General features: G+C 38.9%; 2 protein-coding genes across 4 annotated transcripts in view; one reads left to right on the plus strand and one right to left on the minus strand.

Moving 5' to 3' along the window:
• LOC131994995 (rab3 GTPase-activating protein non-catalytic subunit-like) overlaps positions 1–329 on the plus strand; it is a 1902-nt gene extending 1573 nt beyond the window's left edge. For both annotated transcript variants that reach the window (XM_059362417.1, XM_059362416.1), the window contains exon 3: positions 1–329. This exon is cut by the window's left edge and continues 345 nt beyond it. The gene's annotated coding sequence lies outside the window, so the exon portion shown is untranslated.
• Positions 330–12141: 11812 nt separating this feature from the next.
• Positions 12142–92614, minus strand: LOC106094996 (probable aminopeptidase NPEPL1). 2 transcript variants are annotated; one of them, XM_059362414.1, is made up of 6 exons: positions 92315–92614; positions 62972–63999; positions 48592–48748; positions 22443–22619; positions 12601–12711; positions 12142–12527 (listed from the first exon to the last, which is right to left on the minus strand). In XM_059362414.1, exons 1-6 carry the CDS (start codon positions 92432–92434, stop codon positions 12396–12398), a joined length of 1725 nt encoding a protein of 574 aa, XP_059218397.1. In that variant the 5' UTR covers positions 92435–92614; the 3' UTR covers positions 12142–12395. The 2 variants fall into 2 exon arrangements, with proteins under 2 accessions (XP_059218397.1, XP_059218398.1); XM_059362415.1 differs by lacking the exon at positions 92315–92614 and adding an exon at positions 73219–73265.
• Between the last annotated feature and the right edge of the window lie 20117 nt (positions 92615–112731).

Here is a 112731-nt window from a genome sequence, read left to right on the forward strand (position 1 = left end):
CAGACAAATGATCGCAACAATCGTTATTGATTTTTATACCCTCCACCATAGGATGGGGGTATACTAATTTCGTCATAGAACTTGACAAATGCGATCTATGTGGAGGGCATATAAGATTCGGCACGGGCGAACTTAGCACGCTCTTGTTTTTTGTTGGGTTTTATCTTAACATGTAAACTGTTAAACTTTCAATCATTTGTTTAGAATTGACTAGCTGACCCGGGCCCGCTCCGCTGCGCCTTATTTTACTTTATATGGAACAAAAGTTTTCTTGGAATATTTATTTTCGACAATTAAAAAGCTTTTAGTGAAATACCATGCTACGAAAATAGTATATCGCTTGATTAACAATTTAACAATATAAGTGCCTTCGGTTTAGGGGAGTTTACACGATGAGGCGTCCCCCAAACACATGGCCGCAAAATAGGTTATCAAATTCGCTTTCTAATCTTAAATACCACACCCCTTTGCGGGGTGTTTTGGGGAAGGGGCGATTCCCTAAATACATGGTCCTAAATTTGGATATCAAATTCGTATTCTACTCCCAAATACCTTTATTTGAGCCCCATTTTGCGATGTTCACTAAAAAATTGCTGCTTGTGGGGTATTTTGGGAAAGGGATTGATCCCCAGAAAATTGGTCCCGAAAGTGGGTATCAATTCTTGCTCTACCCTACAATACCTTTTATTTAAGCTGCACATTGACATGAGGTATATATGGCACATTTAGGGGTGTTTGCGGATTAGGGTGGTCGCCCAAATACTAAGCCCGAAAAATATATCAGCAACGTGCTCTATTCTCATATATCTATATATAATTTATTTGAACCCCATATTGCCATTGCCCTCAAAATTGGATATCAAATCTCGTTTTCAAATTTCATTTAAACTCCTTATTGCAAAAGTCAGCAAATATGTCCGGTTTGGATTATTGGCCCTTAAAACTATAAATATTTAGTTGGGGGATGGGGTGGCCCCATAGACACTTTTCCCGAATATTGATATCAGATTTGTGCTTTACTCAAAAAGACCTTTCAGTTGAGCCCCATATGGCTATGGTCGTAAATGTATTCCCTTTGGGGGAGGTTTTTGGGGAGAGGCGGCCCCCAAAGACTTGGTCTCATATTTGGATATCAGATTCTAATTCTATACTCCAATACCTTTTATTTAAGCCCCATATTCCCATGATCTGTAATTAAGTCCTGTTTGGGGGTGTTTTGGGGAAGGGGTGGACCCCCAGAAACGTGGTCCCACATTTGGATATCAGATTCGTATTCTACTCGCAAATACCTTTCATTTGAGTCCCATATTGCCATGGTCGGTAGATATGTCCGATTTAGGGGTGTTTTGGGGCTTGGGGTGGTCCCCCTAGCACTTGGTCCGACAATTAGTTATCAGATATGTTTTCTTATCCTAAATACCTTTCATTTGAGTCCCATATTGTCCCATCTCCGAGATCTGGCGTTTCTGAAAATTTGGGTAAGGGGGAGGGTCCGCCCCCCTTCAGATATCAAAAGGGTATCACCCTATTTTCACCACGGGATCATTATGCACCATCTGTGAAAATTTCAAGAAAATCAGTTCAGCCGTTTCTGAGTCTATAAAGAACACACAAACATACAAACAAACAAACAAACACAAATTGATTTTTATATATAAGATTAACAAATTGTGTTGTGTGGATTTTATGGCATACATGTATCTATTTTTATTTATAGTTTAAAGGTTAAGAACCAGAACACGTACATGTTTCCATATTGATATGTATATCCTGATGTAAAATGGGCGCTAAAAGTCTATACACGACTTTTAGTTGTGCTAAATTTTTATACCCACCACCGAAGGATGGGGGTATATTCATTTTGTCATTCCGTTTGCAACACATCGAAATATCCATTTTCGACCCTATAAAGTATATATATTCTTGATCAGCGTAAAAATCTAAGACGATCTAAACATGTCCTTCCGTCTGTCCGTCTGTCTGTTGAAATCACGCTACAGTCTTTAAAAATAGAGATATTGAGCTGAAATTTTGCACAGATTCTTTTTTTTGTCCATAAGCAGGTTAAGTTCGAAGATGGGCTATATCGGACTATATCTTGATATAGCCCCCATACAGACCGATCCGCCGATTTAGGGTCTTTGGCCCACAAAAGCCACATTTATTATCCGATTTCGCTGAAATTTGGGACAGTGAGTTGTGTTAGACCCTTCGACATCCATCGTCAATTTGGCTCAGATCGGTCCAGATTTGGATATAGCTGCCAAATAGACTGATCCTCCGATTTAGGGTCTAAGGCCCATAAAAGCCACATTTACTATCCGATTTCGCTGAAATTTGGGACAGTGAGTTGTGTTAGGTCCTTCGACATCCTTCGTTTATTTGGACCAGATCGGTTCAGATTTGTATATAGCTGCCATATAGACCGATCCTCCAATTTAGGGTCTTAGGCCCACAAAAGCCACATTTATTATCCGGTTTTGATGAAATTCGACATTTTTGTGCAACTTGGCCCTAATCGGTCCAGATTTGGATATAGCTACAATGTAGACCTATATCTCGATTTAAAGTCTTGGCCCCATAAAAGGCGCATTTATAATAGGATTTCACTGAAATTTGATACAGTGACTTATGTTAGGCTTTTCAACATCCGTGTCGTATATGGTTCAGATCGGTTTATTTTTAAAAATAGCTACTGTACTTATTAGTATTTGGTCCAAATCGGAACATATTTTGATATAACTGATATGGGACATAAAGTATGAAATTTTCACCGAATTTTGATGAAAGGTGGTTTACATATACACCCGAGGTGGTGGGTATTCAGTTCGGCCCGGCCGAACTTAACGTCTTTTTACTTGTTACTTCTGAAACATAAACAAAAGGAGAGACTCCGTTTTGTTTGGTTCCTGTTTACATATTTAAAAAATGTTTAAACAAAACTATATTGGAGGCCACCTTAGCGCAGAGGTTGGCATGACCTGAAAGCCTGGCGAATCGAATCGTGGCGAGACATCAGAAACAATTTTCAGCGATAATTATCCCCTCCTATTGCTGGCGACATTTGTGAGGTTCTATGCCATGCAAAAAATTTTCCCCAAAGAGGTGTCGTACTGCGGCATTCCGTCGGACTGGGTTTTAAAAAGCAGGTACCTTATTATTCAGCTTTAATTTCAAGCGGACAGCTCTTATTGATATATGAGAAGTTTGCCCCTGTTCCTTAATGGAATTTTTATAGGACAATTTGCAATGCAACAATGGAGAAACCTAACACTGCCTTACAAACAGGAACTCGACGACGGACCCATCACCGACTTAAAGATTCGGATTCAGCCGATTCTTTCACGAGTTCTGTTATGACTTGCACCATCAAATAGAGGGTGATCTAAATCGATGTAAAACATTAATTTGCTGCTACACAAATCCTCCTCCAATATTATAACCAACAAGAAAAGACAAAAGTCGGGTGAAGCCGACTATATAATACCCTACACCACCGAGAATACGAAATAATTTAATATATAGCACTTATAACCATTATATATAGCATTGTAGCCGTTGAGTGAAGCGGACGTGTTTTTATTTCACTCCTCAAAGAAAACAAGTAAAAAGGCGTTAAGTTCGGCTGGGCCGAACTTTGGATACCCACCACCTCGGATATATATGTAAACCACCTTTCGTCAAAATCCGGTGCAAAACTCATACCTTATGCCCCATAGCAGCTATATCAATATATGTTCCGATTTGGACCAAATACTAATAAGTAAAAGTCATTGTTCAATTGTATATAACAAAATATTGGTCTTTTTAGTAGCTATATCTAAAAATAAACCGATCTAAACTATATACGACATGGATGCCGAAAAGCATAACATAAATCAGTGTGTCAAATTTCAGCAAAATCGCATAATAAATGTGGCTTTTATGGGCCTATGATCCTCAATCGGAGGATCGGTCTATATGGCAGCTATATCCAAATCTGAACTGATCTGAGCTACATTGAGGGAGAACGTCGAGGGGCCTAAGGCAATTTACTGTCCCAAATTCCAGCAAAATCGGATAGTAAATGTAGCTTTTATGGGCTATGACCCTCAATCGGAGGATCGGTCTATATGGCAGCTATATCCAAATCTGAACCGATCTGAGCCATATTGACGGAGGATGTCAAAGGGCCTAAGGCAACGTACCGTCCCAAATTTCAGCAATATCGGATAATAAATGTAGCTTTTATGGGCCTATGACCCTAAATCGGAGGATCGGTTTATATGGCAGCTATTTCCAAATCTGGACCGATCTGGGCCAAATTGACGAAGGACGTTGAAGGGCCTAACATAACTCACTGTCCCAAATTTCATCAAAATCGGATAATAAATGTGGCTTTTATGGGCCTAAGACCCTAAATCGGAGGATCGGTCTATATGGCAGCTATATCCAAATCTGAACCGATCTGAGCTACATTGACGGAGAATGTCGAGGGGCCTATGGCAACGTACCGTCCCAAATTTCAGCAATATCGGATAATAAATGTGGCTTTTATGGGCCTATGACCCTAAATCGGAGGATCGGTCTATATGGCAGCTATATCCAAATCTGGACCGATCTGAGCCAAATTGACAAAGGATGTCGAAGGGCCTAACACAACTCACTGTACCAAATTTCAGCAAAATCGGATAATAAATGTGGCTTTTATGGGCCTAAGACCCTAAATTTGAGGATCGGTCTATATGGCAGCTATATCCAAATCTGAACCGATCTGGGCCAAATTGACGAAGAACGTTGAAGGGCCTAACATAACTCACTGTCCCAAATTTCAGCAAAATCGGATAATAAATGTGGCTTTTATTGGCCTAAGACCCTAAATCGGCGGATCGGTCTATATGGGGGCTATATCAAAATATAGTCCGATATAGCCCATCTTCGAACTTAACCTGCTTATGGACAAAAAAAAGAATCTGTGCAAAGTTTCAGCTCAATATCTCTATTTTTGAAGACTGTGGCGTGATTTCAACAGACAGACGGACAGACGGACGGACATGTCTAGATCGTCTTAGATTTTTACGCTGATCAAGAATATATATACTTTATAGGGTTGGAAATGGATATTTCGATGTGTTGCAAACGGAATGACAAAATGAATATACCCCCATCCGTCGGTGGTGGGTATAAAAATAAATATATATTCGTATCTCAGAACAGGTTCTACCTATTACAGAAAAATTTTAAAGCCTTTTGGAGTAGGCTAGAAATGGACTCCAAAGACTCAACATCTGCGGTGGTGGCGTCAGACCGCAGTATGTTGTCCTCCCCTCCTATAGGTGTGGGTGCCTTGGCACCTGTAGTCGAGAGTAATACTTCAAGCGCACAACTAGTCATCAGACTAATAAATGAAGAAGAGACGGATAAACCAGAGGGATGCACAGTTCGTCCCCAGCCTTTAAATAAAGGTGGAGTTTCTGACTCGGATTCAGACAGCAACTGTGCCAATGAAACAGTCATCGCAGCCGAATCGAGAGATGAGGGCATCGGGATGACAGCAGAAGTGAGCGATGGTTTTGTTAAGCTCACAAGCAGACCGAGAAAGCAATCCGGTGCACGACGAAGGAGACAGAGGAGTATGTACCGGCAACGTAATCGGGCAAAAGTGCAGAATGCTGGAAGGGATAGAACTGACATTCTAGGCACTTCTACAGAAGCTGGAAAAAGAATCTGATCTCCCGAAGAGCATAACACTGCTAAAATACTGAAGAAGAACAAGTAAGAGCGTGCTAAGTTCGGCCGGGCCGAATCTTATATACCCTCCACCATGGATCGCATTTCTCGAGTTCACTGCGCGGTATCTCTTTTTAGGCAAACAAAGAATATTGAGTAAGAACTGTTATGCTATTGGAGCTATATTGATTTATAGTCCGATTCGGACCAAAAATGAATGCTGAACATTGAGAAAACATTGTGTAGCATCTCAGTTCATTCGGATAAGAATTGCGCCTTGTAGGGGCTCAAAAAACAAAATCGGGAAATCGCTTTAAATAGGAGCTGTATCAAGCTATTGATCGATTTAGACCATATAAGACACGTAAGTTGAAGGTCGTGAGAAAAGCCGTTGTACAAAATTTCAAGCAAATCGGATGAGAATTGCGACCTCTACAGGCTCAAGAAGTCAAGATCCCAGATGGGTTTATATGGCAGCTATATTAAGTTATATACCGATTTGCGCCATACTTAGCACAGTTGTTGGAAAACATAACAAAACACCTCATGTCAAATCGGACGAGAATTGCTCCCTCTAAAGGCTCTAGAAGTCAGGACCCAAGATCGGTTTATATGGCAGCTATATCAGGTTATGCACCGATTTGGTCCATTTACAATCCCAACCGACCTACACTAATAAGAAGTATTTGTGCAAAATTTCAAACGATTAGCTTTACTCCTTCGAAAGTTAGCGTGCTTTCGACAGACAGAGGACGAAATTAGTATACCCTTATCCTATGGTAGAGGGTATAAAAAGAGCTGCCCGCTTTCAAGTACTCTGAAAAAACCAAGCCAGCCATCCCGCAATGGAGACTCCAGACTGTGTCCTGCAGAGGTGGACAAAGTTGGAACAGGAACGAAGGAAGCACACACGGCCCCTGAGTCGTCATGGAGGACTGTGACTTCCAAAAGGCCGAAGCCATCACGGAAGGGGAAGATGGTCGTTGAGAATGGTAAGGAGCCGCCTTCTTACGCTAGAGTGGCAAGGAAGCACAACAGAGATGAGCTGAATTATGCAGTCATCAATATCGGCTGTGCATCCGGTAGGATTTCACCAGATCATCGGTCCCAAGTGGAGGATCTGGTTAACGATCGATTTTTGAACATGTGTGGAACTCTGTAGAGGGCCCATCCATAGAAATAATGAGCTGCGAGTTTAGAGGGGACATCTTTAAGCTGCGTTTTGCTTCGGCGGAATGTATTGATACCGTTAAACAGCTCGTCAGAGGTATTCACGCTTCCTGGGAGGGCGCAAAGCTCGACCATGTGAGAAAGGTGGATATCCCCTAGCTCACAAAGGCTACGGTCTTCATCAAGTGATGGGGCAGTAAATCTGTGACGGAACGCATGTTGGGATTCTTGGGCAAGCAAAACCAAGGTTGGTCGCAGAGAAGCGGGAGGTCTTCCACAGGGAGAAGGAGGAAGGAACTCTCTTTGTGGTTGGCATTGATCAAGTCTCTGTGACGAGTTTGGCTAAGACCAAAGGCATGGCGCACTACGTAAACAAAGCTGTCTTTTTCAAGATTGGGAAGATTAGGATAGACAGAAATTTTCATTCTGCGACACCAGGCCGTGCAGTGGCAGGTGACTCACCACCGCCCAACAAATAGGGGGCCGACAACAAGACAATCACGACATTTCTCAATATTGGAAAGACTAGGAGAAGCAATGATCCTAATACTAAAATATCAGGCAGTGCAGTGGCGAGAGACCTAACACAGCCTTACAAACAGGAACCCGACGACGGACCCATCACCGACTTAAAGATTCGGAATACTGGGATAGGTAAAGATCCTAATATTGAAACATTACGCAGCGCAGCTACAGGAGACTCAATGCAACCTAACGAACAGGGAGCCGATGATGGTACGATCACCTACTCCCAAGAAGCCCATTTACTTAAGATTTGGAAGGCTAAGATAGGCAAAGATCCAAGTATTGAAACACCAGGCAGAATAGGGAATGGAAACAGAATAAAGCTTAACGAACAAGGACCCGACGATGGAACCATTACCGACTTTATAAAAAGTCGGAAGACAGGAAAGTCAATGCAGTCTAAAGAATAGGGAGCAGACGATGAGATCATCACCTATTCCCAAGATGCCCATTTACTGGAGGACCAATGATTGAGGTAATCCAAATAAACCTCCACCGGAGCGAGACTGCTACACACGTTCTTATGGAGAAAATCAGCAAGGGCAAGATTCATATTGCCTTATTTTAGGAGCCATGGACGACCGGAACAAAGTCTCTGGACTAAACCAAGCGGGGCCAAGCCCTGGCAGAGTTCTTGAATACTAACGACCTAATAACACTCAATATTGGTAACGCCACTAGCTTTGTTAATAGGATTAGGGAGGAGGTATTAGATGTGACAAAATTTTCAGAAAATCTGATCGATGAGGATCAGGATTGGAGGGTCTCCATGGAACACTTTTTCTTTGACCATCGTTACATTAGGTTTAGAATAGCACGGCCACCGCCGAATCCGATAAGCTTCCGGAATAAGTTGAAGACCAACAGGACAAAATTCGGATGGCTACTCAAAAGAAAACTTGGGCAAGATAATTTAGATTGTCCAAGAATAGAAGAGATTGACGACAATGTCAACAGGATTACGACTGTACTGGTGGGATCCTTCGAAGATAATTGTTCTCTTCGGGAAAGGAAATCAGCCCAAGAAAAACCCTGGATGACCGGAGAGTTTCGCAAAATTGGGAAAGAGGTCCGCAGACTTTTTAACAGAGCACGTCGTAAAAAAGCGGAAGTTTATTGGGATGTGTATTACACACGGCTCAAGGAATACAACACGATTACCAGAGCGCAAAACGTGCCTCCTGGAAACTTTTCTGCGGACAGGTCGATAGCGTTAATGACGCCGCCAAGATAAAAAAGTTTTTCTCACAAACCCATGTCCAAACTGAAACTTTAGTAGACGATATGGAAGTGAGAGCAGAGACAACGGAGGACATGTTGAGGCTTTTGATGAAAACCTATTTTCCACAGGATACGACGGGACTCACAAAGACACCGGAATCTTGTAATAATGTTATTCTACACCAATGACCTACAGACCTATAAGCCTTACGTCCTTTCTACTCAAAACCATGGAACGTACTGTGGACAACATGATTAAGAGTAGGACAGGAAGAAAGTGGCACAAGGCTCGCCTCTCCTATGGGTTACCACCATGAATAACCTATTACGATGCTGACTGAGGAGGGATTTGAACCCGTCTACTACGCAGACAATGTTATAATATTTCTAAGAGGTAAGGATCCGAACGAGCTATGCAGAAGGGCCGAAAGGGTTGTGCATGTGGCATATGACTGGGCTAGACCCAGAGGTCTCAACGTTAATCCAGAGAAGACTGAAATATGCCTCTTCACGAGGAAGATGAAGGTGGGCGAATTTAACGCACCACGTTTTCTCAATAAGACGATTTCGATATATGACAAGGTCAAATACTTAGGTGTGATCTTGGACCGGAAACTGAATTAGAAGTGTCACATTCAGGAACGTACTGAGAAGGCTCACAGATGTTGGGCACTATGTAGACGGGCCGTAGGCTCGAAATGGGGCCTGAATCCTAGGAAAGTCCGCTGGCTCTACAGGGGCGTTATTAAACCAATACTTACTTACGCCTCAGTAGTTTGGTGGACTGCTATGGAGAAAAAGTGCAACATAAGGACCATACAACAAGTTCAGAGAACATGTTGTCTTAGCATAGGCGGAGCGATGAGGACCATGACTGCGCCTCAAATGGTCCATCCACTTTGTCCAATTTTGGCATACTCTTTCCAACATTTCGTCCGGTATGTTACGAATAAATGCTTCAATGTAGCCTTCCAATGCGTCAATTCAAACGGACTTATCTGTATAGACATGAGCTTTGTCATAGCCCCACAAAAAACAATCTAAAGGCGTTAAATCGCACGATGTAGGCGGCCAATTGACCGGTCCCGAACGTATAATAAAATATTCACTGAACTCGCCTATCAATAAGTCAATTGCTACGCGTGCTGCGGGGCATGTGGCACCGTCTTGTTGAAACCACATGTCATGCAAGTCAAGATCTTGCATTTTGGGCAAAGAAAAGTTTTGTGCTCACCATTCACAGTTACGTAACGATTCGTATCATCTTTGAAAAAGTTCGGTCCAAATATACCACCAGCGCATAAACGGCACCAAACTGTGACTTTTTCTGGATGCATGGTAGCTCTTGCAGTGCTTCTGGCTGATCTTCACTCCAAAATCGACAATTCTACTTATTTACGTACCCATTGAGCCAAAATTGAGCTTCGTCAATCAATGGAATAGCACGCGATCAACTTTCTCAATAGAGTACGCATTTTGACAATAAAATTCAATACTTTGCAAACTTTTTTCGTTTGTAAGACGATTCGTGGTTAAATTATAAACCAAACTGAAGATGTTTAACAGTGAAACAAACACGAAACGTGCGTGAGCTGTTTAAACCAGTGTTGCCAAAAAGATAATAGCTAAAAAATGACCCTTTAGTTAGATTTAGAAGTTATATTGACCTATCTCTTGATGGAAGTTCTTGTAGTTATTAAATACCGTTTTTACATTATTTCGCATTTACTTATTTATTTTAATATACTTTTGCCATTTTATTGTGCATTGTTGACCTTTTTTGATTGCAATTTCGTGGATAGTTCGGCTTGAGGCCCTGTACAATTATTAAAAACAGGTGTCGGTGTTTTCTTCAAGGCGGCAACCCTTGCCGATGAAGAACTCCATCGGGTCAATCCGGTACGTACAACCGGCTGACAAGGGATTGAAAAAGATTATAGTAACATAAAACAGAATTGAACGAAAGCACAGAAACAAAAATATAAATTTGATTTAAATTTAACTTTAAACAGTAAAACAGAAATTTAAAACAAGTGAACTTATTTCTTACACCATACAAGAATGACTGAAGCTTTTTGTCTGTTGCTTATATTTTTGTATTAAGTTTATATAAATTGGTGCACAGTGGTCTGTATCCGTTTTGTAGTTCATCCGTTCGTCAGTTGGGGTGTCAATTATGTGCAACATTTCTAATGTGTATCTTCTTTTGTAATTAGGTTCTTGGGCTAATATCTTGACGTCCTTGAAATTTGGTACATGTCCTCGAGTTGCACAGTGGGCTGTGAGTGCAGTCTTCTGTTCTAAAAGCTTATCCTTTGCCTTTTGATCCGATTTATGAGCGGAAACCTTTGTCTTTTAGTTTCTTTTTGTAGTGTCATTATATGCCATTGGGCATAAATTGGACTTGCCCCCATCGCAGCTTATCTTGCATACCACGTCATCCATTTTGCTCCAATATGTTTCGAATTCTCTTCTCATTTTCGATGTGGAAGGATTTGTCGCTTATTTTGAACACCATATCGATAAAATTTGTTGCAGTGTTGTTTTTTATCCTGCTTGGATGCTTTGAATGGAAGTTGATGTGTCTTCCCCGGTGCTGTGTCTTTTTGGTACCAATCAAGCTTCAATCTGTTGCCTTTCCTATGGGTATAACATATCATTTGTTTCGCATTCCATTGTAAATTGGATATGTTTATTAAATGAATTCAATGTTCGGAGCGTGTTTTCAACTTCATTCTTGTCGATTATGCAAAATATGTCATCTTGCTCGTCAGTTTATCAATACAATTGTCTAGTAGTTCCTCCATGATTATGTCTGCTACAATCGGCGATAATGGAGACCAATTAATAAAAAACACCGACACCTGTTTTTTAATAATTGTACATGGCCTCAAGCCGAACTATCCACGAAATTATACTTTCGCCATTTAAATATTACAATTAGCCAAGAATGCCTTTTTCCAGATTCTTATTTTATATTCTGAATTAATATCTGCAATTTATTTTTGCACTAAATTTTCATATTTTGCTTAATGTAATGGACGTTACATACTAAAAAAAGGTTTTTTCTTAGTTAGAATAAAGTCATTTAAAACGATACACCATAACTTTATGATATTGTTTAATTTTTCTGAAATTTGTCAAACAAAATTTAAGTTGTTCGTTTGAAAAAAAAAAAAACTTTGTTTTTTCGTAACGGGCGTTAATACTTGAACTTGAGATAAAACGACTTATACTGACTAGAATCTAAAAATTCATTTTATTTCAGACATATTTTTGCAAAGCGTAACATCATTATTTTGGAATTATCGATACTAGCATTGAAAGGATTCTACCATTTTTAAAAGACAATGATGCCAATTCGACCAATTATTACGGTATTACTTACATGAAAAATCGAGTATTTTTGGGGCTTTAAGTTCGAGTTTAATAATTTTTCAATTTATTTGTATTAATATATTTGTTTTCGTGGAATTGCCCATATATGTACTTTGCCCAGTAAATGCATTTTGTTAATTTTGAAGTATAGATAGTTATTTATTAATTCATATATCGTTTGAAAATTCAACCACCATGTTTGTCGCATCAATAAAGACAACCAAAAATTTGAAATTAATTTATAGTAGAGAAAACAAAATAAAAAATGTATGGGATTAAAATAAAAGAATATATGTATATGCGGTTTTAAGAGGCCGTAGTAAACTTGCACTACTTTGAGACGATTATCTTGAGAGATGGCAGTGTCGCTTTTAATACCATTTTTAATCAATTCAATCGCGGCAGATACGCTTCGATGGGGGCTCAAAATCATTCCATGCAATAGAGTTCAACAACTTGCAGTTGGTATAGTTACCAAACAAGGTGAGCAGCAATGCAACCCCGTAACCAGTTGCACGTTCGCCCTGCGAAGTAAAAAATAAGAAACAATTTGTAAATCAAATGAATAAATTCAAAATTGAGGTATTTAGAACTTACACAATGGACAGGAGTCGCCATATCAACGTGCATCCAAATGCCGGGATAATCAAACCCTAAATTAGCACCAACGAATAAACCAGCGCAAGAAGATTGAGCGTTGCTGCGATCCTGAAAAAGTAAGTTAGATAAGATTTTAAAAACTTTATATATAAAAATCAAATTGTGTTTGTTTGTTTGTGTGTTCCTTATAGACTCAAAAACGGCTGAACTGATCCAATAAAAGGTATTTAAGTGTAGAATTCGAATCTGATATCCAAAGGTGGGACCAAGTGTATGCGGTCCACCCCTTCCAAAAACAACCGCCAAAGAGGACAAACTTACTACAATAGCAATATGGGGCTCAAGAGAAAGGTCTTTGGGAGTAAATCACGAATCTGATATCAATGTTCGGAAAAAAGTGTGTATGGGGCCACCCCAGCCCCACAATACCACCCATATAGGACGTATTTAGACCACGAATCTGATATCAACATTCGAGACCAACGTCCTTGGGGACGTCCCACTCCAATAACAACGCCCAAAAAGACGAGACAATTTTGGGTTTTAAAGAGAGTACATCTCGATATTGATAGTTTTTATGGCCCATACCCTAAACCGGACATATTTGCTGACTTTTGCAATAAGGAGTTTAAATGAAAGGTATTTCAGATTAGAAAACGAATTTGATATGCAATTTTGAGGCCAATGGCAATATGGGGTTCAAATAAATGATATTTAAGAGTAGAGCTCGATGCTGATATATTTTCAGGGCAAAGTGTTTGGGGGACAACCCCACTCCCCAAAACACCCCTAAATCGGGCATATACTCCAACCACGTCAATGTGGGACTCTAATGAAAGATATTGGTGGTCTTCCCCCCACAAACAACAATTATTTACTGACCATCGCAATATGGGGCTCAAATAAAGGTATTTGGGAGTAGACTACGAATCTGATATCCAAATGTGGGACCATGTAAAGGGTGATTTTTTTGAGGTTAGGATTTTCATGCATTAGTATTTGACAGATCACGTGGGATTTCAGACATGGTGTCAAAGAGAAAGATGCTCAGTATGCTTTGACATTTCATCATGAATAGACTTACTAACGAGCAACGCTTGCAAATCATTGAATGTTATTACCAAAATCAGTGTTCGATTCGAAATGTGTTCAAATTTTGACAAATTTTGTTCAGCGATGAGGCTCATTTCTGGTTGAATGGCTACGTAAATAAGCAAAATTGCCGCATTTGGAGTGAAGAGCAACCAGAAGCCGTTCAAGAACTGCCCATGCATCCCGAAAAATGCACTGTTTGGTGTGGTTTGTACGCTGGTGGAATCATTGGACCGTATTTTTTCAAAGATGCTGTTGGACGCAACGTTACGGTGAATGAACACATTTCGAACCGAACACTGATTTTGGTAATAAAATTCAATGATTTGCAAGCGTTGCTCGTTAGTAAGTCTATTCATGATGAAATGTCAAAGCATACTGAGCATCTTTCTCTTTGACACCATGTCTGAAATCCCACGTGATCTGTCAAATACTAATGCATGAAAATCCTAACCTCAAAAAAATCACCCTTTACTTGGGGCACCGTCCCTTTCTCAAAACACAACTCAAAGAGTACAAATTTTGGGGCCAAATGTTTGAGGACGCCTCATCCCATAAACTCTTCTTAAAATCGGACATCATGACAATATCGAACTGAAATAAAGACTTTTAATATTGGAGTATATCTAGCACTCAAACGTTAATGACCCTTAACCCTGCGAGCGAATTCATAGATCAGTAAAAATCGTATGAGCTTTAGATAAAGGCATTTATTTTCTTATGCTTTTGCGATATACATATATTATTTTCGTAGCATGGTATTTCACTAAAAGCTCTTTAATTGTCGATTATAAATATTCAAAGGCCAAGTTTGTTCCATATAAAGTAAAAGAAGGCACAGCGGAGCGGGCCCGGTTCAGCTAGTAAATTATAAAAACAACATTTGGACAAAAAGACAAGTGGAGACTTTATAACTCATCACTGCCAGATAAAATTTTATAGGATAGACAAAAATGGCAACTTAAGTCTAAGGTATCGCTATATAAAGCCACGTTTTTATAAGAGCTCGATGTCCTGAATTGAGTATTCAATTCAGAGAAGACTGCATACATATTTATTGTCCTTTCATTGTTGTGTAATATCTATGTTGCTTTAGACATTATGAGTATGTTGATCTATCTTTAGTGTTTAACCGGTGAAATTTCTGCAGCCAGTATTACCCTAACCCTCCACTGCTCGGACTATGCGGTGTATGCATCCCTACATAATGGGAGGTGGCCCCCACTGTCGGCAGAGGCGTGTGTGAGTGGGGTGGGAACGAACGAAAAAATGCATTATTTATACACACATAGCAACTATATCGAAATATGGTCCGATTTGGACCAAATTCGGCACGAACATAGAGTGGTCTAATAAATAGAAGTCACTGTTCATTTTGGTTCAATATAGGTCTCTTTGGCAGCTATATGCAAATATAGACCGATCTGATCCATATAGAAGACGGATGGCGAAAAGCCTAACATAAGTCACTGTGTCAAATTTGTGAAATCGGATAATAAATGAGCCTTTTATGGGGCAAAGATATTAAATCAAGAAATCGGTCTATATGGAAATCTGGACCGGTCTGGGCGGTTTTCAAGAAGAATATCGAGGAGCCTAACACAACTCGGTGTTCCAAATTGCAGCGAAATCGGACAAAAAATCGCCTTATATAGGTCCAGGACCCTAAATCCAGAGATCCGACCATATGACGGCTATATCCAAATCTGGACCGATCTATGCAAAATTGAGAAAATATGTCAAAGGGCCTAACACAACTCACTGTCCTAAATTTCAGCCAAAACGGACAATAAATGCGCATTTTACGGGCTCAAGACCTTAAATCGACAGATCAGTCTATAAGGCAGCTATATCCATATATGGAGGCCATATCAACAAAAAAAAAAGAATAAATTCAAAATTTCAGCCAAATCGGATAATAATTGCGCCTTCTAGAAGCTCAAGACCCAAGATCGGTTTATATGGCAGCTATATCAAAACATGAACCGATTTGGCCCATTTACAATATCAACCGACCTAGACTAATAAGAAGTATTTGTGCAAAACTTAGTGCGCTTTTGACCGACAGACGGACGGCATGTCATGACGATCAAGAATATATATACTTTATGGAGTCTTAGACGAATATCTCGAGGTGTTACAAACGGAATGACGGAATAAGTCTCCCATTTTATGGTGGAGGGGATAAAAATTACAAAACTATTGGGTTGCCCAAAAAGTAATTGCGTATTTTCCATATAGTCGGCGTTGACAAATTTTTTCACAGCTTGTGACTCTGTAATTGCATTCTTTCTTCTGTCAGTTATCAGCTGTTACTTTTAGCTTGCTTTAGAAAAAAAGTGTAAAAAAAGTATATTTGATTAAAGTTCATTCTAAGTTTTATTAAAAATGCATTTACTTTCTTTTAAAAAATCCGCAATTACTTTTTGGGCAACCCAACATTTCGTATAGAGAAAGAAGTACAAAAAGTTATGATATTTACTTGTAATGTATTGCAAATATCCATCCTTTGAGCGAACAATCCAGTGCTTTTCGTCGGTCCAGTAGAAGTGAAGTAAAAAGATAAATTAATGCATTGGTCTATGAGACGCAATACGCCTCCAGATGTGCCTGTGTTTGCGAGCCTCACCTTCACTACAGACGGCAATTAAATTTTCAAGGAAAAGATTTTTAGATTTAAACCACTAAGGAAGGGCAAAAATCGGCCGGAGCGACTGTATAATACCCTACCTATAAGTACAATGTGGGAGATATATCCAATGCTGAACCAATTTTGATGGACCTCGGCGAGCAAATATGTTCAAACTGTAGTAAGTACGGTTGACAAATTGCAACATTATTGCAAATTGCCCAAAATCTGACGAACATATATATAGGAGCTATATCTAATTCTAAACCGATTTCGAGCAAACTTCTCAGAACTTCGTACGAAGTTCTTTTGAATCAGAAAGTGATTCTGAGTCGATCGGAATACTTATGGGTCAACTCTCTTCCTTTTGGGTGTTACAAACAAATTCACCGCTCGCGGCTCACTTTTCCTTTATCCATCATTATGGTTTCACTTCGCTCACCCTTACACTGTATGGCAGCGAATAAGGCTGAAGCCAAAACATATGTTAATCGATTGGATACCAAAAGCGATTGCACATCATTGCAAACCGTGTTGTACTATATCGTGGAGTATACATTCTTCGCGCGGTAGGTATATGGATTTGCGAACCAGGAGGTCCATAGTTTTCCAATTCATGCACATCTGATGCGGTTGGTTGAAATATTGGATCAAATGATGCACGAATGTAAAGATGGCTACCCAGTCGATATTTCTGTCTGGCTAATATTCAGGTAATGTAATAATCTTAAAAAATTTTTTTTATTAGCACCGCACAGTTTATTCACGAAACAATTACTTCTAAAACTTACATTAGATTTTTTTTTTTAATTTTATTGTATGTGAAGTCTTCCATTTACTTAAGATTTGGAAGACTAAGATGGATCCTAGTATTGAAACATCAGGCAGTACAGGGAATGGAAACTCGATACAGCCCAACAAACAGGGAACGATACAGCCTAACGAACAGGGAACGATACAGCCTAACGAACAGGGAACCCGTTATTTGTAAAAAAAAATGTGAATTATACATTTTCTCCACAGTTGTCAACGCCAGATGCAATAGTGGTGAGACAGGGCGACGGTGAAGCATACCTGGCATCACTTTATCTGCCTTTCAACTCTCCAACACCGCCACCCACGTTGGAGCTGAAACGGCTGATGAAGCAAGCCAAACAGACAGGAAACGAGGTACTAAAAGGGTGCGATGCGACTCTCACCATATTTCGTGGGGTAGTACCAACACTAATAAGCGGGGCCAAGCCCTCGAAGGGTTCTTGAATACGTGACGTGACGATATGTTTGAAAAATCTAATCGATGAGGTTCAGGTTTGGAGGGTCTCCATGGAACACTCTTTCTCTGACCATCGTTACATTAGGTTTAGAATAGCACGGCCACCGCCGAATTCGATAGGCTTCCGGAATAAGTTGAAAACCAACTGGACAAAATTCGGAAGGCTACTCAGAAGAAGACTTGGGCAAGATGATTTAGATTGTCCAAGCATAGAAGACATTGACGAAAATGTCAACAGAATTACGACATCACTGGTGGGGTCTTTCGAATAGTTGTCCTTTTCGGGAAAGGAAATCAGCCTAAGAAAAATCGTAGATGAGCGGAGAGATTCCCAATATTAGGAAAGAGGTCCGCAGACTTTTTAACAGAGCACGTCGTAAAAAAGCGGAAGTTTATTGGGATGTGTATTACATACGGCTAAAGGAATGTACCCATATCCAAACTGAAACGTTAGTAGACGACATGGGAGTGAGAGTAAAGACAACGGAGGACAGGTTGGGGCTTTTGATGAAAACCCATTTTCCACAGGATACGACGGGACTCACGGAGACACCGAAATCTTGAAATAATGATGTTGACCGAGGGTTTATAATTACGGAATTTATGGTAAAGGAATCCCTAAGGAGCTTCAAACCATTTACGTCACCCGGACCTAATAGAATATTTCTGGCGTTACTACAGAAAGAGGCTACTATCTGGTGCCTCACCTGGCCAATATTTTCACAGCGTGCCCGGGACTTGCATATACTCTGAAAGCCTGGCAGAAGGCAAGGGTGGTATTTATACCGAAGGCAAGTTATGCGACACCACAGGTCAACAGACCTATAAGCCTTACGTTCTTTCCACTCAAAACCATGGAACGTATGGTGGACACCATGATAAATAGTAGGACATCCAGCGAAATGCTGAAATACAAACAGCATGCCTATGTCAAGGGAAGGTCGGTGGAAACCGTCCTGCACGAGATTGTGCATAAAATAGAAGAATACTTCGATGCTAAAACGTACACCCTGGCGGTACCCATTGACATTGAGGAGGCTTTTAACAACCGACACACTGATACAATCCTTAGACCAGTACCGGGTGGACTCAGTAATAAGAGACTAGATAAACCATTTGCTAAAGAACAGGTGGATACATGTGTCCCATGATATAAATCTATGGGAGAAAGTGGCAGAAAGAGGAGGAGGAATTTTAGCCCGTCTGCTACGCAGACGATGTTATAAATTACAATACTTCTAAGGGTTAAGGATCCGAACCAGCTATGCAGAAGAGCCGAAAGGTGCTTGCATATGGCATATGACTGGGCCTGTTCACGAGGAAAACGAAGGTGGGCCAATTTAACGCACCACGTTTCGTCAATAAGACGATTTCGATATCTGCCAAGGTCAAATACTTAGATATTATCTTTGGCAGGAAAGTGAATTGGAAAGCTCACAGACCTTGGGCACTATGTAGACGGCCCGGAGACTCACGCTCTACAGGAGCGTGATTAGACCAATACTTACTTGCGCCTCAGTAGCTTGGTGGACTGCTATAGAGAAAAAGTGCAACATAAGGGCCATACAACAGCTTCAGAGAACATGTTGCCTTACCATAGGCGGATCGTTGAGGACCACGTCCACTAGGGCACTGGAGACTATTCTAGATATCCGACCTATTGACATACAGATTAAATGTGAGGCAGCCCCTGTGGCTATGGGACTTAAGGCGATGGGAGAATGGAATTAGGATGGGAACAGCACATACCATCGTAGTATAATCGAGGCGACGATAAAAAAACCTGGAAGGAAGGGAAGAGGTTTCCGATCGGATACCTGAGATGAACCTTGAGGTCGAGTGGGAGCCATTACTGCCATCGGCATACTCTTGGATTGGAACACTAATATTGTCATCTGGAAAATCATGTTACATGGATGGACCTACCGACCGTTTTGCTGTTCCACAGTGTTACATGCGCTTTCGTCGCTCATGCCCCAGTCCTCTGGCCTTCACTGCCAAATCGCCTGCCCTTTCATTCCCCTTACTCCGTTATGGTCCGGCACCCAAACGATGCGGATTTTGCCATCCTTTGCGAAGGCGTTAATCTCTTTCTTACACTGTTCGTGACCTTACCGTCCTGCTTGTTATTGCCCTTATGGCAATTTTACTGTTCGCACACATGTTCACACTCGTCGTCCTCGCGTTAGCACCACACCACCTCACCCATTCCGTTCTCCGCCCGTAGGACCATATTATGGTCAGGCAGTCTAAAACCTATCTCAGTCCCTGGGTTCTCAATGTAGACCCCCAAGAACACTCTGTCCTCTAGCTTTGATCCATCCGTGTAACATGATCGACCAGATGGCACAATTAGCGTTCCGGCAATCAAAGAGTATGCCGCAGGTATCAGTGGCTCGCACTCGACCTCAAGGTTCATCTCTGGTAGCCGATCGGAAACCTCTTCCCTTCCTTTTAGGTTTCCTATCGTCGCCTCGATTATACCGCGATGGTATGAGCTGCTCGTATCCTCAATCCATTCTCCCATGGACTTAAATCTCATAGCCGCAGTGGCTGCCTCACACTTAATCTGTATTATAATGGGTCGGATATCTAGAATACTCTCCACGTGGTCCTCAACGCCCCGCCTATGCCAAGACAACATGTTTTCTGAACCACTTTTTCTCTAAAGCAGTCCACCAAACTACTGAGGCGTAAGTAAAGAAATGGTCTTATCACGCTCCTGCAGAGACAGTGGACTATCCTCGGATTCAGGCCCCATTTCGAGCCTACGGCCCGTCTACATAGTGCCCAACATCTGTGAGCCTTCTCAGAACGCTCCTGAATGAGACACTTCCAATTCAGTTTCCTGTCCAAGATCACACCTAAATATTTGACCTTGTCAGTTATCGAAATCGCCTTATTGAGGGAACAAGGTGTGTTAATTTGGACCACCTTCGTCTTCCTCGTGAACAGGCATATTTCAGTTTTCTCTGGGTTAACATTGAGCTCGTTCGGATCCTTGCCCCTTAGAAGTATTATTACATCATCTGCGTAGCAGACGACTTCAAATCCTTCCTCAGTCAGCATCCGTAATAGGTTATTCATGGTGGTCACTCATAGGAGAGGCGAGCCTTGTGCCACTTTCTTCCTGTCCTACTCTTAATCATGGTGTCCACAGTACGTTCCATGGTTTTGAGTAGAAAGGACGTAAGGCTTATAGGTCTGTAGGTCATTGGTGTAGCATAACTTGCATTGCCGGATTTGGGTATAAATACCACCCTTGACACTCCTGCCAGGCTTTTGGAGTATATGCAAGTCCCAGGCACGCTGTGAAAATATTGGCCAGGTGGGGCGCCAGATAATCTGCCTCCTTCTGTAGTAACGCCGGAAATATTCCATCAGGTCCGGGTGACTTAAATGTTTTGAAGTTCCTCAAGGATTCCTTCACCATAAATTCCGGAATTATAAACCTTCGATGAACATCATTATTCCCGTCATATTCTGTGGAAATGGTTGTTGTCTTTGCTCTCAATCCCATGTCGTCTACTAACGTTTCAGTTTGGACATGGGTTTTTGAGGGAAACTTTTTATCTTGGCGGCGCTATCGACCTGTTCGCAGATAAGCTTCCAGGAGCCACATATTGCCGCTCTGGTAATCGTATTGTATTCCTTGAGCCGTATGTAATGCACATCCCAGTAAACTTCAGCTTTTTTACGACGTGCTCGTTTAAAAAGTCTGCGGACCTCTTTCCCAATATTGCGAATCTCCCCGGTCATCCAAGGTTTTCTTGGGCTGATTTCCTTCCACGACGAGGACAACTATGTTCGAAGAACCCCACCAGTGCAGTCGTAATCCTGTTGGCATTTTCGTCAATGTCTTTTATACATGGACAATTTAAGTAGTCTTCCGAATTTTGTCCAGTTGGTTTTCAACTTATTCCGGAAGCTTATCGGATTCGACACTAGCCGTGCTATTCTAAAACTAATGTAGCGGTGGTCAGAGCGATGGTCATGAAGCCCCTCCAATACTGAACCTCATCGATTAGATTTTCCAAATATATTGTCACATCTAAATCCTCCTCCCAAATCCTATTAACAAAGATAGCGGTGTTACCAATATTAAGTGTTATTAAGTTCTTAGTACTCAAGGACCCTCCACGAAATGTGGTCAGAGTTCGCATCCCACCCTATTAGCACCTCGTTTCCTGCAGCTCCGACGTTGGTGGCGGTGTCGGAGAGTCGAAAGGCAGATAAAATGATGCCAGGCATGCTCCACCGTCTCCCTGTCTCACCACTGTTGCATCCGACGTTGACAACTCTGGGGAAAATATATAATTCAAATTTTTATGACAAAAAACGCAGGTCCTCGACCGAGTACCAGAGTTAGCATAGAATAATTGGTAGTTAATAATATAATATAATAATATGAAACCGAATAAGTTAAGTTATCCAATTTGTTTCATAATAATAACTCATTGAAATGAAAATATTTATTTTTTTTTTAAATTTAATTAACAATAATCTTCAATGGAGGCGTAGAAAATAATGTTAGTTCAATGCTATATTGATACACATTTTGTTCTGTTCCACATAATACAAAATTCCAAAAATGGTAAAACAAATTGAATGTGGAACAAAACAGCAACTAACTATTTTCGGAAAATGGGCGAAAGGCGTTTATTTCTGGATGGAAAAGTCTCAAAGTTTAAGGGAACATTCTTTTGCAATGTATGTATGTTTTAAGTAATTAAGACTCCAACATAAAGTGCGTTTTTCTTGATTGCACAAAATGGCGCATGGAAACAGCTAGCATTAGGCCGATGATATGTGTGAGTGCGTCTGGGAGTCTGTTTAACTACTTACCGCCACAGAGTTCTTCATATCGGCAATGGCTGATGCAAATTCGGAGAAATGCAATTCTGGGCAATAAATTATGGGAGCCAATAAATCTCCAGATTTGCGTCCAGCTTCAAGGGACTTAACTTCCCATTCCTCGGAATTTGTCAGTATGGCTCCGTGGTATTTTCCCGTAGCAATACCCTGTGAATATTAAATAACACACAGTTAAATGTGACTGAATACAAACAAGTGGAAAAGTCAATTAATATTTATACAATCCTATGGTAAATATTCGTGTCCTGTAAACTCGCTTACTCATAATAGAGCCAATAATAGCCCGATTTTATTGGAAATGAATATAAAAATTACTCAATTTTGCAAAAATGTATAAAAAATACCCCAACAATTTATTGTACTTGAATCAAAAACAAGTAAAAAAGCACGCAAAGATCGGCCGAGCTGAATCTTGTATACCCTCCACCGTGATTTGCATTTTTAAGTTCTATACTTTATAGAAAAACATGTTTTGTGCTAAATTTATTCGTTCTTGAAATGATTCATACAATCGGATATTGTCCGACTGCAGACCATAGGGTAATCTGTGTCTATTGTTGTATAAATAGAAAAACAAAAACCCCTTTTTTAAGTTAGACATACAATGTGATTTTTATACCCGCCACCGAAGGATGGGGTATATTCATTTTGTCATTCCATTTGCAACACATCGAAATATCCATTTCCGACCCTATAATGTATATATATTCATGATCGGCGTAAAAATCTAAGATGCTCTAGACATGTCCGTCGGTCTGTCTGTTGAAATCATGATACATTCTTTAAAATAGAGATATTGAGCTGAAATTGTGCACAGATTCTTTTTTGGTCCATAAGCAGGTTAAGGTCGAAGATGGACTATATCGGACTATATCTTGATATAGCCCCCATATAAACCAATCTGTCAATTAAGGGTCTTGGGCCTATAAAAGCCACATTTATTATCCGGTTTTGCTGAAATTTGGGACAGTGTGCTACGCCATTCGACATCCTTCCTCAATTTGGTCCAGATCGGTCCAGATTTGGATATAGCTGCCATATAGACCGTTCCGCCGATTTAGGGTCTTAGGCCAATAAAAACCACATTTATTATCCGATTTTGCTGAAATTTGACATACTTTTGCAATATGGCACAGATCGGACCAGATTTGGATATAGCTGCCATATAGACCGAACTCTCGGTTTTAGGTTTTGGTGCCATAAAAAGCGCTTCTATTGTCCGATGTCGCCGAAATTTGGGACAGTTAGTTGTGTTAGACCCTTCGACATCCTTCTTCAATTTGACACAGATCGGTCCAAATTTGGATATAGCTGTCATATAGAGCGATCTCTCGATTTAATGTTTTGGGCCCATAAAAGGAGCATTTATTGTCCGATTGTGCCGAAATTTGGGACAGAGAGTTAAGTTAAGCCCCTCCACATATTTCTGCAATTTGGTCTAGATCGATCAAGATTTGCATATAACAGCCATATAGACCGATATCTCGATTTTAAGTCTTGGCCGCAAAACATGCGCATTTATAATCCGGTTTAACTGAAATTTGACTCAGTCGATTATGTTAGGCTTTTCGACATCCATATGGTCCAGATCGGTTTATTTTTAGATATATCTACTAAAAGGACCAATATTTTGTTATACACAATTGAACCAAGTCATTGTTTTATTAGTATTTGGTCCAAATCGGAACATATTTCGATATAACTGCTATGGGACATAAGGTATGCAATTTTCACCGGATTTTGATGAAAGGTGGTTTACATTTAAACTACGGATTTAAAATCAAAATCGAACTTCCGATTTGTAACCACAAAGTTTTCTTATTGTCTAAAACAGTTCGTTTGAGTAACTATCCGATCATCAATTCCAAAACAAGACGGCGGAAGTTAAAATCCATGGATTTGCATGAGGGTCTATAGTTGTTGTTGTAGTAGTGTGTTGGGTTCTTTTTTCGTCCGCCTAGTTCTGTTGAAAATCCAGAATCATGAACTCTGCGACTAAGTTAGGGTGAATCCAAAGGGATCTGGCTTTGAGTTGAGTGGCTCTGGCTGAGCAGTTAAACAGGTGATGTGTGGCGTGTGGTCCCGGATCTTAGGTCGAAACACATATCCTGCATGTTGGCATAAACCCTTGCTCTGTAGAAGTTTGTTTGGCTGCATAACTACTCTGGTTTTTTGTTGCACTTTTTATCAAAAAGTGGCTCAGGCAATGTGTAATCCACACTGCCTGGAACATCGGACATTTTATCAAGGAAAACACAGTGCCCTAGCCGCCGTTGACCAAAGAGAAAGCTCCCTTAGCCTCACAGCAGTGGCAATTTGTCTAGCCACTATGTCCGAAGGCATTAGGTTCAGAATTAAATTCAATGCATAAGATGGTGTCGTCCTCATACTGACACTGCGTTATCCTTAATACAATGCCGAAGTTCCAGGCAGTGTGAATTACACCCTGCATGAGCCACTTTTTGATAAAAAGTATTGTACTACTATTCCTGATAGGACCAATTGGAACTACAATAACCCTGGCAATAGAAGTTATATAGACTTCAACACAGATGGTTCCAATCTAGACGACCAGTTGGACTTTGGGGTGTACTCTGAAAAACTAGAACTGGTCATACCGCGAAGATTACCCGACCACTGAAATGTATATCTAGCGGAGATCTTTGCAATAAAACAAGTGGAATAGCAAAGATATATTTTGTCCGTCATGGCAGGTCACTGTCTGATTCAAAAACTTGCTGTCAGACTGAATGTTGCCATTAACGACTTTTGCCGAAGCTGTGGGGACGTCGAAAAAGAAGAGACTATAGAGCATCTGTTGTGTGTGTCCCGCACTGGCAGTCAGAAGAATATTTACTTTAGATTCTGATTGCTTTGACATCTTGTCTGATTTAGCGGATGTGTTTATAAAGTAATCTGGATGGTTCAACGGTAGGATCTAGAAGGCATTTTCCATTTCCCGTTCCTATGGTATCATAATGCACGAAAAAGTCTTGGTGGGTTTGATGGCCAACGCCACTTAAACCTAACCTAGGTTAGGTTAGGTTGGAAAGAGGGAGCAGATATTAATCCACCCCATGCCACTATGGACACACACCTAAGCCAGTAATCGGCTAAAAACTATAAAGTAACCTCTAAAAAGAAAATTTTAAGTTTTTTTAAGCTAACCTAACCTATGACGACGTCCTCAGAGCGGCTGCGATGTACAAAAAAGCCATTTTTTTTATTCCGACTGAGTATGAGCCCACAGAAGGTGGTATTTTAAAACGTCGTCCACCAGACCACAACACCATATAGCCGAATCCATCATCGACAAGGACTGACGCCTCAGTATACAAGTCGCTGCTTCAATAACAATCATATAGCATTATAGGTCTGACAACTTTAGTATATACCCAGTGCATGAAAAGCGGTTTAAACCCTCAACTTTTGCCAATGGCTCTCTTGAAGGTGTACAGGGCATGGTCTGCTTTTCCAAAATGTTTGTTCTAAAGTTCGATTTCCTGTCCAGCAAAACAACTGGGTATTTTGCGGATTTATAAATGCAACATTTTCTTCTCCCAAGGAGACAAGTGCCATTATGGATAACTTGTATCTCCTGCTGAAAAGAACTACTTCTGTCTTGCACGGATTTACGCCAAGACCACCAGAGCTTCTCTAAAAATTCTTAAAAACTTTCCCCTATCCGCGACCACTTTTACACTTTTTTCCAAAGACAATAATCTATTGTTAATGACTATATTCCAAGGTAGAGGAGTTAGCACACCTCCTTGAGGTGTTACTCTGCTGACCAAATTTTTTATATCCCAACAGATCCACAGCCTGCCGTAATGCATCTTTTAGTAAGTAGGTTTGGTTGAAAAGAGAGTGCGGATATTAATTCGCCCCATGCCACAATGGACATTCACCTAACGGCTTGTTGTGCGCTCTAAAGGATTCCGTGTTACTTACCTAATCCTTAATTGTTTTCCATACCACGCCCCTAAGTTGGCCCATGTCTGGTATTGTGTCCCCACTTAAGTACCGGTGTCTGTTAGCTGCGAAGGCCGGGTAATGACATAGGAAATGGTCCAACGTCTCATCATCTTCCCCACGTACTATCACTTGCCGCACCGATTTTGCATAAGTGAGCTCGTAGTCCTATTTGTCCCGTTATTAAACCGATAGCTATACTGACCTCCTTCTGACTTCTTTTCAGTAACAGCCTCTTCTTTTCCAACCCGGATCTGCCCATAGCAATTTCACCGTCCTAAATAAACTTTCGTTGTTGATCCCTAGAAACTACAGCTTTTTCATGATTGACGTTGGTTTTACATTACTGAAAGCACCTTGAATGTCAAGAAATGCTATCGAGAGAACCCTCTATGTAGGCTACCAGGTCGTGAAGGGCTGTTTCAGCGGACTTACCCTTACTATATACATACTGTTGATGAGACAGGCATTTCCAGGGATCTTTGCTTTAAGATACGTTTCTATCAAACTCTCTTGAGTCTTCAACATAAAGGATGATAGACCAATAGAACGAAAATCTGTTGCCTTCGTGTAGTACGGTTTCCCTGCTTTCGAAATGAAAATTACATTTATGTCTTTTATCTCATCCTACCGATATATACGACTTGTTTACGAAAAACTACATCTCCCTAACCAAGAAACCGGTCTATCGGATATAGCTTGTAATTCATCCGGTGATACATCATCAGGGCCTGGCGAGATTACCTTCGCTAGCGAGACTACCTTACCTAGATTTTTATATACGTCGTGGTTTAGAACCCACCCGGACGGGTCAAATATATAATTTGGAGGAAACTGCTATATATGTCTCACAAAAACTGAAGAATACAGCAATATACAACCTTACCTCTAGCCACTTAAGTAGGTTTTTTTTAGAATAAAACTGCCCGAAGTCATCAAACTTCTTCACTAAGATATTTTCTGCAAGAAAGGGCAAAGGCACGTCCCTACACCTTTAGAAAAGTCTGCTGAAAATAACAAACACTGTCTGCGGATTTAAAGTAGTTAATACGATGCATAGCAAATACAAAGTAACCGTTTGTGGAGCGGACGTATTTTTATTTCACTCCTCGACGAAAAAAATTGAGGACCGAGAAAGCAATCCGGGGCAGGACGAAGGAAAAAGAGGAGTATGCACGGGCAATGCAGTCGGTTGAAAGTGCAGGATGCTTTAAGGGATAGAACTGACATTCCAAGCACTTCTACAGAAGCTGGAAAGAGAATCCCGAAGATCTCCCGGAGGGAGGGGTGGGGCGCACAGTTTACCCTTGTGAGAAAGATGGACATCCCATAGCTGACAAAGGCGACGGTCTTCATCAAGGGTGAGGGCGGCAAATTCGTGACAGAACGCATGTTGAAAGTTTTCTTATGGTGGCCATTGATTAAGTCTCCGTGACAAGTTTGGCTAAGACTGAAGGCATGGCGTACTACGGGAGCAAGGCAGTTATTTTCAAGATTGGGAAGACTATGAGAGACAAATATCCTCATATTGAGCCATCAGGCAGTTCAGTGGCAGGACACTCAATGCCGCTTAGCGAACAGGGTGTCGACGATCAGACAATAACCGACTATCTCAATATTGGGAAGACTAAGATAAGCAAAGATCCTAATACTAAAAGATCAGGCGGTGCAGGGACGAGAGACTCGACACAGCCTGACGAACAGGCACCCCACGATGGAACCATCACCGATTTTCTCTACACTCGGAAGACTAGGATAGATAAAAATCCTATTATTAAAATATCAGGCAGTGCAGTGACAGACAACTCAATGCAGCCTAACGAATAGGGAGCCGACGCTTCAACCATCACCTTCTCCCAAGAAGCCCACTTACTAATATTGGAACATCAGGCTGTGAAGGAACGGTCGACTCAATATGGCCTAAAGTACGGGGACCTAACAATTATATGGAACAATTGCCGATCATAATATTAAACATCAGGTAGTGCAATGACAGAAAACTCAATGCAGTGTAAAGAACAGGGAGCAGACGATGAGCCCATCACCTACTCCTAAGATGCCCATTTACTGGAAGTCCAATGATTGTGGTCATCCAGATAAACCTCCATCGGAGAGAGATAGCTACACACCCTATGGTGGAGAAAATCAGCGAGGACAAGATTCAAATTGACTTAATTCAGGAGCCATGGACGACCTGGAACAAAGTTTCTCGACTGAACCATATCAACTACCAATTATTCTATGATAACACTGGTACTCGGCCGAGGACCTGCGTTATTTGTCATAAAATTTAAACTATTGTAGTAACGCTTAATATTGATAACACCGCTACCTTTTTTAATAGAATTTGGAGAAGACTTGGGCAAGATAATTTAGATTATCCAAGCATAGAAGAAATTGGCGACAATGTCAACAGGATTACGAATAATGGGGTCTTTCGTATATAGTTGTCCTGTTCGAGAAAGAAATCAGCCCAAGAAAACCCCTGGATGACAGGGGAGATTAGCAACATTGGGAAGGAAGTCCGCAGACTTTTTAACAGAGCACGTTGAAAAAAGCGGAAGTTTACTGCTATGTGTATTACACACGTTTAAAAGAATACAATAAGATTACCAAAGCGCCAAAACGTGCCTGGAAGTTTTTTTGCGAACAGGGTTAATAGCGTTAATGACGCCACCAAGATGAGAGGCAACGGAGGGCATGTTGAGGTTTTTAATAAAAACGCATTTTAACATGACGCAACGCATTTCCAGCGAACTGCTCAAATAAAACCAGCATGCCTATGTCAAGTGAAGATCAGTGGAGAATGCCCTGCACGGTCATTCAGTCGTATGGCAGCTATATCCAAATATGGTCCGATCTGGACGATGTTCGACACAAAGGCGTAGAGGTCTGTCAAAACTCACTGTTTAAAATTTCATTAAAATTGGATGATAAATGCTCCTTTTATGGGCTCATTACTCTATATGGGGAGATCGGTCTATATGACAGCTATATTCAAATATGGTCTGAACTTGACTATATTCAACAAAAGGGTTAAGGGTCCACCAGAACTCGCTGTGCCAAATTTCATTGAAATCGGATTTTTGCCTGTTAAGGCGAAGGTCATATAATTTCACAATGTTTCGTTTTGTTTCTCTTTCGAGAAAGCCAGAGATCACAGTACACACCAAACACTAAGGGACGCGTTTCGTCATTTCGTTAGAATAACTCGTAGGTCATATTAGGTGTGGAGGCTTCAAGGGCCATACATTGGAAAGTCGTACTTATACCGAATGTACCGCGAAAACATGTCTACGATGTTAACACGACACTAAGCCAAGTCTGGCACCTTTCACACAACTGTTCTTTTCCACCGCATGTATTTTGTTTGTAATGATAGATTTTCTTTCTATACAACTACTTAGCTTCCATGGCATACACATGTCATTTGTGTGCATCTTTACGAAGTTGTATTAATTAATTAAAATGACAAAACGAGAATTCAGAGAAATTTCATATTAAATTATGTCTTAGAAAAATGTTTGTTAAAGCTTGTCTTTCGAAACAATTTTTATAAAAATTTTTTTTTGCAAGAAGAAACTTTTACGTTAAAATTTTGTAAATTTAATTTAATTTTTGCTTTAGACAAAACAAGGGCTACGTACCTGACGGAAGCTGTATCTAATACTGAACAAATTTCTATGAAATTCATCAGTTATCAGAAGAATTATAAGAGAAACCTTCGTGTCAAATTTTGTGAAGATCGGTTAACAAATTACTAAATTATTGAGCATTATTCAAAATCGGACGAAAATATATATGGGGGCTATATCCAAATCTTAACCGATTTCTATTAAATTCATTAGCAATACCGGGAATCATAAGAAAATCCTTGGTTCAATTTTCATGTGAATCGGTTAACAAATGACTAAATTATTGCAATACTAGTCTAAATCGGAAAAACATACATATGGGTGATATATCTAAATCTGAACCGGTTTCCATAAAATTGTCAATAATGTCGAGATTTATAAAAAAATCCCTCGTCCAATATTTTACAAATGACGATATAATTGCAATTTTAGTCTAAATCGGACGAACATATATGGGAGCTATATCGAAATCTGAACCGATTTTTTCCAATTATTGTGCTTGTGCTAAGTTTTAAGAAGATCAGATGAAAATTGCGACCTGTACTTTGTACATAATATTGGGTTGCCCAAAAAGTAATTGCGGATTTTTTAAAAGAAAGTAAATGCATTTTTAATAAAACTTAGAATGAACTTTAATCAAATATACCTTTTTACACTTTTTTTCTAAAGCAAGCTAAAAGTAACAGCTGATAACTGACAGAAGAAAGAATGCAATTACAGAGTCACAAGCTATGAAAAAATTTGTCAACGCCGACTATATGAAAAATCCGCAATTACTTTTTGGGCAACCCAATATAACATGGACAAATAGACAGGCAGAACGTGATTCTGATTCGGCCGGTAAGCTTATCAATGGGTCTATCTCCCTTCCTTCTGGCTGTTACAAAGAAATTCACTAAGTTATAATACCCTGTACGGTATAAAAATCGAAGATCCCACCCAGGTCGGCTTTGGGCTTGCCATTAACGAACAGGGGATACTTCTCTCATATCAATGAATGCAGCCCGATTATATATCATATCAATGAATGCAGCCCGGGATAACAATGTTGCCAGCATTAGGATAACAACAGCTAAAAATTTTTCTGATATTCACGCCGGAATTTGAACCCTCTGCGCCACGGTGGCCTTGCAAAGGTTAAAGAAGTCAAAACTTTTCATCGCCCAACGGATTTTCGACTCAGACACAATTTCCTCAACAACAACCGGCGAATGCATATCAGTGACAGTTGTTAAGAAAGCACTGAAACCCCCAGGGCACAATTGTAATATTTTAAAATTAAACTGTCTCGTGTTACTTGTACAATGTCATATAGTCCGTTCGTCTTCTTTTAATGCGCAAACGCATAGAGGATTCGTATACCAATAATAGTGCGCTTTACTATATGTTAAAAATACCGCGCTAATGAGAAAATTTTCGGAAAAGTGACGTAAGTAGGACGATATATAAATTATTAGTACAATATTAATTTATGATGTCATGCGATGACAATTTTTCGATTGTAGAAGACGTTCAATTTTATTTGTAAAGTTGTCATTGACCTTTTGCTTATTGTTACAACTTTCGAACAGATATAATTTCTTTTTCCTTTATTTTGAAAATTGAATCTCCCCTTATAATGCGTTCAAATTACTTTAAAGAAAACTGACCACAAAATTAAAATAATGCTTTTTTAATGGCCTATAACACTGGAAAGTCCCTTAATTAAGTTCAAGTTCGGCGAAAAACCCACCTAATGTGTACACGATATAAATACAGGTGTGTGTTTTTGCACAATATTGACAAATGCATTTTTCAATGTAAAGGCAGGGAGACATTACTGTTCACAACTTCTGATACAATGCACTACAAACAATGCCGAGCGTAAAATACGTCGAATAGTCAGCACAATATATCAGATTTGTCAATATTAATACGGTTAACTCATCATCCTCAGGCTTTACAGCGTCAGTTTTAATACAGATCTTTTAATGTGTAACATATTACAGCGGATGAAAAATTCTCAAAACAACAATTCTGAAACACCATCCTTTCCAGTTTATATATGAGAAGAAAACAAGTAAAAGCGTGCTAAGTTCGGCCGGGCCGAATCTTATATACCCTCCACCATGGATCGCTTTTGTCGAGTTCTTTTCCCGGCATCTCTTCTTAGGCAAAAAAGGATATAAGAAAAGATTTGCTCTGCTATTAGAGCGATATCAAGATATGGTCCGGTTTGAACCACAATTAAATTATGTGTTGGAGACCTGTGTAAAATGTCAGCCAATTCGAAAAGGAATTGCGCCCTTTGGGGGATCAAGAAGTAAAATAGAGAGATCGTTTTATATGGGAGCTGCATCATAATAAACAAGTATGTTGATGGTTATGAGAGGATCCGTCGTACAAAATTTCAGGCAAATCGGATAATAATTGCGCCCTCTAGAGGCTCAAGAAGTCAAGACCCAAGATCGGTTTATATGACAGCTATATCAGGTTATGGACCGATTTGAACCATACTTGGCACAGTGGTTGAATATCATAACAAAACACGTCGTGCAAAATTCCATTCAAATCGGATAAGAATTGCGCACTCTAGAGGCTCAAGAAGTCAAGACCCAAGATCTGTTTATATGGCAGCTATATCAGGTTATGGACCGATTTCAACCATACTTGGCAGAGTTGTTGGATATCATAACAAAACACGTAGTACAAAATTTCATTCCAATCGGATAAGAATTGCGCACTCTAGAGGCTCAAGAAGCCAAGACCCAAGATCGGTTTATATAGCAGCTATACCAAAACATGGACCGATATGCCCCATTTACAATACCAACCGACCTACACTAATAAGAAGTATTTGTGTAAAATTTCAAGCGGCTAGCTTTACTCTTTCGGAAGTTAGCGTGCTTTCGACAGACAGACGGACGGACATGGCTAGATCGACATAAAATGTCACGACGATCAAGAATATATATACTTTATGGGGTCTCAGACGAATATTTCGAGTAGTTACAAACAGAATGACGAAACTAGTATACCCCCCATCCTATGGTGGAGGGTATAAAAATACGAGTACGCCGAAACTAGTCGACCGAGCCATTATGATACCATAGGAGGAAGAGAAGAATGTTACCTTCTACCGCACAGAAAAAAATCACAAAAAATTTTTCAATTAAAACTTTTAATTGAAAATATTTTCTTTCATTTCCTTGTTGGATGAACCAGCTTAGACCAATATGTTTTAACGTCTTGCTTCTATTTCAAATAGCAAAGCAAAACAACAAAAACCCTTAAAGAGTATCAGCAATTGTGGTGTGTTAAATGTGTTGGGGCGGGCTGCAAGGATCGCGATTTCGGCCTTCTTGTTCCAAGAGTTTAACATATCTAAACCATGTTTCCGCAAAAAATTTTTGTATAACATTTGAATATTTTCAATAAAAGTTATTATTGAGCCAATTTAAAATTTTTTTTTTTGGTTTTTCGGAAATTTCATTTTTGATTAAAAAAATTAATAGAAACAAATCAAAAATTTTAATAATTTTTTTAATTCAATTAATTTAAAAAATGATTAATTCAATTAATTTTTTAATTGAATTGAAGGATTAGTTAAGGTAAGGTTGAAAAGAGGGTGCAGATATTAATCCGTCCCATGCCACTATGGGAATTCACCTAAGCCAGTAATCGGCTTGTTGTACGTTCTAAATACTAAAAAGTAACCTCTAACAAAGAAAATCTACATAAGGAATTCCGTGCTTCTTCCAAAATCCTTAATTATTTTCCATGCCACGCCCTTACGATCGTTCATGTCTGATATTGTGTCCCCACCTAAGTGCGGAACACAATACCAGATATGAACCAACTTAGGTACAAATTTCAAAAGAGCTGAAAACTTAAAACACGATGGCAATTGAAAAAAAAAATCGGATTTAATTAAAAAAACATTTGATTCAATAATTTTTTTATTTCCATTTGAAAAAATTTTGCGATAGTTTTTCTGTGTATATTTCTCAAAAACCCGACTTCAATTTCTATAAAGAAATTAATATTTTTATTAAATTTTTTTAATTTTAATTGTAAATTTACTTATGTCGAATTTATAACTATGTAGGTAAAAAAACTACAAGTCAGACCCTATGGGGAGTTCGATGAATTTGGAAGGGCGTCACAACACCACCGAACAATATAATTTTGTCTGTGAATTTATGGTTAGCCGGAGACTAAAACATACCCAGAAGAATAAGTTTCCTGATCTCAGTCAACATTTGTATTTGTGCAGTTCGCTGGAAGCCCTACTTTTTATCATGGTATCCACAATACGTTCCATAGTTTTGAGTAGAAAGGGCGTTAGGCTAAACGCATAACTTGCCTTGCCGGGCTTGGGTAAAAATACCACCTTTACCTCCTGCTAGACTTTCGGAGTACATGCAAGTCTAAGCACGCTGTGAAAATAGTGGCCAGATGGGATGCCAGATAGTCGGACTCCTGTAGTAACGCAGGTCCGGATGACTTAAATAGTTGGAAACTCCTCAAGGCTTCCTTTACCATAAATTCTATAAGGATAAGCCTTTGATCAACACGGTGTATCCGTGAAGATCATGGGAGAAGCAGTTGTATAAAATTTCAGCCAAATCGGATGAGAATTGCGCCGTCTAGGGGCTCACGAAATAAAGATCCAAGATCGGTTTACATGGCAGCTATTCCAGGGTATGAATCGATTTGAACCATACGTTGTTGGAAGTATTACCAAAACACCAAATGCAAAATTGGAGCCAAATGGGATAAGAATTGCGCCCTCTAGAGGCTCAAGAAGTCAAAACCCATAATCGGTTTATATGGCAGCTATTTCAAAACATGGACCGATTTGGCCCATTTACAATCCCAACCGACTTACACTAATCAAAATTCAAGCGCCTAGCTTTACTCCTTGGAAAGTTAGCATGCTTTTGACAGACAGACGGACGGACGTGGCTAGATTGACGTAAATACAACATGCCAACGCACGGCCCTTGAAGCCATCACACCTAATATGATTGAAAAAAATCAAAGACGAAACGGGTCCCATAGTTGTTGGTGTGTGTTGCTACCTTTGACTTTTCTTTTGCATTTGCATCTTCGATCATTCAGCCCGTCTCGAAAGAGAAACAAACAAAAAAAGTTAAAAGATATTTTAAACCTAAATTTTAATTTTGGTTTGGGTTTTTATACCCTCCACCATAGGATGGGGGGTATACTAATTTCGTCATTCTGTTTGTAACTACTCGAAATATTCGTCTGAGACCTTATAAAGTATATATATTCTTGAGCGTCGCGACATTTTATGTCGATCTAGCCATGTTCGTCCGTCTGTCCGTCCGTCTGTCTGTCGAAAGCACGCTAACTTCCGAAGGAGTAAAACTAGCCGCTTGAAATTTTGCACAGGTCGGTTTGTAGGTCGGTAGGTATTGTAAATGGGCCATATCGGTCCATAAACCGATCTTGGGTCTTGACTTCTTGAGCCTCTAGAGGGCGCAATTTTCACCCAATTTTTAATATAGTGTTTCATATCACTTCCAACAACTGTGCAAAGTATGGTTCAAATCGGTTCATAACCTGATATAGCTGTCATATAAACCGATCTTGGGACTTCTTGAGCTTCTAGAGTGCGCAATTCTTATCCGATTTGAATGAAATTTTGGACGATGTGTTTTGTTATGATATCCAACAACTGTGCCAAGTATGGTTCAAATCGGTCCAAAACCTGATATAGCTGTCATATAAACCGATCTTGGGTCTTGACTTCTTGAGCTTCTAGAGGGCGCAATTCTTATCCGATTGGAATGAAATTTTGCACGTAGTATTTTGTTATGATACCCAACAACTGTGCCAAGTGTGGTTTAAATCGGTTAATAACCTGATATAGCTGTCATATAAACAGATCTGGGGACTTTACTTCTTGATCTTCTAGAGGGCGCAATTCCTATCCGATTTGGCTGAAATTTTGCATGGCGTATTTTATTCTTACTTTTAACAACTGTGTCAAATAAGGTTCAAATCGGTCCATAACCTGATATAGCTGTCATACAAACCGATCTAGGAACTTGATTACTTGAGTCTCTAGAGGTCGCAATTATCTGATTTGCATGAAATTTTGTACGACGGATCCTCTCATGACCACATACGTGTTTATTATGGTCTGAATCGGTCTATAGCCTGATACAGCTCCCATGTAAATCGATCTCTCCATTTTACTTTTTGAGCCCCCAAAGGGCGCAATTCTTATTCGAATTGGCTGACATTTTACACAGGTCTCCTACATATAATTTAATTGTGGTCCAAACCGGACCATATCTTGATATCGCTCTAATAGCAGAGCAAATCTTTTCTTATATCCTTTTTTGCCTAAGAAGAGTTGCCGGAAAAAGAACTCGACAAATGCGATCCATGGTGAAGGGTATATAAGATTCGGCCCGGCCGAAATTAGCACGATTTTGCTTGTTTTTATATAAAACTTTACAAATAAATAACGTCCTTATACTAATTTAAATAAATACAAATGTGTTACTATTTTTTCTTGAATTAAACCTTTTTTTAGTGATAATTTTTTGTTTTTTTCATAAACATTTTTTTTTCATCCGATATTTCAAAATAATTAGATATACTAACCAAAATTTAAGTTAAATATTTCCATCAAAGTCCCCTATTCCATATAGCAAAAAGAATTTTTGCCCTTTTTGCGTTTTGCCTGATATAGCCACTTTTCTGATTTAACAGCTTCAAAAATATGTACATACGTCCGTCTTTTAATAGAATCACCATAGCATGAAATGGGAGAAAGTTATCCACTTGAAATTTTGCACAGATGCTTTGTGAGAGAACAGTTCATTGAGCAGTAAGTCGAGCCGGCCTTGCTCCGATGCGCCTTCTTTAACTCTCTAATATCTTTTTAGGGTGGGGACACTTTGCCCGGATGCGGAAATGCGGATATCGAATTCGTGCTATTTTAGTCTACGACGCTGAACGCTTTCGAATCCTGGCGAGAACATCGAACAAAGCGGTGTTTATCCCCTCTTAATATTGGCGACATTTTCAAGATACAATGCCATGCATGGTCATTTAAAAAATTTTCCTCAAAGAGGTGTCGCATTGCGGGACGCCGTTCAGACTCGGCTATAAAAAAAGGTCCCTTATCATTGAGTTTAAACTTAAATCGGAAACCACTCATTGATGTGTGAGAATTTGTCCCTTCTCGGTTCTTGGTGGTTGTGTTATTAGGGTAATGTTCTCATTAGGGGAGGGATGGCACCTCAGATATTTCGACTCAAATATGGATATCAAATTCATGCTGGACTTCCAAATCCCTTTAATTTGAGACCCATATTGTCATAGCCGGTAAATATGAACCGTTTGGAGGGTGTTTCGGGGCTGGGGCGGCCACCGGCACTTTGTACTAAAAATAGATATCAAATTCGTTCTCTATTCCCAACGAAAATGAAGTTAAATTTAGGGGGTGCTTTAGGGCATACCTCAAAACACTTGGCTCCCAAATTGGATACCAAATTCGTTTTCTACTCTTTCCTTTCATTTGAGTCCCATATTGCCATAACGTGTCAAATAACCCAGTTTACGTATCTTTAGGAGGAAAAGCGCCACCTAGACTTGAACGCAAAATTTAATGTCATATTCGTAATCTACTCCCTAATACCTTTCATTTGAGTCCCATATAACCATGGTCGGCTAATATGTCCATTTTTATTTGGGGATGGGCGACCTCCCATTTGGGTTGGGCGACCTCCCATTTGGAGTGGGCGACCTCCCATTTGGGGTGGGCGTCCTCCCATTTGGGGTGGGCGACCTCCCATTTGGGGTGGGCGACCTCCCATTTGGGGTGGGCGACCTCCCATTACTTGGACCCAATGTTTTATGACATATTTGTAATCTACTGCCTAATACTTTTCATATGAGTCCCATATTGACATGAACTTAGAAAATATATCTGTTTAGAGGAGTTTCGGGGTTGGGGGGTGCTGCCGCTGGGTACTTGAACCCAAATTTTAATACCATATTTGTGTTCTGGTCTCCAATACCTATCATTTGATACCTTCATTGTATCGGACCACTTTCTGATATGGGTGGCGTTTTTGCGGTAAAGGTGAGGGTCCGCCTCCACCCGATATCAAAAATTAAATCAAAAATTATATAGCCTATGTTTCCTTCCAGACAAACGTACACAATCTATGAACATTTTAAGAAAATCGGTTCAGCCAAGTATCATATAGTCATAATGGGTCTAATGGCGTTTTTGAGGGGTGGCATGACCCCCTATACTTCGATCTGATTTTGTAGATTTTTCGATTAAATTTTGCCAGATTCGAAATCTACTCCCGAATACCTTTCATTTGAGCCCCATATTGAAATTAACGTCCAATATGTCTGTTTGGGGAAGTTTTGGGGATGGGGCAGCCCGATGGGTACTTAGACTCAAATTTCAATACCATATTCGTATTGATACCTATATTGTCCCGATCGGTCCACTTTTGATTTTGGGTTGTGTTTTTGGCATAAGGGTCCGATATCGAAAAATTATATAGCCTTTGTTTCCTTCCAGACCAACCTACACAATATGCGAAAATTTCGAAAAAATCGGTTCTGCCATTTTTCAGTCTATACAGAACAAACAAACCGAGTCCCATGTTTTCGTGATTGGCTAATGTGCCCATTTTGAGCGTTTTTGTGGGGGTGAGGTGACACCCTATACTTCGACATGAATTTGTATGCTAGATTCGTTATCTACTTCCGCATACTATTCATTTGATACCCATATTGTCGTTATCGGTCCACTTTTGATTTTGGGTGGTGTTTTTGGGGTAACGGTGGAGGGTCCGCCCCCTTCCGTTATCAATAAATTATAAAGCCTATTCCTACTTACTGACCATATTCGCAATCTACTCCCGAATGCCTTTCATTTGAGTCCCATATTGTCATGATCGTCAAATAATCCTAGTTTACCTCAGGTACTTGGGCCCTATTTTTTTATGAAATTCGAACTCTACTCTTGAATACCTTTCATTTGAATCCCATATTGTCCCAATCAGTCTACTTTTATTTTTGCGTAGTACTTTGGGGTAAGGCCATAAGACCATATTAGACACGTATGTTGAAAGTCATGAAAGAAGCCGTTGTACAAAGTTTCTACCAAATCGGATGAGAATTGCGCCCTCTAGAGGCTCATGAAGTCAAGATCCCAGATTGATTTATATGGCAGGTATATCAATATCCAAGATCGGTTTATATACAGCAATACCATGTTATGAACCGTTATGAAGTTATTTGAATCGTACTTAGCACAGTTGTTGGAAGTGACACCAAAACACTACGTGCAAAATTTCTGTCAAATCGGACAAGAATTGCGCCCTCTAGAGGCTCAAGAAGTCATGACCCAAGATCGGTGCATATGGCAGCTATATCACAACATGGGCTGATGTCTCAGCCCATGTCTCTCGAAATATATGTCTCAGACACATATTTCGAGGTGTTAAAAACAGAATGACGAAATTAGTATACCCCCATCCTATGGTGGAGGGTATACTAAAATTTTTGCTTCTTTCACTTTGAAGCGCCGACCACCAGACCACAACACCATATAGCATTTTAGGTCTGACAACTGCATTATATACCCAACACACAACGCGCGGTCTAGGCCCCCAACTTTAGCCAATGGCTCTCTTGCAGGGGTGTAGGGCAAGAGTTGCCTTTCTTGCCCTTTCCAAAATGTTGGAATTGAAGTTCAATTTCCTGTCCAGCAAAACACCCAGGTATTTTGCGCTTTCTGTATATGGAAAATACATTCCTCCCAAGGTGCCAATATAGGCAACTTGTATCTCCTGCTGAAAAGAACTACTTCTGTCTTACACGAATTTACACCTATACCACTTTCGGTAGCCCAGTTCGCTGTGGCACGTAGAATTTCCGGAAGTATATCTCTCAGAGTGCAGGGAAGCTTTCCTCTAACCTATTACACCTACAGCGGTCAAAAAAAGTATTCGTCATTAGCAAAATTGATAATAAATTCACTTATTTTGGGTAATTGAAGAAAATTTAAAGTAAACAAATAATGCAGTTTTATGCAATAGTTTATTTTTCGTAATATGTTTTAAAATAAATTCAAAAAATAAATTTAATTAGCGCAAAAAATGCAATTTTATATAATAACACCAAAAACAGAACAAAAAAAGTATTCATCATTGATGTGCTATCATCAAAGTCAAATTCAAATATTATTTGGGAATCCCCCTTTTCTGTTTTATTTAGTAAAGGAGGCTTTGCCCTTGACAGCAAATATTTAATTTCATTGAAAATATAGTTTTTGTCAAAATGGGTCGTAAGCAAAACGAGGTTTCTGATGAGGTAAAAGTTTTGATAATAAAACACCACAGGAATGGTTTAACTCAAAAAACTATCAGTGAAATATTAAATAGACCACGATCTACTATACAATCCATCATCAGAAAGTGGACAGAAACGAAAACTGTTGACAATAAACCAAGATCTGGTCGACCAAAAGCACTTTCAGTTGGAGATGTGCGTTGGCTAGTGCGGCAAGTTCAGAAAACTCCGAAGACAAATGCGACCATTCTTCGTAAAAACACTATGGAATATTTAGGGAAGGAAGTTACTACACAAACAATTCGAAATACACTCAAAAGGCATAGTTACAGAGGAAGAACTGCACGTAAGAAGCCCTTTATAAATAAAATAAACCGAGTGAAAAGGCTAAACTTCGCAAAAATGTATGTAAAACAGCCTGAATCATTTTGGAAAACAGTCATTTTTGCAGACGAGAGCAAGTTTAATCTTTTTGGGTGCGATGGAAAGGTCATAGTGTACAGAAAACCAAATACAGAGCTTGAAGAACGAAACACAGTTGCTACTGTAAAACATGGTGGAGGTGGTTTAATGGTTTGGGGGTGTATGGCGGCTTCAGGAGCGGGAAATCTTGAAATTATTAATGGAGTAATGGATCATAAGTATTACATTGACATTTTAAAGAGGAATTTAAAAGATAGTGCTGTAAAACTTGGGCTTGGTAATAACTTTCAATATTATCAAGATAATGACCCCAAACATTCTGCTTTAAATACCAAGATGTGGATGCTGTATAACTGCCCCAAAGTCATTAAAACTCCTCCTCAAAGTCCCGACTTGAACCCAATTGAACATCTCGAACGCAAATTGAGAACGCGCAATTTTTCGAGCAAGAGTCAAATGCAACAGGTGATAATGGAGGAATGGACTAATATAGACCAAAATATAACCGCTAAATTAGTCCAATCGATGTCAAACCGTTTAAAAGAAGTTATAAGACGCGGTGGTCGAATAAAAAAGTATTAATTTTTTTAAATTATGTTTATTTATTTATTTATTTTTTTGTTTTTTTGCAATGATGAATACTTTTTTTGTTTAATTTTTTGTGTTCAGCTGTAAAATGGCCCTTTTTGTTCCAATAAATACTATTTTTTTCTTTAAAAACAATGAAATTGTGTACATATATATCACACAAGCACTACTGCATCATTAGTTTAATATGTTTTTATTCCAATTGTCTTTTGTAGACTTATTAAAAAAAAAACATTGAATGATGAATACTTTTTTTGACCGCTGTATTTCTTCCATAGACAATAATATATTGTTAATGGCTATATTCCAAAGTAGAGGAGACAGTAAACCTCCTTGAGGAGTTCCTCTGTTGACCCATCTTTTTAGATCTACAGATCCCAAGCCTGCCGTAATGCATCTTTTACTAAGTAAGTTATTAATTAACTTTCTAACGGTAGTGTTGATGCCTAGAAACTCTAGCTCCTTCATGATTGACGTCAATTTTACATTTTACTGAAAGCACCTTCAATGTCAAAAATGCTACTATTGTATATTCCTTAACATCGAAAGAAACCTCTATGTAGGCGTCAAGTTTGTGAAGCGCTGTTTATGTGGACTTGCCCTTACTATATGCATGCTGATATGTTTCTATCAACCTCTCTAGAATATTCAGCACAATGGAGGACAGAGTAATAGGACGAAATCGTTCGCCTTCGTATAGTACGGTTTCCCTGCTTTCGAAACGAAAATTACCTTTCTTTCTTCATCCCACAGGTATGTGCGCAGAGTATATCTCCCCAATTTGATGAAATATTTTCATTTGCGCTAATTTTTTCCTCACAAGCTAGTAGTATGAGTTCAACAGGATGCTGTTTGTGTCTGCCTATTGGGTTTACATGACTTTGATTTCCATAAAATTGTATCCAAACGAGATGAAAATATTAAGCAACTATAACAGATAAATATTTAAATATAAAGTTCCTTCGAACTTTGTTTGTATCATGTCTTTAGAAGTACTAAAGTTTTTCTATTATATTGGAGCTAAAATAAGAAAATGTGGTAGAACTAGAGAAATACTCTAGTTCTACCACTACGTTATTTCAGTGGCAATTTTTATACCCACCACCATAGGATGAGGGTATACTAATCTAGTCATTCCGTTTGTAACACCACGAAAGATTGATCTAGGATGGGAATCAGGAGACGACTCAGGAGACAGTTGTTGCTGAACACTTGCCTAAGCAACTATCGACCACATCACTAAGGGGATTGCAGGAGACTGAAAATCCCCATGCCACAATCGAGACAGGAGGGGATGGCATCGAAACGGGACCCGATAAGTCCTGTGTGGGTGGGTCACCTGGTTGGATTGGGCTAAAGGTGTACACCAGCGGGGAACGACAGAACTCAAAAGGAACTGCAATAGCAGCAAGCATAAAAAGAGAAATCCTCCACTCCACAAGTGTCCAGTATCCCGAGGAAGAGTGATTCCACTGCTTTCTCAACTGCCCCTGGATTCGTGCGCAAGCTCATCATGACAAGATCTTACGTGTCTTGTGAGGATGATCTCCTGGCGGAATCCGAAGACGAGGCTTACGCAACAGTAGTGGAAATTTTGAATCCTGACAATGGCCCGGTTTCTCCAGAAAAATCTCCATCATTGTAAGGCCGCTTCGACGGCACTAAAGGTCCTCCTGATGGCAGGGAGATTTAACGTGGCTCTTATCCAGGAACCAATAGTGTGTGGAGGAACAGTTCGTGGACTAAGAATTCCGGAATTTGAACTACTCAAGGGTACGGGGAATGGGAGACACAGAGCCTGTATTCTTGCAAAGAGTAGTCTAAATGTTTTTTTCTTGCGTCGCTAAGCACTGAAGAATCAGTAGTAGCAAGCCTTGAAATAAATAAGTTTCATTACTGACTGGGTTCCCTATATATGGCACACGATTTAGAGATGCCGCTTTCAAAACTTAAGGCGGCTAATGCACATCACAAGATATGGGCAAGTTCAGATGTCAACGAAAGGGGTGAGCTGCTTATCGGAACTGGCAGGAGGTACCAGTTATTACCTTTATATCGGAAGAAATACTTTATAAGTGGGCCCTCGACTAAACAGAAGAAAGGCGGATTGGGATAAATTTCGACACAAATTCTGCACGTCTATCCCTTCTAGACCAGAAAAGGAAGTGGAAACTACGAAGGATAGTTTAATCAAATATATAATTGCCATTTTGTTCGATAACCTTTTGCCATCTTCCTGGCAAATTTCCATTCCACGCTCATAGAACTTCTGGCCTTTATCTGCAAAAAACTGAACCAAGTGCGATTTTATAGCCTCATCATTGCCGAAAGTTTTACCATTTAAGGAGTTCTGCAACGATCGAAATGGCAAGGTCAGGGCTATATGGTGGATGCATCAAAAGTTCCCAGCCAAGCTCACTCAGTTTTTGGCGAGTGACCAAAGATGTGTGCGGTCTAGCGTTGTCCTGGTGGAATATGACACCTTTACGATTGACCAATTCTGGTCGCTTCTCCTTGATGGCTGTATTCAATTTGTCCAATTGTTCACAGTAAACATCCGAATTAATCGTTTGGAAACAGCTCAAAATATACCACACCCTTCCAATCCCACCAAACAGACAGCATAACCTTCGTTTGGTGGATATCAGCCTTTGAAGTGGTTTGAGCTGGTTCCCATGCTTGGACCATGATCGTTTTCGACTAACGTTGTTGTAAACAATCCATTTTTCATCTCCAGTTATGATTCGTTTTAAAAACGGATCGAATTCATTGCGTTTAAGGTGCATATCACAAGCGTTGATTCGGTTTGTTAAATGAATTTCTTTCAATACATGTAGTACCCAAATATCAAGCTTTTTCACCAGTCCAAGACTTTTTATGTGATAATGAAGAGTTGATTTTGGTATATTTAACTTCTCTCCTATCTCACGCTCAGTTACATGACGATCGAATTAAATTAATGCTTTGATTTGGTCATCATCAACTTCATTTGGCCGACCGAAAAATCTGCAATTACTTTTTGGGCAACCCAATAGTAAGGGTTAGTCCAATGAAACAGTCCTTTACGATCTAGTCGGCTACATAGAGGATTCTCTCGCTGTCAAGGAATTTCTTGATATTTAAAGTGCTTTCAATAATGTAAAACCGACGTCAGTCCTGAAGTAGGTGGTGTTTCTAGGCATCAGCACTACCGTAAGAAAGTTAATTAATAACTTACTTAGTAAAAGCTGCATTACGGCAGGCTTGGGATCTGTAGATCTAAAAAGATGGGTCAACAAAGGAACACCTCTAGGAGGTGAACTGTCTCCTCTACTCTGGGACATAGCCATTAACAATATATTCACCCTTATGACGGTTGTCGAAGGCGTAGTCAAATTTCGACACTGTAATTATGGTTGTCGAAGACGAACCATCTATTACGTTTTTTAGGTTAGGTTTAAGTGGCAGTCTACCATCAGACTCACTTAGACGTTTCTGTCCATTGTGATACCACAGGATCAGAAGATGCCTTCTAGTTCCTACCATTCAGCCAGACAGGTTCTCAAAGATAATGAGAACATAAAGTGGAACTCCTTCTGAATGCTAATGCGAGACACACACATAGAGGGGGTTCTATAGTCTCTTCTTCCTCGATGTCCTCACAGCTTCTGCAAAAGCCATTGCTGGCAACCTTCAATCTGGCAGTATGTTTTCCGATTAGACAGTGACCTGTCATGACGGACACAGTGACTGAGACGTATGTTCTAGCCAGTGACAGAAAAGCGGTAGACGTCTTCCAGTCTAGATTAGGCCACAGTTTTGGAATGCTCACAGCTCCCTCTTTGTGACCATCACGCTAGAGGCATACCCACAGATTCCAGTTTCCCTAGAATGTATACGGTAGTTCCTAGTCTCGTAAGCTCGTCCGCTTTACAAACTCCTGGGATATCTCTGTGGCCCGCCACCTAGAACAGGTGAATTTTGAACAGTTCAGCCATCTCGTTAAGAGATCTGCGACCGTCGAGGGCGCTTTTTGTGTTCAGAAATATGTTTTCCAGGGATTTAATGGCTGCCTGGCTGTCTGAGAAGATATTTATGCCAATCATCGTTATGACATTATATCTTAGCCATTCCACCACTTCCTTAATTGCAAGGATCTCCGATTGATACACACAGCAGTGATTGGGTAACCTTTTCGATATGACCAGTTCTAGATCTTTAGCGTACACCCCAAAGCCCACCTGGTCGTCTTGTTTAGAACCATCCGTATAGAAGTCTATGTAACTTCTATTACCAGGGATATCGTAGTTCCAATCGGATCTATCATGAGTATTAGCAAAGTACTTTTTATCAAAAAGCGGCTTAGATAGTGTGTAATCCACACTGCTTAGAACATCGGACATTGTATCAAGGAAAACACAGTGCCCGTAGCCGTCACATGACCAAAGAGAAAGCTCCCTTAGCCTCACAGCAGTGGTCGACGCAATTTGTCGAGCCACAATGTCCAGAGGCATTAGATGCCTCGATATCCCACTTCGCTGTGGCACGTAGAGCTTCCTGAACCGCAATTGCCACGTCATCAGCATACGCGACCATTTCTACGCTTTTTTCTTCCAGAGACAATAATTTAGACAGAGACAATAATAAGATATGTTTCTTCCAATCTCTTAATAGTCTTCAGCATAAACGTTTTTGGTACTACGTATGCCGAATTCGGCTTTCAAATTTGGCAACAACTGTCGATCGGTATTTTTATTACACCTGGTTTTAAAAAGAGCTAAGTACCTACTTCAAATCATGCACTGACGTTAGTAATTAACATGAGATTGTGCCACTGACCTCATTTCTTTGAAATTAACAAAAAATATGTTTTTTTCTGAATTTGACAAAAATAAATTAATTCAAAATCGGTACACAGAAGGCAGATATAAAAATCACAGAAGGCAGATATAAAATATGCATTTTATGAGCTTATAAAATTCATTCGGAAGATCGGTCTTTATGGCAACTATATCCAACTATCATCCGATGTGAACCGTATTAAACATGGATTTTGAAGTTATCAATCCAAGTCATGATTCTAAATTACAGCAATATCATATAAAAAAATGTTTATTTTACGACTGACCGATTACTGGTTAAGGTGTATGTCCATAGCGGAATAGGGCGGATTAGTATCCGCACCCTCTTTTCAGCTAAAGCGTAGACGTAAATCCATGCAAGACAGAAATAGGTTTTTTCAGCAGGAGATAAAGGTTACCTTCAGTGTCACCTGTCTCCATGGGAGAAGAAAATGTTCCATTTACAGAAAGCCCAAAATACACGGGTATTTTGCTGGAAAGGAAATAGAACTTCAAATCCAAAGTTTCGGAAAGGGCAAGAAAGACAACTCTTGCCCTTTACACCTGTAAGAGAACCATTGGTAAAAGTTGGGGTTTTAAATCGCGTGTCATGCACTGGGTATATACTACAGTTGTCAGACCTATAAGGCTATATGGTGTTGTGGTCTGGTGAACAGCGCTTCAAAAGTCCACCTACTGTACAATACTCAACTGGATCGAAAAGATGCCTTGTTTGTGCATAACAGCCGCACTGAGGACAACATCATCTGAAGCACTGAATTTAATGCTACACCTAATGCCTCTGGATATCGTGGAAAGACAAATTCCTGCAACCACTGTTGTGAGGCTAAGGGAGCTTTCTCTTTGGTCATGTGAAGGCTACGGACACTGTATTGTCCTTGATACAATATGCGATGCTCCAGGCAGTGTAGATTACACCCTGTCTGAGCCGCAGTACTGTACCACTATTCCTGATAAAACCGACTGAAACTACGATATCCCTGGTAATAGAAGTTACATAGACTTCTACACGAATGGTTCCAAACAAGACGACCAGGTGGGCATTGGGGTGTACTCGGAAAACTAAAACTGGTCATATCGAAAAGGTTACCCGATCACTGCAGTGTGTATCAAGCGGAGATCCTTACAATTAAAGAAGTGGTGGAATGGCTAAGATAAATTGTCATAACGACAACTGGCATAAATATCTTCTCAGGCAGCCAGACTGCCATTAAATCTCAGGAGAACGTGTTTCTGAATACAAAAAGCGCCCTCGACTGACGCAGATGTCTCAAAGAGATGGCTGAACAGTTCAATATTTACCTGTTCTAGGTGCCGGGCCACAGAAATAGCCCAGGTAACTACCTTACACATTCTAGGGCAACTGGAATCTGTGGCTATGCCTCTAGCGACATGTAAGCTAAGTTTTCAGGACCAGGCCCGAAAGACAGCTAATGATAGATGGTCACAAAGGGGGAGCTGTGAGTATTCCAAAATTATGTGGGCTAATCTAGACTTGAAGAGGTCTACCGCTTTACTGTCACTGGCTAAAACAGATGTCTCTGTCATTGTGTCCGTCATGATAAGTCACTGTATGATCGGAAAACATGTTGACAGACTGAAGGTTGCCAGTAAAGACTTTTGCCGAAGCTGTGAGGATATAGAAAAGACCAAATTGATGAGAATAGGAACATCAAATCTGACACCGCTCACTATAAACGATCATATCATTGAAGACGTTGACAACTTCTCCTATCTTGGCAGCAAAATAACAAAAAACGGAAGATCGGAGGCAGACATACGCGTACGTATCAACAAGGCTAGAAGCCTCTTTCTCAACTGCACAACGTTTAGAGATGCAGTGCCGTCTCATATAATACAAAAGTCAGGATCTTCAACAGTAGTGTGAATTCTATTTTATAAAACTTCGAATTTTCTGGCCAAACCGTATTTCAAATGAAGAATTGCAAATGAGAACAAACACTTCCTCTGTCGATGTAAAAAACCCGAAGGAGAAAATGGGCTGAACGCCGACCGCGCAATGGTATAGCGAGAAATATCCTAGACTGTAAATGTCCTAGACTGTCGCAAGGACAGCGATGCAGGGGGCGCCCGAAAAACACATGGATCCGCTGTACGAAAAGATATTTTAAATCAACCCATATATCGTGGAATCAAGCCAAAGCTTTGGCCAACGATAGAGCTCGTTAGAGAGAGCTTGTTGATGCCCTGTATTCACACTGAACAGTTTACTATTGGCCATATTTTATTGTAATATATTTAATATACTGCAATTGTTAATAAAGGACATACATACATATAAACAATACCATTACGCACCTGGGCTCCCGTAAGAGTTGCCATATCTAGTATGATGTTAGCTTTCAGATCCTTGTTGGCATATGCAACACCATCAGACAATACTAGGCGCCCCTCAGCATCCGTATTATTAATTTCAACCGTACGTCCGGAATACAAAGTGTGGATATCATCAGGTCTAGAATGGTTTGCAAAGCCGTACACATACATACATTGTTGCCGTGTTAATTGTTGTATGCATTGGGGAATGTGTTTGTTTGTTGGTTGATTTTCCGAGTTCATGAACAGTGTGCATGCAAAAGACCGAACCGAAATACCATTCATGTCCGCATGGCACACGCATTATTGTAACGTTGAATATATTGTTGTCCATCACATATTGGGGTCGAAATGTTGTAAATTGGTGATTGCGTTTGGTAAGAACAACGACATGAAAAGAAATTTTAGGAAAAAGCAAACAAAGGTAAGATTTAAATTTGAAGAAAAAACGTTAGAATAAACACACAAAACATATTTTGAAGGTATTAAGCTATTGGGGTTTTCAATGAGAGCGCTACAAGTTTTTTTTTACTAAAAATAAAACAAAAACGGTTGTGGATATGAATGATATTCTTTATTTTTGAAATTCTGAAACAACGTCCGATGCCATTATTTATGGAACTCGGTTTCTTTTCCATGGCCACTACAAAAATGAGCCATACTGTCTACCATGATTTAGGTTGGACGGGTTTTCTCGACAATTTCGTTCTGTATACGTATATGTAGTAACAAAAGGAATCTGATTGAATTTCGTAATAAAATTTCATATTGAAATTATTTGCGTACGTATTTGGATGTAAAACTTGAATGTGTAGGTGCCTTAGAAGTCAAATCGGAAAATTTGTCTATAGTATTATTCTCTCGAAATAAAATATCACACTTTTAATGAGATTCAATTCTCCACAATGAATGCTTTATTCTAAAAAGATAACCGGAAATGGATTTTTACACAAGGAAGATGAGTGCAAAAAGGTGACAGAATGCATAGAGCATTAGTTACTTAACCAATGCATAACAAGTATAACGGGTTTAAGAATATTAATTCACAACAAGAACATTGATGATGTCACACGCACAATTAACAGCTTCGGCCAAAAAAAAATTCGGCATATTAGGATCACACATCATTAGAGATGTGCGATGGATAAATACCCAAAATGTACTTACCGGTAAATTAGGTAAATACCCGGGTATTTACCCATTTATACCCAAAAGCTGGCAATGCAAATCTTGCCCATGAACATTCCACTAATGGACAGAGGCAAACTTCTCACATATCAATGAGAGCAGACCGATTCAAGTTTAAGCTCAATGATAAGACCCAAAAGCTGGGTACTTATAATTTTGCAGATATCTTGGGTATAAAAAAAAAAATTCCAAACATTTTTGATGATTTCGTATTCTTTCTATATAAACCTTATCTTCTGATCTCATAAAATCGGATTTTAGTTATATTGGGTTGCCCAAAAAGTAATTGCGAATTTTTTAAAGCAAGCTAAAAGTAACAGCTGATAACTGACAGAAGAAAGAATGCAATTACAGAGTCACAAGCTGTGAAAAAATTTGTCAACGCCGACTATATCTAAAATCCGCAATTACTTTTTGGGCAACCCAATATATAGCCGCTATATAGACCGATCTCCAAACTTAAAGTCTTAAGGCAATAAATTGGTAATTTTTCATCCGATTTCAAAGAAATTTGGCACAGCGAGCTCCGGTACCCCTCTTAACCTTTTTGTTCAATGTCGTCCAGATCGGACCATATTTGAATATAGCTGCCATATAGATCGATTCCCCTAAATAGAGTATTAAGCCTATAAAACGACCACTTTTCATCCGATTTTGATGAAATTTAAAACAATGCGTTTTGGCACCCCTCTAAACCTTTTTTGTTGAATATCGTCCAAATTGGGCCACATTGGGAATGTGGACCAGATAATCTACACAATATTCTATACAATCTTATATATAACAAGTAAAAGCGTGCTAAGTTCGGCCGGGCCGAATCTTACATACCCTCCACCATGGATCGCATTTGCCGAGTTCTTCTCCCGGCATCTCTTCTTAGGCAAAAAAGGATAGAGAGATCGATTTATATGGGAGCTGTATCGGGCTATAGACCGATTCAGATAATAATAAACTCGTATGTTGATGGTCATGAGAGGATCCGCAGTACATAATTTCAGGCAAATCGGATAATAATTGCGACCTCTAGAGGCTCAAGAAGTCAAGTCCCCAGATCGATTTATATGGCAGCTATATCAGGTTATGAACCGATTTGAACCATACTTGGCACAGTTGTTGGATATCATAACAAAACACGTCGTGCAAAATGTCATTCCAATCGGATAAGAATTGCGCACTCTAGAGGCTCAAGAAGTCAAGACCCAAGATCGGTTTATATGGCAGCTATATCAGGTCATGAACCGATTTGAACCATACTTGGCAAAGTTGTTGGATATCATAACAAAACACGTCGTGCAAAATTTCATTTCAATCGGATAAGAATTACGCACTCTAGAGGCTCAAGAAGTCAAGACCCAAGATCGGTTGATATGGCAGCTATATTAGGTTATGGACCGATTTGAACTATACTTGGCACAGTTGTTGGATATCATAACAAAACACGTCGTGCAAAATTTCATTCCAATCGGATAAGAATTGCGCACTCTAGAGGCTCAAGAAGTCAAGACTTAAGATCGGTTTATATGGCAGCTATATCAGGTCATGGACCGATTTGAACCATACTTTACAAAGTTGTTGGATATCATAACAAAACACGTCGTGCAAAATTTCTTTCCAATCGGATAAGAATTGCGCACTCTAGAGGCTCAAGAAGTCAAGATCCAAGATCGGTTTATATGGCAGCTATATCAATATATCAAACGATATGGCCCATTTACAATACCAACCGACCTACACTAATAAGAAGTATTTGTGTAAAATTTCAAGCGGCTAGCTTTACTCCTTCGGAAGTTAGCGTGCATTCGACAGACAGACGGACGGACAGACGGACGGACATGGCTAGATCGACATAAAATGTCGCGACGATCAAGAATATATATACTTTATTGGGTCTCAGACGAATATTTCGAGTAGTTACAAACAGAATGACGATATTAGTATACCCCCCATCTTATGGGGGGTCAAATGAAAGGTATTTAGGATAAGAAAACGTATCTGATATCCAATTGTCGAACCAAGCGCTAGGTGGACCACCCCAAGCACCAAACACCGCTAAATCGGACATATTTACCGACCATGGCAATATAGGACTCAAATGAAAGGTATTTGCGAGTAGAATACGAATCTAATATCCAAATGTGGGACCACGTTTCTAGGGTCCATCCCTTTCCCAAAACACCCCACAAACAGGACTTATTTACTGACCATGGGAATATGGGGCTTAAATACAAGGTATTTGAATGTAGAATACGAATCTGATATCCAAATATGGGGCCAAGTGTTTGGGAGGCGGCCTCTCCCCATAAACATCCCCCAAAGGGCACAAATTTACGACCATAGAAATATGGGGCTCAAATAAAAGGAATTTGGGAGTAAAGCACGAATTTGATATCAATATTCGGGAAGTGTCCACCCCACCCCCACAACACCACCCAAGTAGTAAGTATTTTCTGACTATTGCAATGTGAGCCTCAAATAAAAGGGTTTTTAAAGTGAAACACGAATCCGATATATATTTTCAAGGCCAACTCACTGAGTGACCGCCCATCCCCAAAACACCTCCAAGCCGGTCATGTTTGACGACTATGGAAATATGGGGCTCAAATTAAAGGTATGTGGGAGTAGACCACGTATCTGATATCAACATTAGGGGCCAACGGTTTAGCGGACGTCCCACCACCATAACAACCCCCAAATAGGACGTATTTGCTCACCAAGACAATTTGGGTCTTAAAGAGAGGGGAACTAAATATTAATAGTTTTAAGGGCCAATACCCCAAACTGGACATATTTGCTGACTTTTGCAATAAGGAGTTTAAATGAGATTAGAAAACGAATTTGATATCCAATTCTGAGGGCAATGGCAATATGGGGTTCAAATAAATGATATATATTGTAGATATATGAGAATAGAGCACGTTGCTGATATATTTTCCGCGCTTAGTGTTTGGGGGACCACTCCAATCCCAAAACACCCCTAAATCGGCCATATTTACCGACCATGTCAATGTTGAGCTTAAATGAAAGGTATTGGGGGGTAGAGCAAGAATTGATACCCATTTTCGGGACCAATTTTCTGGGGGTCTACCCCTTTCCCAAAATACCCCACAAACAGGAATTTTGTACTGACCATCGCAATATGGGGCTCAAATAAAAGTATGTAGGACCATGTATTTTAGGCATCACCCCTTCCCCAAAACACCCCCCAAAGGGTAAAAATTTTTCGACCATGCCAATATGTGGCTGAAATGAATGGTATCTGAGATTAGAAAACAAATTTGATAACCAATTTCGGGACGCCTCATCGTGTATACTCCCCATATAACAATGGCAATATGGGGTTTAAATAAATGGTATTTGAGAGAAGAGCACTATGCTGATATTTTTCAGGGGCAAGTATCTGGGGGACCACCTCACCCCCGAAAACACGCCTTAATCAGATATCATGAGAATATCGGGCTGAAATAAAGTATTTGAAGAATGAAGTACACATTACATCCAAACTTTAATTCGTAGACCAATAAAGATCATATGGGATTCAGATAAAGGCACTTATATTGTTAAACTGCATGCATGGTATTTTAGTAAAAGATCTTTAATTGTCGAAAATAAATATTCCAAGGAAACTTTTGTTCCATATAAAGTAAAGTAGGCGCAGCGGAGCGGGCCCGGGTCAGCTAGTACTCTATATTGTGAGATCGGTATATATGGCAGCTATATCCAAATATGGTCCGATCTAGACGATATTGAACAATTAAATGTAGAGGTCTATCAAATCGCACTGTTTCAAATTTCATCCAAATCGCTCCTTTTATGGGCTCAATACTCTATATCGGGAGATCGGTCTATATGGCAGCTATATCCAAATATGTTTCAATCTGGACGATATTTAACAAACAGGGGTAGAGGTCTATCAAAACTCACTGTTTCAAATTTCCAGCCCGTTTTGTTTTGTTTGCCCAAGTACATTTTTGAAATGAGCACTTTTGTAACACTCTCCTATCCCCAGTTGAAAATTACTTCAAGAGCTGCTCCTTCCAGGCTCGAGTTACTCCTTTGTCCGCGTGGAGAGTTTCAGTGAGACGCCGGGCGGCACCGGGTCTTGCTTCAATACTGAGTGCTTTTGATACTCGATATGACAAGGCAAGGCATTACTGGTCTGCGTCGGAACCACGAGAACGTTAAGGTCCACTCTGCAAACAGGTTTGGAAGCAATCCCTGATATTCGGAACTATAGGAAAATGCATGTTAAACGAGACCGAATACATCACTTTCCCAAGATGGAGGGGTGGAAGGCGAATGAGAACAGATGGCTCCAAGATGGAGCCAGGGATTGGATTCGGGGTATACTCTGAAACACTCAACGTGTCCATGTAGGAGAAATTTGTGTATTCAATTACAAATTTGCATTTATGACAAGCTGAATAATACCAACTCATTAACCAATTTCTTGGAAAACTATTGATTCTTTCAAAACATTAATTAATATTACAAGCGGAGAGAGACTTAACGGTACAAATATATAGATTTCATTGGTTAACAAAATATTTTAGTTTATACATTGTTGCGTGAACACTATGTAATTGACAAAAAAAAATCCAAGTCAACTTTTTCAACCGTAATTGCCTTTTGTTTCATTGCTGTCTTTGTTAACAGGAAGTTGGCATATCAGCAAAGCGACACAACTGTCGGCGCTGCCTCTATAAAGTGTATAATGAGGAAAATACCTTAACATTCACTTATTATATCCCGTAGTATTGATCCACATGAAGGGGTGCTATAAGGTAATTGTGTTTCTGCCAATTAATATTAGGAAGCCTAATTTTTATATGGATAATTAAATATTCCAACGCAATATTACATATATAAGTGCCTGATTTTATTTTTACAATGTTTGTTCTCCATCTTCGGGCACATTTCACATGTATTTAATTATTCAATTTATCGTGGATTTTTCTATTTTGCACTCTTCAAATTCACATTACGGAATTATATTTTTTAAAAACTTTTTTGGTTTGTCCGGATGGAGGTCATGAAAACAATTGTTAAAAAACTGATGTTATTGTTTTTGAAAATTGTTTTATTATTGAAAAATCCAATATTTCGAAAACCACCGGTTTTCTTCCTCAGGGAATTTCACTGAAATTTGTATACATTTATACATCAACTAGCTGACCCGGGCCCGCTGCGCCTTCTTTTACTTTATATGGAACAAAAGTTTCCTTGGAATATTTATTTTCGACAATTAAAGAGCTTTCAGTGAAATACCATACTACGAAAATAGTATATCGCTTGACTAACAATTTAACAACATAAGTGCCTTTGTCCGAATCCCATATGATTTTTATTGGTCTACGAATTTAAGTTTGGATGTAAGGTTTACTCCATTCTTAAAATACTTTGCTTCAGCCCGCTACTCTCATGATATCTGATTTAGGGGTGTTTTCGGGGGTGAGGTGGTCTCCCAGGCACTTGGCCCTGAAAAAATATCAGTATCGTGATCTTCTTTCAAAAACCATTTATTTAAACCCCATATTGTCATTGGTTTAGGGAAGTTTACACGATGAGGCGTCCCCCAAACACATGGCCCAAAATAGGTTGTCAAATTCGTTTTCTAATCTTAAATACCACATATTGGCATGGTCGAAAATTTTTTACCCTTTGCGGGGTGTTTTGGGAAAGGGGTGATTCCCTAAATACATGGTCCTTAATTTGGATATCAAATTCGTATTCTACTCCCAAATACCTTTATTTGAGCCCCATTTTGCGATGGTCACTAAAAAATTGCTGATTGTGGGGTATTTTGGGAAAGGGGTTGACCCCCAGAAAATTGGTCTCGAAAGTGGGTATCAATTCTTGCTCTACCCCCCAATACCTTTCATTTAATCTCCACATCGACATGGTCGGTATATATGGCCGATTTAGGGATTAGGGTGGTCGCCCAAACACTAAGCCCGGAAAATATATCAGCAACGTGCTCTGTTCTCATATATCTACAATATATATCATTTATTTGAACCCCATATTGCCATTGCCCTCAAAATTGGATATGAAATTCGTTTTCTCATTTAAACTCCTTATTGCAACAGTCAGCAAATATGTCCGTTGTGGGTTATTGGCCCTAAAAACTATAAATATTTAGTTCCACTCTCTTTACGAACCAAATTGTCTTGGTGAGCAAATACGTCCTATTTGGGGACTGTTATTGTGGTGGGACGCCCCCTAGACAGTTGGTCCCTAATGTTGATATCAGATACGTGGTATACTCGCAAATACCTTTAATTTGAGCCCCATATTTCCATAGTCGGCAAACGCGACCGGCTTGGGGGTGTTTTGGGGGATGGACGGCCACTCAGTGAGTTGGCCTTGAAAATATATATCGAATTCGTGTTCCACTCATATTTGGATACCAGATTCTAATTCTACACTCAAATACCTTTTATTTAAACCCCATATTCCCATGGTCAGTAAATAAGTCCTGTTTGGGGGGTGTTTTGGGGAAGGGGTCCACCCCCCAGAAACGTGGTCCCACATTTGGATATCAGATTCGTATTCTACTCGCAAATACCTTTTATTTGAGTCCCATATTGCCATGATCGGTAAATATGTCCGATTTAGGTGTATTTTGGGGGTTGGGTGGTGGTGTTGTGGGGGTGGGGTGGCCCCATAAACTCTTTTCCCGAATATTGATATCAGATTTGTGCTTTACTCCCAAAGACCTTTCATTTGAGCCCCATGTGGCTTTGGTCGAAAATGTGTCCCCTTTGGGGGAGGTTATTCGGGAGAGGCGACCCTCAAACACTTGGTCTCATATTTGGATATCAGATTCTAATTCTACACTCAAATTCCTTTTATTTAAGCCCCATATTCCCATGGTCAGTAAATTAGTCCTGTTTGGGGGGTGTTTTGGGGAAGGGGTGGACCCCCAGAAACGTGGTCCCACATTTGGATATCAGATTCGTATTCTACTCGCAAATACCTTTCATTTGAATCCCATATTGCCATGGTCGGTAAATATGTCCGACCTAGGGGTGTTTTGGGGGTTGGGGTGGTCCCCCTAGCACTGGGTCCAACGATTGTATATCAGATACGTTTTCTTATCCTAAATACCTTTCATTTGACTCCCATATTGTCATGATTGGTCTAAATATATGTTTGGTAGGTTTTAGGGTGGGGCGGCCCCCCTAGGTACCCCATTCGAAATTTGGATACCAAATTTTTATTTCTAGGGTACTATATGAGGGCACACAAAATTTCGCTTAAATCGCACCACCCATCTCCGAGATCTGGCGTTTCTGAAAATTAGGGTAAGGGGGAGGGTCCGCCCCCTTCAGATATCAAAAAATGTAGTACCCTATTTTCACCACGGGATCATTATGCACCATCTGTGAAAATTTCACGAAAATCGGTTCAGCCGTTTCTGAGTCTATAAGGAACACACAAACATACAAACAAACAAACAATTGATTTTTATATATAAGAATATATACAAAACAAAAAACAAATATTTTTTTTATTCAATAATTACATTATTCTTAACAATTTCAAACGATTTTCTTCTAACAATGTAAAACTTATACTAAAGCTCTCTCTCTCTCTCTCTCTCTCTATTGCCTATACTTATGTATCAAACTCCCAAAAATCTGTGCACAGTGGTCTGTGTCCGCCTTAAAGTTCATCCGTTTGTCAGAAGGAGTGTTAATTATATGTAACATTTCTAACATGTATATACGTTTGTAATTATTTTTTTGTGTCAAAATTTCTACGTCCTTAAGGTTCTTAATGTGTCCCGTCAAATCGCAATGAGCGGCAAGTGCCGTCTTTTGTTCTATGGGGGAGGCGTTGGACAGATGGGAGTATGTTCATGGGTGCCGAACTACCCGACACGAGAATGTAGAAGGGACTGCTGGCTTTGATAAAGAGATCACAGAGACCTAGTGCAGGCCGTATGGCAGCTGCTTACTGCGGAAGCAACCATCACGAGGAGCAGACGATCAAACACTTTCTCTACTCTTGTCCGGCTCTAGAGGAGCACAGGGTTCCCATCTTAGGAAGGATTTTTTGACCGATATTGCAGATACGTCTCTAGCAAGTCTTCTCAAGACGGGATGGTTGGCACTCACCGAGTAGACAATCAGACGAGCGCGAACTGATGCTCCAGGGATGCACATTAGAGTAGGACAATTTTTTAATCGACAAAGCGGTTAACAAAATCGGAATCTACGACGAATTCTAAAGCAAGTGAATAAAAAATAACAAGTAAGAGCGTGCTAAGTTCGGCCGGTCTAAATCAGACGGGAATTGCGCCCTCTAGAGGCTCAAGAAGTCAAGTTCCCAGATCGGATTATATGGCAGTTATGTCAGGTTATGTACCGATTTTCGACATGTTATTGGAAGTCTAACAAAACACCTCATGCAAAATTTCAGCCCAATCGGATAAGAAGTGCGGGCTCTATTGACTCAAGAAGTCGACATCCAATATCGGTATATATGACAGCTATACCAGATTATGAACCGATTCAATCCCATGGCAGCCGGTTGTACGTAACGGGATTGACCCGATGGAACCCTCATCGGCAAGGGCTGCCGCCTCAGCGTACGTGTTCGTCTTTTTTCGTCATGAGAGAGGCACATCCCGGAGTGCCTTCTCCGCACGCTTCTGGACCTGGTTCTGTTCGGTTTGCCAGAACCTCCTTCATCATCGGTCGGTGTCGGTGAGGTGTAACCGGTGCATGGAGTGGGTACATTTCCGATCTTGCCCTGGCCTAACTTCACTACGGGAGTATAGTCATACTGGCTATGTCGCAAGGTGCTGTGCGACCATAGCCAGCAGTGGGTCACAAGCGTCGTCGTCGTCGCCTTCGGCGTCCCCGTCGTCGGACTATGTGACCCCCCCGACCTCTCCCGTACGGCAATTCACGCAACGGCAGCATCCCAGCACTAATATTGCCATGCCAGTGCCGGGAAGTGTATCGTTCTTGCAGTTAAACTGCAACGGACTTCGTGGCAAGATCGATGAGATCGTGGACTTTATGAGTCGGAAGAGCATATTGGTCGTAGCGATCCAGGAGACAAAGCTGACCAACACCTGCAGCTTGCACAGTTGTCACGGTTACAATATGCTACGTAAGGATCGCTCTTGGCCTTCGTTATACACTATTCCGTGCAGTATAGACCTATCTCGCCTGCGCTTGACGCTAGTGACCCCTACATGGAATGCATGGAGATAGCAGTCAGGTCTGGTACTGCCGAGATAGAGATATATAACGTGTATATACCGCCGGTTGGTACCTGTGTCCTGATTAATGGCCAGGCTTACAACCCCGACATAAGTGGGTTGCTATCTGGCCATAATCGTCTGGTTCTAGGGGATTTTAATGCGCATCACACGTCATAGCATTCTCCCCTAGGTCACGACCAGCGTGGCATAGCTTTGGCAGAGCATATTGATAGCTCCCCGTTTTGCACGGTGAATGAGGAAGGCCCCACTAGGATTACGAGGAGGGGCAGCAGCTTGCCAGACACCTCAATTGCATCCCCTGATCTCCTGAGTGACGTATCCTGGCAAGCCGTCATCTCTTTGGGGTCAGACCACCTCCCCATAATTCTCACCATCGACCGACCACCCGACTTCATAACCTCTGAGCGAAGGACGTTTATCAACTATAAGAAGACCGATTGGACTGGCTTCAGAGAGTATACCAATCGCCGATTCAGTGAACTGCCACCCCCCTCTAATGTGCTTATGGCCGAGAGAAAATTCCGAGACATCATTAACGCAGCAGCCACTCGCTTTATACCAGCCGGTCGAATACCCCAAGTGCGGCCTTATTTCCCGGCGCAAGCAGTGGTACTCGCAGACGAATCAGCGAGCTGAATCTGGATATAAACAGGATAGTCAACGAACATAAGCGGAATTTGTGGCTGGAACACTTGGAGCAATGTAACTTAGGCACCGGTGTAGGCAAACTGTGGGCCACTGTTAAGTCACGGGATGAAAGGACCTCATTCACTTTTGGCGAGATAACCGTGACTGATCCGAAGAGATGCGCCAGGTTGTTCAACCGTCAATTTATTGTGCATCCCCAGAGAGACAGGGCAAGGAGGAGAGCCATTCGCCGTATTCGTGGTCCCCGAGCCGATGAACAGCCATCACAATTTACCGTTGGAGAAGTTACGAATGTCATCCGTGGCGCCAAACAAAGGCGTTGAGCCCCGACGGAATCTCTACATTGATGTTGAAGAATCTGGATCAACCTGTCATTGAACACTCTTATAGTTACCGATGTCTGGAAAATGGGCAGAGTGATCCCGCTACTGAAGCCTGGAAAAGATCCGAGTTTGGGGGAGTCGTACAGACCGATGTCCCTTCTCTCACCAGTGGCAAAGCCGCTTGAGGCATTACTCCTCCCGAGCCTCGTAGGAGAATTTCCATTCGCCGAGCATCAACATGGATTTCGAAGACTGCACAGTACAACAACAGCTTTGTATGCCATCACCGCACACATTTGCCGTGGTTTCAATCAGCCCAGGCCATGTGATAGGACGGTCCTCGTGGCACTGGACCTATCAAGGGCATTCGACACGGTCAGCCATGCCAAATTATTTGAGGACATCGCCTACACGTCCCTCCAGCCAGGCCTGAAACGATGGGTCGCGAATTATCTGTGTGGTCGCCAGTCATTTGTGGAATTTAGGGATCAGAAGTCGAAACATCGTAGAGTTAAACAGGGAGTTCCCCAAGGTGGGGTAATATCTCCGTCCCTGTTTAACCTCTACCTATCCTCCATTCCACCCCCTCCAGACGGCATAGAGATCGTATCATATGCGGACGATTGTACGATCATGGCATCAAGCCACCCACCCATTGATGACATCTGCGATAGGTTGAACGTCTACCTCAACGAGCTTGCCTCATATTTCGCTGCAAGAAATCTGAAGATATCCGCCACCAAATCTTCAGCCACATTGTTCACTACAAATACGCGTGAGGTGAATACTGAGCTGACTGTGATGGTCGATGGAGAAATGATTCCGACCATCAAGTGTCCCAAAATACTTGGCGTCACATTTGACAGCTCTTACACATTCTCCCCACATGCCACAGCAATCTGCGATAAAGTCAAAGTAGAAACAAGGTCGTCAAGTCACTCGCTGGCAGCACTTGGGGTGCAGACAAAGAAACCTTGTTGACCACGTACAAAGCAATTGGCCGGTCTGTGGTATGTTATGCAGCGCCAGTGTGGTCTCGTCAACTTTGTGACACGCAGTGGAATAATATTCAGATCTATCAGAATGCCGCCCTCCGAACTGCGACGGGCTGTCTCCTCAGTTCTCATGTGGACCACCTCCATCAGGAGAGAAAGATCTTACCAGTGCGAAGACATAATTACAGGCTGTCTAAGCAATACCTTTTGGGTTGTTATCGCAGAAACCATCCAAATCATCATCTTGTGGATAGATACCCACCGCCCAGAAGCCTTAAGGTAGATCTACACGATCTAGAGCGTGAGGTCAGCGCTACAAGAGAGAACCTCTAGATCAAGCGGCATATCAAGCGGGTCTGAACAACATTCATGCAGACATGGTAGCAGACGCGGTGATTGGCTACCGGGTGAATGTAGTCCTTGGAGAACGACCGCCACCCATTGCACCCGGAGAAATCGACCTCCCCCGGCAAACCAGAGTAGGTCTGGCTCAATTACGTTCCGGCAGATGCAGCCGCCTCAATTCCCACAGAGCTAGGATTGATGCCGACGTGCAAGATGTATGTCCCGATTGTAACCAGGGACCGCACGATACACGTCACCTGTTTAACTGCCCGGCCAGACCCACTCGACTCAGACCCAGATCCCTGTGGACGCACCCCATCTTAGTCGCGGAGTTCCTGGGTCTTGACACTCAACAGAACCAAGCAGACGAAAGATAGAACACAATAAACTGCTACAACAACAACAACAATGAACCGATTTGAATCATGCTTAACACAGTTGTTAAGTAACACCAAAAAAACTACGTGCAAAATTTCAGTCAAATCGGACGAGAATTGCGCCCTCTAAACTATACTTAACACAGTTGTTGGAAGTCATAACAAAACACTTCGTGCAAAATTTCAGCTAAATTGGATGAGAATTGCGCCCTCCAGTGGCTCAAGAAGTCAAGATACCGGATCGGTTTATATGGCAGCTATTTCCGGTTATGAACCGATTTGAACCAAACTCAGCACAGTTGTTGGAAGTGATACCAAAACACTACGTGCAAATTTAAGACCTAACCGGATAAGAATTGCTGTCTATAGGTGCTCAAGAAGTCAAAGCATGGACCGATTTTGCCCATTTACAATACCAAACGACCTACACCAATAAAACGTATTTGTGCAAAATTTCAAGCGGCTAGCTTTACTCCTTCGAAAGTTAGCGTGCTTTCGACAGACAGACGGACGGACATGGCTAGATCGACTTGAAATGACATGACGATCAAGAATATATGTGTATACTTTAAGGAGCCTCAGAGGCATATTTCGAGGTGTTACAAACAGAATGACGAAATTAGTATACCCCCATCCTATGGTGGAGAGTACCATATCTTGATATCGCTCTTATAGTAGAGCAAATCTTTTCTTATATTCTTTTTTGCCTAAGAAGAGATGCCGGGAAAAGAACTCGACAAATGAGATCCATGGTGGAGGGTATATAAGATTCGGCCCGGCCGAACTTAGCACGCTTTTACTTGTTATATTTTCACAATGACCTAGACTGGCGTCCGAGTGAACTCTACACGTTAATATTTATGGTTCCTCTAAAAATAAAAGACTAAACTTTGTCTCTATAAAGTATAGTTCCCAAACTATGGGAACTGAAAAAAAAACTGACGCAAACACTGCATTTAATACCAAAAATAAATTTTAAAAGAAATCATTTCATTGTTACTTATCTTTTTTTCTATCATAACATAAGGAATGTAAAAAAGTCGACTATTTACTATTTTTTCTAATGAGTCCAATGAGTACAAATACACAGCAAATAAATTTTCAACAAATCAATGGGGTGAAAACGCGACACGTCTCATAATGGAATAACATTCATTAAAAATCAATAACTAATTCTTACGCTAACATTCCAACTCGTCAGAAGCGAACAGAAAATTTAGACCGTTTAAGTTGTTTGTTATTACCTACCTTGTTGCGTTTGGCCCAACTGAATTTTCGGCCATACAAAAAACAGCATGTAAGTTTTCCTTAAATCCGCACTTCACAGCTGCGTAAAATGCACCCAAAATTGCAGCAGCTCCACCACAGTCCCGCTTCATACCAGGCATAGCAGTCTTACCCTTAATGCTGAGGCCACCAGTATCGTAAACAATTCCCTTACCCACCAAAGCAATAGTTTCTTGAGCGCCCTTTGGTTCATGTGACATCACCACTAGTGCGGGTGGAACGGCAGCAGCTTTTCCAACGCCATAAATTCCTCCGAAACCTCGTTCATGCAACTCTTCACCACGTATTACAATGGGTTTGATATTCAGCTCAGCACCAATCTTCTCAGCTTCCTCGATGAAATGGCTAACGTTCATTTCATTACAGGGAGTGTCCACAATGCGAGCTGCCAGCTGCACCCCCTTCGCTGCTACCTCCAAGCAACCAATTTCAGAAGCGTCCAATGGTGTTTCGCATACGGAGCCATCATTCTCGATTATGATAAATTCTACGCTAACAACTGAAGTCTCGGTAACATTCTTCTTGGGCACATCTTGTTCGCTTATTCGACTAAAAGAAGGGCTACCGACATTGTTCGTAGTCTTACGAGAGTATAAAGAAAACGCACGTGACACAGCGCACGCACTGGCAAAGAGATCTTCTCGTTCGCAAACGACAACAATACTTTCCTCACTAACGTTCAGAACACCATTTTTAACTAAACGCGTTATGGCATGGGCGCGAGATGGTGTGTTGTGACGCGAACACTTCAGTGGTACGGCTGCAATAGAAGCTACGTCCAAGTACAAGGATATCTTATCGGTGGGCGAGGGATGCAAGCAAGATACTGCTTTTATAAAAGTATCCTCAGACACGCGCGGCCCCAATTTACAAGAAATGTTGGAGAATTTCAAAAGATTTAAATGTTTTAGCTGACCAATAATTAATACTGGTTTGTAATGAGGGTCGCTCGGAGTAAGGGAAGGATTGAACTTAAGTTCAACTGCCATCTGAAATGGAATAGATAAAGTACACATTAGGTTGGCTGCCAGTTAATATAAAATTACGAGTGTTAATAAAACTATGACGTTTGTGTGTGGTGAACATTTTTGGATAGCGCAGAAGCTAACATTTTATCAAGCAGAGGTTTGATAATGCTGTATACAAACTTAATAAACAATTTGTGGGAGTGAATTGCAATGAATGCTTGAGTGTAAACTGCCCCAATGTTTATTCTATTGTAGTTACCAAAATGTACAACAAGAGCATAGTTTTTGCTTTCGATGTGTTAGTGGCGACGAGGTACTAAACAATTTTAAAGCTATAAAATGCAATGCGATGGGAATGGATGGACTGTACACGCAGTTTGTGAAAATCCTGCTTTGCAATATCCTAAAATATTGTACACATATTTTTAACAACATTTTAACCAAATCTACTTTTCTCAACATTTGGAAATATTCAAAAATAATTCCTATTCCAAAAACAAACCAAGAATTCCGACCAATTGCCATATTTGTCGGAGGTATTGTAGAATATCATGTACGGCCTATTCAACAAATATATGCATATGAACGACTTACTCACTGAGCGCGCATCTGGCTTCAGATCTAAAAGAACAGCAATCACCAATGTAGTCGAGGAACTAAGATCCGGAATGAATAGCAACTTGACACCATTCCTAGTTCTACTCGACCATAGCAAGGCTTTTGACACTCTAAGTCATGAGATTTTAATAACAAAACTTGAAAAACGGCGTGCAGCCTCATAGCTTCCTTTTTATTTAGCCGAACCCAATCAGTTTGTCATAACGAATTTGTATCGGAACAACTAAACAACTTAACAAAAGGTTCAATTCTTGGGCCACTTTCATTCTGTATTATTTAAATGATTTACCTTAAACACTGCAATTTAGTAAGGTGCATTTATATGTTGATGATGTCCAAATATACCTTAGTGCGAACATTAATGTCACTCACAGTGCAATAAACAACATCAACCAGGACCTGCAAAGTGTTGAAACTTGGGCCACAAACAACAGGCTTCATATTAATCCTTCGAAATCAAAGTGTTTAATAATATCAACAAATAAATCGTATCAGATAATTCAGCTAGCTAGCCATAAACATAAATAATTTCCAAGTAGGCTTTTTTCGATCCTCGCCAAATCTGGGCTTTACGTTTAACGAGGACCTCACATGGACAAATAGTATCAATACTGCAACAGGCAAAGTCTACGGAATGTTATGAAATTTGTGGGCAGTGCAATCCTCAACACCCATAGATATACGCCCGCTCTTCGCCAAAAGCTATATAGTTCCCGTGCTTCTTAATGGCAGTGAAATATTTCCAAATTGTAGCTATACTGGTTTTCAGAAACTTAACGTCACATTTAGCAGTATTACACGAAATGTCTTTAACAAGAAAATACATGAGAATATATCTACCTACTCAAAACAGATCTTCAATATGGATTTAAAAGAACATCTTAAAATGTCTAGTATTGCTGCATAAAGTTATTTACACCAAAGAACCACAATACCTTTATGAACGACTTCAATTTCCACGATCCTCACGAGGGAATACGCTTAAACACATTCAATACAAAAGCTCAAAATCTGATAAACAGTTTTTTTGTCCATTCAATTCGTCTTTGGACAATAAGCAACGCAACTCAATTCAAAAAGGAGTAAAGAACATTATATAATTTAAGTATCTAACTTGAAAGATTTTGGATCAGTTGTTGTAGTTGTAGAACATAAGTCTTAATATCATTGAAAAGGAACTTGTAAGTTAACTTTGCATTGTTTAAAAGCGTTACATAATTAGCACAGTCATTTATAAGAAATTGTATTTCTTGTTGTGCTTATTTATATATTTTTTAAATAAAATTCTAAATCTAATCTAAATCAAAAATCATGTTGCCTATTGCGACTGAGAACACAACACCTCGGATCTAGCCATTTGTCCTCCAATTTGGTGCGCTTGAAAATCATACATTCTATTTCTTCACATCCCAATTTTCTTCGCTTTTCACTATTTTAGCGTAACGGATTCACAATACTTTTTTTACTTTGAAATTAAAATCAATAAATTATGTATTATGGAGAGATAAGAAAAAAAAGCAGAAAAAATATTGGCTTAAATTTTACCAATCAAACATATTATTGACTATTAAAACATTTTTAAACCAATAAGAAAAGGCAAAAGTCAGGCGGAACCGACTATGTAACATCCTACACCACCAAGTCTTCGCACTACTTTTAATTCAAAGAACCTTCGTCCAAGCCTAGTCAGACTTTAATTTTGCAAACCTATTGAAATATCGAATTAAACTTTGCGGAATTTTCTTACGATAGGATCTAAATTGTGGCTTTAAAGACCATGTCGGATGGGATGGGAGCCAGGGACGTAGCCAGGATTTTATTTGGGGGGCGGGGCACCCCACCCCAGATTCATTCAAGATCGAAAATTGCCAACATTTTTCTTTTTCTGTTTCTGTGAAATTGGTAAAAATATCCCAAAAAAAAATTTTTTTAAATTGTAGTCGCTATTGGCTGCAGGAGCTGACACATCGGTGGTGACATTTGGTCAAAAAGTCAGGGCTGAATTTTGAACTGATTGCATACAAAATATTTATAGGCCGATCCTAATCTTTCAAACCCTTCAAAGTTTGGTTGAAGGGTTTAATATCTTAGTTTTATAGTAAAAGTTTCGGTGAATCAGCTTCACAATTTAATGAAATTTTTTCATTTGCGCTCATTTTTGCTCTCAAACTAGTTTTATGATTTTAACAGGTTATTTTTTGTGTCTGTCTATTGGTTTTAAATGACTTTTATTTCCATAAAATTGTTTGCAAACAAACTGTAAACATTAAGCAACTAAAATTTTTGAATATTTCAAAAAATGCAAATGCAAATTTTGCCCATGAACATTCCACTAAGGAACAGGGGCAAACTTCTCACATATCAATGAGTGCAGTCCGATTCACGTTTAAGCTCAATGATAAGAGGCCTCCCTTTTATAGCCGAGTCCGAACGGCGTGCCGCAGCGCGACACCTCTTTGGAGGGAAGTTTTACATGGCATAGTACCTCACAAATGTTGCCAGCATTAGGAGGGGAAAAGCACCGTTGAAAATTTTTTTCTGATGTTCTCGCCAGGATTCAAACCCAGGCGTTCAGCGTCATAGGCGGACATCCTAACCTCTGCACTACGGTGGCCTCAAAATTTTAATTGAACAATTTTTACGAGGAACCTTCCAGATTCTGCTTAAATGATGTCGCTAAGTTGTTCTTCTGTCCGGTAAAAATTGCATTCAACTATTGCCGTATATGATTATAAATAATTTCCATCATGTCTTTATTTATAGGAGATAAAATAAAAAAAGGTGGTAAAACTAAAAATTAAAAACACGAAGAGATTTTCGCTTTGTTGCAGTTGGAAACTTTTTTCTATCTTTGCCCACTAATTTATGTCAAATGACCTAGCGACAAACGTAAGTGTAATATAAGACTTGCCCCCATAGATAAAAGTCTGCTGACTAATATTATTTTAACACATTTCCTTACTTATTGTGAATAGTATGTTTGTGTTTAACAGTGAAATTGATATTTTTACGTTTACTTTTTTGTAGATAATTGATTTTGAAGCAAAAAGTCTTTCTGATTACATTCATTAGGGCATTCCCATTATTTATGATAAAATTTTAATAAAATTGCTATGTTATTAGTGATATTTTTGCAGTTTTTCAAAAAATTAATCGTGAAAAACAGAGGTATTTCGCTGTGAAACACGAACTACATACTCATATTATTGTGAGCATACATTTTGACTCGTCGAATTTCATTAAAGATTTTCATACATAACACATAAGGAAATAATTATTTGCAAAAACTTTTCACTGTAAAAAGATTTTTGAAAGAAAATCAAAAATTCAAAAAGTAAATTTTAAAAAGTTTTAAATAATATTTCACTGTGCTCAAATCCACGGTCAAAGCTAACAGAACTAATTAATTCTTTTAGAATTTTTGCCCATAAAGATTTTTTGGCTTAAAGATACCTTTTCTACTCTTAAATACCTTTCATTTGAGTCCCATATTGTCATGATTGATCTATATATATATATTTGGTAGGTTTTCGGGGGGTGCGGTTGCCCCCCTAGGTACCCCATCCGAAATATGGATACGAAACTTTTATTTTTAGGTTACTTTAAGAGAGCATACAAAATTTCGCTTAAATCGCACCACCCATCTCCGAGATCCGGCGTGTCTGAAAATTAGGGTAAGGGGGAGGGTCGGCCCCCCTTCAGATATTAAAAAGTGTAGTACCCTATTTTCACCACGTGATCATTATGCACCATCTGTGAAAATTTCAAAAAAATCGATTTCTGTAAGAAACATAGAAACAAACAAACACAAATTGATTTTTATACCCTCCACCATAGGATGGGGGTATACTAATTTCGTCATTCTGTTTGTAACTCCTCGAAAAATTCGTCGTGGGGTCTTACCATTAAGTACATATATTTTTGCTCGTCATGATATTTTAAGTCCATCCAGCCATGTCCGCCCGTCTGTCGAAAGCACGCAAACTTTCGAAGAAGTAAAGATCCCGCTTGAAATTTTGCACAAATACTTCTTATAAGTGTAGGTCGGTTGGGATTGTAAATGGGCCATATCGGTCCATGTTTTGATATAGCTGCCATATAATCAGATCTGGGATCTTCACTTCTTGAGCCACTAGAGGATCTTGACTTCTTTAGCCTCAAGAGGGCGTAATTATTAACCGATTTGGCTGAAATTTTTTACAACGGCTACTCCCATGACCATCAATATACACGTCAAATATGGTCTGAGTCGGTCCTCAGCCTGATACAGCTCCCCTATAACCCGATATCCCTATTTTATTTTTTGAGCCCCTAAAAACTGAAATTTTACACACAGACTTCTACTGTGGTATCCAACACTCAATTCAATAAGCATAGCAATTATTTTCTTTTATGCTTTGTTTGTCTAAAAAGAGATACCGGGAAAGAACTCGACAAATTCGATCAATGGTGGAGAGGATATATAAGATTCAGCCCGGCCGAACTTAGAACGCTTTTACTTGTTATATATAAGATATGGGAGCTATATCTAATATCGGACCGATTTTGTTGAAATTTTGCACACGTACTGGGACGTCAAATAAAGCACATTAGGCTAAATTTTGTAAAGATCGGCCCAAAATTGTGCCCACTACAGCCTTAAAAGGTCATATGGGATAAAAGATATATGTGGAAGCTATATCTAAATCTGAACCGATTTTAAGGGAGTGAAGATAAAGTCCCCGAGTTAAAGTCTCGTTCTTGTCTTGACAAAACAACTTATACAGAAAGTTAAAGTCTCGTATAAGTGTTATAAAAAAAGGACTTTAACTGTGAATATAAAGTCCTCGCCTAAAGTCTTGCTGAAAAGTGATATAAAAATAATTTTGTACCCAGGATGTTTGGCCAGAAACTGTCTTAAAAATTAATGTTAAAGCTGATTATTGGAAAAAGAAAATAAAAAAAAATAAATAAGAGCGTGCTAAGTTCGGCCGGGCCGAATCTTATATACCCTCCACCATTGATCGCATTTGTCGAGTTCTTTGCGTAGTATCTCTTTTTAGACAAACATAGAATATTACATAAGAACTGTTATGCTATTGGAGCTATGTCAAGTCATAGTCCGATTCGGACCATAAATGAATGCTGAACATTGTAGAAGTCATTGTGTAATATCCAGTCCAATCGGATAAGAATTGCGCCTTGTAAGGGCTCAAAAAGCAAAATCGGGAGATAGGTTTATATGGGAGTTGTATCAAGCTATTGATCGATTCAGACTATATTAGACACGTATATTAAAGGTCATGAGAGAAGCTGTTGTACAAAATTTCAGCCAAATCGGATGAGAATTGCGCCCTATAGAGGGTCAAGAAGTCAAGATCCCAGATCAGTTTAAATGGCAGCTATATCAGCACAGTTGTTAGGAGTCATAACAAAACACCTCATGCAAAATTTCAGCCAAATCGGATGAGAATTGCGCTCTCTATTGGCTCAAGAAGTCAAGATCCAAGATCGGTTTATATGACAGCTATACCAGATTATGAACCAATTTGAATCATACTTAGCACAGTTATTGAGAGATACACCAAAACACTACGTGCAAAATTTCAGTTAAATCGGATAAGAATTGCGCCCTCTAGAGGCTCAGGAAATCAAGACCCAAGATCGGTTTATATGGCAGCTATATCAAAACATGGACCGATTAAAACCATACTTAGCGTAGTTATGGGAAGTGCCACTAAAACACTATGTGCAGAATTTCAGTTAAATCGGACGAGAATTGCGCCCTCTAGAGGCTCAAGAATCAAGACCCAAGATCGGTTTATATGGCAGCTATATCAAAACATGGACTGATGAAAACCATACTTAGCGTAGTTGTTGGAAGTGCTACCAAAACACTACGTGCAAAATTTCAATAAAATCGGATAAGAATTGCGCCTTTTAGAGGCTCAAGAAGTAAAGACCCAAGATCAATTTATATGGCTGCTATATCAAAACATGAATCGATTTGGCCCATTTACAATACCAACCGACCTACACTAATAAAACGTATTTGTGCAAAATTTCAAGCGGCTAGCTTTACTCCTTCGAAAGTTAGCGCGCTTTTGACAGACGGACGGACGGACAGACGGACGGACATGGCTAGATCGACTTTAAATGACAGTACGATTAAGAATATATATACTTTATGGGGTCTTAGACGCATATTTCGAGGTGTTAGAAACAAAATGACGAAATTAGTATACCCCCATCCTATAGTGGAGGGTATAAAACATACCAAATAAAACGTAATAAAAAAAATGAAATAATGATAAAAAATACCAATAATTTTTTTCGGATTTATTTTCTATATCCGAAATGAGGTAATGTGAAACAGATAATTAAACATTTGTAGAACTGGTCTTTTGGGCCTTAGGCAGCCCACATCCGGACAATTTCATGGATATCAAAGCTCAATTTATAATTTATTTTTTATTGGTAAAATAAGGTCTTGTGAAAAGACCTAATATTAATTTTTAGCAAGTAATTGGACTCAAGAAAAAACCAAAAATACTTTTTTTTCGCTAGGCCATAGGGGATCCACAAGAGGCCGATTTCCGGCATATAAGAGCTCAGTATAAGAGCTCTTTACCGATTTTTTATTGGTAAAATAAGGTCTTGTGAAAAGACCTTTTATTAATTTTTAAGAAGTATATGGACACAAGAAAAAACCAATAATACTCATTTTTTCGCTAGGCCGGTATAAAAATTCTTTCGATCTTTTTTTAAACATTTCGAATATCGAATGTATACTAGTGGAAGAAATGGCCAAGGATGCATCTATCTCACGGTATGTGATTTGACGATCTTGCATCACAAGCTTACGCACGGCACTAACGGTTTTTGTTCGACCTACACGGCATTCGACTTTGAGCTGGCGTCGGACACAACTGAATTCAAACCACCTGACAATGCACATCGAAAGTTGTGAAAAATGGTCGCTAAAGATGTTCACGAGTTAATTCCATTTTGTGCCAAATTAATTTATTTCAAGTTACTGTCAACCAACACGAATGATGGTCGTACGTCAAAACGTTCTAAGTATGGTTATGTTAAAAATGTCAAAATTTCCAGTTGAAACTTATATAGCAGCTCGTGTGTGTACGAAAAACGTTAATGAAATTTGGCGAGTTAAATTCCGTGTTAACCAAAAATTCCAAACTCCCCAAGTATGGAAATGTTTTAAAATAGGTTAGATTTTTGTTAAATCCTTATTAGTCAGCAGACTTTATTCTATGTTAGCATCTTGGCCAAGTTGAATGAAAACTCTTTGTAGTGAATTTGCATTCTGAGAATATTTGAACATAATTTTCATACAATAATTTTTAGTTGAGGAAAATAAATCAAATAAAATTAAAAACGCAAATAAAATATTTCTACCGAACATTTATTCCATCAAAAACGGATTTTCGATCGATTTTAATAAGTTCGAATTTAGCGACATCATTTAAGCAGAATGCAGATGGCTCTTTGTAATATTTGGTCGACATTTATTTTTTTTGATATTTAACAATTATAGTTGCCTAATGTTTTCAATTTGTTTGCGTGAAATTTTATGGAAATAAAAGCCTTTTAAAATCGATTGACCGAAAAGCAAATAATAACCTGTGGATATAGTTTAAGAACAAATTAAAATGAACACAAAAGAAAATATTTTATTAAAATACTGAAGCTGATTCGCCGAATCCGTCACTATAAAACTAAGATATTCGCAAAGACAAACACATTTTGAAGAATTTGAACAATTGGAATCGTATTATAAATAGTGTGTTGGCAACCACAGTACTTTATGACCAAATGTCACCGCCTGCACCCAATAGCGATCACAATTTTCAATAATAAATTTTAGGTATCTTTAACAATTTCACAGTAACACAAGAACTTCGGCAATTTTTGAATTTTTAAAAAATGTGGGGAAGGCTGCAGCTCTAGCGAAATTTCGCTAGCAAACGCATTGCGACAAACATCGATGCACTCATTTGCCCAAGCTGTCTCACATTTTCAACGTAGTTGTTAAAATAAATCTGAACATGGCGCATAAATGTTCAAATCATTAGTTTTTGACAACATTATAGGTGTTTACAATATCACTCTGTAAGACAAAGCAAACAAAAAAGTTCGCTTAAGATATGTCAATGCAACATAAATATCGCGTAACGGATTTTGATCTGAAACCCGTTTAGAAGTAAGGAATTTTCTTGTACTTTTCCAATACAAATTTATAGAAGAGTTAGATTTAGATCTAACCTCTTCGTTAATTTTTTGATTAAAAAATTGGAAAAAAAACTGTAAAAAACCTCTAGTCATAATTTGTATGTTCTCAATTACCAATCTCTTAACTTTTAGCTCTTGCGTTTCTTACGTCTGTTCGAACGACTCCCAGTACAACTTTGTTGAATTTCGTACATATTTTGGAATAAACTTATGCACCAGAAGAAAAAAGTTCATATGTTGAAAGCTCTCATTTGTTACACACAAATCCATTGGATATTTAACTCTCTTGCACCAATGTGCAGAGTTTTAAGTCCTTTCTGCCAATTTGAAAATCAGAAAACATTTGCGTATCATCAATAAAATTTTGAATATATCAAACTCTGCTCTTACGTGTTTCACTTCATGTCGCCGCTTTAACATGGTGTCGTTATTGTGTATAGATACAAACTAAGCGCATATTAAAAAAACAAGCAGAAGTAGTAGTAGTTGGTAATATTGATAACGACTTATAGACCGTGTTGCCATTGTGCGACAAATTCGTATATAATAACTTTTGAAATACGGATTCAAAAAAGTTATTTCGTAATTGGAATATCTCCATAGCAGTATAATACTTTTGGCATGGGAATTCATGTGTTATGTTATGGGATATGTAAATCACTGTCCAACAAAGAAGTTTGGAAATTGCACTACAAATGAACAAAAATTCGTAGTGCGATGACCAACTCTGGGAGACCACTTATAGGCCCCATGCTTTCAAAATATCAGGTTTTTCAATAAGAACGTTACAAAAGTTTTTTTAATAAAACAAAAAAGGTAGTGGATATCAATGAAATTCTTTATTTCTGTGAAAGTACGTTCGATGCCATTATATATATATGCATGGCCACCACTTGCACGCTTGCCGAAGTCCAAATCGGCCGATACTGGTGCAATTTCGCGTTCGATATTCGTACGAAGTTCATCAATCGTCGCAGGCTTGTTGGCATAGACCCATGACATAATTATCAGGTAGTATACCGTAAACAGCTGAATACAATTTTATCTCGCGTAGTGCACTATCTGTCAACGAATTTTGGTTGTGTGTGTATATTATAGTAACATACTCAAAGTCAGAGTTGCACTAATCACTGATTTTGGCAGATATTGCACTCAATATTTTGTTGTTGGGCAACTGATTATATCTTGTAAGTGATTATATCTTCCAAAGACCGTAGACTTGACGTAGTCCCACAGGAAATAGTCTAACGGCGTCAAATCGCATGACGGCCAATCGACTGGACCATTTCGTGAGATAGCATATACGCTCTTTGAGGGTGTGATATATTTAGCTTAGTGGCGATGAACCTAAAACTCCCAACGACGGGAGGAGAGGGGCTCTCTTAATTGAGCTTGGAAATTTACTACACAAGCTGCCCCAAATGCCACACGTCTGCATTCGGAAACGGCACAGCGTCGGCCAAAAGACTTCTGTCATCTGAAGAGTATCTCATCCCCAAAAGAACTAAGGTGAACAAAAGTAATATTGGTCCAAGAACCTTTGCTAATGTCGCAAAGGATAGCTTGGGGTAGAGTGCTGCATACCAAAGAACAATTGGAGTGAGATAGTCAATGAACTGTCATCTGTATACTCCGACGTCCTTACAAAACTCCTTGGGCCTCCTCCAGTTTGTGACGATGCAGGCTGGTATTGGGGCCTATACGAACTAAGTGCCTTCGGGGATCAACGTTCAATTGATATGCATCATAGCGCCCAAAAAAATTAGTACTTGATTTAGTAAAGAAATGAGATATTCCTTCTCGACAAAAGACATACCCATAGGTACCAAGGAGTCCTTCCAAGCTTGAATTCATACTTGCCCCTGGATGTGAATGTGAGGCATGTGAGGAGACCTCCTGGCATACACAGACGACGATGCTAACGCAACTGTTGTGGAAATTCTGTACCCTGACTATGGTCCGTTTTTTGCAGATAAATCTCCACTTTTGTAAAGCCACTACGGCGGCACTAAACGGCCTTCTAATGGCGTTGTTCTTATCCTGGAACCGGGGGTGGGTGGTGAAGCAGTTCGTGGACTACGTATAAATTTCGAAAAATCGTTTGATAAGTGCGTTAACAAGGGTCTTAAAAGTGAAAATACATACAGTGAATGCCATTAATATTCGGTTTTTGTAATTTTTTGTGAATTAAAAATTCAACTTTTTATAAAAAAGTTCTTTTCAATCATTATTTATTACTTACTTTTTCAACCAACAAAAAACAATGGCTCATCTACCCCTTTTTTGAACACCGGTAATATCCGTTCAATTTTATTTTCCCCTTAAAATACAAAATAGTAAGATGACAATACCATACACAAATTTTTCAAAAAGTAGGGGTGGAGACGCGGTGTTGGAGATATTGTGTTCACCGATAGAATGATGGACAAGGAAGCGTATTTACTAATTAAAAATAAACAAAAAAACAAGGCTAATCAAAAAGAAGTTTTAACCACCTTTAAACTAAGGACAATGACACCAAGACTAAATGTTGCATTGTCCAAGAATGCATTGTCCCATAGAAAAATTGTGGCGTTATTGGGATCGACGATTACGTGAGAAACCTATTTCCCCCAAAGAGTGATGTTATGATCAGTAAGGAAAGGCAAAAATCGGGCGATGCCGACTTTCTTATACCCTACACCTACATCTACAGTTCACAAATGACAACATTATTGCAAATCTGACGAACATATATATGGGAGCTATATCTAAATCTGAACCGATTTCAAGCAAACTTCTTAGGCAAGATTGTTCAATAAATGCGCTTGCAGTGGCCATAGAAGCGAAAATCGTGCGATATACATATTGGGTTGCCCAAAAAGTAATTGCGGCGTTGACAAATTTTTTCACAGCTTGTGACTCTGTAATTGCATTCTTTCTTCTGTCAGTTATCAGCTGTTACTTTTAGCTTGCTTTAGAAAGAAAGTGTAAAAAAAGTATATTTGATTAAAGTTCATTCAAAGTTTTATTAAAAATGCATTTACTTTCTTTTAAAAAATCCGCAATTACTTTTTGGGCAACCCAATATATAGCAGCGATATCTAAATCTGGACCGATTTCTAATGGAGAGTCATTAGAAAATCTTTCCTGCCGAATTTCTAGAGAATCGGTTAACAAATTAGAACTTTATTGCAATTTTTTAAAAATCGAACGAACATATACATGGGAGCTATATCTAAACCGATTTGGAACTTTATAGATATTGTGGAAGTCGTTGAGGAAAGAGTTGTAGAGAATTTTGGGAAGATTGTTCAATAAAGGCGCTTGCAGTGGCTCTAGAAGTGAAAACCGGGCTATATCTATATCTATATCTATATCTATATATATATATATATATATATATATATATATATATATATATATATATATATATATATATATATATATATATATATATATATATATATATATATATATATATATATATATATATATATATATATATATATATATATATATATATATATATATATATATATATATATATATATATATATATATATATATAAGTTTCAATCTGGCGATTTGTAATAAAGGGGATAAACCGACCTTTATTACCAGGAACAGGCAGGAGGGACTAGGTATTACCTTTGATCGGAAGATATGAGTGGAAGAATATGCGACTGGGAAGAGTTGGATGACCACAGCTTCTCTGATCGTCGTTATATTATTTTTACCCTTGGAGAAAATACTGTAGTAGTGGTCCCTCGGCTAAACAGAAGAAAGGCGGATTGGGATAAATTTTGGGACAAATTTTGCACCACAATCCCTTCTGGACTAGAAAAGGAGGTGGAAACTACGGAGGATATAGTTATAGTGGTCAAGCGGATCACGAAGGCCCAGAATGACTCGTTTGTGTCAGCATGCCAAGCCAAGAGGCAAACAGCGACCGCCATGTTGGATCCCAGAGCTGGTTGGTCTAAGGAAGGACTGCAGAAAACTCTTCAACAGAGCAAAAGCCACAAGAGCACCACACGATTGGGACATCTATAAGGCTGAGCTAAGAAAATATAAGGGCGAGCTCAGAACAAATCCTGGATAGAATTCTGCAGCTCCGTGGAGGATGCATTTGAGGCCTCTAGGCTAAGGAAGATTCTGTCCTCGAGACCTATTACGGTGGGGTATATCCACAAGTCAGAGAATGTAGGGACAATGTCTAGTGAGGAAACACTAGAACTACTCGTTGATACACATTTCTCGGGAAATTCTCCAACGTGGCGCCAGAAGAGGTTGTCACTGATATGCATTCATCGGAGGCCACTAGGGAAATTGTGTCTAAGCCGAAAATCCTTTCGGCGATAAGAAGTTGCGACTCCTTTAAGTCGCCAGGCCCTTATGATGTATCACCGGTTGAATTAGAAGCTGTGTCTGATAGACTGGTTCCCTGGCTTAAGGAGATATACTATGCCACAGGTATATATGTCATATATACCTGTGGGATGGGGGGACACGAAGGTCATTTTCATTCCGAAAGCAGGAAAACCCTACCACACGAAGGCGAAAGATTTTCGTCCTATTAGTCTGTCATCCTTTATGCTGAATACTCTTGAGAGATTGATAGAAACTTATCTTAGGGCAAAGATCACAGGTGATCGACTGTCGCGGCAGCAGCATGCATATAGTAAAGGCAAATCCATTGAAACAGCCCTTTACGACCTAGTCGGCTACATAGGGGGTTCTCTCGCTGTCAAGGAATATGCAATGGTAGCAATTCTTGACATTGCAGGTGCCTTCTAGGCATCAACTCTACCGCAAGAAAGTTTATTAATAACCTACTTACTAAAAGATGCATTACGGGAGGCTTGGGATCTGTGGATCTAAAAAGGTCAGCAGAGGAACACCTCAAGGAGGTGTACTGTCTCCTCTACTTTGGAATATAGCCATTAACGATATATTATTGTCCCAGCATTCTAAGAGATATACCTCAGGAAGCTCTACGTGCAAAAGCAAAGTGGGCTACTGAAAGTGGTCTGGGTATAAATCCGTGTAGTTCTTTTCAGCAGGAGATACAAGTTGCCTACAGTGGAACCTGTCTCCTTGGGCGGGGAGAATGTTCCATTTACGGAAAACGCAAAATACCTAGGTGTTTTTCTGGACAGGAAACTGAACTTCAAATCCAACATTTTGGATAGGGCAAGGAAGGCCACTCTTGCCCTAAACACCTGCAAGAGAGCCATGGGCAGAAGTTGGGGATTTAGACCGCGTGTCATGCATTGGGTATATACTGCAGTTGTCAGACATATTATGCTATATGGTGTTGTGGCCTGGTGGATGGCGCTTCAAAAATCCACCTACTGCTCAATACTTAACCGGATCCAAAGAACGGCTTGTTTGTGCATCACAGCCACACTGAGGACGACACCATCTGATGCACTGAATTTAATGCTACATCTTATGCCTCTGGACATTGTGGCTACCCAAAATTCACCTGTTCTGGGTGCCGGGCCACAGAGATATCCCAGGAAATTCTAAAGCAGACGAACTTGCGAGACTGGGAACTACCTTACACACTCCACGGACAATGGAATCTGTGGGTATGCCTCTAGCGACATGTAAGATAAGTTTTCAGGACCAGGCCCGAAGGGCAACGATAGATGGTCACAAAAAGGGGACTGTAAGCATTCCAAAACTATGTGGTCTCATCTAAACTTGAAGAGGTCTACTGCTTTGCTGTCATTGGCTAGAACAGACGTCTCAATCATTGTGTCCGTCATAACAGGTCACTGTCTAATCGGAAAACATGCTGACAGACTGAAGGTTGCCAGCAACGGCTTTTTGCAGAAGCTGTAGGGACATCGAGGAAGAAGAGACTATAGAAGACCTTCTTTGTGTGTGTCCCGCACTAGCAGTTAGAAGGAGTTCCCCTTTAGGTCCTCATTTCTTTGAGAACCTGTCTGATTTGGCGGACTGAAAGATGCCAGCAACGACTTTTGCAGAAGCTGTAGGGACATCGAGGAAGAAGAGACTACAGAACACCTTCTTTGTGTGTGTACCGCATTAGCTGTTAGAAGGTTTTCCACTTTGGGTTCTCATTTCTTTGAGAACCTGTCTAATTTGGCGGATGTGGACATTCGCAAGTTACTGGGCTTTTTAAAGCGGTGTGGATAGTGCAACTGTAGAAACTATAAGGCATCTTCCTTCTTCTGTTGCTGTGGTTTCACAATGGACGAAAACGTTTAAGTGAGTCTGATGGCAGACTGCCACTTAAACCTAACCTAACCTAATGCCTAAAAATAAGTAGTTGTTAGTTATCGAATGAGCTTACCTTTCTGGTTATTTGGTAATGAGAGTTTTTGCTGGGAAGACAATACTTTTTATGGAATTCTTCTTTGTCTTCCCAAGCAAAAATTAGTTTTACAATTTTTTTAGCTTAAAACGTAATCCAAGTTCTTTGGTTGAGATTGAACAAAGGCACGTGTTTACGAAGTTTTTTTTTTTGTTTTCATTTTAAACAAAGGAAAACTATAAAATTTACCCAATATTATCTTTACATTATAAAACGTAATAAACCAATCTCCTTTATTATTTTTTAAATATTCTTCGATATTTCGATTTCAAAGTTTTTATATAAAAAATTTAATCTGTTTTAATGAATTGTAACCGATTTTTTCTAATAATTAATTGAAAATTCTCAGTGGAAACCCTGCTTATGATGGATTAGTAGCAATTGATATGTTCATTGTAATCTTTACTCGACAGTTGGGTATAAACCTATTTATTGTATTGTTTTCCTTATCTTATCTTCGTCATTTGTACATGCCAGCCGAAACTATTGAGTGAGCACAATCCCATTATTTATTGGCATGAAAAATTGGCTTATTCGTAGAGAAACATGCTTATCATGCTATTATATGCTACGGTTGCCTTCTATATTTCGGGATTAGAGAACAAGAACAAATATTAATCATCGAAAATCGCTTTTTTTGGTTTTCAAAATATTCCCCATTAAGATCTATACACCTTTGCATGCGTTTCAACCAATTGTCAACGCACTTTTGCCACTCTGATTGAGGTATCTCCAAAACATGCATTCTGAATGCATCAATCGCTTCTTCAGGTGTCATGCAGTTTTTTGAACCGATGTGTGAGAGCTCATATTGTCGTGGTGAAGAGTGATCCGTCTTCGGCTGTTGTTTTCCTGATTTCTTGGAAAACAACTGGCAAACAAATGGTTGTGTACCGCTCAAAATTAGATGTTATACGTTGTTCTAGTGATACAATTGCGACATGTCCAGTTTTTCCGAAAAAACAGACGATCATTTCCTTGGAAGTGCTTCGTGCGCAAGCGACTTTTGTTGGATTTGGCTCATCTTGAATACATTCGACTACTGTTTATTTTCGGGCTCATACGCGTAAATCCACGATTCACCACATGTCACGATGACATAGACGTGTTTCGAAGCACCGCGATCGTATTTTTGGAGCATTTCTTTCGACCAATCGACACTAGCCTTTTTTTTGAGCGATTGACAAATTGTGTGGGATCCAACGCGAACAAATGTTTTTGACGGTTAAATGTTCATGCAATATTGAATGTATGCTGGTCCCACTAATGCCTAAGGTTGTCGAAATCTCACGAAAGGTCATATGGCGATCTTGCAATATCAGTTGGCGCACAGCATCAATGTTTTTGGAACAACAACTGATTTTGAACGACCTTCACGAAATTCTTCTTGGTTAGGGTTAGGTTAGGTTGAAAAGAGGGTGCAGATATTAATCCGCCCCATGCCACTATGGACATACACCTAAGCCAGTAATCGGCATGTTGTGCGCTCTAAAAACTATGAAGTAACATCTAAAAAGAAAATTTTAAGTTAGGAATTCCGTGCTATATACAAATTCCTTAATTGTTTTCAATACCACTCCCCTAAGTTGGTTTATGTCTGGTATTGTGTCTCCACCTAAGTGACGGTATCTGTTAGACGCGAAAGCCGGGCAACGACAAAGGAAATGCTCCAATGTCTCATCATCTTCCCCGATTGCCCTACACATGCTATCACTTGCCGCACCGATTTTACATAAGTGAGCTCGTAGCGATCTTGCAATATCAGTTGGCGCACAGCATCAATGTTTTTGGAACAACAACTGATTTTGAACGACCTTCACGAAATTCTTCTTGGTTAGGGTTAGGTTAGGTTGAAAAGAGGGTGCAGATATTAATCCGCCCCATGCCACTATGGACATACACCTAAGCCAGTAATCGGCATGTTGTGCGCTCTAAAAACTATGAAGTAACATCTAAAAAGAAAATTTTAAGTTAGGAATTCCGTGCTATATACAAATTCCTTAATTGTTTTCAATACCACTCCCCTAAGTTGGTTTATGTCTGGTATTGTGTCTCCACCTAAGTGACGGTATCTGTTAGACGCGAAAGCCGGGCAACGACAAAGGAAATGCTCCAATGTCTCATCATCTTCCCCGATTGCCCTACACATGCTATCACTTGCCGCACCGATTTTACATAAGTGAGCTCGTAGTCCAATGTGTCCCGTTATGATACCAACAGCTATACTGACCTCCTTTTGCTTCCTTTCAGTAATAGCCTCGTCTTCTCACGATCTGGATCCCCCCATAGGATTTTTGCTGTCCTATCGACCGTTTCTCTGTTCCACAATGTTGCATGGGCTCCCTTACCTCGGACTACGTCGACCCGAAAGGATTAATTGACGTCAGTCAATAAACATGGCGGCCAAATTCGCCCTTTGATTTCCCCTTACTCCGTTATGGCCCGGCACCCAAATAATGCGGATTTTCCCATCCTCATAGAAGGCGTTATTCTCCTTCTTACACTGCAAGACTGTTCGTGACCTTACCGTCCTGGTTGTTATTGCCCTTATGGCAATTTTACTGTCGGTAAAGATTTTCACACTCGACGTCCTCGCGTTAGCACCACACCACTTAACGCATTCCGTAATCGCCCAGATCTCCGCCTGTGGTCAGGAAGTCTAAAACTGATCTCAGTCCCTGGGTTATGTAAAATTCAAATATAACTTTTGGGACGAAATTTCTCCGATCGGAAATATAATTTAATTATGGGTACTTTTGATTCAAAAAGCTCTTGGTAGGGGCTAATTCTGGTATTAGTTTGTATCACCTATCTATGACTAGTCCAGCACAGTGGGCCATTATGTTAAATTCAAATATAATTTTTGGGCCGAAATTTCTCCGATTTGAAATATAATTTTAATATGGGGACTTCTGATTCTAAAAGCTCTTGGTTGGGGCTAATTCTGGTATTAGTTTGTATCACCTACCTATGACCAGTCCAGCACAGTGGGCCATTATGTTAAATTCAAATATAACTTTTGGGGCGAAATTTCTCCGAATTGAAATATAATTTGAATATGGTGACTTCTGATCCTTAAAGCTCTTGGTAGGGTCTAATTCTGGTATTAGTTTGTATCACCTATCTATGACGAGTTCACTGCAATGCCGTCTTAAAAATGGGTCATATAGGTCTTCAAAAAATATGTTTGGCATAGAGGTTTGAGGGTTTGCTTATTATTAAGCTTTTTATGGTTGGAAATAAATTCTTTGGCAAGTGATTTAGGTGTGAAAATGCTAAAAATTATTTTTTTATTTAAAATATAAAACAAAGTTAGTTAACAGTGCTCTGTTAAAATGCCAGGTTTGTGTCTTGGCTAAGCTATATTCTAATTTATCTTCACGGGCATTTACGGACAAATTATTGTAAATAAAATCAAAGAAAAGAAAAAAAATCTAAATCGAAAATTACCAAAATTCTTCTGTTACTGTGAAATTTGTAAAGTAAAATCCATTTTTTTTTAAATTGTGGTCGCTATTGGAATGACCCATCGGTCATCCCATTTGGGATGTCGAACAATAATCCTCACGAAAAAATAACAATTGCTCGAAATCGAATATTTTTCGGTTTGTGAATGTCGAATTCAATTTTTCGCCTGCACATAAGAACTCAATGTTTTCATTTTAACATGCTTACCATTTTGGGATTGCCATAGGGTATTTTTCCATTTCTCCTAATCTACTACCAATTTGTATGCACGATTGAGCAACTATGTTGATTTTGTTCATGATTTTCTTTATTTTAATCACATACACAAGCTTAAAACATTATTAACATAAAAATTGTGATGTGTTTAATAAAAAACAAATGGCATCATCCGTTGACATTTACTTGCTTGGCGGGAGAGGAGGAGCCCAACATTATTCAATTACTTTGAGGCACCCCGGCATGGGATAACTGTTAGCACTACACAGGCTGGAAGTTTGAGCTCTTAAATGTGTTGGGTTCATCGTTGTCTCGAGAAGCTTAGCTGTGAGCTACCGGGCGTCACCAGCTTGCGGATTGTGGAGTGCTCCATACGGAGTAGCTGCAACTACAGTAGCGGACAATCAGCGGTATCGAGTGAAGAGTCTCAGTGAGAAGCCGGATGGCACCGGCTCTTGTATAAATACTGAGTGCCAATGATGCTGGATATGACAAGACCAATGACTTCCCTCGGCGATCTCGGAACGAGCTTGCTCATCTATGGAGCTTGACGAAGATCTCCACCTCCACATACAGACATGTGGCAACAACAACTTCGAGGCACAAAGAAGCATTTTTACTTTTGGACCTCCTAGAAGCTCTAATTTGTGTCCAAATTTTCTGAAGTACGCTTAAGAGAGAAGTCTGTAAATTGTTATACACAACCTGATTTGGCCCCTTATTGTACCCTTCACCAGGATGGGGGTTTAATAATTTCGTCATTCTGTTTGTAACATCTCGAAATATGCGTCTGAGACCCTATAAAGTATATATATTTTTGATCGTCGTGAAATTTTATGTCGATCTAGCCATGTCCGTCCGTCTGTCCGTCCATCCGTCCGTCCGTCTGTCTGTCGAAAGCACGCTAACTTCCGAAGGAGTAAAGCTAGCCGCTTGAAATTTTGCACAAATACTTCTTATTAGTGTAGGTCGGTTGGTATTGTAAATGGGCCATATCGGCCCATGTTTTGATATAGCTGCCATATAAACCGATCTTGGGTCTTGACTTCTTGAGCCTCTAGAGTGCGCAATTCTTATCCGATTGGGATGAAATTTTGCACGACGTGTTTTGTTATGACATCCAACAACTGTGCCAAGTATGGTTCAAATCGGTTCATAACCTGATATAGCTGCCATATCAACCGATCTTGGGTCTTGACTTCTTGAGCCTCTAGAGTGTGCAATTCTTATCCGATTTGCCTGAAATTTTGCACGACGTGTTTTGTTATGATATCCAACAACGTTGCCGAGTATGGTTCAAATCGGTCCATAACCTGATATAGCTGCCATATAAACCGATCTTGGGTCTTGACTTCTTGAGCCTCTAGAGTGCGCAATTCTTAACCGATTGGAATGATATTTTGGACGACGTGTTTTGTTATGATATCCAACAACGTTGCCGAGTATGGTTCAAATCGATCCATATTCTTATTAGTGTAGGTCGGTTGGTATTGTAAATGGGCCATATCGGCCCATGTTTTGATATAGCTGCCATATAAACCGATCTTGGGTCTTGATTTCTTGAGCCTCTAGAGTGCGCAATTCTTATCTGATTGGAATGATATTTTGCACGACGTGTTTTGTTATGATATCCAACAACGTTGCCGAGTATGGTTCAAATCGGTCCATAACCTGATATAGCTGCCATATAAACCGATCTTGGGTCTTGACTTCTTGAGCTTCTAGAGTGCGCAATTCTTATCTGATTGGAATGATATTTTGCACGACGTGTTTTGTTATGATATCCAACAACGTTGCCGAGTATGGTTCAAATCGGTCCATAACCTGATATAGCTGCCATATAAACCGATCTTGGGTCTTGACTTCTTGAGCCTCTAGAGTGCGCAATTCTTATCCGATTGGAATGAAATTTTGCACGACGTGTTTTGTTATGATATCCAACAACTGTGCCAAGTATAGTACAAATCGGTTCATAACCGGATATAGCTGCCATATAAACCGATCTGGGATCTTGGCTTCTTGAGCCTCTAGAGATCGCAATTATTATCCGATTTGCCTGAAATTATGTACTACGAATCCTCTCATGACCATCAACATACGTGTTTATTATGATCTGAATCGGTCTATAGCCCGATACAGCTCCCATATAAATCGATCTCTCTATTTTACTTCTTGAGCCCCCAAAGGGTGCAATTCTTATTCGAATTGACTGACATTTTATACAGGTCTCCAACATGTAGTAATATAATAATAGCAGAGCAAATCTTTTCTTATATCCTTTTTTGCCTAAGGAGAGATGCCGGGAGAAGAACTCGGCAAATGCGATCCATGGTGGAGGGTATGTAAGATTCGCCCAGGCCGAACTTAGCAGGCTTATACTTGTTATACCCTCCACCATAAGATAGGGGGGTATACTAATTTCGTCATTCTGTTTGTAACTACTCGAAATATTCGTCTGAGACCCCATAAAGTATATATATTCTTGAACGTCGTGACATTTTATGTCGATCTAGCCATGTCCGTCCGTCCGTCCGTCTGTCTGTCAAAAGCACGCTAACTTTCGAAGGAGTAAAGCTAGCCGCTTGAAATTTTGCACAAATACTTCTTATTAGTGTAGGTCGGTTGGTATTGTAAATGGGCCATATCGGTCCATGTTTTGATATAGCTGCCATATAAACCGATCTTGGGTCTTGACTTCTTGAGCCTCTAGAGGGCGCAATTCTTATCCAATTTGAATGAATTTTGGCACGAAGTATTTCGTTATGGTATCCAACAACTGTGCCTAGTATGGTTGAAATCGGTTCATAACCTGATATAGCTGCCATATAAAGAGATCTGGGGATTTGACTTCTTGAGCTTCTAGAGGGCGCAATTCCTATCCGATTTATCTGAAATTTTGCATGACGTATTTTATTTTTACTTTCAACAAATAAGGTTCAAATCGGTTCTTAACCTGATATAGCTGCCATATAAACCGATCTGGGATCTTGACTTCTTGACCCCTAGAGGTCGAAATTATTATCCGATATGCCTGAAATTTTGTACGATGGATCCTCTCATGACCATTAACAAACGTGTTTATTATGGTCTGAATCGGTCTATAGCCCGATACAGATCCCATATAAATCGTTCTCTCTATTTTACTTCGTGAGCCCCAATGGGCGAAATTCTTATACGAATTGGCTGAAATTTTACACAGGTCTCCAACATATAATATAATTGTGGTCCGAACCGGACCATATCTTGATATCGTTTTAATAGCAGAGCAACTCTTTTCTTATATCCTTTTTGACTTAGAAGAGATGCCGGGAAAAGAACTCGACAAATGCGATCCATGGTGGAGGGTATATAAGATTCGGCCCGGCCGAACTTAGCACGCTTTTACTTGTTTTAAACTGATCTAGTCATGTCCGTCCGTCCGTCTGTCTGTCGAAAGCACGCTAACTTTCGAAGGAGTAAAGCTAGCCGCTTGAAATTTTGCACAAATACTTTATATTAGTGTAGGTCGGTTGGGATTGCAAATGGGCCAAATCGATCCATGTTTTGATATAGCTGCCATATAAACCGATCTTGGGTCTTGATTTCTTGAGCCTCTAGAGGGCGCAATTCTTATCCGACTTGACTGAAATTTTGCACGTAGTTTTTCGTTATGACTTCCAATAACTGTGCTAAGTATGGTTCAAATCGGTCAATGTTTTGATATAGCTGCCATTTAACCGATTTGGGATCTTGACTTCTTGAGCCTCTAGAGGGCACAATTCTCATCCCATTTAGAAGAAATTTTGTACAACGGCTAATCTCCATGACCATCAACATACGTGTCTAAGATGGTTTGAATCGATCAATTGCTTGATACAGCTCCCATGTAATCCTATCTCCCGATTTTGCTTCTTGAGCCCCTACAAGGCGCAATTCTTACCCGGCTGAACTGAGATGTTACACAATGACTTCTACAATGTTCAGCATTCATTTATGATCCGAATCGGACTATAACTTGATATAGTCCGATACCGCGCATAGAACTCGACAAATGCGATCCGTGGTGGGTGTGATCACTTGTTTTTTGCTTTGCATTTTTGCTTTGCATTGTTGACAACTGTTACGATATACATGAACCCATTTTTGTATGGGAATGCTTACCTTTCTGTTCGGCTTGTCGTTCGATAAATTCTTGGTTAAAATGAAATAAACAAACCGAAATCAGTTATTAGTTTTATAGTGAAAGTTTCGTCGAATCAGCCTCAGTATTTTGATAACATTTTTCCATTTGCTCTCAAACTAGTAATCATAATACAATAGGTTATTGTTTGGTTCGGTCTATTGGTTTTAAATGCATTTTATTACCATAAAATATAACGCAAACAAACTGAAAACATTAAGCAACTATAATTGTTCAATCAAACCCATGGCAGCCGGTTGTACGTACGGGATTGACCCGATGGAATCCTTCATCGGCAAGGGCTGCCTCCTCGGTGTACAATACACTGCTACAACAACAGCAACATAATTGTTCAATATTTCAAAAAATAAATTTCGACCAATTTTTACGAAAAACCATCTACATTCTGCTTAAATGATGCCGCTAATTTCTTCTTCGAACTTAATTAAAATCGATCGAAAATCCGGGTTTGATGGAAAAGATGTCCGGTAGAAATTGCTTCCAACTATCGTATATGCTTATAATTTCCATCATGTCATTATAAGTCCTAAAGTTTTCCTGATTTATTGGAAATAAAGTAAGAAAACGAGGTAGAACTAAAAATAAAAACACAAAGATATTTCTACGTTATTGCAGTCGTAAAATTTTTACTTTCTTTGCCTACTAATTGATGTCAAATGACCTAGGGGCAAACGTAGGTTAGGTTAGGTTGAAAGAAGGGTGCAGATATTAATCCGCCCCATGCCACTATGGACATACACCTAAGCCAGTAATCCTAGGAACTACAAAGTAACCTCTAAAAAGAAAATTTTAAGTAAGGAATTCCGTGCTACTTACAAAATCCTTAATTGTTTGCAATACCACTCCCCTAAGTTGGTTCCTGTCTGATATTGTGTCCACCTATGTACCGGTATCTGTTAGACGCGAAAGCCGGGCAATGATAAAGGAAATGATCCAACGTCTCATCATCTTCCCCACATGCCCTACACATGCTATCACTTGCCGCACCTATTTTGCATAAATGAGCTCGTAGTCCTATATGTCATATTATGATACCGAAACTATATTGACCTCCTTCTTTCTTCCCCTCAGTAATAGCCTCGACTTCTCTCTATTCGGATCTCCATAGAATTTTCGCCTTCCTAACGACCGTTTCGCTGTTCCACAGTGTTACATGCGCGTTCTTCGACCACGCCCTTAACTCGGATTGCGTCGACCCAAAAGGCTTCGGGTTAACTAAGTTTATTGACGGCAGTCCTTTGGCCTTTACTACAAAATCGTCTGCTTTTTCAATCCCAATTACTCCGCTATACGCCGGCACCCAAACGATGGATTGCGCCATCCGCAGAGAAGGCGTTAATCTCCTTACACTCCAAGACTGTTCGTGACATAACCGTCCTGGTTGTTATTGCCCTGATAGCCAGTTTACTGTCCGTAAAGATGTTAAAACTCACCGTCCTAGCGAGAACACTACACCCACTCATGCATTCCGTGATCGCCTGAATTTCTGCCGAAGGATCGTATTATGGTCAGGCAGTCTAAAACAGATCTCAGTCCCTGTGTTCTCAATGTAGACCCCAGGCCGACTCTGTCCTCTAGCTTTGATCTATCTGTATAGCATGATCCTCCCAGATGGAAAAACCAGGTTTCTGGCAATCCAAAACTGTGCCTCTGGCAGCAGTGTCTCGCACTCGATCTCAAGTGTCATCTCAGGCATCCGATCAGAAACCTCTTGCCAATCCATCGTCGCCTCGATTATACCGCGATGGTATGACCTGCTCCTATTCTCTATCCATTCTCGCATCACCTTAAGTCTCATAGCCGCAGTCGTTGCCTCACACTTAATCTGTATGTCAATGGGTCGGATATCTAGAATAGTCTCCAGTGCCCTAGTGGGCATGGTATTCATCGCTCCGCCTATGTCAAGAGACAACATGGTCTCTGAACTAGAGCTAGCAAAATATCGAGGGCACTATCGATATTTTATTTTTTGTCTGAATATCGATTGATATTTTTCTATCGATACTATCGGTAAAGTTAATTTTTTGCGAAATTGAACAAAAATAAGCGATCCGATGCCCTATTAGATACATTGGCCCTATAGAGGCTAAAATTTTAAACAATGATTTCTCTCATGACTTCCACTTGAGAGAACGTCGAGTATGAACAACTTTATGAGTATGAAAAATCAGGGCGGTAAGATCACGAACAGTCTTGGTATGTAAGGAGATGCGCATCGTTTGGGTGCCTGGCCATAGCGGAGTAACTGAGAATGGGAAATCGGGAACAGTGTGGCTGTTGGTTATTTAAAGGGGCCAATAACTCGCCTTGTCATATCGCGCATTATAGACGCTCCATGCAAAAGCCGGTGCCACACCACACCTCTCACTGAAATTCTCCGCTCGATACCGCTGGTTGTCTGCGACTGCCGTTACAGCTACTCCGTATGGAGCATTCCACTATCTGCAACCTGTGGACGCGCTCGGTAGCTCGCAGCTAAGCTTCTCGTGACAGCAATGAACACCATACAGGTCGAACCTCGATGTTCCAGCTTGTGTGGTGCTCACAGTTATCCCGTGCCGGGCCTGGCTTAGGTGTATGTCCATAGTGGCATGGGGCGGATTATTTTAACCTAACCTACTAAAATATGCAATACGGCAGGCCTGGTATCTGTAGATCTGAAAGATGCGCCAGCAGTACCTCAAGGAGGTGTAGTGTCTCCTCTACTTTGGAATATAGCCATTAACAATAATCCCTGGAAGAAAAAGATGTAAAAGTGGTCGCATATCGCGGAGGCAACCGTAGCGCAGAGGATAGCATGTCCGCCTATGACGCTGAACACCTGGGTTCGAATCCTGGCGAGACCATCAGAAAAAAAATGTTCAGCGGTGGTTTTCCCCTTCTAATGCTGGCAATATTTGTGAGGTACTTTGCAATGTAAAACTTCTCTCCAAAGAGGTGTCGCACTGTGGCACGCCGTTGGGACTCAGCCATAAAAAGGAGGCCCCTTATCATTGAGCTTAAACTTGAATCGGACTGCACTCATTGATATGTGAGAAGTTTGCCCCTGTTCCTTAGTTGGATGTTCATGGGCGAAATTTGCATTTGCAGTGGACGCATATACTGATGACGTGCCTATTGCGGTTACGCGAAAATTTCCGACCACTCTAAGAGATATACCCCAGGTAAGCAGTGTCGGAGATATCACCCCACCTTGGGGAATTCCCTGTTTCACTCTACGGTGCGTGTACTTCTTATCCCTAAATTCCACAAATGACTGGCGACCACATAAATAATTAGCGACCCAGCGTTTCAGGCCTGGCTGGGTGGACGGTTTGGCGATGTCCTCAAATAGTTTGGCATGGTTGACCGCGTCGAATGCCTTCGATAGGTCCAGTGCCACGAGGACCGTCCTAACACATGGCCTGGGCGGATTGAAGTCACGGCAAATGTGTGCGGTGATGGCATGGTTGGTTGAATAGAGGATAGGTGGAGGATAGGTGGAGGTTAAGCCGTGCCGGAGATATCATCCCACATTGGGAAATTCCCTGTTTCACTCTACGGTGCTTCTACTTCTTATCCCTAAATTCCACAAATGACTGGCGACCACATAAATAATTAGCGACCCAGCGTTTCAGGCCTGGCTGGGGTTGACGTGCTGGCGACGTCCTCAAATAGTTTGGCATGGTTGACCGCGTCGAATCCCTTCGATAGGTCCAGTGCCACGAGGACCGTCCTATCACATGGACTGGGCAGATTGAAGCCACGGCAAATGTGTGCGGTGATGGCATGCAATGTTGTGCTATGCAGTCTTCGAAATCCGGACATTGTGTTATCCTTGATACAATGTTCCAGACAGTGTGAATTACACCATGTCTGAGCCACTTTTTGATAAAAGCCCTGATAATAGAAGTTACATAGACTTCTATACGGATGGTTCCAAACTAGACAACCAGTTGTGTTTTTTGGTTGTACTCTAAAGATCTAAAACTGATCATATCGAAAAGGTTACCCGACCACTGCAGTGTGTTGTGTAGTGTAGTGTAGTGGAATGGCTAAGATATAATATCATAATGACGACTGGCATAAATATCATCTCAGACAGCCTGGTAGCCATTAAATCCCTGAATAACGTAATCTGAACACAAAAGAGATGGCTGAAAAGTTCAAAATTCACCTGTTCTGGGTGCCGGGCCACAGAGATTTCACAGGGATTTGTAAAGCGGACGGGCTTGCGAGAGTAGGAACTACTTTACACATTCCAGAGAAGCTTGAATCTGTGGGTATGCCTCTAGCGACATGTAAGATAAGTTTTCAGGATCAAGCCCGAAGGGCAATGAATGATAGATGGCACAAAGATGTGGCTGTGAGCATTTTAAAACTATGTGGCCTCATCTAAACTTGCAGAATTCTCCCGCTTTGCTGCCACTGGCTAGAACAGACGTATGAGTCATGTCCAATCGGAAAACATGCTGACCGACTGAAAGTTGCAAGTAACGACTTTTGCAGAACCTGTGAGGACATCGAAGAAGAAGGATCGTTCAACGGTAGGAACTAGAAGGCATCTTCTTTCTTCAGCTCCTGTGGTATAACAATGAACGTCTGAGTCTGATGGCAGACTGCCACTTAAACCTTACCCAACTTAGGCATTCAGACATCGACGTGGCAGGGTTAGCCAGAAATGAGGCAAAGAAAATATGTTGCTTTCGCTGGGCATCTATTTAGGTGATTGATTCCATGGGGTGTAGTGCCATACTTAGGGCAGATATTTGTATGTTTGTAGTATCGTCTAACTTTGAACGATACGATTTTAATGTGTTACACCATCCGGATCTCCGTTGGACCATAGCAGTGCTGGACCTCCTGGACAGGTGCATACCATAGAAATAGGCGTTCACAAAAAGAAAGCAGCGAAAGCATAAGAACGTCCTTTTAGAAGAAATTTAAACTTTTCGGCAAATAATCGTCAACGGGCCAGACAAATGCCTTGAAGAAATCCGACATGCAGCACAATCTATCCTTTAATATTCTATAATAACATAGCCACAGCCACAATGTTAACACATGAAATTAGACAAATAAACCATCTAGCAGGAGAGACACTTTAAATACAATCTGAACATAGACATGATCTCAGTGTGTTTGCCTGCCCAAGTTTATTTTTAGAATAAAATGTCAGCATCTGAATGTCTAATCAGGGGTATGATGAGAGTAGCTGCGTGTGACACACGATTTAATACAAAGCACTGATACATAAAAATTTTAGCAAATTTTAAGAAATTTCAGCCAGTGAAAAAACAAATGAAAATACTAACCTTGAAGATGTCCGTTGCTCTCCACGTTGTTCTGCGTAAAACAATTCCAAATTCAAACAAAGAGAAAGATAATGGTTGTGTGACCGTTTTGTTTAAATTCAAAAGAGACTTTAATGGCATGTGAGAATACCACGATTAATGTTCGATTAGCACTGCACTATTTTCTGATTTCCTGACATGTGTTTGTTTATAAACAATTCAATTTAACAAGACATTTCTTTATACAAGCCAGCAATGATTCTGCTAATCTCAGCTGCAAGCCGGTATTTCGGAATTTTGACATTTTCTCGACCAAGTATTGCCATTTCTATATAAATTCAAGAGAATCAAAACAATAAGCCAATTCATGGTTTAATTAAGAAGGTTAAGTCCTAAAACCGTATACGACCAAGACATACGGTCTGCTTGGTATATCTAATATCGTAAAAGTGGCTCAGATAGATTCATATAAGTTGGCATGTCGAATGCAAAATTTTAATTCTTTTTTGTTCCTTCATAAATAGAAAATTAATTTTCAAATTAATACCAAAAAACGATCAATTGTGTTGAAAAAGTTTGTGAAATATACAAATAAAAATGTTATGTATCTTTTGACACCTTTTATAGCAAGGCGGATTTAAAAAGGTGGTCTCACGCGAACAGCTGTTAACAGCTCATTAATTATGGAAACAGTAAAATACACATGTGAAAATTGTGATGGTGAAAATATAAAATCTTCAAAGCAAATGATTTGTTATTGCCACGAAAACAACCACAAAGAACCGTTAAGCGACCATTCATTTTTCCTTTTTTCAATTTCTCGAAATTTTTTAATTTGCAAAAATCAAACCTGAATAGAAAAATACAACGAACGCTCAGTATTTCGTTTTTCAAGTATTTTGTTTTCATATAAACAACACACATACTCTTGAAAGCACACACATCAATGATTTACATTAGGAAATTTGTCAAATTAAAAAAATTGTACTCAGCTGTTTGCATGACCATACCTTTAAGTTCTTGTACGATGGGTTTAGCAAAGACCGTATACGACCAAGACTTACGATATGCTTGGTCTTCCTTATATCGTAAAAGTGGCACCGATTAAATTAACGCAAGTTGGCATTTCGAATGCAGCATTTTTATCAATTCCTCTTTGTGTTCCTTCGTAAATAGAAAATTATTTTGCAAATTATTACGAAATTAAGCTCAATTGTATTGAAAAAGTTTGTAAAATATACATATAAAAATTTTCTTTAGTTTTTGGTACCATTTGTATCAAATTTAAAGACCTACTTTTTATTTAATGGAAAAATTGCAAAACGTAAACATCATACCGCAAATTAAAAATGGCAGTTTCACACACGTATGAACCTAAATTGCGAGTTTATTAGAAAAGAGGACCAAGCAGTTTGTACATCTTGTAAAATTCCTAAAATCTTTGTTGGTTAAGTGACTTAACCATGCTGAAGGAAATTTTCAATTCCAGAGTTGTATCCAACTCTCATTATCATGCTACACATGTAAATGCAAATAAAAACAAGAATGTGAATGAAGAAGATCCCCATAGGGTTGTATCCATGACATAACTACCAGGTAGTGCCGTTAACAGCTGAGTACAATTTTTTCTTGCGATGTGCACTATCTTTCAACGAGTTTTGGTTGTGTGCGTTTATTATAGTTATGAACTATAACACATTCAAACAACAAAAAATGGCGCGAACTAGTAACATACTCAAAATTAAAGTTGCACTAATCACTGATTTTGGCAGATAGTGTTGGGCAACTGCTACTACCTGTAAATTAATATCTTTATATGTATCTCTGATTTCGTTCTTGTAGGGTAAGTGACTGAAAACCCCGCTTACACTACTCATTAAATCCGGATTAAGCTCTCGTCAGCTGATTTTATAGCAGTAAAACAGTTGATCGAGCCCTTAAGTCCGAATTTAAAGAGCGGTGCAAGGCGGTTTAAAAAAGGTGGTCTCGCGAGAACAGCCGGTCAGGTTTGACGGTATTAAGATGGCAGATTTTTGTTTGCATTTTCTTTTTTGTTATCCTCGTTCTCGCATTTTCTCCGTCTTGGTTGGTACTATGTTCGTTTTTCACCGTTGAAAACCTTTTTTTGCGATTACATTTTTGAAACATTACGAAAATAACAATGATAAAATAACAGTTTTATTAAAATTATACCATAAGTAATGAGGGAATGTCCTACTGAACGAAATCAGCAAGTTTTTTTTGCTTTTAAGTATGTTATTCAAAAAAGTAATCGGCGAAAAATATCACGAAAAACGAATATAGTACCAGCTTTTAGGGCGAAGATCATTTTAATTTTTTTCTCTTTCGAGACGAGCTTAATGATCAGAGATTTCTCTGCAATGGAAAAGAAATGCCAGAAATCACCACACAAACACAACAACCATGGGATGCGTTTCATATTTGGTTAGAAGACTTTTCAACCATATTAGTTGTGAAGGCTTCAAGGGCCGCACGTTGGTGCGATGTATTTGTATCGTACTTATTGCGAAAACGCCTCTATGATATAAATACCACATTACTCATGCTCTACAACACTAGCTGTATCTTTCACAATGTATGTGCTTGTGTAATGGCAGATTTTTTGTCTACATAATTACGCTACTCCCATGACATACACATGATTCTGTGCACCCCTTGGAAGTTGTATTGATGGCTTCGAACGCCAGGCAACGGCAACGGCTCCGTGTCCCCAGGTTCGAATCCTTTCCGGGCTCTGCCAAATTTTTTCATTTTCAAGTTTTTTTGCCTGTTAGCGCGAAGATCCTTAAATTTCACAATTTTTTTGTTATTCGGAGATTTTGTCTGCAAATGGAAAAAGGAAAGCCAGAGATTGCAACACACACCAACCACTATGGGACGGGTTTTTTTTTGGTTACAAGACTTTTCAACCATATTAGGTGGTATGTTGTATTTGTATCGTATTTATTGCGATAACGCCTCTATGATATAAATACCACATTACCCACGCTCGACACCCTGTCCCCTAGAAGTTTCTTCCCAATGCATGTGTTTGTGTATTGGCAAATTTTTTGTCTACACAATTACACTACTAACGGGAGTAGTACAATCATACTACACTACTCCCATGGCCTACAATCACTGTGCACACTTTGGAAGTTGTATTGATGGCTTCACTTTTTTCCCCTTATTGTTTTGACAAGCTGGCGATACTACCTCATGGCAAACAAACAGACTTGCACTGGAAACTTTTTTGCCTTTTTTCCTTAAATTGTTCTTTCGTAAGTTTGAAAAGGTTACTACACTTTTGATTTTTTTGGGTTTCTTTGCCCAAAATGTTGCCATTTACATATAAAAATTCATATGGCACCAACCAATTTATCAGCTACTTACCTACATGTTTTCATACAAATGTGAGTGTGTGGACCGTATCAAGGCGGATTTAAAAAGGTGGTCTCACTAGAACAGTTGTTAACAGCCTCCCTGGTTTGACCGAATTAAGATGACAGATTTTTGTTTGCATTCTCTTTTTTCTTATCTTCTTTCTCGCATATTCTCTGCTCATGTACGCACACAAATTTCTTTGTCCGTGTTGGCAAAACGTCGATTAGCTTGGTGACATGGCGAATTGCACCATATGATTTGTGGTTGTTGTACTAATAATACCACCTTTAATTGTTTCGCCATGGGACCGTACTCAAATTCATATATGTTGTTGCAATTTCAACAAAAACTCACCCCTTCGAAATTAATAAATAATTAAACACAAAACTAATTAAAAAGAAACGAATTCTTTTATTTCTTAAAATAATAAGATTCTGTAGTATTTTCGATGGTATAAGAACCATCGCCAGCATCTTCCACTTGTATAAAAATAATGTTGTTGTAATAGCAAGATAAAAAGCACAACACTTTCACGATCGTTATTACTTCGTACAGATTTATTGCAATAGCTTGTTATGAAAGAAACATTTATTTTTTATTTATTTTAGAGGTATATTTATTTATATTTTTATATTCATGTACGAATAGTATCTTATTTATATGTACATCCACAAATAATATTTCTTTTCCAACCCGGGTAAGTACATGTGAGCAAGATCACTAACACTAACAAACACTTGGTTATAATTAGAAGTTTGGTTTATTATACGTAAGAAAACGACTTTTTTCGCGAAAATCAATCCGCCATCAAGCTGATCGACGTTTTGCCAATACACACAAAGAAATTTGTGTGCGTGTGTGTATCCGTGTGCGTACATGGGCAGAGAATATGCTAGAAAGAAGATGACAACGAAGAAAATGCAAAAAAAAAACTGACATCTTAATACCGTCAAACCTGTCCAGCTGTTAACAGCTGTTCGCGTGAGACCACCTTTTTAAATCCGTCTTGGTACCAACCTTAAGCAAGAAAACAGTCATAGCGAAACAACTAAAGGTGGTCTCAATTGTATAACAGCCACAAATCATATGGTGCAATCCGCCATCTTGCAATCAAGCTGATCAACGTTTTGCCAACACACAATAAGAAGTTTGCGTACATTAGCATAGAATATGCGAGAAAGAAGATGACAACAAAGTGAATGCAAACAAAAATCTGACATCTGTTTATAGCTGTTCGCGTGAGACCACCTTTTTAAATCCGCTTGAAAAACTATGTAATAATTATGGAAATACAAATATAAAACACATTTGAGGAAAAGTTACAAAAAAAAACTTATTTCCAAAACCACTTTGAAATTTCAGTTTACGGCGTTTGCCACTCAAGGTAGTTTCGTTGGGGGTAGTTTTTTGTGGTAATGACCCTACCTTTTAGCTGTACCATGGTACCAGCCTTCAAAGGGTAAATAAAACACACCTACTGTTTAAATATCTGTACCGCATTTCAGTTACTTTAGGCTGGTCCTATATTTGCTTTTCGCTATAATTTTCGCCGACTCCTTTTTTAGATAATATATTTTAAAGCAAATTCTAATATATTTGTTATCATCGATTTCGACTTCCAGAACCCATGTTGGTAGGGAGAAAATATAGAAGAGACTTGATGTGAAATAGTGTCAGTCAAAATTTTCTCTAATATCTTCGGAATAGCATTCAATATTTAAATATCCCAGTAATAAGAAGCCTCATTGCGATTTCCGACTTTAAATAACAGTCTTATATAAGATTGCTTCCACAATTCCGGCAGATATTCATGCTTAAACGAACTATTGAAAAGTGTACAAAGGGGATATGAAAGTTCGAATGGAATTCCATCTGGACCAGGATTAGAAGTTATCTTCAGTGACCTTAAAATTTCAAGTTTTCGCCAATCCCAGACACGTCTATAAAAGCTGAATTGCTGATGGTGTATGGATATGTTCCACATAAATCATAAAAGTTATTTGAGCAAGTAGTGCTAAAAAAGTCTGCCAAGATGTCGGCAATACCTGAATCGTTATCACCTACTTTAGCTTTATATCTAAGAAATTTCCGTAAACTATTACAACGGCGCTTTGAATTCACAAATTAAAAGGATTGAATTTCAATTGATTTCTAATTTTATTCAAATAACTACCATATGCCAATTTGTTTTCTTTATTATATTCGCATCTTGCTAAAGAATACATCGAAAAGTCAGACGTTACCCCTGAGCGTTTAAACCTTTTATATAATTTATTTTTCTTGTTCTTTAGCCTAGAAAGCAAAAAGTTGTTATAGGGACAGATTGAGAAATAAAGTCAAGTAGCATGTTCCAATGAACAGATGAGAGTAGTGAGTTCAGTTTTAGCAAAACAGTACACTGTTTCAATTGCTAATTGTTTTTTAACTTTAAAAGTGGGATAGGAGATAAATAATTTGAGCGTCGGATGATCCATACAAAAGTCAAAGTCTTAAATTAAGCATGGGTTGGTAAATTGATAAATACAATGAGTGCAGATACGTATGAAATAAATATTGTAATATTTTTCAAAAATATCTTTATGGCTACAAATTCATATCCAAGGAAGACTCCACTATTATTTCTTCAAAAGGAAATTCAGTGAAGACCGCTTTTAGCACACCACCGCCAGGTTTTTTCATTTTATCGTTCCGATCACGCCTATATATTTGATATTTGGAATGTAATATTTCAGAATCGTATACCTTATTCTGAAGCCAAGTGTCAGTAAAAGCGATATATTATCGTTTTACTGAAAATAATGGAAATTAACGCTATCCGAGTAAAGAGACGAAAGTTTTGTATTTAACCCTCTAGCATTTTGATATACTAGAGGTATGTTATCAGCAGAAAATGTAAAATTCAGTTTTTTGCAATAATTTCAGATTTAGAATTAGTTGAGAGGTAAGCAACATCAGATCGAAGTGTCTCCTTGAAGATATACACTCGGATAAATGCCTTTAGAGGTCCAAAAATCAAGTTTTATAACGACTTTAAAAATGACTTCTCAATTCGACATCAATGTCAATCTTTGATTTTATATAAAATAACATGTCATCGGTGGTAGTTTCAGCTGCGAATTCGGCTTCAAAAATCGCTCTCTTATTGGGGGCAACTTTTAGTGGTTTAGGAGTCGTAGCTGATAGTTTGGGTAATGACATAATTACCAGGTAGTGTACCGTAAACCGCTGAGTACAATTTTTTCTCGCGAAGTGCACTATCTGTCAACGAGTTTTGGTTGTGTGTATTATAGTTAAGAACCATTACCCACATAAACAACGACAAATGGCGCAAACTAATAAAATACATAAAATCAGAGTTGCACTAATCACTGATCTTGACAGATAGTGAACACAATAATTTGTTGTTGGGCAACTGCCACTACCTGCAAATGAATATATCTTGGTTTGGGTGTAGCTTGTGGAGCACTTGATGAAGCAGCTGTGTTCGATGGAGTCAATGGGCCAGAAGGCGACAGAGTATTAAGTCTCGTGTAATCGGCGATTAAACTGGTTGATGATCCATTAAAATTTGAATGTTAGAGGGAACTGCGTTTATATTAGGATTATATGATTTTTTTCTTTTACGCATTGAATCGATGGGCATTTTCAAAATCCGTTTTATATCTTGCAAATTTTTCCATTAATGCAATAAGTTCAGTTTTCATTGTTTCCGATTCACTTTGAGTATTCTTAAAAATGCATAAAACTCAACATCGAATACTTTAGACTTTGCACAACCAACGAAGTTCTTTGTCTTCTTTTATGTTATCGGCAGTCCTTGCAGAACGTTCGACGTACTTAGCGTGATAAGTCGTAAAACATAGCCCGCAAGATACCATAGGTTCTTCGATTTTTTTAATTGATTGAGATAAATAGTGGACAAATGATCCTATTGGGATACATTTTTATTTCAATGTTAAAAAGTGAAGTATAGTTTTAGGGATAAGGTTGGTACTATAATCGGTTTTCGCGGTGAAACTCAATATTAAAAAATAAGCGGAAAATATTAATGAAAAGTGTTTGTTTCGCTATAACTGGTTGTTTCATCTAGGGAAAATTAACATTTTACGACGCCCAAAAAGACCACAACATCAGTCGCTGTGCACCAAGTCGTTTTCTTACGTAAAATAAACGTAATTGAAACTAAGTGTTTATTAGAGTTAGTGATCTTGCTTAGATGTACATACTTGGGGGGGAAAAATAAGTATTTGTGGATGCATAATAAGAAAGCATTTGTATATAAATATAAATAAATATACTTTTATAATAAAAATAAAATAAATCTGTCATAACAAGCGATTCCAATAATCTGCAGGAAGTAGTAAAGATGGTGAAAGAAATTGTTGTGCTTTTGGTCATGCAATTGCAACAACATTGTTTTGATACAAGTGAAAGATGCTGGCAATGGCTTTTGAAATGTTGTGTCATTTTTGAAATGACATCTTAATGACGAGATGGCGGATTGTACCATACGACTTGTGGTTATTGTACAAATGACGTCTTAATGCTCAAAATCAAAACTTAGCGCTATCATTCCGTTTTGGCATTTAACGATTTGAAAGCATTTAGTATTGCGTAGTTAATTGTATATTTTATTACATTTTACATATTTTATATATTGTATTGTAGTATTTTTTATATTTTATATATTATATTATTTTTATCTGTTTTGCACTTCTTTCATTTTGTTATTGGATTTGTACTTTCAGCTCAGATCAAGTGTGTTTTCGTTGTTGTTTCTATTTTCAAATAGAAAAACAATACAACAAAACCCATTTAAAGAGTCGACAACAACAAAACAAAAAAAAAGGTGAACGCAGCGTATGTTTATATTTACAAGTTCTGGAATGGCAAAATTGTTTAGGGTTTTAATAAAATCACTTTTATAAGCTCCGAGAAACATTTATTTAAAATTAAAATGAATTATTTTCTTTGTTTTGTTGATATTTGATTATTTCGAATGTGTGTCAGTGCTGCCAATGTTAAAGTACAGATCATTAAGCGGGAAGAGCGTTGTAAGTATCCATAATGTCATGTCTACATTGACTCGTTTTGCTTATGTCGTTTTGAAAAACATTTCAAGCGTTCCCACTAGTTGAGATGTTTTGGAAATTGCATTTTTCACCACTTCAACACAAATGTTATGATACACTTTTGTCTCTTGTTTCTGCTGTAAAATGTTGTATGCTTTATAATATTTTTAGGAATAAATTTGATTTTTATTTTTTGACATTATTCAGAGCTGTGTTTATTTGACACAATTTAGGCATTTATTTGGGTTCACATGCTTTGAATGACTCGTTTTTGTGTCAAACGAGCCGTTTTACTCTTATAAATTATAAAGGAAAACGAGCCGTTGTAAAGAAATTTTAGTAGCAACGCTTGAAACCATTGTCGGCACCATTTTTGTTTGTTTGATTAGTTTCAATGGTTCGTTTTTTCTTTCGTTATCCCTAGTAAAAAAATTATATGGTCAGATCCATATAGATCTGGGATAAGATAAAGTTGGATCCAATTAGATCCAAATGGATCTGTCATATCCAATTATATATAATTCTATCTTATGATAAATATAACTATATCATATATGGTTGACGATACAATAGAATAAAGCACCAGGTACAATATAATTATGTCTACTACATATTATTGTATCCAAAAAGATATGCTATGTATAGGTATATCTGGCCTAATATATAATTATATCTTGGACTATATATTGTAAATCTTGTGCTACTAATAACCCACCATAGGATGGGGGTATATGTACTAATTTCGTCATTCTGTTTGTAACTACTCGAAATATTCATCCGACAACTGTGCTGAGTATGGTTGAAATCGATCCATAACCTGATACAGCTGCCATATAAACCTATCTGGGATCTTGACTTCTTGAGCGTCTGGAGTGCGCAATTCCTATCCAATTTGGGTGAAATTTTTCACGACGTGTTTTGTTATGACTTTCAACCACTATGTTAAGAATAGTTCAAATCGGTCCATAACCTGATATAACTGCCATATAAACCGATCTGGGGTTTGACTTCTTGAGCCTCTAGGAGCGCAATTCTCGTCCGATTTGGCTGAAATATTGCATGAGGTGTTTTGTTATGACTTCCAACAACTGTATTAAGAATGGTTCAAATCCGTCCATAACCTGGTGTAGCTGCCATATAAACAAATCTTGGGTCATGACTTCTTGAGCCACTAGAGGGCGCAATTATTATCCGATTTAGCTGCCGTTTTGCATGAGGTGTTTTGTTATAACTTTCAACAACTGTGCTATATAGCTACCATTTAAACCGATATGGGATCTTGACTTCTTCAGCATCTAAAAGGCGCAAGTATTATCCGATTTGGCTGAAATTTTGTACAACGGCTTCTCTCATGACCTTTAACATACGTGTCGAATATGGCATGAATCGGTTTATAGCCTTATACAGATCTCCTATAAACCGATCCCCCAATTTTACTTCTTCAGCCTCTAAAGTGCGCAATTCTTACTAGTTTTATTTTAAATTATAAAACAAATAATATATTCACATCAGTAATCCAAAAGTATTAGGCATTTTATTAACTAAGTTTCCAATTCTCAAAACGTGAGATATTTTGTAACTTTTTTTAAATTTGATAAGTATGTGATTGTTGGTGTAACCAATTGGTAGTATGTGATATATGAGAGTTTTATTTTCTAAAAGGAAAAGCAGATGTGGCCATAAAGGACCCCAGCACCTGACGTATACACATACAGTTTTGTTCAAATCAATTCTCTAAATTTTGTAACAATAAATTATTTAATTAAATCTACAATATTGTTGTACAAAAAGCTCGCACAGCACAGCATTGTGTGAGTTAAGCTGAGTATTCTATTCAGCTTTTCAAGCGGAATGCTGTCAAATTCCACATAAAAAACGGCGACACGTTGGCTGAAAATAGGCGGAAAAGTAGTACTCTTTTTATAGTGAGGAAAATGGCAAAAAACTATTATAGTGGCAACATTTGAAACTATTGCCGGCATGAGTTTGGTTTGTTTTATTGGTTTTGAATGGTTCGTATTTTCTTTTTTTATTTGAGAAAAAATATATTAAATAGAGAAAACAATAAGTGCAGATAAAAAACGTGTTATGGTATGGAAATAAAAACATTTGATTGCTGTCAAATTCTGCACGCACACATCTGATGAAATAAGTTAACCAACTCTCAACTTTGAACGCGTTTCGGGGCGCAAAACATATGATTTAAATATGTTTAAAATTCAAAAATTATTTTGTAATTCGTAACTTAAAGAAATTCCTTTATGGATTTAATAAAAACCACATTATTGAATATTTCCATTGAATTTAACTATGGAAATTACTAAAATAAACTGTTTTTTAGAAATTCGTGTGAAGCAAAAGGCGCATGGTATGTAACTCAACTCAAAGAACGCATGTGGGCGTATTTGATTGCTTAAGCACGCATAAGTGCTGGGCGTGGTATGTAACTCCAGCTTTAAGGCCTGGTTATGCTCTCGTAAATGTAGAACAAATGTATCGTAAATGTAAAACGGCAACCAAAGCGTAAATATCAGGTGGCCGCATCAACCCAGCTGAGATAATTTGATATGTCAACTCATTTTTTAAAATAGAAAGAACAACGTCATCCTTGTACCCAACAAACTTTAACTGTCCTTTTCAAATGGCCTGAAAATCCGACAGGTATCCAAGAGCTAAAAGGGGTACATTTTAAATGTCAGGGCGAATTGAATTTTTTTGCCCTGTTTAAAAATTTTTAACATTTTAAGTTCCCAAAAAAGATGCTTTGTCGTAGCATTTCGCCACTGCGGTCACCTTACTAAATACGCCTTGGAGGCAACTATGCTTATTACAAAACGTAGCATTTGACATTTCAAATAAAACAATTTTATTAAAAAAGGACTTGAAGGTGAGTGAGTATGTGGCGTCGATGAACTTCAGGCAAATCTCCAAGGCACAACATGCATACCTTAAGGGCAGAACAAAGACGGCCCTCTACGCAGTGATGCGAGAAATCGAGACGGATCTCGAAATGAAGAAGTACGCGATTGCGGCCTTCCTGAATATTGAGAGGACATTTAGCAACGAGGAGATGGGTAGACAGTCATCCACCCTAGTTTCTCCCTGTGAACGGACTGTATGCTACGTGACAGCACTATCACCGCAGACTTTATCTGAGAACGTGTATTTTAAACATATCAGCAAACAGCTGTTAGCAAGTTGTAAACCAAATAAATAGATCAATAAATCATTGTTAAGTAAAATAATTGTAAACGAAATATGTTTTAATTGGAAGTAAAACGTCTCTAGTAAAAATGTAACAATACTGTTGCCTCACCATGTTTGACTGTCTTTTCTGTAAATTGTGATTTATATTTATACAGTTTTGGGCAGGCCGGCGGAAGACTGTGTAGACCCTGTTCCATCATATTGCTATAATTGGGATTTTATTAGTTTTAAGGTAAATTAAATTTAATTTCCATTATTTTAAATTTCAAATTGTAACAGTTTTCTTATTACGTCATCACACATTGTTTCTGGTATTCCCAAGAATTTATTTATTTTTCTTTGTTGTTATTCTCTTACTCTTATTAATGGCTGGTTTCGTTTGGCTCCACCCCATGCTTGTTCAATAGACGTAAGTGTATGTGTTTGCCTGTATTCAGGTATCATGATATGTATGTGTTTATCAATGCTGGTCAGCTTAAGTAGAGATCAATAGAGGACTTATCGCGAAGTTACCAGATTGGGTATTCTCGAAACAATGATGTGGCCAGCAAGTGGCACAACGTTACACAAGTCAGTCTTAAGCCTAGTACTGACTTCATTTGCAACGAAAATGCCTATTAAATTATTGCGAAATCAGATGAACTCTATTCTCGGCAAGAGCGCTGACAAAAGTCAAACAATAACACACAACAAAGCCAAAAACATTAAAGCAGAGTTGATTGGTGCCCATTTCGTGAGCATTTAATTACATTTGCAATTAATTGAAGAGAAATTTAAGTTGGCGCAGCGACATGTCGCTACTATTTTACTGATAGAACTTAGAATAACTTCTACGGAACGTGCTCGCATTTTCTTCGTCACCATTTTTTATAATGCGTTTTGTCAGTTGTTTGTGCGAAAAGTCAATGTCAGTATTAGGCTTTATCTGAGAACACGTATTGTAAACGTATCAGCAAACAGCAGTAAAGGCGAAATTACACGGCATGTAGATGTCTTGTGATATGTCACTTTTGCTATTCACATGTAATTGAAAACGTTTGCACAAAATTGTCTATTTACATACGATTTATCTTTTTTTGCTATCACACCTGTATCTTATTTTCGTGTGACATAACCTAAAAATTTGAGCAAAATCTGATTTTTTTATGCGTAATAATTGTTAAAGTTGTGAGAAAGCTGGTTAAATCATAAATTTGTGAAAACAATTTAATTTGGAGTTGCTTTCATTCGACTGACAACAAAAACCGCCGATTTCTTTATGTTTTTGTCAGAAGAAATAGAGCACGCTCTAATCGAAAAAAATTACGTGTTATTTTAAAAAGTGATTTTCATGTTAGTTTCGTTTGTATCACACGACATGTGCTTAATTTGACAACTACATGCCGTGTAATAGAGCCTTAAGCGAGTTGTAAAGCAAATAAGTAGATCAACAAATCATTGTTGAATAGAGTAAAGGACAAAACAGAATGAGCGCGTTATGTTCTGTTTTTGAGCGTCGCGTTGAAAAATGCAACACCGCAAACAAATACCTTTTGTGGTATTTGTTTGTTAAAAAATTTTCAACTTTGACTACTGAAATCGAGAGTCATTCTAAGTAGCCGTACGTGAAGTAGTGTTTGAAGGCTTCAAAATTAAAAATTATTTAACTTTTGAGCATTGCTGTTGTGAAATTTGTATTCCGAGGTACATTTTCCAACCCGACACTCAAAAACAAAGCACAACGCGCTCATTCTGCTTTGGCCTTAATTATAAACGGACTGTGTTTCAATTGGCAATAAAACATCTACAGTAAAAACGAAATAATATAACACAATTTAACATTCGTCGGTCCGCAGTGTGTTCCTCCATTTTTCTATCAGCCAATCTATACGTTCTTTAGGAAACTGACTGTTTCTTTGTCAGCAACGGTACCATTATTGGGCTACTGTTTCCCTTATTTCTTTATATATTTTTCGTAGTCTTTTGATTAGTTTTTGAAGTTTTGGGTTAATATTCGCATATCTATAGTTGTTGTTCCCAACAAAAAACTCAAGTTTAACGACTATTTAAATCTATATTTATTTAATATAACATTGTGCGACAATTAAATCTATTAACTTTTACAAAAGTCTACAGCTGACGGCTGAACAACTCACGAGCAACTAGCAATTGCTTTCGTCTTCATATGACAGCTGTAAGGTTGCAATCTCGTTTTCTCTCAGAAGTCGGACAGGTTGGGGGCTTCCACATATCTTTGGAACAGTACTTTTTAGTCCGACTATTACAGAAAATTTACAATCGCCTTCCACAAACAATGATCTTAAAAATAGAAAACCTTAAATGCTTTCCATGAATTGAGTAGGTGTAACATAATGCAAAAAATTATTTTTCGAGTAAAAGTTAAGTTAATCAATAAATTTTCTTATTTTTTGAAAGCAAAGGGAAATGAAATCTTAAAATGCGTTTTCTCAGTTTTTTGTGTTAGGGTTGGTATTCTATTCTGCTTCGGAATAGTCGCGGAAATATTTAATTGTTCCGCGAGCGGAATTTGACAGTTATGTTTTGTTTTTATTTTCATACCTAAAGACGTTTTTATCTGCACTTATGGTTTTATTATTTTTCTTTCGCAAATAAATAAAATAAAAATAAAAAAGAACCAATAAAACAATAATTATGCCGACATTGATGTCAAGCCTTTCCACTAACATTTATTTTTGCCATTTTCCTCGGTATAAACAGAGTACTAATCTTTCACCTATTTTCCTCCAGTGTTTCGTCGACGTTTTCTTTTATATTGATTTCGCCAGCATTCCGCCTGAAAAGTTGAACAGAATACTCAGCTTTATGCCACTATTTACATGGCTATGCTCAAAGGGCATTCACCCATTCACCCAAATTTCATCGAAATCGGATGAAAAAAGCTCTTTTTATGGGGGCAATACTCACACATGAACGATATGTTAGGTGTGAGTGGAACCCAAACGCAAAGAGTAAAAGTAAACTCAAATTATAACCACTTTGCAAGAGTAAATAAAAAAATAAGGAATATCGACGGGAGCAAAAGACGATGTTGTTTGTTCTAAAAATAGACCAATTGTATTTTTTTACACTTAGCCGCGCACTTTATAATCAAGTGGCAATTATATATTATTATATATAATTGTATCTGGGACAAATTCGATATACAATCGTATCAAATTGTATCGAATTAGATCTAATTAGATCTAATTTAAAGCAATTAGATCCAGTTGTATATAACAATTTTTCGTATCCAATTATATCTGGCATAAGATATATATATATATCTGATATCTGACAATATCAACATTTTTACTCGGGTATTTTATTAATTTGCGAATAAAATATGAAACCATAAGTTCACATAAAAAACGTATTTTGATATGAAAATAAAAACGAATAATTGCTGTCAAATTTCACTCGCGAAACAAACATTTCAGCGACTATTCCGAAAGCACACACAAGCGCACAATTAGTCGTCAGACTAATTAATGAGGAAGAAACGGATAAACCAGAGGGATACCAGTCCCCAGCTTTTAAGTAAAGGTGGTGTTTTCGACTCAGATTCAGACAGCGACAGTGTTAATGAAACAGTCATCGCAGCGATAGCTAAGCTCACAAGCAGACAGGGAAAGCGATCCGGGGCCTGACGAAAGAGACAGAGGAGTATGTACCGGTATGTAGCGTAATCGGGCGAGAATGCAGGATGCTGATCGGGTTATCGAACATGTATTGAACTCCCATACGAATTATGAACTGTGGGTATAGAGGGGACATCAGCGGAAGGTATTGATACCGTCAAAAAGCTCGTTGGAAGTATCCACACTCCCTGGGGTGCAAAGCTCTACCTTGTGAGAAAGATGGACACCCCACAGCTTACAAAAGCGACGGTCTTTATTAAAGAGGTGGGCGGCGAAATCGCGATGGAACGCATGATGGAAGTCTTAAACAAGCAAAACCAAGAGTTGGTCGTAGAGAAATGGGAGGTTTTCCACAGGGAGTTGAAGGAGGAAGGAACTCTACTTGTAGTGGACATTGATCTAGTTTCCGTGACAAGTTTGGATAAGACTAAAGGCATACCATATTACGGGGCCATGGCCGTCTTTTTCAAGATTGGGAAGACAAGGATAGGCAAATATCCTCGTATTGAGCCATCAGGCGGTGCAGTGTCGGGACACTCAATAAAGCCTAACGGACAGGGGGTCGACGACGAGATAATCACTGACTCTCAATATTAGGAAGACTAGGATAACCAAGAATCCTAATATTAAATCATCACGCAGTGCAGAAGCGAGAGACCCAACAAAGCATAACGAACAGGGACCCGATGACGGAACCATCAACGACTTGGTCGAGATTAAGAAGACTAGGATGGATAAAGGTCCTAATGCAGTTACAGAGAACTCAATGCCGCCTAACACACAGGGAGCCAACGATGAGTCCATAACCTACTCCCAAGAAGCCTATTTACTCAAGATTTGGAAGACTAGTATAGGCAAAGATACTAATATTGCAACACCAAGCAGTACAGGGACGGTAGACTCGATACAGTCTAACGAACAGGGACCCGATGACGGAACCATTACCGACTATCTCAAGATTCGGAAGACTAGGATATGCAATGATTCTAATATTAAAACAACAGACAGTGCAGTGACGGGAAACTCAATACAGCCTAAAGAACGGAGAGCAGACGATAAGATCATCACCCAATCCCAACAAGCCCATCTATCGTATACCTTATTCTGAAGCCAAGTGTCAGTAAAAGCGATATATTATCGTTTTACTGAAAATAATGGAAATTAACGCTATCCGAGTAAAGAGACGAAAGTTTTGTATTTAACCCTCTAGCATTTTGATATACTAGAGGTATGTTATCAGCAGAAAATGTAAAATTCAGTTTTTTGCAATAATTTCAGATTTAGAATTAGTTGAGAGGTAAACAACATCAGATCGAAGTGTCTCCTTGAAGATATACACTCGGATAAATGCCTTTAGAGGTCCAAAAATCAAGTTTTATAACGACTTTAAAAATGACTTCTCAATTCGACATCAATGTCAATCTTTGATTTTATATAAAATAACATGTCATCGGTGGTAGTTTCAGCTGCGAATTCGGCTTCAAAAATCGCTCTCTTATTGGGGGCAACTTTTAGTGGTTTAGGAGTCGTAGCTGATAGTTTGGGTAATGACATAATTACCAGGTAGTGTACCGTAAACCGCTGAGTACAATTTTTTCTCGCGAAGTGCACTATCTGTCAACGAGTTTTGGTTGTGTGTATTATAGTTAAGAACCATTACCCACATAAACAACGACAAATGGCGCAAACTAATAAAATACATAAAATCAGAGTTGCACTAATCACTGATCTTGACAGATAGTGAACACAATAATTTGTTGTTGGGCAACTGCCACTACCTGCAAATGAATATATCTTGGTTTGGGTGTAGCTTGTGGAGCACTTGATGAAGCAGCTGTGTTCGATGGAGTCAATGGGCCAGAAGGCGACAGAGTATTAAGTCTCGTGTAATCGGCGATTAAACTGGTTGATGATCCATTAAAATTTGAATGTTAGAGGGAACTGCGTTTATATTAGGATTATATGATTTTTTTCTTTTACGCATTGAATCGATGGGCATTTTCAAAATCCGTTTTATATCTTGCAAATTTTTCCATTAATGCAATAAGTTCAGTTTTCATTGTTTCCGATTCACTTTGAGTATTCTTAAAAATGCATAAAACTCAACATCGAATACTTTAGACTTTGCACAACCAACGAAGTTCTTTGTCTTCTTTTATGTTATCGGCAGTCCTTGCAGAACGTTCGACGTACTTAGCGTGATAAGTCGTAAAACATAGCCCGCAAGATACCATAGGTTCTTCGATTTTTTTAATTGATTGAGATAAATAGTGGACAAATGATCCTATTGGGATACATTTTTATTTCAATGTTAAAAAGTGAAGTATAGTTTTAGGGATAAGGTTGGTACTATAATCGGTTTTCGCGGTGAAACTCAATATTAAAAAATAAGCGGAAAATATTAATGAAAAGTGTTTGTTTCGCTATAACTGGTTGTTTCATCTAGGGAAAATTAACATTTTACGACGCCCAAAAAGACTACAACATCAGTCGCTGTGCACCAAGTCGTTTTCTTACGTAAAATAAACGTAATTGAAACTAAGTGTTTATTAGAGTTAGTGATCTTGCTTAGATGTACATACTTGGGGGGGAAAAATAAGTATTTGTGGATGCATAATAAGAAAGCATTTGTATATAAATATAAATAAATATACTTTTATAATAAAAATAAAATAAATCTGTCATAACAAGCGATTCCAATAATCTGCAGGAAGTAGTAAAGATGGTGAAAGAAATTGTTGTGCTTTTGGTCATGCAATTGCAACAACATTGTTTTGATACAAGTGAAAGATGCTGGCAATGGCTTTTGAAATGTTGTGTCATTTTTGAAATGACATCTTGATGACGAGATGGCGGATTGTACCATACGACTTGTGGTTATTGTACAAATGACGTCTTAATGCTCAAAATCAAAACTTAGCGCTATCATTCCGTTTTGGCATTTAACGATTTGAAAGCATTTAGTATTGCGTAGTTAATTGTATATTTTATTACATTTTACATATTTTATATATTGTATTGTAGTATTTTTTATATTTTATATATTATATTATTTTTATCTGTTTTGCACTTCTTTCATTTTGTTATTGGATTTGTACTTTCAGCTCAGATCAAGTGTGTTTTCGTTGTTGTTTCTATTTTCAAATAGAAAAACAATACAACAAAACCCATTTAAAGAGTCGACAACAACAAAACAAAAAAAAAGGTGAACGCAGCGTATGTTTATATTTACAAGTTCTGGAATGGCAACATTGTTTAGGGTTTTAATAAAATCACTTTTATAAGCTCCGAGAAACATTTATTTAAAATTAAAATGAATTATTTTCTTTGTTTTGTTGATATTTGATTATTTCGAATGTGTGTCAGTGCTGCCAATGTTAAAGTACAGATCATTAAGCGGGAAGAGCGTTGTAAGTATCCATAATGTCATGTCTACATTGACTCGTTTTGCTTATGTCGTTTTGAAAAACATTTCAAGCGTTCCCACTAGTTGAGATGTTTTGGAAATTGCATTTTTCACCACTTCAACACAAATGTTATGATACACTTTTGTCTCTTGTTTCTGCTGTAAAATGTTGTATGCTTTATAATATTTTTAGGAATAAATTTGATTTTTATTTTTTGACATTATTCAGAGCTGTGTTTATTTGACACAATTTAGGCATTTATTTGGGTTCACATGCTTTGAATGACTCGTTTTTGTGTCAAACGAGCCGTTTTACTCTTATAAATTATAAAGGAAAACGAGCCGTTGTAAAGAAATTTTAGTAGCAACGCTTGAAACCATTGTCGGCACCATTTTTGTTTGTTTGATTAGTTTCAATGGTTCGTTTTTTCTTTCGTTATCCCTAGTAAAAAAATTATATGGTCAGATCCATATAGATCTGGGATAAGATAAAGTTGGATCCAATTAGATCCAAATGGATCTGCCATATCCAATTATATATAATTCTATCTTATGATAAATATAACTATATCATATATGGTTGACGATACAATAGAATAAAGCACCAGGTACAATATAATTATGTCTACTACATATTATTGTATCCAAAAAGATATGCTATGTATAGGTATATCTGGCCTAATATATAATTATATCTTGGACTATATATTGTAAATCTTGTGCTACTAATAACCCACCATAGGATGGGGGTATATGTACTAATTTCGTCATTCTGTTTGTAACTACTCGAAATATTCATCCGACAACTGTGCTGAGTATGGTTGAAATCGATCCATAACCTGATACAGCTGCCATATAAACCTATCTGGGATCTTGACTTCTTGAGCGTCTGGAGTGCGCAATTCCTATCCAATTTGGGTGAAATTTTTCACGACGTGTTTTGTTATGACTTTCAACCACTATGTTAAGAATAGTTCAAATCGGTCCATAACCTGATATAACTGCCATATAAACCGATCTGGGGTTTGACTTCTTGAGCCTCTAGGAGCGCAATTCTCGTCCGATTTGGCTGAAATATTGCATGAGGTGTTTTGTTATGACTTCCAACAACTGTATTAAGAATGGTTCAAATCCGTCCATAACCTGGTGTAGCTGCCATATAAACAAATCTTGGGTCATGACTTCTTGAGCCACTAGAGGGCGCAATTATTATCCGATTTAGCTGCCGTTTTGCATGAGGTGTTTTGTTATAACTTTCAACAACTGTGCTATATAGCTACCATTTAAACCGATATGGGATCTTGACTTCTTCAGCATCTAAAAGGCGCAAGTATTATCCGATTTGGCTGAAATTTTGTACAACGGCTTCTCTCATGACCTTTAACATACGTGTCGAATATGGCATGAATCGGTTTATAGCCTTATACAGATCTCCTATAAACCGATCCCCCAATTTTACTTCTTCAGCCTCTAAAGTGCGCAATTCTTACTAGTTTTATTTTAAATTATAAAACAAATAATATATTCACATCAGTAATCCAAAAGTATTAGGCATTTTATTAACTAAGTTTCCAATTCTCAAAACGTGAGATATTTTGTAACTTTTTTTAAATTTGATAAGTATGTGATTGTTGGTGTAACCAATTGGTAGTATGTGATATATGAGAGTTTTATTTTCTAAAAGGAAAAGCAGATGTGGCCATAAAGGACCCCAGCACCTGACGTATACAC

The sequence above is a fragment of the Stomoxys calcitrans genome, chromosome 2, assembly GCF_963082655.1.
Source record: "Stomoxys calcitrans chromosome 2, idStoCalc2.1, whole genome shotgun sequence".
Taxonomy (NCBI): domain Eukaryota; kingdom Metazoa; phylum Arthropoda; class Insecta; order Diptera; family Muscidae; genus Stomoxys; species Stomoxys calcitrans.

Bases quoted from the DNA above. Each gene is read 5' to 3' on its own strand.
- LOC106094996 (XM_059362414.1), bottom strand. From the start codon at position 92,434: ATGCCATTAAAGTCTCTTTTGAATTTAAACAAAACGGTCACACAACCA. The intron at 22,620-48,591 runs GTGCGTAATGGT...TAATATTCACAG, and splicing joins CAACTCTTACGGGAGCCCAG to GGTATTGCTACGGGAAAATA. The intron at 12,712-22,442 runs GTAAGTAGTTAA...TTACTTTTTCAG, and splicing joins ATATGAAGAACTCTGTGGCG to GATCGCAGCAACGCTCAATC.